Raw genomic sequence first — 144179 nt, forward strand, 5'->3', positions numbered from 1 at the left:
TTTCAAACCTTAAAGTAAACAAATCAGCAGGTCCAGATAAAATTGTGAATGAAATACTCAAACACTCACAACCTGTGATAATTAACTCTATTGTAAAAGTATTAATTTGATTTTAAAGACAGGTAATTATCCAGATTCTTGGAAATTATCTTTCATGATCCCTTTACATAAAAAAGGTGACAAGTTAGTCTAAGACCCTAATAATTATAGAGGAATTTCTCTTATAAGTAATCTATAAAAACTTTTTAATGCCATATTGAAAAATAGGCTAATTAAGATTGTTGACAAACAATTAAGCGATTGTCAGTTTGGTTTTAGAGAAAATCACAGAACAGCTGATAGCATCTTTTTTTTTATTAAAGTCCTTGATAAATAAATATTTACATAAAGAGAAAAAAAAGATTTATGCCTGCTTTATAGATCTGAAAAAGGCGTTTGATTCAGTATGGAGAACTGGTTTACTTTATAAATTATGTAAAATGGGAGTTGGCAGGTCTTTTTATAGAGTTTTAAAACAACAATACTTAAATACTAAATCATCTTTAAAATATAAAGATTATGTATCAGAATATTTTAATATTGCTAGAGGGGTTAATCAAGGAGACACACTAAGCCCCTCTTTATTTAATGTCTTTATAAATGATATTGTAAAATTTTTTGAGGGAAATGACTCAAGTCCCCTTAAGCTTATAAATAGTAAGGTGGGATGCCTCCTTTTTGCGGATGATCTTTTAATCCTGTCAGAATCAAAAGAGGGACTTCAAAACAGTTTAAATAATGTTAAATCATATTGTAACAAATGGCAACTCTCTTTGAATACAAACAAAACTAAATCCATGATTTTTAGTCAGTCAAAGCATAATAGTGAAACATCACATATTCACTATGAGAATAAAGCCATAGAGAGTGTAACAGAATATTCATTTTTGGGAATGTTGATAAAATATAATGGAAATTTATCACAAAGTACTTTAGAGTTGACAAAAAAGGCAAAAAAAGTATTTTTTGCAATAAAATCCTATACTAAATCATTGAATAATCTACCTATAAAAGTAGCAAATAATCTTTTTGATTCTTTAGTAAAACCAATTGAAGACCTATGATTCAGAAGTAACATCTTTGGATACATATATTTCTTTTCATCGAGCCAAAAACAGAGCCTTATCTTCAGGAAAAGAAATTAATCAATTTGATTTTATAGACAAAACCCCCATTGAAAATATGCATCTTAAATTTTGTAAATCTACTCTAGGAATAAGAAAAAATGCATCCAATTTAGGAGCAAGAGTTGAATTAGGGAGATTGCCTATAAAATGTTTTATTAAAACACAAACCCTTTTATATTTAGCTAGCCTATATAATAATAATTTCTCTCTAGCACAGTCTCTAGATTTGACAGAAACTTACTCATGGTATACATATTATGCAAAAAATATTGTTAAAGAGACTAATGTTGACCTTAATATTCTTTCTACTTGTAAGGACATAAAAGATGTAAATAAAATAAAAAACGATATAAAGTTAAAAATGAAAAATAAATATGAAGATTTAATTCAAACTAAATTTCAAAACATTGATGATAAAAGTAAATTTTTTCTTTATAAAAAACTTAAAAAAGATTACAAACTAGAATCTTATCTAAATACATCTAATTTTCAGATAAGGAGATTAATCACTAAATTCAGAATAAGTGATCACTCCCTCTTGATTGAAAAGGGGAGATATTTTAAAATCCCAAGAGAGGAACGACTTTGCCATAAATGTAAAATACTAGAGGATGAGAAACATTTTTTAATATATTGTGAGTATAAATAAAACTCTAAGAAATGAATTTTTTCATCACAAATGTACTGAAAATAATAACTTTAATAATTTAAATGAAGAAGAAAAAATTCAATATTTACTAAATCCATCATCGCCTTTACAACAAATAAGTTAGGATCCTTCTTGAAAAAAGTCATTAGAACTGAGGGCAGGGGACTCTTAACAACTTATTTATTGTTAAAACATGTTGATGCTGTTGTTATTGTGTATGTTTAATATGTATGTTTATTGTGTTAATATATGTTGGTCACAAACTGTAAAGTTTATATGACAATAAAATATTTGATTTGATTGATTGATTATACGATGCTAGAAATAGCTATTGTCAAATTTCAATTTCTAATGAATATACCCTTGTTTGACAAAAATAAGATCTGTGTGTGAAACCCCTGAAATATAGAATGATAAATTTAGTTATTGTTGGTCTTTTCGGGGACTTTCTATACTAAGAATAGAAAGTCCCTGGTCTTTTACGCCACTTTGATAAATTTCAGTTTTGCTATTTCTTGGCGGCCAGATTTTTATGGTGAAGAAAGCTGGAGTGCCTGGACAAAACTACTGACCTCCGGCTGGGAAACTGTCAAACATATTTTTTAGTCGAACAAACTACCACGTTCAGTGTTTGAACCCTGAACTGAATAAGCAATGAAAATGTACAGATAGTTATATAACCAATATCATGATTTCCAATACTCTACAAGATGCGCTGCGATTAAATTTGGTAATAGAATCCTAGCCCCATGTCCATTCTCTCTGAAATATTAAAAAAAAAAAACACTTCGAGAACTCATTCATTGTAAACTACAAAGCAAAGTCAGGCGATCAGTGAAAGTATAACATATTGAAAGAAAGACAACTCTAACTTATTCATGTTATTTCATATAAATACAGGTAAATAGTGTGTACTAATTTATAAATAGCATATATTTGTTTATTTACTAATGTTGACGTGTACTTTCGAGGAGAGATTGTGAAAATGGGTAAGTGCTATTCACCTTTTCTATGTAAAAAAAATCATTGAACAATATGGGCTTTAAGCCCCGGTTACAACAGTTTTGTCGAGGGTTTGTCGCACGTCAGTCTTGCGACAATCGTGAGTTGTTTGGGGCTATGTTTTTAGGTTTTCATGTCATGGGGTGCGCGTGTTACTATTGTGTCACTCTCGTGTCATTGTCGTGCAACTGTCGTTCGACTGTCGCACAGCAGTCGTGGGTCACTCGCGCGTTTGGATCCTAACTACTAGTGATATAAAGTTGGCCTGATCTATTGGGTTAGTGATGTGAGTGTGAGGGTGTGAACATATATGGGTCATTTTCAAAAAATGTCGAATTTTCAGTACACCCATGCTAAAATTTTTATTTCTAATGGAAATTTCAGTTGTAATGGTTTAAATGAAAGCTTGTCGGATTTGGGATTCAGAACATTAATAATAAACACACCTTACATCTATTTTGATAAGATTAAACTGCATTTAAGACCGATTTTAGGGGTATTTGTCTGCGTACATTGTCAGAAAAACACATTTCAAATGATTTTTTTGCAATTTTCTGATCGCCTTGATATCTGCAAAAGGGACTTTTTAAGAACGTTAAATATTACACTAACGAAAAATCGTAGCTTCTTTATCATTGTATGTAACATATTATCTACAAACTAAATTGAATCAGCGTACAGGAGGTTCATGTCTTTCCTGTTACCGCTACTTAAATCAGCCATTAAATAATTCTCCCTATGAATATTGAATCAGTCAGTGTTGATCTCAAACGTGCAAAGTAATCTTTACATTTAAAACGCCTCTTTTCTTGAACGGCATTGTAGAGAAAAGAAATTTCAAGACATTAAGTCAAAAAAATAGAGCGTACTTTTTTTCATGTCTATGCTGTTACCACCAATTTTGATTAATTACACCAACATTATACTTGTAAAAAGTGCAATTACGTGCTGGAAACCAAATTCACAATAGAAAAACATAATCACTTCACCAAAGGGAGTAGTTATTTCACAACAGGAATCAAAAACGAAGAAATTTGTCTATCCTGTTATGTCTATCCTGTTACTATGGTTGCTATGGTTACAGTAACAGGATAGACAATTGTAGACAAAAACGTCGTTAATTTCTTTATCTTAACATATAGCTGCAAAACGAATGAAATATTTCGTTGTTTGAACTCATCTTAAGGTTATAACGTCTTAATCTTCCCAATTAAGCATTCGCAGGTGCAATACTGATATCGGTAACAGGATAGACAAAAAGGTAACAGGATAGACTTTTGTATAGTGATATATCAGAAACGTACGTCCCTGTTACCAATGAAATAAAGAGAAAAGTGAACTAACTTATAAAAGATTTACCTGATGTTGGGTTTATTTGAAAGGGTGAAAAAATGCCGAACAATATAAATTGCTATCTTAGACTTGCATTACTTGTGGTAATTTTTACAACCTTTGAAAACCAATTTTTAGAGGCATTTTTCAGTACAACCTGGAAAATTGGCAAATAATCTATTATATTACAGAATGAATATATATATAAGTTTATTCTCTTGAAAACCATCTAATAGACTACGTAAAACAAGCTTAACATTTGATCTAAACCTTTTCTTAATAACCCAAAATATCTTTTGAAAATGGTAACAGGATAGACAAAATAATGTACCACCGATCAAAAAATGTTTCAAGATATTCTTGTATGACATCATTAAGATTGCATCTTTTAATATGTTGTTCTTAATGTACTGTTTGTTTTGATTTGCTTATGTAGAGGGTTGTTTGAATAAGTAACTTTTAATAATTTTTTCAATTTCAAAATTCGACATTTTTTGAAAATGACCCATATTTGTTCCGCATAATACTAGTTCCCCCTGCTGGAACAAACTATGGATAACGAAAGTTCTTTTGAACAAAAATTACATAATATTAATTCAACCTTAATAAGATATTTTCCTGGAACTAAAACATCATATGGTTTCATAATATTTGTTCCTTTAAAGAAAGAGTGTCATTTGATTTTTTACACCAGATTACATCCTAATTAATGTTCACCTCACATGACATTGTGCAAGTGTTATTTTATGTCCACTGTAATTAATTTTGTCATATTAACGTTTTGGTTATCGTCTGTTAAAGTCATTAAGTGAAATGGCTATCCTGCTATAAGAGATTAAGATAGCATTTTTCTCCAAGGTCACATAGTAAATACTTTTATATGATTTATATGTTTTATTTTTGTAAACAAAGAGTTGGAGAATATTTGGAGATTATTTAGGTCAGTTGGAGAATATTTGGAGAATATTTAGGTCAGTTGGAGAATATTTGGAGAATATTTGGAGATCATAGGTATATATAAGAGCCCTCTGTGTTTAGTATTTAGAGAGGATTGAAGGCAAGACATTTAAGAACAATACAATGTGAAAAGTTATTTAAAAAGGATTTTGGTTATTCTAGGTGCACTTCATAACATTTTTAGATATATCTTAGCAAATTACTGATAGCTTTGGAATTATTATTATTTCTTATATTCTTTTTGTCCGCACAGTATTGGACACTGTTGCGTGGTTCCGCTCAGTATTGGACGCTGATGCGTGGTTTTGTCCGCACAGTATTGGACACTGTTGCGTGGTTCCGCTCAGTATTGGACGCTGATGCGTGGTTTTGTCCGCACAGTATTGGAGACTGTTGCGTGGTTCCGCTCAGGATTGGACGCTGATGCGTGGTTTTGTCGGCACAGTATTGGAGACTGTTGCGTGGTTCCGCTCAGTATTGGACACTGAAGCGTGGTTTTGTCCGCACAGTATTGGACACTGTTGCGTGGTTTTGTCCGCATAGAATTGGACGCTATGCGTGGGTTTTTGTGTGTGTACAGTATTAGACACAGTTGCCGATTTTATACCGTGTGAAAGTAATTTGCTAATGAATATTTCAATTATACATTTTTGTAAACTGTATGTTATGTAAATAGTGTCCGGAATGGAATTTTAATAAATAGATTAGTGAATTTACTTGTGTATTTCTTGACAACAATACTACAGATTACTGGATTATTTTGTTCTTGAATTTTCTGTGATTTCATAATACCCGGCCTGACCAGAAAGTTTGATGTAACTCGACCGCCATGGCAACATGATGTAGTACATAGGCCCTACAAAGAACAGAGTCTGAGGAATACATTAGTTTTTTTACATATTTAAACGATGGCTCTTTTTCTAGACAAGGTATGAAAATACCTGTACTTTATTATTGGAAATTTACTTCCATACATTTGTAGCTAGAAATAATTTTGGATATTGTAGTATATATTCCTAGAACTTTGATCATATATTAAATATTTCTAGAACTTGAATTTTCTAATAACCATGATAACATGGATAACTATTCCTGGAACATTTATAATAACCCCAATATTCCAATATGCCTGGAACTTTTTTAATAGCCTATAACAAATATTCCTAGAACTTTTATATTATATAACAAATATTCCTGGAACTTTTATAATACACACATATATATATATATAGCAAAGATTCCTGGAACTTTTATTATATAAAACATTATCCACTCGGGGGGGCCACTTGCTATATAATTAGTGGTAGGGATGAGCCGCTGGAATAGGTCACTTTTTCATGCTCTATAATATATGAAAAGGGTGAGAAATTCAGATTAAATATATCAATAGGTTGCTATTATCACTTGCTTGATTATATCATAAGTATCTGAAACTAACCAGATGTCCGTATTTATTCTTGATGCGGTTAAACCACAGTCGTAAATGCATCAGTTATTTGTCAAACCAATTATACTGTATTTATTCTGATGTGGTATTTCCACTGATGCCAGTGATAGATGCAATAAATCCAACTATTTGTTAATTAATATATGACAAGGTATATATTTTTGATTAACAAAATATATGAAAAGGGTGGGGTATTTGATGTCTCAGCGCTCACCCCTACCAAAAAAAGTTTGAAGTGGCCCCCCGAGATTATCCATACTAATCATACTAATATTCTGAAAAAAATATTATGGGGGAACTTATATTCTGTCACAAAGCGTTATCGTTCTTGTAGAATAACCATCCTCTTTAAACTGCTACTGTATATTTTTTCCAATCATTCATTCCCGCCGAATTTTATTCTCCCTAATAAAACGAACATATGACGAACGTACCACTGTCGTAGGACAGATAATTAATGTTGTGCGAGCCGGTCGTACGAAATTTGGTATTCGTGAGACAATCGTGCGACTGTATCACGAGTGTCTTGCGCAGTCATGAGATTGTCGTGCGACGGTCGTACGATTATTTTGATTATTAGAATGGTTTATATTGGTACCCATGACAATGTGTTTATCGCACGCCGGTCCCACGACTGTGGTAAGACACTCTCACGACAGCCACAAGACAGTAACACGACAAAAAATCGTAGAGCAGAAAAGGTGCATGTCCAATTTTCGTCCCACGACACACGGTGCATTAAATATGGTGCGACTGTCGTACGACGATCACAGATGACCGCGATTTGAAAAAAAATCATGTCGTGGAGCTGCATAGTAGATATGTCGTGGGTTCGTTGTGACCAGGGCCTAAAGTGACATAATTTTGTCACAGGTACTTGTTTCTACAATGTTCTATCCATGGGTAAATCCATCCACTATTATCTATAGTCTATGATATCAACGTATATGTACGAGCATGGAAGTATTATATTGTCAATATAATACTTCCATGGTACGAGCCACCGACTTTCAATGATTGTAGAAAAGACTCCACAGGGAAACCTCATAATGACTTGTATGATTCGTATTTAACTGGCCACCCGCTGATTGATACTTCGACTTGTGTAGATAAGATTGAAACAACAGCAGGGGTCCAGTTAAGATTCGTATTTGTATTTATGTGAATGTGGATATGTGTATAACAATAATATTTAAGTATGGTTGTATTTACTGATTATAAAATCAATATTTATACCAATATAAACAATAGTCAAAGATCTAATTCCACAGTTGAATCAGTAACCTTTTGGAATAATTTTATTTAAAAGATTGACAAGATTACCCGGATCGATGTAAAAGAAACATCACTAACGTGAGAAAAATAATAAAAAAAAAAAAAAAAAAACAGGAAAGCAAATCGTCCTTTCCGTCGCGTCCTATAAACCCTGATATATTGATATTTCACACTGAAAAAAATCTGCACTGAGATTTTTATAAAGCAGAAATAAATGTTATACTCAAGACATGCTAGTTAACATATTTGTATCATACAAAATTGTTTTATAGTCTCTGATAACATGCATAGATCTTAAAAGTAGAGAGTAATTCTTGTTGTTAACCTTGTGTTTTGCTATCCGGTATTTATATATAACAAGTGGTGGGACTCCTGTTTAATTTATTTGTGTTTGTCGCATATCTATTCTATGTACTATCAGGATTAATCTTCAATGTGCATGTTTGTCTGTACTGAGAATGTTGGTAATGTGAATCGGCATAAACAAAACCTTTTCTGCCAATTATGTTATGATACATCTATGTCAACTTCCATATATATAAAATGTATTTCTACTTTAATAAAATCTCAATGTCGTATGTGTCATATACCATATTTATAATGTTTTATAGTCTCTCATAACTCTTAACCAGAAGATAATTACACAAGTTTGTATTTTATTCCTTGACATTTTAGAGACGACCTTTCATCACAACTGAAAGTTAAGACAAAAATATTGTCCAGAATTTCCCAGAATGAACGAGGAGGAAGAAGAAGAAGGTAAATAATAAGTTATTCCATCGTCTCTCTATAACTGGTTCGTTTCATCGTCTCTATATAACCGGTTCCATCATCTCTCTATAACTAGTTCCATCGTCTCTCTATAACTGGTTCTATCGTCTCTCTATAACTGGTTCCATCGTCTCTCTATAACTGGTTCCATCATCTCTCTATATCTGGTTCCATCGTCTCTCTATAACTGGTTCCATCATCTCTCTATAACTGGTTCCATCATCTCTCTATAACTGGTTCCATCATCTCTCTATAACTGGTTCCGTCGTCTCTCTCAAACTGTATCCGTCGTCTCTCTTTAACTGGTTCCATCGTCTTTCTCAAACTGCTTTCATCAGATTTCTATTACAGGTTCGTGTTTTAGTGAAAAGGACAACTGATATAAATTCTGTTTTGAGTTACATATAGCACTCAAAGTTAATGTTATAAACCGGAAAATCGGTTATTGATTTGGGGACGTGCGGCGGGCTTTCGGTTGCCAAACATTGTCTGTTCATTCAACATAAAAACACTTTGACGAAATCAGTTCTTTATATATATGTTGTATCCTGTGACTAAATGAAGATCAAATTCCATCTTCACGATTTTAGCTGGTTGTTGAGTTGTAGACCTTTTAATAGCAAAAACAAATGTGGTAATTATCAACTAACAAAATTATTAATGGAGTGACAAATTTATTTGAAAAATTTGTATTTTCTATGTTTTGTTGATGATATTTAGCTCTGTAGGACAGTACACATGTATCAGAAATTGAACAAATTAAACTACGTATAGTCAAACAACCAAGGGAAAAAGTTGACCAATGATTGTGTAAATTATAATAACATTATTCGTATTGTAGTGGAACGAAAATGGAGAGAAATGACTTCTGGAGGGAGTTTTGACTGCAGCGGAGCTCAAGTGAGGTATCTCTTAGTAATTATTGCAGCAATGTCACGTGTCATAATTCTTATTAAAAACTTAAGAGGAAGTGATACTGAAGGACACTATAGGCGAATGCATGCCAAGAAATTGCCTCCGTTGAAATTCTGCAAATTAATATGATCAAATATCCCATAGAGCAAATTACATGGATGATTAATATTGACCATTTGGTATATATGGTCGTGTTCTTTAGCGAGACGTACATAAAGGTCATAAATTAATTTCATTTGTTGAATAAATCTGTATCTACTAATGGGTGCCGTAGGAGGTCCACCGGGATTTTTAGCTAGGATTCCTTGGCATGCTTTTGATGACAGCGTTACTTTCTATGTAATATTGTATCTGTCTTTCCCCAAAAAATTAATAAAGATTATGTGTACATTTATTGAATTCAATTGTATGTTTTTCCGATTTTCATTTTCTCTTGAACCGAGTAAAAAATGAACATTATACAAAATAATATTAACTTTACTTGTTGTTATTTTAGGAAAATTAAAAGACATCCATCAAAAGTGTTTGATCGATTGGAAAATTTGGACAATGCTCTGAGAAGTTGGGTTTCAGTTGCAGAGGAATCCGTTGAAAAGATGACAAAAATATCAATGGAACTCGATCATTATCACAAAATAGCTCGAGGTGCTGGTTATGGAGGATCGAAGGCCTTTATTTTGGGAGCAGGGTTGGCAGGTGTTGGTTTACTTTTAGCACCGTTTTCATTCGGAGCATCTCTGATACCTACAGGTTAATAAATCTAGGAATGTTTTAAAAATGCACAGCTACTACATATAGTTATTTCATTCGAAGAAATTTCAGATATATATAAAAGATACTTAGATATATTTTGAAAATAAAGTTTTATCAATAAATCATGGAGAGTAAATAGTATCCAGACAATAAATAACTTAGAAATTCCACATTGCTGAAAATACATTTGATTTATGCTTATACTATTTTGAGGAAATCATACGGTAAGTTTATCTAGTATAAAGAGGTATGAACTTTGCAGTATCAAAAGTTGGGTCAACACAAAACAATATACTGTGTGTTTTTTTTTCCCGCATACATATACATATTCTCCTGTTAAGAGTAAGACGATCATCATCCATACCCAATTCAATCTCTCATTCTAGCCAATTAAACCTTTATAGCCACTTTACTCAGCAACCGATCAGAACCCACATCAAACTAAAGTCGCCTTTACTTTAGTAATTCCTGAATGATAAGAATCTGCATTGACTTATTGTTGACCAGTGGCGGATCCAGCCATTTTAAAAAGGGGGGTTCCAACTATATGCTCCCATTCAAATGCATTGATCGGCCAAAAAAAAAGGTGGTTCCAACCCCCCGGAACCCCCACCTGGATCCGCCACTGGTGACCTTAAAGAAAAACACGTCAACTATAATTGTAAAGTCAACGTTTAAGGTGTCATGAATATCAAACGAAATTAAAAGATTCGTTGGGTCGAATCAATAATGACGACTAAATTTTGAAGCAGTTTTTCTCTTGTTTTTTATGACAGTTTGTTTATATGGGATATTACCACAGGCACTTGTCTCAGATTTTTTCCCCTATATACCCTAATAATTACATTAGATGTATGTTTCATTATAATATTTTATTCTGATTGGCTAACTGCACATCACGTGTTATTTCGTAAGCAGTTGCAATGCTCAATACAACTTTTCATTCATGATAACTACAATAAAGTGCACAGGTGAATTAAATAATAAAATATATAAAATTCGTGTTTTCATGATCATAGCTAAAAAATGTAATAATAAGTATTGAATGCTTCTTTTTGTAACTTTATAGGGTTGTAAAAGCGTTGACCGTGCGTACATTTTTAGAATGAAGCGCTTCCGCGCTTCATACAAAATGTACTTCGGTCAACGCTTTTACACCCCAATAAATTTACAAAAAGAAGCATTCAATTCTTAAATATAACACAGGCACTTGTCTCAGAAATAGTTTTCCTATATACCTTAATATAACCTTGTTATATTCAGGTATGTAAGGGAAAAAAATCTGAGACAAGTGCCTGTGGATATTACTGGAAATTCACGTTCACTTATATATTATCTCAGCTGCATAAGAATTTTTAACTCTTATCGAAACTTTGCATTCGGGAATCCCGGATAACATGTTTCTGATAGGCGTATGTCACATGTGTATAATACAAGTCAGCATGCAATACGGTATATATAAACGAACCGTTAAACAATGTTTCACTTTTGACATTGTGCTGTAGAGATATTATTGTTTTACAGGTGGCCTGCTTGCTGCAGGTGGTAAAATTACAGCCAAGGGGTCAAAGAAAATGTATGATGTTATGACACGACGTGCATGCGATGAAACGAACAAACTGTTAAAGAAATGTCAATCAAATATGGATACTTTAATGAAAGAGTGCATATCTATTGGAAACTTGCTTGATGGTTTCTGGGAAATAGAAACGTCATTTTTACAATGGGTAGCGTTTTGGGGTAGGATTTGTCTAAAACACAGACCATTTCACACTACGTCAAAGTGGAGCTCCATCGTTCAATTTGCAGAAAGAGAGAAGTATCAAACATTACTTTCCATACACCACGTAAATGAGGAACAATTACGTGACCACAGTATAATGGCAGTAGATATTCGTTCATGTGCTGAGGATTTAAAACAGTTACTTCCAACAAACACGGAGATAGAGACCATGGTTAAAATGACAAGAAATTCTTTGAAGGAAAGGTTATCTTGAAATAATATGTAATAAGTAGTATGTATGCTGTATTATGTAATAAGTAGTATGTATGCTGTATTATGTAATAAGTAGTATGTATGCTGTATTATGTTTCTGTATCATATGTCCTTTCTTTTCAAATCAACCATAATGCATTCTCGTGTATATATTACCATCACTCATATTTCATTATTGTCTTCATTAAAATTATGATTGGTCAAGACGTTTTCACGTGATTTTAAAGTTACTAGTATTACATGTTTATAAAATACCTAGATTTCAGACCACATCAGTATGATCGTGGTAGGAACGCTTCGAGTGCGAGTGGTTGTATGTAGTCGGGTCGGCGAGGTCAAACCAAAGATTTAAACATTGATATTTACTGATTATCCGCTAAGCACGCGACACTTAGAGTAAGAACAAAGACTTTTCGGCTCGGAGTTAGTATAATGTGTCCCGGGTAAGGTTTTATGGGCGGTAACATTGTACCTTGTGAACTAGCATGTAACAAATCTGGCTCAGCGTGTCAGTCTAGTAAAATGGATAATAAGCTAGGTTCACACTGTCGATCAGATCAACTCGATCAAGCCCGATCAAGACAAATAACGTGATCGGGAGACTGGTCTGACTCAATCGACAAGAATGTTCGGGATAGTCTATCTTGCTCTTCATCGATCTGACTTTCTACCCGAGAGTTTTTGACATGTCAAAAACAATCGAGTAAGGACCGAAAAGCAAGCCACTCGAGAGGAGATCGAGAATTCGTCGAGTAGCGGTCGAATTGATCGGGAAAGGATTGTGTAGAGATCGAGTTCGGTCGGAATACAAAAGAATTACCGATCAGTACTCGATCATTTCGACCTTTGCTCGACTAAAGTCCGATTATTTTCAGATTATCTCGACCAATGTCCGATCTCTTCAAGATCACTACGACTTCTATATTTATTATCCCAGACCAACTCGACCAATACCCGATCCCTTCGCGACCACATTCGACCACTCTTCGATCTCTACTTGCCCATACTCGAGAACACATGATTGCTACACGATTCTCTAAAAGTGTGTGCAGATCTGATAAACTCTCATAACTCTGTCTCCGCAAAAATGTATTGGCAACATCGTATTTAACTGTACAAAAATTCCTCTATGTACAGTACATGTCTTTACTTTTTCAAGTAGAGGTAACATTTTAAAAGAGAGGCAAAAGACACCATAGGACCAATCCAACTCAAAGGTCGAAAACAAAGCGACTCGGACATAGCAAAAAAAAAAACGACGAGAAGACAAACAGCAAGCCACATAACATACATAACATAGAAAACTTAAACTTAGCAACACATAACCCAACAAAAACCTGGGACGAAGTCAGGTGTTCCGTAAGAGAAGAATATCCTGCAATTTTGGCACCGGCGAATTTTTAAAATACGAAAGTAATTGAGCAATAACATTCATTATTAGACTGCTGACGACTAAGTTATCTTTCGAAGTTGGTTTATAAGAGCATCGATCAAGATTATATTTACCTGTTTTATGGGATATTTTCTGTTTTGTCTGTCTGTATTTTTTCGTTTGTCTAGAAATGTTTGTACTAGTATATAATTACATTAGATGTATGTTTCATTACAATACTTTATTCTGATTGGCTAACTGCACATCACGTGTTATTCCGTAAGCAATTGCATCACCCAATAAAACCTTTCATTCATGATAACACGTGGTCCCACAATAAAATGCACAGGTGAATTAAATAAAACAATATAAAATTCGTGTTTTCTTGATCATAGCTAAAAAATGTAATTATAAGTATTGAATGCTTCTTTTTGTAACTTCATAGGGTTGTAAAAGCGTTGAACGTGCGCACATTTTTAGAATAAAGCGCTTCCGCGCTTCATACAAAATATACTTCGGTCAACGCTTTTACACCCCAATGAATTTACAAAAAGAAGCATTCAATTCTTAAATAAAAAAAAAGATGTAGTACAATTGCCAACGAGACAGCTCTTCACAGAACACCAAATGACATAGAAATGATTAGTAACAACTATAGGTCACATTACTGTTTTAATTCGAACTTTTTTACTTAGTTTCACACAAAAAGGAGACAAAAGACAAATATTTTTTTTTATTTAGAACGAAATCGTTCTTACATTAGCGATACAAACAGTTCAGCGTGCACATGTTTTGATAATTTGTTTCTAACATACTTTTGCAAAGTTTGCATACACCTTTTCCCCCGCGTAATACTAGTAAGTTCAAATAACAACAAACTGTGCATGCGTTTTTATACGACCGCAAAATTTGAAAAAATTTTCGTCGTATATTGCTATCACGTTGGCGTCGTCGTCTGCGTCGTCGTCTGCGTCGTCGTCGTCGTCCGAATACTTTTAGTTTTCGCACTCTAACTTTAGTAAAAGTGAATGGAAATCTATGAAATTTTAACACAAGGTTTATGACCACAAAAGGAGCGTTGGTATTGATTTTGGGAGTTTTGGTCCCAACAGTTTAGGAATTAGGGGCCAAAAAGGGCCCAAATAAGCATTTTCTTGGTTTTCGCACTATAACTTTAGTTTAAGTTAATAAAAATCTATGAAATTTTGACACAAGGTTTATGACCACAAAAGAACGGTTGGGATTGATTTTGGGAGTTTTGGTTTCAACAGTTTAGGAATAAGGGGCCAAAAAAGGGCCCAAATAAGCATTATTCTTGGTTTTCGCACAATAACTTTAGTTTAAGTAAATAGAAATCTATGAAATTTAAACACAAGGTTTATGACCATAAAAGGAAGGTTGGTATTGATTTTGGGAGTTTTGGTCCCAACAGAATAAGGGGCCCAAAGGGTCCAAAATTAAACTTTGTTTGATTTCATCAAAATTGAATAATTGGGGTTCTTTGATATGCCGAATCTAACTGTCATGACTGTGTATGTAGATTCTTAACTTTTGGTCCCGTTTTCAAATTGGTCTACATTAAGGTCCAAAGGGTCCAAAATTAAACTTAGTTTGATTTTGACAAAAAATGAATCAGTTAGGTTCTTTGATATGCTGAATCTAAAAATGTACTTAGATTCTTGATTATTGGCCCAGTTTTCAAGTTGGTCCAAATCGGGGTCCAAAATTAAACTTTGTTTGATTTCATCAAAAATTGATAAATGGGGTTCTTTGATATACCAAATCTAACTGTGTATGTAGATTCTTCATTTTTGGTCCTGTTTTCAAATTGGTCTACACTAAAGTCCAAAGGGTCCAAAATTAAACTTAGTCTGATTTTAACAAAAATTGAAATCTTGGGGTTCTTTGATATGCTGAATCCAAAAATGTACTTAGATTTTTTATTATGGGCCCAGTTTTCAAGTTGGTCCAAATCAGGATCTAAAATTATTATATTAAGTATTGTGCAATAGCAAGTCTTTTCAATTGCACAGTATTGCGCAATGGCAAGAAATATCTAATCGCACAATATTGTGAAATAGCAAATTTTTTTTTAATTAGAGTTATCTTTCTTTGTCCAGAATAGTAAGCAAGAAATATCTTATTGCAAAATATTGTGCAATAGCAAGATTTTTTTTAAATTGGAGTTATCTTTCTTTGTCCAGAATCAACTTAAATCTTTGTTATATACAATATACAATGTATATTCACTTTTTACTACCAACTGATAAATTAAAATAATCTTTACCATTCAGTGATAACAAGCAGTTTTTTTACATCTTAATATTTTATGATGTATTTAAATGAGTAGTTATTGTTGCAAACTCCATTAGAAATTTTAATTGAGATTAGTTTTGGAATAAGGGAAAGGGGATTGTGATTAAAAAAATTGGGTTCAATTTTTCTCATTTGAAATTTCATAAATAAAAAAGAAAATTTCTTCAAACATTTTTTTGAGAGGATTAATATTCAACAGCATAGTGAATTGCTCTAAGAGAAAACAAAAATTTTAAGTTCATTAGAACACATTCATTCTGTGTCAGAAACCTATGCTGTGTCAACTATTTAATCACAATCCAAATTTAGAGCTGAATCCAGCTTGAATGTTGTGTCCATACTTGCCCCAACCGTTCAGGGTTCAACCTCTGCGGTCGTATAAAGCTACGCCCTGCGGAGCATCTGGTTGACAGTTCAAACAGGGTCAGCAAACTCCGATTAAACGGTGCATTTGTTTCTACTCGACGTTTACTTAACTTTGGTTAGAAAGAAATGCACTCTTGATCTCTTGATAGATATATGTAAAGTTGTAAACAGTTTCAGAAAAGGTATCACTCCAGGGGATTAAAATTCTACTTTGGGTAAAATTTTGGGGTAGTATGTGACATCTTTGCCCTCTTTTTGCAATGTTTAAGCAAATACATGCAGGTTGTTGCCATACAGAAAAAAGAAAGAAGTATCTTTAACCATTCAACTACTGGATATCAAATCTATGAAAAATACTGATTACATACTAATGCACATATATTACACAAGCAGTATGCTTTATCTGTAAAAAGCAAGGAAAAGGGGATGGTAAAGCTAGTTTATGTATATTGTTATCTAACATAAGTACTAATCCAGTGACAAATCTCATTTTGTGGTGTCATTTCCAAAAAAGAGCAATACAACTATCATTACATACCAGTGTCAACTACGAGGAAGTTTTATAAGCATGGGTTCCTCTTTTTTAAGTTTGTACAAGTCTCTCATACTGCCCACATGTGGTCGGCGTGTCAGCCACTGCCTCACCTAGATTTCTCGTCGCCCTTTGCTGTCTACACCTTCTTGTTGTCTTCTTTTCACTCCCCAAGCTCCGTTACAGCTATTAATCTGTCTCTCTGAGCTCTAACCACCTTGCCCACAAATCCAATTGCTTTATTTCTATATAGATATTTTAAAAGTATGATTTTACTCGGACCTTCTATTGAATATAACCAAACATACGGAAAATGTGTCCATGGGACACTGATAATACCCAAGCTATCATATATAACAAATATAAAGGGTAATTACGCAAGAACGGCCACCCAAATTCGCTTTTGAACTGTGTTTTATGGTAATACAACATTCTGTATACGGCGTTACATAAAATGTGGTTGAGGCAAAATAAAATTAGAGAACGGAAATTAATATTGTAGGAACGTACGCACATACGTACGGACGGAGAAGGGTATAACACGTGATGCTCTCTCCGAAACGGCGAGGAATAAAAGTTTCGAACGTTTCTATACTAATATTGTGCATTCCCGATTATCCCTACGACCCATATACAATCAGGTCGATCTGGTCTGGTCAAGATCAGACTGAGATCGTGAAAAAGTTGATTTGGTCTAGCTAGTCGAGGAAATATCGTGCATGGATCGGAATTATTGAATAAGTATTCATTGTGTTGTCGTGATGGAGTCCTGATGGGGTCGTGAATTGTCGAGTAAATGTCGTGTACAGTCGGATAGCGGTCGGGTAGAAGTCGTAAACAGGCCTGATTAAGACTTTGGTTGAGCTTGGTTGTGGAAATTTGGACAATCTGGTTCATCGAGTTGATCTGATCGGCAGTGTGAACCTAGCTTAACATGTATTCGTACTAATTATGTATTTCTGCATTTCGCGATTTTTGAGATACGATTGCTGTTAAGCAATCTGTAGACTTTTACCATTGACTCCTTTCAAATTTTGCCCAGGCCCTCACGTCCACCGTTTTGTTTTAAATTTTAAGGAACATCTCAGATTCTTAATATTGTCTTGCTTTAAAAGGTAAAAACAAACAAAAGTATTGAATTTAAACAACTTTCCTATAATGTTTTTCTCATAATCTTCATGTTTCGATATTTCCCTCGTCTTATACAATGATTAGTCCGTTGCTGTGTGTGTTACATTTTAATGTTGTGTCGTTGTTCTCGTCTAATATTTAATGCGTTTCCCTCAGTTTTAGTTTGTTACCCCGATTTTGTTTTTTGTCCATAGATTTATGAGTTTTGAACAGCGGTATACTACTGTTGCCTTTATTTATATATATGCGTGTTTTTTCAACACGGAAAATCAGAATTAAGCAGTATTTATATTTAGTGTTTTTATATATTTAGAAACAAGTCACAGAGGGAATTCCGCAGTTTTGTTAAAATGCGAGAGTTCTCCGAATTCCGATAAAGCTATTTCCTTTAGCTAAGAACTGAAGTGGAGTTTTTCTTATATGTCACCGTTATGAAACTGATATTTGATATTGAACTTCCATAAAGAAATGAAGAACCATCTAGGTCGTTTGATTAACATTTAATATTCGTCCTTGCTACAAATCACAAGTCTAGGGTTTGTTTAGGTAATGATGCGCATGCGTATAGTTTTCTTGACCTCCAGGGGTACACATGTATCAGACTGAAAGGTTGCTCTGGATTCCCCACTCCGTCAATTAATTTAAAACTCATGAGATCCCTTCTATGTCTGTCTGCTATTGCATGAGGGCTATTGTTGTTGCATAATTTTAAATCATGTGCAACATTCAAATTAAAATAAATGTAAAGGTGTAACTAGAACACCCCTTCAGCCGACATGGAGGTCTTCCATATTATCGCTTCGAGCTGCCGCCCTTATACTTCCGTCAATACCACGATACATCGAGAAAAAAAACATCTCGTTCTGTTGATAGACGTCGAATTATATTTAAAGCGATGACAATTTAAACAGGAATGTTTACGGAAAGGAGTCATGCCCACTGACCTTAAGGAAATTAAATATTTAATGAATCAGAAATTGGGTTCCTCCTAGAATTCACGTAGGAAAATAGACGATAAGGTACGAAGTGAGATACCTTCTCTGACCCTCAGTGACTACTGTGGAAAGTAAACTAGGAATTTATAGTACAAAAATAAAACACAATAATAACATTGTTCATACACTTGTATCGAGGATTGGCTATTTTTTAAAGCTGAAAAACTATTCAGATAACGTAAATCAAACAGAGAACACAGGTACATTTTACATGTGCAGTTGAATTATTCTTTGAGAATAATACTAATATCAATGAACACAATGGCAATCGTATCCCTCAGAGCAATCATGCTCTTTGATTTCCAACAAGGTTCGAACTAAGCTGTTGAACACTAAATACCGTTTGCAATGTACAATGTACAAACACCATAGACCATTCGTGACACTAAGCCATTAAAAATATGCTAAATGTGATTGATCAGTTTATTATCAAGTAAAAATATTTTTTTTAAGCATTCATTAAATCTGCTATATATTTTCTTCTTCTATTGAACACAAATGCAAATTTTTACGTTACGTTATATGCACAAAACAGTTCAACATGTAACGAGTATGGGTGGAAAATAAGCTTAATGCATTTATCGGCTCCTCAAATCAATATTCTGGGTCTAAAATCTCCATTTTCTTCGAATGTAGTACAATGTATGACAGCAAATGATCGACTTATAGCATTATGGATCAGAAATTGCTGGAGATCTGGTTTATAGCGGTCTCGATCTGTTATTCCTGGAGATCTGTTTCATACCAGTAAAAACTGCACAACTTCTTAATAGCTGATATTGTTGTAGACTATGTCGACCTCTGAAGGCATGTTTTCTTGTTACATGTACCTGCATATATATAAAGTTATAAATGAATACTTCTAATGCAAAAAAAATCGTCTATCTCATAATTTACATGATTGAAATAATTTACTATTTTGTATTAATCCGGCCTTTGCTGAAAGCTGTACAAGGTGAAACATATATATTGCTTTTACGTAGATAGCTTAAATAATTAATTATTTTTTGCAAATCCCCCGCAACTAAGCAAACTCGATCTAGACATGCAAACAAAAACACGGTAGAGGGATTTTGGTACAGACACTAAAGAGGACGGGGTTAAACCTGATTCATGGTCCAACAAACCCATCCAATTTCATCTTTCTATTAAAATCGTACCTGTATGGCGTAAACCTGAACTCTTTAGTCATTTTATTTGTCTTTGTATCTTTTGAACCTTTTTATGTTTAGTCCATTTTTGGTAGTATCCTTTTTGGAGTTTCTCATTATTTATTCATCCCGCCTTTGATTTAATATGGTAATTATTTGTATACTTGTCTTATAATTTTGCTTATGTGATTTGTCTATTAATAGTGTGCCTACATGTAATTATTATGTTTACTTGTTTACGGTTCAATGATACTTTAAGGTATTAACCAATACACTTTTTTTTTAATTAAACAAACAAACAATTTAAATTTTGATAAACTTTAAGTTCCCTTGTAAAAGAACGAATTTTCTAGAAAAATACCGGATGATCTATCCTTTTGTTGAAGAGGATGGGTCGGACTCCTCAAATAAATAAGCTGCATCAATTTTCTAATGAAAGAAAAATTCAGAAAAGCGCTCCGGACGCCTACAATCTATATGATGATGGAAGTGTTTAACGACATTGAATGGCTTTACAGCCCAAGAACGGTCGATACACATAAAGTATGATTTTTTTATGCCCCCACCGTAGAGGAGTGGGAAGTAAGTTTTACTCTTGTCCGTCTGTACGTACGTCCCAAAACTGATTTCCTTTCTCCAACTTCTTTACACATAAAAAAAAATGCTGATTTTTTTGGGGGTTTCCATTTTTTAACTTTAGCTTGCCTCAACCAAATGTTATGAAACGTATACACAATGCTAATTACCTAAAAGCATAGACCACGTTTGAATTTTGCATGGTAGCGTCACTTTTGCAGTTCTAGAGTTACATTGTATGTCCCTTTATAAATAATTTAATTTTGGATGTAACGCGTCTTCTGATTGGCTGACGTTATTTTGTTATGAGCTCATAGACATAATTAAGTCATGTGACCGTGACGTCATCAACGTTTTTTCATGGTTTTCTACAGTTTAAAATGGAATTTAGAATTAAATTATAAGAAATGACTGTAATATTTTTTCTGTCTATTCGAAATAACATAAAAATGTGGTGCACACTGTTAAATAACCCGCTACGCGCGTTATTCAGTGTGCACCAAATTTTTTATGTTATTTCTTCATAGACAGAAAAAATATTACAGTCATTCCTTAAATGGAAAATTGATGATTTTTTTGTTTCCGTTCTCGAACTTTAGTTTGCCTCAACTAAATAATATGAAACTTTTACACAATGCTTATTATCACAAAACACAGATGAAGTTTGAACTTTGGTGGCATTACTGTTCTGCTGAGTTATGCTCCATTACAAATGGAAATAATGCTGGATTTGTCGTTTCGATTCTCTTAGTAAGTGTGCCTCAACTAAGTTTAATGAAAGGCATACTCAATATTAATAACCACAATAAAGTACACATGTATGTAGCGTTACTTTTATAGTTCTTGTGTTATTTCCTTTGATAGCATTATATGCAAGTGAGGGCATCATCTGTGCACAATGGACACATTCCCCATTTATCATATTTAAAGCATTTGGCTGATACTGCTGCTGATAGTTTAGTAGTCCCCGAGGGTATCGTCAACTCAATAGTCAGACTTCGCTACTGATAGTTTAGTAGTCCCCGAGGGTATCGTCAACTCAATAGTCAGACTTCGCTGCTGATAGTTTAGTAGTCCCCGACGGTATCGTCAACTCAATAGTCAGACTTCGCTACTGATAGTTTAGTAGTCCCCGAGGGTATCGTCAACTCAATAGTCAGACTTCGCTACTGATAGTTTAGTAGTCCCCGAGGGTATCGTCAACTCAATAGTCAGACTTCGCTGCTGATAGTTTAGTAGTCCCCGAGGGTATCGTCAACTCAATAGTCAGACTTCGCTACTGATAGTTTAGTAGTCCCCGAGGGTATCGTCAACTCAATAGTCAGACTTCGCTACTGATAGTTAAGTAGTCCCCGAGGGTATCGTCAACTCAATAGTCAGACTTCGCTACTGATAGTTAAGTAGTCCCCGAAGATATCGTCAACTCAATAGTCAGACTTCGCTACTGATAGTTAAGTAGTCCCCGAGGGTATCGTCAACTCAATAGTCAGACTTCGCTGCTGATAGTTTAGTAGTCCCCGAGGGTATCGTCAACTCAATAGTCAGAGTAGTCCCCGACGGTATCGTCAACTCAATAGTCAGACTTCGCTACTGATAGTTTAGTAGTCCCCGAGGGTATCGTCAACTCAATAGTCAGACTTCGCTGCTGATAGTTTAGTAGTCCCCGAGGGTATCGTCAACTCAATAGTCAGACTTCTCTACTGATAGTTTAGTAGTCCCCGAGGATATCGTCAACTCAATAGTCAGACTTCGCTGCTGATAGTTTAGTAGTCCCCGAGGGTATCGTCAACTCAATAGTCAGAGTAGTCCCCGAGGGTATCGTTAACTCAATAGTCAGACTTCGCTACTGATAGTTTAGTAGTCCCCGAGGGTATCGTCAACTCAATAGTCAGACTTCGCTACTGATAGTTAAGTAGTCCCCGAGGGTATCGTCAACTCAATAGTCAGACTTCGCTACTGATAGTTAAGTAGTCCCCGAGGATATCGTCAACTCAATAGTCAGACTTCGCTACTGATAGTTAAGTAGTCCCCGAGGGTATCGTCAACTCAATAGTCAGACTTCGCTGCTGATAGTTTAGTAGTCCCCGAGGGTATCGTCAACTCAATAGTCAGAGTAGTCCCCGAGGGTATCGTCAACTCAATAGTCAGACTTCGCTACTGATAGTTTAGTAGTCCCCGAGGGTATCGTCAACTCAATAGTCAGACTTCGCTGCTGATAGTTTAGTAGTCCCCGAGGGTATCGTCAACTCAATAGTCAGACTTCTCTACTGATAGTTTAGTAGTCCCCGAGGATATCGTCAACTCAATAGTCAGACTTCGCTGCTGATAGTTTAGTAGTCCCCGAGGGTATTGTCAACTCAATAGTCAGAGTAGTCCCCGAGGGTATCGTTAACTCAATAGTCAGACTTCGCTACTGATAGTTTAGTAGTCCCCGAGGGTATCGTCAACTCAATAGTCAGACTTCGCTGCTGATAGTTTAGTAGTCCCCGAGGGTATCGTCAACTCAATAGTCAGAGTAGTCCCCGAGGGTATCGTTAACTCAATAGTCAGACTTCGCTACTGATAGTTTAGTAGTCCCCGAGGGTATCGTCAACTCAATAGTCAGACTTCGCTACTGATAGTTTAGTAGTCTCCGAGGATATCGTCAACTCAATAGTCAGACTTCGCTGCTGATAGTTTAGTAGTCCCCGAGGGTATCGTCAACTCAATAGTCAGACTTCGCTACTGATAGTTAAGTAGTCCCCGAGGGTATCGTCAACTCAATAGTCAGACTTCGCTACTGATAGTTAAGTAGTCCCCGAGGATATCGTCAACTCAATAGTCAGACTTCGCTACTGATAGTTAAGTAGTCCCCGAGGGTATCGTCAACTCAATAGTCAGACTTCGCTACTGATAGTTTAGTAGTCCCCGAGGGTATCGTCAACTCAATAGTCAGACTTCGCTACTGATAGTTTAGTAGTCCCCGAGGGTATCGTCAACTCAAAAGCCAGACTTCGCTACTGATAGTTTAGTAGTCCCCGAGGGTATCGTCAACTCAATAGTCAGACTTCGCTACTGATAGTTTAGTAGTCCCCGAGGGTATCGTCAACTCAATAGTCAGACTTCGCTACTGATAGTTTAGTAGTCCCCGAGGGTATAGTCAACTCAATAGTCAGACTTCGCTACTGATAGTTTAGTAGTCCCCGAGGGTATCGTCAACTCAATAGTCAGACTTCGCTACTGATAGTTTAGTAGTCCCCGAGGATATCGTCAACTCAATAGTCAGACTTCGCTGCTGATAGTTAAGTAGTCCCCGAGGATATCGTCAACTCAATAGTCAGACTTCGCTACTGATAGTTTAGTAGTCCCCGAGGGTATCGTCAACTCAATAGCCAGACTTCGCTACTGATAGTTTAGTAGTCCCCGAGGGTATCGTCAACTCAATAGTCAGACTTCGCTACTGATAGTTTAGTAGACCCCGAGGGTATCGTCAACTCAATAGCCAGACTTCGCTACTGATAGTTTAGTAGTCCCCGAGGGTATCGTCAACTAAATAGTTAGACTTCGCTACTGATAGTTTAGTAGTCCCCGAGGGTATCGTCAACTCAATAGTCAGACTTCGCTACTGATAGTTTAGTAGTCCCCGAGGGTATCGTCAACTCAATAGTCAGACTTCGCTGCTGATAGTTTAGTAGTCCCCGAGGGTATCGTCAACTCAATAGTCAGACTTCGCTACTGATAGTTTAGTAGTCCCCGAGGGTATCGTCAACTCAATAGCCAGACTTCGCTGCTGATAGTTTAGTAGTCTCCGAGGGTATCGTCAACTCAATAGTCAGACTTCGCTACTGATAGTTTAGTAGTCCCCGAGGGTATCGTCAACTCAATAGTCAGACTTCGCTACTGATAGTTTAGTAGTCCCCGAGGGTATCGTCAACTCAATAGTCAGTAGTCCCCGAGGGTATCGTCAACTCAATAGTCAGACTTCGCTGCTGATAGTTTAGTAGTCCCCGATGGAATCGTCAACTCAATAGTCAGACTTCGCTACTGATAGTTTAGTAGTCTCCGAGGGTATCGTCAACTCAATAGTCAGACTTCGCTACTGATAGTTTAGTAGTCCCCGAGGGTATCGTCAACTCAATAGTCAGACTTCGCTACTGATAGTTTAGTAGTCCCCGAGGGTATCGTCAACTCAATAGTCAGTAGTCCCCGAGGGTATCGTCAACTCAATAGTCAGACTTCGCTGCTGATAGTTTAGTAGTCCCCGATGGAATCGTCAACTCAATAGTCAGACTTCGCTACTGATAGTTTAGTAGTCCCCGAGGGAATCGTCAACTCAATAGCCAGACTTCGCTGCTGATAGTTTAGTAGTCCCCGAGGGAATCGTCAACTCAATAGTCAGACTTCGCTGCTGATAGTTTAGTAGTCCCCGATGGAATCGTCAACTCAATAGTCAGACTTCGCTACTGATAGTTTAGTAGTCCCCGAGGGAATCGTCAACTCAATAGCCAGACTTCGCTACTGATAGTTTAGTAGTCCCCGAGGGTATCGTCAACTCAATAGCCAGACTTCGCTGCTGATAGTTTAGTAGTCCCCGAGGGAATCGTCAACTCAATAGCCAGACTTCGCTGCTGATAGTTTAGTAGTCCCCGAGGGAATCGTCAACTCAATAGCCAGACTTCGCTACTGATAGTTTAGTAGTCCCCGAGGGTATTGCAACTCAATAGTCAGACTTCGCTGCTGATAGTTTAGTAGTCCCCGAGGGAATCGTCAACTCAATAGCCAGACTTCGCTACTGACATGACTTGTAATAACATACCTTTATCTAATTGTTCGTTTATAATCTGACGTATGATGAACAATTTTCCTTTATGTCCTCCCTACCTTTTGTTATTCACCCCGTATTGAAGATCATCCTGATGAACACAGAACACGTTAGCACTGCTAAAAACCCAACCATAAATTTTTCGTCACCAGAAAAATAAATGTATATCAATCCAAAGAACAGCAGGGAATAATAAACGAAGTCATTTAGTAAAACATTCATTGTTCTTATTGTGAGAGGTCTATCAATTTTCTGAAAGAAAAACAAAATATTTCGAATAGTTCCTGACACGCGGGTTATAAGAGTATCGTATATATGAATCTTGTGATATTAAACCTTACAAAAAATATTAGTACATGAATAAGTTGAAGCTATACTTACTACTAACAAAACATGATTAGCATTGCGTGAATATCTACTATTTTCGAAATTTTCCGCGTTACATTGCTGATATTAAGTTTTGTATTTGAACTTGATAAAAATATGGCAAAAATTGTACATGTGAGAGTGCTTTCAATGCTAGTGCTTACAATGATAATTTCCATATATGATTAATACTTCTAAGGGTGCAAAATTCTATTAAATATAATATATCAGACCCGATTCGCAAGCTTGTCCGAGACATTGCTGTTACATGTATAAATCTATGATATATATCATCTAGCAAGAATTGTACTCATGAGTGCACTAACATTGCAAAATTTCAAATAAAATATATAAAGGGGCCGAACTCTTTAAAAATTTGGGATCGGAACTGATTTTCAAACTCGTACGAGATATTGCTCAGATATAATTGAAACCTACAATACAATTTCCATAGAATTATTGTTTCCAAGGTGCATATCATTGCTGATATAAACATATGAAATAATTTAAGTTTTATAAAATCTGGCAAGAATTGTTCATATAAGAGCGCTAACGATGCAATTTTTCATATAATTAATATTTATAAAGGCATAACTCTCTTAAACAAGAGGCCTCAAGGAGCCTGTGTTGCTCACCTGAAATTTTATTTACAATTAATGTATGAAATAATGCAACTGTTATACTTTTGCTTGAGTTTCAAATATAGAAGTCAAAAACTGCATTTTCCCCTAAGTACTATTTTAAGCCGTTTCTGCCATGCTGGTTAGTAGGCAGGGTCTATAGACACATTTTTAAACTATACACCCTAATGCTGATTGTAACCAAGTTTGGTTAAATTTGCCTCAGATGTTTCAGCGGTTCAGAATTTTTGAAAAAGTTAACGGAAGACGACAGACGACACACGACGGACGCCAAGTGATGAGAACAGCTCACATGGCCCAGGAGAGCTAAACATGATTGTTAAGCACTGCTTTTCAAACTCGTTCGAATAATAAATTATTTCAGAGTTATGAAGTATATAATAAAAACAAAAATAGTAACCGTATAGTTCAAAATACTGACAGAAAATGTCCCAAATCTTTGCATATGGAGGATTTGCATAGTAAGCATGGTAAGACTTACTAAACAAATCCTTGGCAGATGTAAACAGGAACTCACATTTAATTATATTTTGTATCCAATGTTTTTTAAAAGTAAATGAATTTGTTCAAAGTTACTAGAGTATATATGTATAAGTTTACCTGTAAAAATGCATGAGGTCAATTCTTTAGCAGCTAAATATTTGTATACATTTATATGTGTGCGAGTCTTTCCTTTCATTGATACTGGTGAGATCAAAGGTTAAAATTCAGCACAACTGTTCGGAAGTTAACAATGACTATATTAAAAGTATTCAAAGCGGGAAATTTGACTTCTTATCAAACAAATATATATTTGAAAGACAAGGTGAAAGTCAAAAGACTTTAAGTGAATACACTGATTCGATTTAAAAACTACACTATATTTAGTGTACTAAATATTGACTTTTGATAACATTTTGAATTGACATACACATGTATTGAAGAGGAATTCCACCGAAGGCTGAGTAAAGCCGGAGTGAGCTGTTTTGTCGGAGATACAATGAAGGTGGTACGGAAGATTCGTACACATTCCTTAACTTATTTATGAAGAATTTCAGAAAAGAAAGATATATTAATTATTCTATTGCCGAATAAATTAAATCCGAGCTGTTGATAACCCCAGGCAAGCGGGATGACCTCCTACTGGGAAAGATTATTTGAAAATAAATGCGTCGTTTTGCGTAGTTTTAACCCCCACTTTCTTTTCATTTATTCCTATAAAAATTCTAGTAAAACGTACAGCCCGATGCTCGACAGTAGACTGTAAACTGACACGAAAAGGATGTTTGACCAGGATCCAATGCTGCCAGAAAATTCTCAATCAGTTTCATTAAACTTTATATAATAGCCACACACGTTTACAGAATTTGTTCATGTCTGAGTAATCCACCAATATGTCACGATAGGAAGGGTGGAGATATTATGATTTATGATATATTAACGTAAGCAGCACTACAGGATGTCAATGATAAAGTATGGACTACAGGCTTATCTGGAACCAATACGGTTATAAAGTATGGACTATAGACTTATCTGGAACCAATACGGTTATAAAGTATGGACTACAGGCTTATCTGGAACCAATACGGTTATAGAGTATAGACTACAGGCTTATCTGGAACCAATACGGTTATAAAGTATGGACTACAGGCTTATCTGGAACCAATACGGTTATAAAGTATGGACTACAGGCTTATCTGGAACCAATACGGTTATAAAGTATAGACTACAGGCTTATCTTGAACCAATACGGTTATAAAGTATGGACTTCAGGCTTATCTGGAACCAATACGGTTATAAAGTATGGACTACAGGCTTATCTGGAACCAATACGGTTATAAAGTATGGACTACAGGCTTATCTGGAACCAATACGGTTATAGAGTATAGACTACAGGCTTATCTGGAACCAATACGGTTATAAAGTATGGACTACAGGCTTATCTGGAACCAATACGGTTATAAAGTATAGACTACAGGCTTATCTGGAACCAATACGGTTATAAAGTATAGACTACAGGCTTATCTGGAACCAATACGGTTATAAAGTATGGACTACAGGCTTATCTGGAACCAATATTTTATCCGGTTAAGTATGATTCAGGTTTCTCAACCTTTTATTTTCTGTTTACTGTCTTGCAATCTAAATAAATCATAGATCTCTAATGTTGTTATCCTCATATTGAAAAGTTACAATAGATCTGAATTTTGATCAGATTGACTGTTTTGTTGAAACAGGCTTCTTTCTAAAAAAAAAAACGTTGCAGAACGTGGTGAAACCGATAGGCTGTTTAGATAAACAAAAACAAAAAAGAAGAAAAAAACGTGATAGATTGCCATAGACGACATAGAGTTCAAGGGTAACTTAAATATATTCACTATTTCAGAAGAAAATAAATTCATTTAAAAATGCATAACTTTAAATTAATTCAATAAATCATTTTCAAAATAACAAGGCAACTCATTTTTAACCCCTAGAATGTTCGCTTTTGTGCACTATGTTGTATTTCTGTAGCTATTTTAGTTATATACTTAAACAGATCTTCTTATTTGTGTATCCGAAACTGACAAAATATCGAAACTTCAGCAGGATGATTGTTTGGCTCTTGGTATCTCATTTTGTTTGTAAGAAAGATGTCACCATAAAAGTGATATTACATAATACGCCTTATTTAATATTAGAGTTTGAATTATTCACCTTCATCATTCTTGTGCATTAAAAACAGATTGAGAAAACATGCGTAATTGGTGAAGCAGGACTGGTATAAGAAAAACAAGATTGGTGGAACAAGCTGAAGAGCATTCATTTGTACAATATGCATGCTTCTTATGACTGCAGTCCTTTTGGTGCCATTTGTCTTTTTCCAAGATACATGTATGCCATGTGCGCCGAATTACTTGACTGTATGCGATATATAACCGGTCGATATATTCGGTGATTTATGGTACCTAATATCAAATAAAATATGGAACCAATAGGACTAAATTTGAGTCATGGCGAACACAGATAATGACGTTTTAGAAAATAATTTTGAAAGTTGCATTGTAATTCAAAGTTTTGACACTTACATGTACAGTGGAGATCACGTCTACCCTCTCCTCAAATCTGTCAGAATCTGTCAGTAGAACTGTTCTAGGACAGTTACTGTTAATTGAACTGTCATCCTGACACCTTTAAGACAGTTCTAGCTAGAACAGTTCTAACCTAGAACTGATTTGGTCAGTTCTACCTAAAACTGATTCTGACAGTTCTACCCTAGAACTGTTTTAGATAGTTTTACCTGGAACTGACCAAACAGTTCTACGGCTAGAACAGTTCTTCGACTAGAACACTTCTACGGCTAGAACAGTTCTTCGACTAGAACACTTCTACGATTAGAACTGACCTGGCCAGTTCTATACGTCCAGAATTGATTTAGTCAGTTCTATCCATAGAACAGTTTTAAGAACTCTTTGTCTAAAATATAAATAAATCAGAAGAATATAATATATATTAAAAAATTGACGTCATTTAGAACTATTCTATATAATCCTGACAGGTTTGGTCAGTTCTACTGCTAGAACAGTTTTAGACAGTTCTGCTGGCAGTTCTACGGTTATAACTTATTTACTCAGTTCTGCTGACAGTACTAAGATAAAAACTGATTTTGTCACCACTTATCAAGATGAAAGAGATGGTAAGGCATTTTCTAACTAGTAAAATTGAGAATGGAAATGCATTGGGAATATGTTAAAAAGACACTTATCCAAACAAAGAGCAGAAAACAGCCGCAGCCAACCAATTGGTTTTCAACGCAGCGAGAAAATCCTGCACCCGGAAGGTGGGTCTCAGCTAGTCCCTCAATAAAAATGTGTACTACTTCGGTTAAAATTGACGTCATACTAAACTCCAAAACATATCAATGAACTAAAATTAAAAAAAAAAAACCCACACAAGACTACTAACAAAGGCCAGAGGACAGGCGCAAAAGACGAGCGGGGTTAAACATGTTGTGTGAGATCTCAAACCTACCCCTATACCTCTAGCCAAATTGAATGTAAAATACACATGTGTTGTGAGATCTCAAACCCCCCACTACATCTAGCCAATGTAGAATAAAGAAATACATGTACATATTATTAAAGCAATACGCTAGAATATTTAGATTAAATATGTTTTCGCACCTTTTGTATACGTGTAATATATACTACTTTCATTTAATGGGAAAATATCAATTCAATGTTTGTCTAATACCCGCTAGCGGACATATATAGTTGCCATATGTTTTCATGGACAATGACTCAACTTAATTTAGCAACTGCAAAGCATTATTCCTTTGGAATAAAAACAAACAAACAAACAAAGTAAAGGCCTTTGGAGATCCAATAAACTCTTTTAAAACAGCATATAATACTGACTGAATATAAACATAAGATGTTGTCTGATTGTCAAAGAGACAGCTATATATACACCAGAGGCCAAATGACGTTCTCATAAGCAGCCATGGTGGCATTTTGTTCAAGGAAATGGTTGACTTTCTGAAATTGTTTATTATCTCACCCCTTATTCTATTGATTTTGTATTTTATTACATTGTGTTATAATTTAATTTTGGATAATAATGGATGTTACGTTTTCTGATTGTGACTGACGTTGTTTTGTTTATCAGCTCATAGACATAATTTTGTAATGTGACTGCGACGTCATCAACTTTTTTTCATGGTTTACACCGGTTTAAAATGGAATTTAGAATTAGATTATAAGAAATGACTGTAATATTTTTTTCTGTATACTTGAAATAACATTAAAAATGTGGTGCACGCTTTAAAATAACCCGCTACACCCGTTATTCTGTGTGCACCACATGTTTGATGTTATTTCTTCATAGACAGAAAAAATATTACAGTCAAAGACTCATTCCTTAAATAAATCAAATTGATTCGTTAAGTGTATATTCTACAGAAGCATTTTAGGGCCATGCTAGTCTACTTTTTAAAATTTGATATAACAAATTATAAATTTGATATAACAAATTATAAATTTGATATAACAAATTATAAATTTGATATAACAAATTATAAATTTGATATAACAAATTACAAATTTAATATAACAAATTATGAATTTGATATAATAAATTGTCAATTTGATATAATAAATTGTCAATTTGATATAACAAATTATCAATTAGATAAACAAATTGTAAATTTGATATAACAAATTGTAAATTTCTCTACAAATAGTGTGATTTTATCATAATAATGATTAATTAAAGTTGAATAACTCGAACTGGCGCATTTCGTGTATTAATTGATTGTTCATCTGACGTCCAGTAACAAATATATAATCCATTTTCAAAACTCAAAATTTACAGGTTAATGTTTCTATAACCAACGCTCCCCCCTTTTCCCTTTTATTTGAGACAATTTTCGGGACTTGTTTCTCAATTTCGCATATGGGACCTGGTGCCTTAGAATGAACAAATATAAGAGAGGCAAGGGGGGTCTATTTGATTAATTTATATTGCATATTTTAAAGTCAAAGCGAAACGAAGAGTTCTATTGAGATGTTGGTGCTTTTAGGAACATATGAACATGCAAGGATAAAAGAAAATGCTTTCCCTTTTTTAAAACCCTGGCATGTTGCTTTATTTATTTCAATAGGAACATGTTTAATCCCGCTGCAAATGTTTGCACCTGTCCTAAGTCAGGGTTCTGATGTACAGTAGTTGTCGTTTTTTATGTAATTAATACGTGTTTCTCGTTTCTCTTTTTTTTATGTAGATTAGACCGTTGGTTTTCCCGGTTTTACACTAGTAATTTTTGGGGCCCTTTATAGCTTGTTGTTCGGTGTGAGCTAAGGCTCCGTGTTGAAGGCCGTACCTTGATCTGTAATGGTTTACTTTTATAAATTGTTTCTTGGATGGAGAGTTGCCTCATTGGCACTCATGCCACATCTTCCTATATCTATGAAAGGAACTATTAAACAGCCTTAAGTTCATCACTGCATTTGTCTTAAATAAAGTTGTTTCAACATTAATTTTTGATTTTTGAAATTTTTGATTAAAAACTAGCATGGCCCTAAAAGGCTTCCGTAATATTCATATATTTGTATTCATATGTCTTTTAATTAAGTTAAACTATTTCGATTGATATTTTATAGTGTGTCTTTCTATGTTGTGATGTTACACTATAATTGTTTCAGGTAAGGATGAAGGTTGGTATATTGTACTTATTAAAACATTTAAATTTGTTTGCACCTGTCCTAAATCAGAAACCTGATGTTCAGTGGTTGTCGTTTGTTGATGTGGTTCATAAATGTTTTTCGTTTTTCGCTTTTAATATAGATTAGACTGTTGATTTTCCAGTTTGAATTGTTTTATACTAGTCATTTTGAGGCCCAGTTTTAAATTAGCTTGCTGTTCGGTGTGAGCCAATGCTCCTTGTAAAAGACTATACTTTGACCTATAATGATTTACTTTAACAAATAATGACTTGGATGGAGAGTTGTCTCAATGAACTAACACTACATCAACTTATATCTACGATAGACTTTTCAATAATAAGGAAAACCCATACAATATATTCAATATATTCAGCTATAGAATATAGAACAATGAAATCGACAGGCTGAATTACAGCCTCATGTTTTGGATAAGCACATACATAAGGTTGCAGAGTTAACATGCGAGATCAAACTCATCCCCCTCTAACATGGGATAGTAATTGTTTAACATCACAACATAAGAATAAACTAAAACTCTTTGAAAAATGTCTTGACCTATGAAATCGGCACAAAGCACTCAAAAACGAAGATAAAAACTAAATGTAAAACTAAAAGTACCGATCTAACATATTTACTGCTAAATTAATCATTATTCCTAAATTGACCAACATACAATATGGAGATGTGGTATGAATGTCAATGAGACAACTCTCAACCAGAGACCAAATGACTCAGAGGTGAGCTACCGTACCACCTTAAACAATGCGTAAAACCCATACCGCATAGGTAACTATTTCGGGTCTCATACTGACAATTGTAAAACAATTTAAACAAGAACTCATACGGCCTGATGTATGTACAGTACATTAAACGAAAAACACAAGCACAAACAAACAAAAAACAACCATAAAAAAACAGATACATGGACATTGTATGAGTAGTATTTTGTGAAATGTTTGTATGATTATTATGATACAGTTTATATTTCAGACAGAATTATCTCTCTTTTGACATAGATTTCAATATGATGACTTAAATAATGCGTCTTTGGTGTCTCGTGTTTTTGTACGTTTTTGTGTGTCTTATTTTATGGCGAATTACATACCAATAGAATTCCGACGAATACTATACTGATTGCTTTCGCTTATAGTGGAAGATATTAACAAGCAAAATCGAGGGAATTGTGCAAATGATGATACAAGCATGAAAATAACCACAAAGCATCATTATCATATACTTTGTAAGAAATAACTGCTGGCCATTAAAAAAAAAAAAATTTTCAAGATGGCCACGGCCATTTTCTAAAATGGCTGTTTTCTTTAATTTGAAAATACTGATTTTTCTGGAAAACTTTTCTTTGAACTTCTTTTAGTAAAAACCAATTACCAGGTTTGGTGGCTACCTTCCTTACATCACATATTTATTAAAAATGAATATTTGACATATCCAGTATTTGCGCATGCGCGAAAATGTAACAAAATTCTTTCAAAAACATTTGAACTATTTACTATATGTTTAGTGTTTTTTGATTTCTAATGATATAATGAATTGGTTTAATAACATTTTTCAAGGTTATGATACACATGTGTTTCACACTTTTGCGCATGTGCAAACTATTTATAGACATCAAGAGCGATTTGTATGCACTACCAGGCAATTCTCAGGTATTCGATGGTTGAGGCGAAAATGTAGTTAATCTGGAGAAACATCAAATGTAACTGCAAATCAGCCACTTTTTGAAATGCCTAAGCAAATTCAGTGGGAATGGCCTGATTTGTAAGGAAAATATAAGTGTATCGTCATGTTTGGTGGATTGCACATTGAAATGACTTGTTATAAAACTCTGGGTAATATATTGCGTGATAGGGGATAGACATGTTGTCTTACTGAAGCCAATATTGCAACACCAAGAACGGCAGATTATTTTTATGTATGTTCAAATGTACCTAGGACTAGACAGGCGCATCAGACAACTGCAGGTATTTTGCTCAAAAATTGTTAATTTCAGAATATATAATTATATCATGACTCTGTGACGTTCAATGATTTAAAAGACTGGTGTAAGGAAATAGAGTCATCTCGACTACAGTTTAATTCCTGGCGTTCAATTATAAATTAAGAACTTCTTCTGATTTTGGTATTATGCTCATTTCATGAGTTAGACAGTCCATATAAAGCATGATAGTGTATTGTTTAAGGTCTTGGTCGTGTAAATTATGCTCGATCGTTACCGACTAATCTCCGAGATATGACCTCCCTTCCCGAACATCACCCACAGGTGGCAATAGAATTTGAAAATGGTAATTTCACTGTACGTAAGGCCAGTAAATTTCTTTCTTGTAACACAATTGATCAGGCACAAAAGCAGAATAATGTAATTGTGAAGGGCGATATTGGTGACATAGGATTAACCGAAGATCCCATTTAGACAAATGGATGGTTACTTTTGGTAGCTGGACCAAGAGTCAGTATACTAGAAGATTAATTTGAAAGATCTAGTGGTTTGGGTCATTCTAAAACAGACGAACGACATAACAAAGACTCTACGAAAACACAAAAAGATTTCTTTAAACAGCTTTAAAGGCTTTGCAAGTATGAACGAGTTTGGAAATTCATTTCTAGAAGAGTCGTCAGATGTGTAAAAAAAATACTTCATTTAGGAAATTGTTGATCGGAAACAGGTAAGATATGTAAATAAACTCCAAGATATTTGTCCAAACAATACGAAGATCTTTTGAAGCAAATGCAAAAAAAAGGAAACCCTGCTTTTTATAACCAAATAAAAAAGAACAACTTCCTATTTTGGCCTCAAAATGAAACTGGAAACGTCTTTGTCAAAAACAAAGCTAGAGAACCTTAAAAGGGATTGCGATATCTTTTCTAGACTTTTCATTTCTTGTCACAGTAGACAGTTTTACTTGTAAGATTTCTTTATCCATTGAAACCAAACTGCTCCTCCGTCTTTATCTCAGGATGCCACTTGAAATAGTGGTATTAAATCGCTGCAAATGGGTTTACCTGAAACATTCTGCGATTTGCTGATCCGAATTCGGACGCATTTATCGTTGGTGGGGCAACAATGGTTAATTCCAGGTCACAAAGTTGGGCAAAAATATTTGATGATTATGCTAATGATGTCATACTGCCTTATGTAAAATCTTGCATCGATAAGTATTTAAAAGTAGACATTCTATTTGATGTTTACAAAATGAATGATTTAAAAGCTGTGACAAGACGGCAGGGTTCTTGTGCCAGATGGAAAGGTGTTGGTTCTGGTAGAACACCAAGGGTATGGAGTAGTTTTCTCTGTGAAGATGACAACAAAACGAAATTGTTCAAGTTTCTTGCTGACAAAATTGCTTCTTAAGAGACTAATACAAATGTGTATGTTACTCATGGTGAAAATATTCTTTGCAATTTCAATAAAGATACTTGCTATCTATCCCCTTGTAATCATGAAGAAACAGATACACGAATGTTTGTCCATGTTCGGCATGATTATGAAAAGTGTTGTAAAATGTAATTTTAGGTAGTACTGACACAGATGTAGTAGTATCAAGAATTGCAGCAATCGCAAAATTAGGTAGAAAAAATTGCGGATAGGTTATGGAAGGAATAACGACTTTTGATTGCTTCCTGCACGTAACATATCAAATGCGTTTGGTCCTTGTGTTGCTGCTTTTCCTTTCGTCCATGCATTTAGTGGATGTGGCACTTTGTCGAATTGTCACGAAAGAGGCAAAAGGTCAGCTTGGCTAACAATGCCGGGAAGGTTTTCCTGATGTAAAAGATGTTTATTTAGGCTAAAGTATGGAGCGAGCCACGATGTGAATTGTTTGCCAGGAAGCAGAGGCATTGTGATGCAATTCCGCCTACAAGAGGTTCTTTTGCAGAGCACATCAAAAGAGAAGTATATCAAGGAGGAGTTGCTTGGGCTCAGCATTATTCATGTATTCGACAGGTACGTGTTCCAAGTCATGAACACTGTGGTTGGATGAAAGAAAGAATCAGTGACAGTTGAAAACCAAAATGGACTTCTTTGACTGCCGTTGCATCCTCGTGTCAGAAAACTTTGAAATGCGGAGCCGAAAATCGAGCTGTGTCGGTAACTGTAGATGCTACCGTTCTGGCCTTCCTTGTAAGGGTTGTTGTAAAGGCAACTATCAGATAATTATAAAATAAGCAACCTGTCTTTCTAACCAAACTAGGCATTTAAACTTAACAAAGTGTTAACACTTATTAAGTTGATGGAAATCATAAAAATATTTTCTACGTATTTGCCGCCATTTTGGAACCGGAAGTCACTGTTTTTCTTCATTTATGTGTTGTTTCGTCGTACTTAGGAACTTTTTTAAACGTTTTATCATAACTTACATTGAATTATACATCCCTTGTGAAGTTGCTTGAAAGTATAAAAATTGAAATTGTTGACTTTTTTGCCGGTATTTTGAAACCGGAAGTCACCTTTAGTTTCATTAATGTATTGTCTAGTCGTAATTTAGGAACTGTCATTTACTTTTTATCAAATCTAACATTGGATTTTACATATAACACACCTTTTAAAGGATTAACGAATTATTGTCAATTTGTAATGACGACATTTCCGAAATGTGTGGTGGCCATCTTGAAAAAATGAATTTTTTTTCTGGCCAGCAGCGGATTTTTTTTTAGTATCATTTAGTCAACCTTTATACCATATTTCATGCTTGTATCACGATTTGCACAATTATGTCCATAACCATAATATCTCCCACTATTATGTTAATACAAAATGTATATCATTGTTATTATTGACATGTATATATGTGTCCTTTCAATAGGCAGCCAATTTTACGATAATAAAGAAAACAATTGTCCTTTCTCTCCCTATGTTTTGGCCTTGGGGTGTTTTCTGTTTGCATTTTCAATTTTATTTTAGTTGTGTCTTATAGCAATATTTTTTTTTTGGAGAAAAGCATGCGCACCTATATTCTTTTAGGAATCCTCATTCTTGTTTATAACTAACGATTTGCGATGAAAATACCAAAAGGAGAAACAAAACTCACATAAGTCGAAGTGAGACCAACAAAATGAAGGAAAAACATGATCCAAAACGACTAAAAGACAAACAACGCTTTATATATAGCTGACAAATTTACAAGGGCCTCTGCGGAACCATGGGACTCGACTACGATTGCTACTGTCAGTGTTAAAAGTGAAATGTTGCTTTAAAGGGGATTTCAGTTATCAGTAAAATACAGAATTAAAAAAATATCAAGATTTTTCTTTATATATATATATATATATATATGGAAGTTTTTAACGACCTTGACTGGCTATACATGCTATTTCATCGCCTTTAAGATTAGCTTCCATCAGAGTGTCATAAAAATCCATGCATGTTAATAGTAATTACTGTTATCAAAGGTACCAGGATTATAATTTAATACGCCAGACGCGCGTTTCGTCTTCATAAGACTCATCAGTGGCGCTCATATATATCTTTTAGTTTATTCTCATAAACCAAAGTACAATGGTACAGAGACATATACAAATAAATTAACATAGTATAAATTTTAAATACAAATGTAAAATAGAGACATAAAGTGATTACCCAGGAGATTCTAGGCATTTAATAATAATTCTTATAAACTTGCACATATTGTTTAGCTCAGATCAAAACAGTAATAATACCAAATAAGTTCAAAGTTGAAAGGCATAGTATGATAGCAACTTTACCTGACCATATAGGAAAATAGGTATTTAGTCGGATCTTAACACGTACTTGTGATTTGGTTAAAACCGGTTTTGTTCAAAATATACGAAGAAATGTCGAAATGTTCAGGACTTAATTAAATCCGTATTTCGGTAGGATGGTGCAAGCATACGATTTTTATTGCGTCTTACACTTTGAGAAGCGAATAATCATCAACTACTTTACTCAAATATTGTGTAAAAACGTTAATTTTGAGCTATGAAAGTCAAGTGGCTCGAGTATTTTTCTGAGGAAGTTTTAAAAAATTGCAAAGAAATATTTTTACATTGGGTTAGCTTTCATTAGTCTTAACTATCTATAGATTAACAACTTTTGGTTATATTTATAATTTAGAATCATCATTGAAGGTGGGGGACGATTTCGCAGATAATTAATTGTATTGATGTGCCATTTGTATGCAAGAGTGGCATTTCGTTGTATTATGTGCCAATTCGAAAAAGTTATGCGAGTATTCTCTCCCCTTAACAGGTTCATTATTTTATAATTAAGTTTAGGTTTCTGATATAATTTTGAATAATTACAAAATGTATCAATTCAATATATTTCAGTTTTTGTTATTGATGTATCAAAAACATTGATGTACGAATATAATTTCATAAATTTGAAACGTTTAAAATGATTACATACCAATATAAAGAACCGTTCATCATTTTTGAAAAAGACTATGTACAAAAATCTGTTTATTTATCTTCCCTTGGTGACAGATTGATTGGGAAATGAACCAGCGTAATATAATGGTAATCACAGAGAGGGACCAGCAAGCAATTTTTAATTGTAGCTTATTCAATGTTAAAACAATTTTCCACTGTAAACGAATGTTACTTTATACAAATAGAAGGACTTTGTTAGCTAAATCTACAAATTTTATTAGATATTATGATTTTTTATTGCAATAGATTAATATGCTAGGCATAGATGTCGCAGGCTCGACAAAAATGAACAAAATTAAGATACACTAATACCTCCAAAAAACGGGAGTAATGCCACGTGCCCTTGACCGTTAAGCAACTTTCAATATTAAGAATATGAAAAATACGTGACTCCAGTCATTTTTATAAAATGCAGCTAATCGTTTAGTTACTGCATGCTGGGACGAGGTGATTGATTGATTGTTGTTTAACTTCTAGCGGCAAATATATCATTGTTATACATTTTTGTACCGGAAAAGTATACAGTAGGTTGGTTTTAATAGGTGAATTGTCCTTGATGACTGGCTGGATATAAATCAATATGTGACACTATAATAAAATAAATATTTATTAATATTATAAAGACCGAAATTTGAATGCAGGTTTTGAGATAGACCTGGTGCCAATCTAATTAAAATAGTATAACGAAATCAGAGATCAATATTTTAATTAGATTGACCTGATGCACGATTATCCGCTCCAGTCATGCTTCAGTGATACCGGGAATCCCAATATTCACCCATTTTTTTTTCACAAAAAGGAGGGGGCTGGATCCGCCTATACAAACTTAACCGTATGGTCATTATTATGTTTGCGGTTAATATAATAATTGTTTACTAATTCTTTCCACCTTTCCGTTTGGCATATTTTCACTTATTTTCAACAACCGGGAAAGATATTGACAAATTATTTTACTAAATTGTAAGTTGCGACATGTTGTAACTTATAAATTTTGGTTGGAAGGGTGCGTAAACAATAAATGAGAGTTTTCGCCCATCTTATATTTAAAATCATGCCTAAAGTGATATAACTCATTTATTATACATATTACAGACCTAGGGTCTTTTTATTTGAGGTCCTTGGTTGGTGACCTTGAAATTGAGGTCAAGGTCAAAGGTTAATAGGATGTTCTAGATTTTGACCTTTGCTTTAAGTTCATATTTATACATTATAAAGTCATAGGAACTGACATTTTAGATTGATTTTTGATATTTTGATTATAAAATAGATCTTTACTTGTGGAAAGACCTTCAATTGTTCTTTGAACAATTGGTTTTTAATTCTAAATGCATTTTGTTTTAAAAAAAAACACCTTTAGTTAAGCAACCAGGGGAGTTGATATGAATATAAACAAGAAGATGAAGTTCTTTTTCTATTTACCGGTTTAACCATAAATTCCCAAGAGGGCTTAGATGCGAATAATTATGAGGTCGCCGCGCTAGCAGTCTCGACAATAACAACAAAAAGAAAAACAACCAAACAATACACTGTAAATGCAGAAAACATTATTGTCGTTTTTTCTTCTTCAACAGATTATCTATTTTAAATCCATTCAAAAAATTAGTGTCACGTAAGGTGTCAAATCTGATATGGCTGACTTTTTTGTCGTTTCTATCTAGTATAGCATGTATAGATCAGTACAGTGATTTCATTTATTTTTTACAAAAGAGAACAATTATTATGATGACTTGCATAACGCATCGTGAATAGTTATAATAACTAAATTGAGTGACAGATCGGGTGATTTTCTGATAAATCATGTTATTATGTTATTATCGTGGTTAACAAATTGCGTATCATATATGTTTTCTGTCTACGAGAGCTGGATTATGATGTTTGTATGTATCGCCATGTTATTTCGGTCAGTTCGGTACATTGTAAACGAAGGAAAAACACGAACGTTGCTTTTACTTTATAAAACCGCCTCGGTGGTCTCGAGGTAGCGTCTTTGCCTCAAGTTAGGAGGTCGTTAGTTTGAACCCCGGCCGGGTCAAACAAAACCCTATAATTGATATGGATTGCTTCTCCGCTAAGCACGCGGCATTAGGAGTAAGAGCAAAGACTGATCGGCTCGGAATCAGAATAATATGTCAGGGTAAGATGACATGTGTTCCTGTGGACTGTCACCTTGTGAACTAGCCCGTTGAAAATTCGGCTCAGTCTGTCGGTCTAGTACAAGGGTTAATATTCATATTGCATTAACATATTCTCGTCCTGAATATGCTTTACTTAAATTAAACATGCACCTCTGCAAATACCGTACTGTTACCACATACGTGTATCGCTTTGTGGTTATTTCTAAAAAAAAAAAAAAAAAAAGGATATAAATATGCATTAATTTTGCAAACTAAATTTGACATGAAAAAAACATTCCGAATGTCAATATTACATGTAACCCACTTGAACACCCGGAAACCCTTTGCATGGGTCTGCCTGTTGACTTATTTGATAAACAAATAAAACTTTTATATTAATTTCTATTCAAATAAATTTTATACTTTAAGCAGCAAGTATCAAAGTTTTGAATCCTTGTTTTATTTTTCAAACGTAGATACATGTCAAGTTCTTTTAAATAAAATTTCTCATTTCCATTAAACAACTCTTTGGGGTGTTCGTATTTAGCATGTACCGAGGGCAAATATCTGTCCTCATTTTCCAGTGACAGTCTAACATTTCTCGACCTTCATCTTTGGCGGCCTCTTTAAAAGACCTACATATAGTAGTCATTGTTAATGAATTCTCTTCTTGAACATCCACGAAATATTTGCCATTGGACATTAAACAACCAACAATAAATTAATCATTAAATCCCTGTTTGTATATAGTTACACAAATGAGAAATTAAGAATTATCAACTTTCTGACAAACAATAATGCTATTATAATAAACAAAAAAATAAAGAGGACAGCAATTGTTAGGACTTACAAAATGAGATTTAGTAACGAGGCTGACGCGCAGCTTTGTAGTTGTTGTTGTAACCATGGAAGTATTATATAATTGTCAATATAATACTTCGATGTTGTTAAGATTTATGAATAGTTCATCCCTAAACAAATGTACTTCTTGTATGAAAAATAGAGTAAATATTTACAATTAATAGTGAGATCTAAAAGCGTAGGCGAAGAGATTTGTCGAAACTTGAGAGAGACTTTTAAATCGCGTTCATGCAGTTTGATTTTTCTGAAAGGTTCAAACTATGTTAATCGTTTAGTTAATAGAAATCCGACAAACAAAAATAAATGTGTAGGACTCGGAGGTGCGATGGGGACGCTGAAGAGCGATAGTCACGCTGAAGTGCGATGGTCTACGCCGAAGTGCGATGGTCCTTTCACTGAAGTGCGATGGTTTTGCAATTACGTTTTGACAATGTGACGTTTTGAAATACATCTTTATTAAATTAAATGAGGCCTAAGGTTTCATACGTACAAAGGAAAGGAAACAGAATGAAATGAAGGATTCAAATCCCGAACAGTTTTAAGCATTAGAGTTAAAGCTATGTTAATTGTTTAGTTAATAGAAATCCGACCAGCAATAATAAATGTGTAGGACTCGGAGGTGCGATGGGGACGCTGAAGAGTGATAGTCACGCTGAAGTGGTTTTGCAATTACGTTTTGACAATGTGACGTTTTGAAATACATCTTTATTAAATTAAATGAGGCTTAAGGTTTCATACGTACAAAGGAAAGGAAACAGAATGAAATGAAGGATTCAAATCCTAAGGTGGAGGTTAGAAAAATATGTCAAACTAAGTCGGAAAACAAACCATTTCTGAAGGCGACTAAAAGATGATCTTGGTCTGCAGATGTGCTTACAGTGTTTGTGGAAGCTGGTATAATTCATGCCGAAAACGTTTTGCAAGAACAATAAAATGCATTGATCTTAATATTAATTTACTCTTCTCTTCGAGTATACATCACATAATTTTGTGTTAAAACTTAATAATAAACTAAGATTAATTGTTAGAAATGTTTTCCTGGTATGAGATGAACCCTACTTTGTAAGAAAAAATGCACGTATACAGTTATCTCCTCAATTGGTTAGGTCAAAATAAACCCGAATGGTCCAAACTTGGTGTACTTTGTGATTCTCAACAGAGAAACAACTAAGGGAGCTACCATTTGATTTTTATGGGGGGGCTAGGATGAAAAATTTTGTCCTGCCTTTTTTTTTAGCTGTAATCTCTGTCCTGCCTTTTTATTTTTCACTCTGTTCGGTCCTGCCTTTTTTTTTTAGTTTATCCTGACTTTTTTTTACCTAAATTGTCGTCCTGACATTTTTTTTTTGCAAATGTCTCATCCTGCCTTTTTTTTTACACAAAACTCCTGTCCTGCCTATTTTTTTCAAATTTCATCCTAGCCCCCCCATAAAAATCAAATGGTAGCTCCCTAATCGTTAAGCTTTTTTTTTTACAGAAAAGGCGTCACGTCTCACTATATATATGAGTCAAGCATGAGTGTACTGTTGGGATATCAGATAAATAGATTAATGTGTTGTAAGCAATTTCTTCGCGATGACATGACAAGAACAAGTTACTAGTTTATTTGACAAAATTAAAAGTGTCCTGCTTAGTTAGTACTATAGACGTCACAGTTAGACCATCGCACTTCAGCGTATCTAACAACAAGTAGGCGTCACAATGTCACCATCGCACTTCAGCGTGTTAACCAACGCACTTCAGCGTAGACCATCGTACTTCAGCGTGACCATCGCGGTTCGGAGTACCATCGCGGTTCCGAGTCCTACACTACAAATGTATAACTAAGTCTTTCAAATAAATGAAAAATTACACCTATTACTCTCATTTCAAACATTTGGACTTCATATGAAATTCACAAACAAGTAAAATCGCATACGCAGATTGTTAAAATGGAGTACTGACTGAGTCTATATGTAGCTTTTGTATAATCGCAAAGAAAATATCAACAAGTAAAGAATGTCTATAGTTAGAAATTGAACGTTCTTCCCAAGAACTTGTATTTCGCAATATCATACACAAACTTCACAAGAAGGAAAACTATTATGATCTTTGACTTTTCTATGCCCAATGATTGCTTGTGGGTTATTGTAAATCAATCATGCATATTTATTTGTATAAGGTCTATAAAGTACAAAAGTAATAATTCATTTAATTTTACATCCATTGGTGCAAATATTACCTCAATACACACAAGGACAGCTAATAAAGGAGAAACAGACTATCATTTGCAGAGAAATTTCTTATTCCTATGACAGAAACTTTTGTATGTTATCATACATGGTCAAAGATGTATATATCTATGTATATGGTTATTCGAACCCAATTTTATATTAACCTTTTTTTTTAAAACACTTTTTACTCTACTGTTCACAAAATCAGTTTAAGACCCAGTCACACTGTCACGTTTTAATAGCTACGTTTTACTACGTTTTGAAAGCGTAGCGAAACTGGCATCGAAACGTAGTGATCCTTAAAGTTTGTTCAACACGGGACCTGCCCCGTATGTTTTGAAAATTCAACAACAAACGTAGCGAACATTGAAACTAATGAGAATCCTAGTAAATACGTATCAAAAAGCGGAGCGTTACGTAAAAAAAAACGATCTAACTACGTATCGAAACGTATCAATGCGTTGTGGAAACGTGGGTCTACACGTACTAATACGTTGATAAGAACGTGACAAAACGTGATAAGAACGTAGCACAAACTTAGTAAAACTTAACTTTTAAAAAAATATTTTTATTCAAAACGTAGTTGAAACGTAGCATTCTAAAACGTTGTAACACGTGACAATGTGACTGGGGATTTTTAATGACTGCATGGTTGACTGAAAACAGATAAAAATGATTTTAAAACAAGAATGTGTCCAAAGTACACGAATACGCACTATCCTTTTCCATGTTCCATGGACCGTGAAATTGGGTAATTATCTAATTTGGCATTAAATTAGAAAGATCATCTCATAAGCAACAAGTGTACTAAGTTTCAAGTTGATTGGACTTCAGCTTCATCAAAAACTACCTTGACCAAAAACTTTAACCTGAAACTCCCACTTTCATTTTCTATGTTCAGTGGACCGTGAAATTGGGGTCAAAAGTCTAATTTGGCTTAAAAATTAGTAAGATCATCTCATAAGCAACAAGTGTACTAAGTTTCAAGTTGATTGGACTTCAGCTTCATCAAAAACTACCTTGACCAAAAACTTTAACCTGGACGGACGAAGGGAACCACAGACGGACGGACGGAGCCACAGACCAAAAAACATAATGCCCCTCTACTATCGTAGGTGGGGCATAAAAAACGTCCTGATATTATCTGTCCAATCTGTGGGATGTAGCAAAAACAAACAGAGGCGGATTTAGGGGGGGGGGGCCCAGGGGGCCCGGGCCCCCCCTTTTTGGGAAAAAATTTGGTTGCTTATATAGGGAATCACTGAAGCGTGACTGGAGCGGGCCCCCTCTTAGGTCAGTCAGTGGGCCCCCACTTATGAAAATTTCTGGATCCGCCACTGACAAAACTGTTTTAAAAACACTAAAATGTAAAAATAACCCTATCAATTTTATATTTATAAAGGGTAGTCGATCATCATTGTGAACATAGGAACGAGGCGAGGATAATAAAACACGAAAAACGTCAATACCTCACACTGGTCTTTTGTGTAAATTAAACTAAAAAAATGTCCTTTATTACTCTATATGTACACAGTAAATGTATAAAAAAAATATGTATTTGTTTTTGTCGTTGTTGTTTTCGGCTATATCAAACTGTTTATAACACTTCAGATCGTGTATCAAATGTTACATTTTAGATCATTTTAGCGAGTGCTTTCCTACCAAAGACAGAAGTGTAACCGCACAGCATAATGAAAAACCTATAAAAATCAGTATCAAAAAGGCTAGAATGATTATTTCAACATAAAGCCACATCCTTCTTTTTTTTTTTTATATAAAAAGAAAACTATCGAAAAGACCGAAAAGACAAAAGACGCAATGTTCCGATTTAAGTTTACTTGTAGTTACTGAAAGCTAGTTCAGAGTTAAATAAACAAACATTATATACCATGTTTCATAAACTTGATTCAATCATTACACATTCAAGCGATGTCCCGTACAACATGAGCAGAAACCTGACCTTGTTGGGTATCTGGTCGCAGTGGAACACCTGTAATTGTCCATCTCTATATATTAATATAATCAAATACAATGTGTGGATATAAAAAAGTATATTAGTGTCAATGAAGATGATATTTCAGTGGTGTACTTATTTTTCAAATAAAATTTTATATTGGAAAACTTAAATCATGAAATCACTCTGTTTACAAGGTTGAACTGCTCTCAGACAAAGATAACCTTTAACCGTTTTTTACTGTTCTGTTTAAATTTTTAAATTAGGATCTTTAGGGTTGTATGTTTTTCAACTATCATAATGTCTTTTAAATACCTTCCAAACGTTTTGCCTCGATCATAACTGATGAATATTTTCCGATAAAAACGTATCGCGGAAATCAGTATTTGGGGTTTCTTTAAAATAGTAGTGTAATGGTTGTGGAATTCATCCCCTAAGAGAACCTTTCGCTTAGTACACGATTAAGACATACAATATAGAAAATCGGGAAAACGATTAATGGATATAAGGGCTGAATAGGGTTTACATAATAGACAAATGTGAAAAAAAGAGGAGAAAATGGGAAAAACAATAAATAATAGAGAAATAATCGGATGTTAACTAATCTATAACAAATAGATTATAATTCACAAACAATAAAATAAGTAGAGTAAACTTACCTCTATTTGAGGGTGGGGAAATGAAGACGCCAAACCCATCCAGACACTCATAAAAGTGAATCAATATTACGTTATCGGTGCACAAATTACATCTGGGTTGACCTTCTCATTTAAATGTTATGTTCAGATAAGTTTTCGGCAGTTTAAGTTTTAGACGAACAGCTTTCAAAGGTATGTTATGATCTTTAATATCTAATAGGCTTGTGATTTTTTTTTTAAAGCAAACTAAATTCAGGAACTAATCGTATATGCACTCTCATTAACTATGTCCTATGACTTGTATGAGTTTGGAGGAGATATTCCTCATTGAAGGTTTCATATGTTGGCTGGTATTATTACATTCTTTTACAAAGATATGGTGGTTCAAACTTTTGTTTAGTTTCATTTTACTAATCACATCTTTTAATACATGTAACCAGATACTGTAAACAAAATTATTTTCGCGACTTTCGCGAGAAGAAAAATAACGCCAATACAAATCGTCGCAAATATGTAAAACTTTGATAAATTTTAAGTTCCTTGGTATATTGATTCCTATATTTTTCGTTTTTATACGCCGTTTTTCGGTTTACTATTGACGTGAGGTCCCTTTCGATATTTGTAAATGTTAGATCTGACATTTCCGAGTTATGGTGTTTTATTCATTAAGAAGTTTAATTTCCCATTTTTAGAATAATAAATCCAAAGTTCATTGAGCAGTTTTCCTGAAACTTTTGTGACTGGTTTATATCTGTTAGAATAACCTCCCATTAGATTTTTTTTATAAATTTTTAATATGACGGTGAGGAGTTTTAGAACTTTATTCGTCGAAAAAGCGACTGGCGTGTCATGCACTCATGACACAGGTCTTTATTTCTGATTTTCTTACGGAGGATGTTGTTCTTATATACTGTATATATATTGTATTGTCATGTATTAGTGAAGTTGAAATTGTGGTCACGTAATATGTATTTTAAAAACAATTGAAGTACTTCAGACTGAAACTTCTACGTCGTTCGGGTTAATCAGGGTCACCCAAGCTGTGCATATTAAATCCAATATACCGACTTGCCTGGTCAATAACTATAACTTAAAAAAAATTAACAAGGATTACTGACATGATTTATTTATAAATGGCTTTTTAAAATATATGTAATATGAATAAAGACAAAAACATTTTTTTAATGGCATAACATTAATAGAGAATTCCGAATATCAGATAAAAATCCAAAAACAAAACCAGCGAACCCTTTTCTGTAAATACGACCACTTTTTAAACAGACATATGTTAACGCTACCAAACGCCACATTTGAAGAATAATTATGAGTAAAGTTTGATTGTAACAGTTTTAGTCACTTCATTAAATACACTGAGAATCCAATGCATTAAATATGTAAATTTTACCTACATTTAGCGATTGGTGCGTATCAACAACTCTGTCAGGATTTATTTTTTTTACGCCTGACGGACAAGTAAAGAAAGAGATTTTTTTGAGACAAAATATACACACTGGTGTATCAAGTCAAGGACGTATATTAGTTATACGTCCTTGATCAAGTGGACATCTTATTAAGATCAGCTTCCTTAATTATGCATCGAAGCTATCTATCAAAGCTTAAAGTAAGTACAAAATATTTTTCTATGAATGAACTATAACTTATACTTACTAGAAAAATAAATAAAAAATCAGGTCACTCACTGCTCATTTACACTCACAATCTTCCTCCGAAAGAAGCATGCATTTTTGTAAACTAAGGTACTTTTTTTCTGTTGAACTAATAGGTGAAAAAAAGATAATCAATATGAATGCCAAAATAATGGCATTTTTATTTCACTCAATTCAAAGAGATATTTAAACCACATTTAAGTTATTATTGGAAAATTGTACGTGCCAAATCGCCTGAATGACATACACATATTTGAAAACTGGTGAGACAGATAATTTCTGTATCAGTAGCGATTAATCGTGAGTGACAGATAATTTCTGTATCAGTAGCGATTAATCGTGAGTGACAGATAATTTCTGTATCAGTAGCGATTAATCGTGAGTTGTGTTGTACTTTGATATTGTGTTGCTTGCTATTATTGGTGTGATCTACCATTTGATTAGTAGTGGCTGCAGTGCAAGCTTACGTTTACGTTTGAAATGCTTACAGCGACATGATTCATTTTTCTCTTTCCATTTAAATAGACTCTGGATGTTTAGTTCCTTCTTTAGAGTGACAGGATTTCTTGGGTTGTGTCCTTTTCTTTGCAGCTGGTTCCTCAACTTGATTCCATAACATAAAAATAAGACGAGTTAATAACTTTATGTGGCCTAACGGTCTTCAACAGTATGCAAAACCGAAACCGCATAGAATACTTTAAATGTCCCCGAAATGACAAAATTTTATATGAAATATTTCACATAGAGAAAATTAACGACATGAATTATATACAAAATAAGTGCTATAGTGCTGGTTGATGTCCCTAGTTAGGGGACGACCATTTGATATTCTTGTGGGGGGAGGGGGGCAGGAGGATTTTTTTTTGATCGGTTATTTATTTTTGTAAACTAAGAGGACAGATTATTCATTTTCTGCACTATTGAAGTAAGATTTTTCATTTTCATTAAAGCAAAGGACTGATTATTCATTTTCACAACTATATTTATGATATTCGAAAACATACAATTGTTAAACGATTTGTTTATTATAAATAATACATTTTCAATATATAGTCAAGTCATTATGTACCATGTGTACCATTTAATCAGAATTAATCATCATTCTCTGCAGAAATAAATATTTTATATTACCATCTGCATATACATGTATTGCATACATACATAGTATTAAAGTTTGGTTGTAACTAGCTCTTTTAAAAGTATTGGCAAACATGTTTTTGAAGGGTTTTGGAGCCACTGAAGGCCCAAGAAGCTATAGAACAAATGATGCATAATCATGCTTTCTGTGTGTTCCAAAGACCCTTTCATAATCTGAAAAGTTTTGTTTTAATAATTTTTTGACAATATTTTGGTCTCAAAGCAAAATTTATAAATTCAGTGTAAGACTTAAAAGTTTCTAGGGACAACATCAAAAGACCAATGTGCATGATAAAGCAAAAATGGACTATAAATTAGGCCGTTAGTTTTCTCGTTTAAATTTTTTTACATTGTTTTATCGGGGCCTTTTATAACTCACTATGCGGTATGGGCTTTGCTCATTGAAGGCCGTACGGTGACCTATAGTTGTTAATGTCTGTGTCATTTTGGTCTTTAGTGGATAGTTGTCTCATTGGCAATCATACCACATCTTCTCTTTTATATTTCCATAGTAAAGTCTGCGGTTGCTCTTTTTTTTAAACTCATGATCAAGTTCATAAGAAAATTACTAGATTACAAAAGGAATGCAACACTAACAGAATACAGAAAGGCAATCAATGAACAAAAGACAAATAAATAAGAAACATTGATCCCGAAAAACAAGGGCTATGTCTGAGGGAAAACGCAGAACTTGCTTCTTGCAAGGCATTCGCCGTGAACACAATTTAATATGGAGACAAGCGTTTGACTTGACATTTCCTACATGAGGCATCTGGGATTGGGAATTGTTTCCCGATTTTTTTTGAGAAAAAAAGTAGAATTTATGAAGAATCTGATGCCATCTCATACTTTCGATTAAACCTGCTGAGTTATTTATTTTCAATACATTGCAACTCAGGTAATTTATTTTCAAACTACCACAAACATTTATTTTTGTGATTATCAAGGCTGAGTTATTTATTTTCAAAATCCTCCTACTCCTTCTAACAGGGGTGATCTGAGCCGGATCACCCCTACCAGATCACCCCAGTTTGAGTTTCTTTTTTATGCATGCTTTCCTTTGTTCTGTAACATTTTGGCGGGAATGTCAAATCCACTATAAAACTTATAATTAATTATACGGAAAAGACTATCTATCAAAATTCATGTAGAAAAAATCCAGTGTATATGGTGGGATTCGAACTCAAGACCTTTAGCATATCAAGCCACGACACATACCACTACACCAAGACGACTGGATACGAAAAAATAGTAATTTGACATACTTAAAGGAAGCAAGATCTTTTTATAAGTGGGGCGAGTTGTCAGACCTTTATTCAGTGGGGTTTTAACCTTTTTCGTTAATTAATGAGTTTTCAGACTGATTGTTCAATTTGATTTTACACTTCTTCAAAGTGGGGCAAGTCGGTAAACAAGAGTGGGACGATATTTTTATAAAGTGGCGATATAGTGTGGGCCGATTGGCAAGTGGGGCGAGTTGATATTGTTCGATATCTACTCATCGTGTTTGGGGGTTAAAAAGGGTATACATCATATAGTAATATATAAAGTACATTGTTATGGTTGTGTGGCGTTCTTACCTAGATTTTATGAATTGTAAATGGTTTTTCGTCTAATCTAAAACAGCTGGGATGTAAAATAGTTATCCCAGTCGGACTTGGTGTATCAGTGTTAGATCACCCTCTGGCCTCCGGCCATCGGGGTGATCTTACACTGACACACCGCGTCCTTGTGGGATAACTATTAATGACCATACACATATTCGGTTTATTCAATTGAAAGTGCCATTGTCACTTAGTATCACAAGAGTTGTGGTCACGAAGCGATACTCATTATGGTCAATTTAATAACAAGAACATACGTTTCAATTTCTTAAACAATTCTGTAGAAGCAGCTGATTTACACCGAGCGTCCAATTGAACCTAAGTAGTTTCTATGGCAACATTTCAATTTCAGACGAAACCCAAACATTTACCTGTTGGTGGATGTTAATCCAATAGATTATTAATTCGAATATTTTAACTAATTTGATTCGTTTAGGGATAGTCACATGTTAAACTATATTTTTGGAGGTAGACAGAAAACGGCGGATAGCAAAGAGCATATTGCACGGTCATTTTTAGAATATCTAAAATACTCTGTGACGTCACGTAATGAATTTCATGATATTGTTAAAAAAGTTTTATTTAAGGAATGACTGTAATATTTTTTCTGTCTATGAAGAAATAACATAAAAAAATTGGTGCACACTGAATAACGAGCGTAGCGGGTTATTTAACAGTGTGCACCACATTTTTTATGTTATTTCGAATAGATAGAAAAAATATTACAGTCATTCCTTATAATTTAATTCTAAATTCCATTTTAAACCGTAGAAAACCATGAAAAAACGTTGATGACGTCACGGTCACATTACTAAATTATGTCTATGGGCTCATAACAAAATAACGTCAGCCAATCAGAAGACGCGTTACATCCAAAATTAAATTATTAAAAAATATCTATGATCGATTATTGGAAAGAAAAAAAATCTTCAATTACAGAAGATGTTTAAAAACAAACATTAAAAATTATGACATAACAAGTAATATGATATCTATAAATTTCCAACAAAATCAAAGGACGATTTTCAACAAATATGGCCGGAAATTAATAATATGTTCTCAGTCAATATACTTCTTTTAGGTCAATATATCCTTTTATCGACCTCAAACAAAGGCTATAATTGTATAACATACCAGTGAGCGGTTGTTACCCAAAGATTTATTAATAGACATTCAATTTTATATTGTGGTTTTATGTAATAGTTATCCCATGAGGACGCAGTGTGTCAGTGTAAGATCACCCCGATCAGGGGCGTAGCTGAGTTGAAATAAAGTGCAAGCATATATCGCCGAGCGGAGCGAGGCGAAAATTTTTTGAGCCGAGCGAAGCGAGGCGAAATTATTTTTTGGACTATTTTATGATGAAAATGATAAATACCCTATCTGTTTCTTACTATACCATATTTCAAGAAACGATAGTAACATCCTAGTGGGTTTCGTAATTTGGAAACCCGGGAACAGATAAGACACAAAATGACAAGCAAAAACTTTCAAAATTGAAAACTAACTACAGATGAAAAACACGGACCCCGAAAAAATTTGGCGAACTCCGGTGCTCCGAAGGTAAGCAGGTCCTGCTTCTTGCAAGACACCCGTGGTGTTTCTCACGAGGGTCATTTTAAAATCAAATGAGAGGTTTCTACGACAACGGTAGAAGGTCATTTGTAACACAGATACCCTAGGTGAATCAATAGTCTTTTGGACGAAATGACAATGGGAATACGAAATCGAACGGCTACTTTTAAGTCTTGACTTATAAGTAAGGGAAATAAATCTAAGATGTTTTCAAGGTGATTTTATTGAGCCTGTATAATTAAATGTTAATACTGCATGTAAGACTTAAACTAAAGTATAGACTAGTTAATATCCAAAGTCCATATATCTATTTTTTGCCAAGGCAAATGATCTCAGAACTCTCTCGGTGTCAATATCCATTTCTCTGTTATCCGCTGCCTTCTTGCTAAAATAAAAATCTAGCTTCTTCATTTTTATTTTGATTTCTACCGGGGTTAAACTTTGTGTCGTGATTGTAGTTGCAAGTACAGACACCGCCAGACACGATAATCCGGAAAGACTAAAGACTATCCGAAATTCAATTTCAGGATTTTTTTATTTTTTTTTTTTTTTTTTTGTGAAAAACATGTGCAAGCAAATGATTTTTGCGTAATGCCCGCGTCACACTGTCCCGATTTTTACGCCGATGGCAACACGATTATGGAAATTTTCAAAATCGGGACTGATCGTATCCAGATCGGGCTATTCGTTGTACCATCTTTAACCATCGTAGAACCATCGGCCACTTTTTCTAGCCTTCGGGGACAACTTCGGGAAGGGTTCTAAATTTTTTAACATGTTAAAAAATCCCCGAAGGTGCGTCCGATGTTGAGGGTTCGTATTGAGTTCGTATCACCATCCTCACCATCGTAATGTCACCGGGAATGCATCTTTGAACATCGTATTGCATTCGTATTTCCATCGTTTCCATCGGGCAGTTTTGACATTACGATGTCTACACGAATGAATCACGAAGCTACCCGAAGGTCTAACGATGGCAACACGACTTCGTAAAGACCTCGTAATCCCGTCGTGTTGCCATCGAATAAAAGTACGAAGGCGACAAGATGGAACTACGACGGCAATAAATCCAGCTAAATGTAAGTTAATTTTCGCGGTAAAATACATTTAAAGTGCCATGCGCGATATGCACTGGTCAGTCTAATACGACAGTTAAGAAAGGCGTTCACAAAACATGGAGCTCATATCATATAATTCTATGAGAACAAGAAAGGCGACAGCGTTGTTTCTATTAATCCAAATGGAACAAGAAGAGCATCTATTACAGGCTCAGGATTTACTTTTACAAGTAAAAAATTTTTTTTGTCAATTTTCCATATCAAGTAACATAATGAAAATCATAAACGCGCCTCGTACACCAACACTGCATGTACACGTATATAGGGAAACCAACTTTTTCTTCATTATTCTGATTTTTTATGTATCGTCTGAGTTGTTGTCACACGAATGTTTACTCCATAACCATTTTGTTTTCTATATGTCATATTTTGCCGCATTTATTGCTTTCCCCACATCCTTCCTTTTGTCTATATTATTATGATATTCTCCTGGAAAGAACTCTTTTTGAATAAAAGGGATCAACGAACCCATTACCTTACCTTTAAGATAGATCAGTCAACATGGGAATAATTATTGGTGATTATTCAGACTAGTGCACCTATTTTACAGTTCAAACAAGGCAATGCCGAGCGTGGCATTCCCTCGTTTGTAACATATTGGGGACAAATATGGACACTATATTTGTATATGACACATGCAGAAAATGGTAAATTGAATATGCATATTTGATACATAAACTATTTTTTTTAGAAATCAACCAAAACATTCAGTAACTGGAAATACCTTTAATATTGTCTTTAGAACCAGCAGGTAAAAAAATGAGCAACCAATTTCCTGTGTATTATGCTATTTCAAGGTGAAAAAAACAAGTCCATCTGCATGACCTTGACCTTTTGCCTTGAACGTAAAAAATGCCAGATCATTACAAGGAGGAACAATAAATATACCAAATGTGGTTAAAATCTTTTGAAGCATATTGGTTTTAGAGTGTCCACAAGGGTGATATTGCCTTGTATTACAACTGCCACTGTGACCTTGACCTTTGAACTTTAAATTCAATAGCGCTTAAGATATTCGTAACAAGTAACACCATACCAAATTAAATGTACAATATAATATATATTCAATATTGATCAAACAATTTAAAACGCGTAAGGCCTTCGGCATATAATTTAAATGCATCGTAAGCTTTTAGACATCGTATGGCCATCGCGCCATCATCGTAATCCATCGTGTAGCCTTCGTAATCTATCGTGTAGCCTTCGTGATCCATCGTGTAGGCTTCGGCTGAGATATGAAGCTTAAATACCCGTCTTCGGTTAAACTTCGTATGTCCATCTTTTGCTATCGTATATAATTTCGGCACCATCGTATAGACTTCGTTATTCATCGTACTTGCTTCGGTCACTTTTTGGTATTTTAACGAGATCGGGACCAACTTCGTACGAACTTACAATTTTCGCATTCGGGTGTCCATCGTATATAAAAATCGGGACAGTGTGACACGGGCATAAAGGCAGCTACGCGCCTGCCGATGACATACCAAGTCCGAATGGGATAACTATTTTACATCCCAGCTGTTTTAGATAAGACGAAAAAACATTTACAGTTCATAAAACCTAGTTTAGAACGCCAAAAAAGAAACCATCATAATATACTTTGTATATAACTTTATAATGTATATCCGTTATGCCCCCGAACATGATTATTCAGGGACTGAATTTTTGGCTCTACCTTGACACCATTTGCGATTATGGTCTTGAGGAAACGATGATAGTCCGTCGGAAGGGGACGATAAATGGCTGACCCGTGTTAAGAAAGAGCCATATCTCGTGCACGTTAAAGACACCCTTTTAGATATCGAAAAAGAGCAGGCTAATGCCGCTAAAAAGTAGCACTTGCACGCGCAAAGTGGAAAGGGATTAATATAAGTTGCAAAACTTGTTTCCCAATCCACTATAAATAAATATGTTTAAACTAACACGATGACTAAATATGAAACTATGTCAACTCGCCCACTGGCTAATCGACCCACACAAGAACGCCACTTTTATAAAAAAAATCGCCCGAGTCTTGTTCACCGTCTCGCCCCACTTTTGAAAAAAGTGTAAAATCAAATATAACTATCAGTCTGACAACTCACTTATTTATAAAAACGGTTAAAACCCCACTGAATAAAGGTCTGCCAACTCGCCCCACTTTTGAAAATATCTTGCTTCCTTTAAGTAATATGTTAAATTACTGCTAGTGGGTATCCAGTCGTCCTGGTGTAGTGGTATATGTCGTGGATTGATATACTAAAGGTCTTGCGTTCGAATCCCATCATAGGCAATAGATGTATTCTACATACATTTTGATAGATAGTCTTTTCCATATAATTATTTCCGTTTATAATGGATTTGAAATGTTACAGAACAAAGGAAAGCATGCAAAACAAAGAAACTCAAGCTGGGGTGATCTGGTAGTGGTGATCCGGCTCAGATCACCCCTGGTAGAACAAAGGAGCTGGGATGTAATAAGTTATCTTAATTTAAAAGAGGTCTCAAATCTGACTGATTAACTGGAAAAATATAGACAATTTGAAATATCATACTTTATTTATTCGTTGATGGTCGCTTTGCAAGTGACAACAAATGCCACCAAAAAGCTTTGTAAATGAAAATCGTTACATGTTAATAAATCTGAGACATTTTAATCTTTAATCCATTTTTTATTGAATTTATTTCTTTCATATATGAATTTTTATTGTAAATTTTATAATTAAGTTAATAAGACGTGATGTCACACAACAATAAACAATTGATTTGGGATTTTGCTATAAGGAGTTTTTTCTGCTTTCAAAATGTTTTAGTTTGAACCCGACCTCAGGTTTTCTTAAAACAACCGGAAACTTTCCCGTTAAAATTTCTAATGATTACATCTAAAAAAACAAGGATACGGACCTATCACTTTTTAAGTTCTGTTATTTGTAAACTATCAATTTATAAACGTCTATCTATATCAACTTTAAATCTTGATATTTTTAAACAGAGGAGCGAAAATCCCTAATGGGTTTTTTTATCTGGACAAATTTTTTTCGCGACAATTCGAAAACAATTTTTTTCTTTCAATTTTAGCATTACATATAGTGGCAGCTGAGTGCGATTGGCCAAAAAGGTAAATAAATGTTAAGCGACTTAAAACGTTAAAGTACCTGGATGTTAAAAAAGATAGTATACCATATATGCGATAGGCTTATTTAGTCGGATCTTAACACGTACTTGTGATTTGGTAAAACCGGTTTTGATCAAAATATACGACGAAATGTCGAAATGTTCAGGACTTAATTAAATCCGTATTTCTGTAGGATGGTGCAAGTATACGATTTTTATTGCGTCTTAAACTTTGAGAAGCGAATAATCTTCAACTACTTTATTCAAATATTGTGTATAAAAACGTTAATTTTGAGCTATGAAAGTCAAGTGGCTCGAGCATTTTTCTGAGGAAGTTTTAAAAAATTGCAAAGAAATATTTTTACAGTGGGTTAGCTTCATTATCTATAGATTAACAACTTTTGGTTATATTTGTAATTTAGAATCATCATTGAAGATGGAGGACGATTGTACAGATAATTAATTATATCGATGTGCCATTTGTATGGAAGAGTGACATTCCGTTGTATTATGTGCCAATTCGAAAAAGTTATGCGAGTATTCTCTCCCCTTAACAGGTTCATTATTTTATAATTAAGTTTAGGTTTCTGATATAATTTTGAATAATTACAAAATGTATCAATTCAATATATTTCAGTTTTTGTTATTGGTGTATCAAAAACATTGATGTACGAATATAATTTCATAAATTTGAAACGTTTAAAATGATTACATACCAAGATAAAGAACCGTTCATCATTTTTGAAAAAAACTATGAACGAAAGTTGAATTATTTATCTTCCCTTGATGCTAGATTGACTGGCAAAAGAACCAGCGTAATCTAATGGTAATCACAGAGAGGGATCAGCTAGCAATTTTTAATTATAGACAAGACAAGACAAGACAAGACAAATACCTTATTAGAGTCTCACCTAGCATGTCTAAATAAAATAGCTCGTAAATCTACATATACTGGGCAGTTAATTAACACATGTTTCTCATCTTCAATAATGTTATTTTTCTTACATTGCTCATTAAAACATAATCTATTGTCAACCATAATGCCTTCATATCGACCAGTTTTTATTCTCAGAGGTGCAACACCACATCTTAATTTAGCATATGCACTCTTATATTTTCCAGGCATATTAATACATAAATATTTTTCTCTATTAAAACATTGCTTAAACATTCTATACGTTCGCAATTTACTTCTTTCATTATACATTAAGTCAGAGTACCACTTCTCTTTATATCTACAAAAATTTTCATGTTCAATTTGTTTAATTGTATTTTTATCAATAGAAAAATCAGTATTACATAAAAACTCCATATCCATTTCTTTAAATTTCACATTGACTCTATAATTCCAATTTTTAAATTTACTATTACAGCATTTATTGCCCCATAAGAAAACCTTTTTATTAACTCTACAATGAGACATTTTAGTAAGTCTCGACCATAATCTAAAAATACATGTCCACTGAGATATAATACTGGGCATCCAATCCATATCTCCATATAAGGCTAAGTTAGGGGTGTATTTACCCACACCCATAAAAAATATCATTGCTCTATTTTTTACAGCATTAATACAAGAAAAATCCTGGTGACCCCAAATTGAGGCACCGTATTCAATTACAGACATAAGAAGTGTATCAACAAGTTTTGTAAATGTATCAAATTGAAAACCTCCATTAGCTTTACATTTAGCTATTAATAAACCTAATGACCTACTTGCAGATTTAGCTACTGTCTTAGCCATACAATTGTAATCTAAAAATTCTGACAACAGTAACCAAGATAAGTATAACTAGGAACAATTTCCATATCATTATTATTAAGTACAAAAGTAAAATTTGTCTTTGGTGTAGACTGAGTTCTGAACTGTACAATTTTTGATTTCTCTAGATTTACAACTAAATCATTTTTACAACACCATATATTTAAAGTATCCAACATTTTTTGTAGATCTTTCTCATTTTCTGTTAAAAATACAAGATCATCTGCCTTAAGTAGTACACAAATTTTTTCATCATCAATTTTTACTCCAATATCTAATTTTTTAACTTCATCTACAAGGTCATTAATAAAAACGTTAAACAAAATTGGAGACAGAATACACCCTTGTCTTAAACCACATTTAACCTCAAACCAATCAGTAAAATTACCATTTACTTTTACACATGAATATACATTTCTATAAAGTGAAAAAATAGCATTTAACATTTTACTACTTATACCTAAATTTTCCAATTTACCAAAAAGCAAATCTCTGTTTATCCAGTCGTAAGCTTTTTTAAAGTCTATAAATGCTACATATGTTGATAATTTATGTAATTTACGTGTTTCTATGACAGTAGTCAAAGTAGAAATATGGTCTATAGTATTTCGTCCCTTTCTGAAACCATTTTGTTCATCATGAAGAAAATTAAGTTCATCAAGTTTAACGGTAAGACGAGAGTTTAATACACCACAGTAAAGTTTATAAGATACAGGAGCCAAAGTTATTCCACGGTATGCCATAGGGTCTCTTGGATCTGCAGTAGAGCTCTTTGGAATCGGAGTAATGATACCTTTCGACCATAAAGCAGGTATCTTACCAGAGTTAAAGCAAATATTAAAAATTCGAGTTAAAGCTAACAATGCAGTTTGATTCTTATAAAGTTCAACTGTAATTTCATCACAGCCAGGCGATTTACCATTTTTTGAAGACAACAGCACATTTTACACTTCTTCATATGATATAAAGCTATCAAGATAATCATCATACACATTTTCATTACTATGAATATATTCAACACTATTATGATTATTTCTATTTAACATATTAGAAAATTCACATTTCCATTTATCTAACACTACATTTTTATCACATGATACTGACTCATCACTTAATTTCACTTCCATTGGGATAAAACTTCGGCGTTCACTACCAACTCCTATTTTACCAACTCCTTTTGATTATCACAATACTTTAATAAATCTTCTTGTAAGGAATACCAATATTTTCGTTTAGAACTCTGAACGGCCTTATCGAATATCCTACGTTTATTCACAAATATATGTCGAAACTCCCGTTTATTACGCTTAATTTTACATTTAAACCACACTTTTTCGGCTTTACACACTTCATTCCACAATAAAGTAAGCTCCTCATTCCACCATTCTTTTTTACACCTTCTTCTTTTATTAATATTGAATCCATTTGATAAAACAATATTTTTAGCCGGTAATTTATTACACATTTCGGTTTTAACGATTTTCACAAAATTTTCATACATATTATCAATACTACTTTGATCGGCAATGGAATTTTCTAAAAAACGAATAGCATTATCAATTTCAGCGATAGTAGATTCTTGACACAACCAATCTTCCGGTAAATTTCTTGTATCATATTTTTTCTTTGTCTCAGAAGTTCCTCTTGTCTGTGTATTTATACAGCAATTTGAGTCAAAATTCAAGGTAAAATCCCAAGTTAGTAATGAATGATCGGGCATAGCTTTCTTCAAGTCGTATTTTCCCAATACATTAATTTGTTCAACTATTGAACTTGTTCTGATTACATTAAAATTGTTAAAATTATCCAAATGTTCATATGGCAAAACACAATAATCCACCACACTCATTCCTCTAGTAGATACAAATGTAAAATCATTATGTAAAGTTTTTCGACCATTCAAAATACAGCAATTTACATCTGTTAAAAAGTCACAAAAAATATTTCCGTATCCATTATGCTGAAAGTCTACCACATTTCTTTGTGGCAATTTATCTATTCCTTCAATAGAGTCCGGTAAATCTGAACAACGACTTTTCCAATCACCACAAATATAAAATGGTTTTCCTTATGGGATAGTGTATATGTTTGTCATTAAAATATCAAAAACTTCATGAATATTCACAGCCCTTGTGGAATTTTCCGGCGGTAAATATATAACACATACATAAAAGCAGTTATGTGCAAAGTTTTTATCTTCAAATTTTACCCAGATTATACCATCTGTGTTATCTTCTACGATATTAATATTAAATTCATCTCGCACATCATTACGAATTAAAATCCCAACACCACCAGATCCGGTTTTAGCTCTAATGTGAATTTCCTTTCGATTCAAACCAAACCATGTATATCCATCTACATTTATACCAGTATTCCCTATAAGATGGGTTTCTACTAAACCCAGTATATGCAGATTATAGTACCTTACATATTCAGCTAAAAAGTTATATTTCTCACTATCTACATCCACCTTCCATCCGTTGATATTCCAAAATCCGCACGAAACCTAGTAGTGACCTCCACGTCTTTGATTATTTCCACCTGTAGTATTCCCACGACCACGTTTGTTGTGTCTTAACGTTAAATAATTTTCCACTATAAACGAATGTTACTTTATACAAATATAAGGACTTTGTTAGCTAAATCTACAAATTTTGTTGGATATTATGATTTTTTATTGCAATAGATTAATATGCTACGTAATTATTGATAAAAAAGTAATTTAGGTTTCACAAAATACTATATTTCCTGTAAATGAATTTTCTATAATTCGGGCGTCATGATTAGATATTGTGATAAATGGTTCAGCTTGCCGTTCAAACCTTGTAGTCTATCACTTATGGGAACACCTCCCCTTACAATCGTCCTTGTAAATTACAAATTATTGTCGGAATACGTAACACTTATTTGTCTACCCTTTTTTTTATAAATGAGAGAGAAAGGCGATGCTTAAATTTCTCCCTTTTTAGTAGCGACTACACATTTATGTTATATTTTCCTGCAATGTATAAACTAATGTTTAACATTTCAACGGTGACTACAAAGTTTATTTCCACGTATACACTTATTTAAATGCATCCGTTTGCTACCAATAGAAGCAGGATACACGATACCTATGCGCAATTCTATTTTGTATCTATATAGTAAAAAAAGTCAACTGCAGGACACAACTAAAGTCCTTTTCCAGCATCCGAAAAGAATCAACATAGTTGCTTCTGCCGACGAAGCACGGTTAGGCCTGACATTAAGTCATGGACATTTGGTTTAAAAGTTGTAAATCAAAAATTCTTAATTTGTCTTCCGGCATGTTCATTTTTAGCTCACCTGGCCCGAAGGGCCGAGTGAGCTTTTCCCATCACTTTGCGTCCGGCGTCCGGCGTCGGCGTCGTCGTCGTCCGTCGTCGTTAACTTTTACAAAAATCTTCTCCTCTGAAACTACTTGGCCAAATTAAACCAAACTTGGCCACAACCATCATTGGGGTATCTAGTTATAAAAAATGTGCCCGGTGACCCCGCCATCCAACCAAGATGGCTGCCATGGAAAAAAATAGAACATAGAGGTGAAATGCAGTTTTTGGCCTAAAAATCAAAAACCAGAACATTTAGAGCAAATCTGACGAGGTAAAATTGTTTATCAGGTCAAGATCTATCTGCCCTGAAATTTTCAGTTGAATAGGACAACCCGTTGTTGGGTTGCTGCCCCTGAATTGGTAATTTTAAGGAAATTTTGCTGTTTTTGGTTATTATCTTGAATATTATTATAGATAGAGATAAACTGTAAACAGCAATAATGTTCAGCAAAGTAAGATTCACAAATAAGTCAACATGACCGAAATGATTAGTTTACCCCTTTAGGAGTTATTGTCCTTTATAGTCAATTTTTAACCATTTTTCGTAAATCTTAGTAATCTATTACAAAAATCTTCTACTCTGAAACTACTGTGCCAAATTAATCCAAACTTTAATCATCTTTGGGGTATCTAGTTTAAAAAATGTGTGACGTGACACAGCCAACCAACCAAGATGGCCGCCATGGCTAAAAATAGAACATAGGGGTGAAATGTAGATTTTGGCGTATATCTCTGAAACTAAAGCATTTAGAGCAAATCTGACAGGGGTAAAATTGGTCATCAAGTGAAAATCTATCTGCCCTGAAACTTTCAAATGCATCGGACAACCGGTTGTTGGGTTGCTGCCCCAAAATAAGTAATTTGAAGGAATTTTTCAGATTTTGGTTATTATCTTGAATATTATTATAGAAAGAGATAATAAGGAAACAGCAATAATGTTCAGCAAAGTAAGATCTACAAATAAGTCAACATGATCAAATTTATCAGTTGACCCCTTAAGGAGTTATTGCCTTTTATAGTCAGTTTTGACCAATTTTTCGTAAATTTTTGTAATCTTTTACAAAAATCTTCGTCTCTGAAATTACTGGGCTAAATTAATCCAAACTTGACCACAATCATTATTGGGGTATCTAGATTAAAAAATGTGTGGCGTGACCCAGCCAACCAACCAAGATGGCCGCCATGGCTAAAAATAGAACATAGAGGTGAAATGTATATTTGGCTTATATCTCGGAAACCAAAGCATTAATTTAGAGGGAATCTGACATGGGGTAAAATTGTTTATCAGGTCAATTTCTATCTGCCCTGAAATTTTCAGACAAATCAGACAACCTGTTGTTGGGTTGCTAACCCCTGAATTAGTTAAATTGTCAATTGACCCCTTCAGGAGTTATTGCCCTTTATAGTCAATTGTTAACAATTTTCATATTTTTTTGTTAATTTTTGTAAATTTTTAGAAAATATTTTCAACTGTAATTACTGGGCAAAGTTCATTATAGATAGAGATAATTGTAGCAACAAGAATGTTCAGTAAAGAAAGATCTACAAACACATCACAATCACCAAAACACAATTATGTCATGAATTTATATGTGTCCATTTTTAATATGCACATAGACCAAGGTGAGCGACACAGGCTCTCGAGAGCCTCTAGTTAGTTTGTTTAAACGATTGTTAGCGTCATAATCCAACTATACGTTTCTTACGTCTATACTTTCGCAGACCATCGAACTAATGCGTATTGAGGAATCGCACTTTAGCGTATACCATGGCACTTAAATAGCGTGGCCATCGTACTTTAGTGTCCGCATCGCACTTAAGAGTCCTACATATATATATATATAACAAAATCCAATCTTTCAAACTTGCGATTGGTAACTCTTCAGGAACTATTAAACATTGTATAAAGTTCAAAGATATTAATTACGAGAGCCTTTTAGGGCCATATTAATTTAATTTTCTAATTTGATATAACAAATTATTAATTTGATACATAGAGATTAATACATGGCCTTTTCCATATCAGCCTGGGAATCATCCCGAGACCCCCATATTAGCCCGAGACGGAGTCGAGATGCTGATATGGGTCGAGGGATGATACCCAGGCTGATATGGAAAAGGCCATGTATTAATCGCTTTATCATATACTTCCGACAATAGTTTTATGTAAGGCAAATAAACAAATGCAATAACTAAAACAGTCAAAAATTTTATAAAGAAATTGAATTATGAATCAAATACATTGTATACGTATATAATTGTCCAACAACAGCAATATACTACCTCCATATATATTTATGGTAGCATTTTCTAAAGAAGCATTTTGAAACATTGACAATTCGGAAGAGTTTTAGGTTCATTATTACTCCATGTTTGTTGTACTATGAAATGATTCATAATTGTCAATGGCATTTGTTAGCAGCCAAGTACTTAACTATCCCCACAAAAGTTCCCGTAAATTTTGACGTCGTCATAAAAAATATCTGACGTCACAATGGAAAAGTAAACAACCGATACCGGAAACACCGGAAGTAACTTGCACGAGAGGCACTATTATGGGTTTTGTGCACGAGATGCACCTGATATGGGTTATCAGCCCGGGTGGGAAATTATGACTTGTGTACTTCCGCTCATTACACATATGCAAAAGCTATCATATCAATGCTAAGTATATGATAAAACATATCATCAATTTGATATAACAGATTATCATATATTTAGTACAAAATACAGCTATTTTGTATATCTAATAAAGGTTGTTTTTCCAGTCTGTATCACCTACCCTGTATCGCATACCCCGTATCGCATAGCTAAACCCGTATCGCATACCCCGTATCGCATGGTAAAACCCGTATCACATACCTTTTTTTTTTTTTTTTTTTTTTTTTACATAAAGGTTTTTTTTTTTTTTTGTTAAGAAAAAATTTCCTCAAAATAGGTCATTTTTTTTAATGACGTCATTGTTTGGTATGTAACGTCACGAACATCAAGTTTTCATATTGTATGTGACGTCACGAACATCAAGTTTGCATATTTTTTGGCACACTAAATGCAACTATAAAAAATACAAAACACTCAAATAAATACAATAATAAACAAAATATTTTTAAAACAGCAGCAGGCAAATGGTAAGGTAACCCAGGTGCTTTGTATAAGCAGTTATTTTAAGGCTTTGAACCAAGACAAAAGCAGAACTGAAGGTAACCCAGTGCTAATCTATCGGGATCAGAAAACAGTTCATATAATATAATACTCTTCTGTTGAAATATATGATAAAGCGTATAATACATGGCAAAATCCGTATCACATGCCGTATCACCCTCGACCAATATCATCCCTCGGGCCTAAAGGCCCTTGGGCTGATATTGATGTCTCGGGATGATACGACATATGATACGGATTTTGCCATGTATTATTCTATATTTATCAATCTGATATAACAGATTATCCAATCTAATCAAAAACTGATCTGTCATCGCTCCCGTTTTCTGATATGTCGCGTGGGAGATCTAACGAAACCCGCTTTGAGGTCACATGTGAGTGAACTAGAAGTTATGAATTTATAACGATATGCAAATGAGTTGACGACCTATTTATAAGCCAATCAAAAAAGTTTATGAATTATTTTGACTGACAATTTCGTCGTAAATAAAATGAGTAACATGCTTTTACCTTACGATAAACTTTCAAGATCGTGGAAGACTCAATTTCATTGGCCGAAAAAGACACACCTACGAGGTCACTCACATGTGACCTCAAAGCGGGTTTCGTTAGATCTCCCACTTGACATATCAGAAAACGGGAGCGATGAGAGATCGGTTTTTAATTAGATTGCAGATTATCAATCTGATATAACAGATTATCAATCTGATATAATCAGATTATTACATGTCATTTTTCATATCGCATATATTATCAGCCCTAGGTTCATTATCAGCCCAAGAGCCGCATGGCTCGAGGGCTGATATTGACCGAGGGCTGATAATACATGCGATATGAAAAATGACATGTTATGATCTTTTTATCATATGCTTCAACAGTAGAGAAAAATAACAGATTCATATATTGATCCTTTTACGTGGTTCCGAAAAGAAGTTGAAAGAGTAAAAAGTTCACGGACGTCGGACCCAAAATTAGATACATTCAATAATAATTTAATTTTGGATGTAACGCGTCTTCTGATTGGCTGACGTTATTTTGTTATGAGCCCATAGACATAATTTAGTCATGTGACCGTGACGTCATCAACGTTTTTTCATGGTTTTCTACGGTTTAAAATGGAATTTAGAATTAAATTATAAGAAATGACTGTAATATTTTTTCTGTCTATTCGAAATAACATAAAAAATGTGGTGCACACTGTTAAATAACCCGCTACGCGCGTTATTCAGTGTGCACCAAATTTTTTATGTTATTTCTTCATAGACAGAAAAAATATTACAGTCATTCCTTAATGAAATCTTTCGATCATATGCCTCAACAGAGAGAAAAAAAAAACACATTTTAATATGGACAAATCGACAAAAAAAAAATAATAATTCAACAATATACATAATGAACATTGTTTGGAAAAGTCAACTTTTTTAAAGTAACTTTCTAAATCATGTTTCAGAAAAACTTAAAAAATGCGTTTATTTAATATATTTTTTTTTAATTGAATTTTATTATTTTACACAATTTACTTTCCAGTATTCAAATAATTGTTTTGTACACTACTTTGTAAAGTTTAACACTAAAAACGTAGCATTGAGGTGTATTTTCCGGAATTTACCGAGTATCACCGGAATGCCATGTGATAACGTTACGGAAAGGCATGTGATAACAATCGAAGCATGTGATAAACTTTTCATATCAGCCCGCTAAGCACCAATTCGAAAAATATGGAGTTTACGTTAATTTAATGTTATTATCATACAGTAAAAATCATATGTTATTTAGTCTAAGTATATGATAAAACAGATTATCAATCTGATATAACAGATTATCAATCTGATATACAGATTATCAATCTGATATATAGAGATCAATACATGGCCTTTTCCATCGCCTCTTCCCGAGACCCCCATATCAGCCCGAAACGGAGTCGAGATGCTGATATGGGTCGAGGGATAATACCCAGGCTGATATGGAAAAGGCCATGTATTAATCACTTTATCATATTCTTCCGACAATAGTTTTATTTATCATATACTTAGACTAGATAACATATGATTTTTACCGTATGATAATAGCATTAAATTAAAGTATTTTCCATATTTTTCGATTTGGTGCTTAGCGGGCTGATATGAAAAGTTTATCACATGCTTCGATTGTTATCACATGCCTTTCCGTAACGTTATCACATGGCATTCCGGTGATACTCGGCAAATTCCGGAAAATACCCTTCAATGCTACGTTTTCAGTGAAAAATATTACAAAGTAGTGTACGAAATAATTAGAATGAAATTCAAAACAGTGTGGCTGTGGCCATTGATTGACACATTAAATTCATCCATTGACTGGGACAATTTAGGTGAACGTTTGTATGTAACGACCACTGCTCACTATGTACTTTTTAAAGACACTTAAACTATGGGGTCACCAGAGGTTCTCAACACCTTAATTAAGTAATTCGAAAAACTAATCAGAAATAACACGATGTTTTGATTTATATCAATTATATAAATCAAAACATAAAGGTTATTCCTGATTAATGTTTTGAATTACTTTATAATTAAAGGCGTTAAGAAACCTTTGGTGACCCCACAGTTTAAATGTCTATCGTAGGTACGTCGTGAACAGTGGTCGTTACAGACAAACGTTCATGTAAATTGTCCCAGTCAATGGATGAATTTAATGTGTCAATCAATGGCCACAGCCACACTGTTTTGAATTTCATTCTATTTGAATACTGGAAAGTACATTGTGTAAAATAATAAAATTGAAATAAAAAAAATAAATTAAAAAATTATTAAATAAATGCATTGTTAAGTTTTTCTGAAACATAACTTAGAAAGTACTTTAAAAAAGTTCACTTTTCCAAACAATGTTCATTATGTTTATTGTTGAATAATTTTATGTCGATTCGTCCATATTAAAATGTGTTTTTTTCCTCTGTTGAGGCATATGATAGAAAGATTTCATATTGAATGTAACAAATTTTGGGTCCGACGTCCGTGAACTTTATACTCTTTCAACTTCTTTACGGGAACCAAGTAAAAGGATCATTATATGAATCTGTTATTTTTCTCTACTGTTGAAGCATATGATAAAAAGATCATAACATGTCATTTTTCATATCGCATGTATTATCAGCCCTCGGTCAATATCAGCCCTCGAGCCATGCGGCTCTTGGGCCGATATTGAACCTAGGGCTGATAATACATGCGATATGAAATATGCCATGTAATAATCTGATAGTAAGGCAAATAAACAAATGAAATAACTAAAACAGTCAAAAACTTTATAAAGAAAATAAATTATGAATCAAATATACTATAATTGTCCAACAACAGCATCACTACCTCCTTATATATGTACGGTAACATTTCCTATAGAGGCATTTTGAAACATTGAAAATTTGGAAGAGTTTTATGATCATTACTAATCCATGTTTGTTGTACTATAAAATGATTCATAATTGTCAATGGCATTTGTTAGCAAGTACTTAACTATCCCCATAAAAGTTCCCGTAAATTTTGACGTCGTCATAAAAAACATCTGACGTCACAATGGAAAAGTAAACAACCGATACCGGAAACACCGGAAGTTACTTGCACGAGAGGCACTATCATGGGTTTTGTGCACGAGATGCACATGATATGGGTTATCAGCCCGGGTGGGAAATTATGGCTTGTGTACTTCCACTCATTACACATATGCAAAAGCTATCATATCAATGCTAAGTATATGATAAAATAGATTATTGTCAGTTTGATATAACAGATTATAATTATTTGATATAACAATTTATTAATTTACAAAAAGGAAATTTGATATGTCAAATTACTAATATAAAAAAAGAAGATGTGGTATGATTACCAAAGAGACAACTCTCCACAAGAACCAAAATGACACAGAAATTAATACTTATAGGTCACCGTACAGCCTTCAACAATGAGCACAGCCAATACTATGGCATAGATTGGGGTTATCCCCATCTCTATTTGACATAAAGGATACAAAGGATGTGAACGTGAAACGTCTCAACTGTTTGTAGATATATACCTAAATGTTTTTGCATTGCACATGATCTGAAATCCTTATTCTATATATACAGCGTTATTAAGGGCATATCCAACAGTTTCAGGGGAGGTAATAACAAACGTAAACGTCGTCTATTGTTTCCCGTAATTTAACGTTGTTTCAACGACGTCATAATGGCCGTCTGGAAAGGACGTTTTTTTTCCTCAAAGGAAGGGGCACCACGGCGGGAATCGGCAAAAAACTCAAACAGAATATTAACAGAACTAGAACTCAAAACTTAAAAGATATCTTTGTCCTCTTGGTCTTTTATAAAGAACTGCAATTATCTTGATTATTACTAGACCATACTCACTTAAGTGTCCGTTTTATTCAAATTATCTTCAATACAATAGAAAACAACGAGAGCAAATGCGTAATGGTTTATTATTGCTTTAGAATGCAACATAAATTGTAATTAATTCTTTTCTGAGATTTTGTCATTCAGGATAGAAAACTCAAAGTTTGGTTTTACTTGAGAAAGATGGAAAAAAATGGTTTTTTTTAGAAAAATAAAATACAGCGTAAACTATCATTTATCATGCATCTAGCTTTGCGTTGAAGTGCTAATATACAGTAGCTCTTTAAAATGAATACGACCTTCAACTGGTAAATAATGCAGAACAAAAGATGACACAGCAATAAAAAAAAATGAAATAGGAAAAACATTGTAATATATACACCGACATACAAGTTGAAAATATATGACGATGTTGGTGTTTACTTATGTATGAGGAAACAAATATAATTTAACAAAACAAACTGGTGTAGGTCTTGAAGTAGGTCTTGACTAATTAGACACGCCTCCTTATGTCAGCGGGTCCATAACAGGATAGGAAAAAAAAATCAGCCATCGAAATAACATAATTCAAAATTTGGGGGGGGGGGGGGCTAATACCTTAACTCAAGATTTTAATCATTATTCATCTAGTACGGCATACGTTTTACCGCTGCAAACCCTTTATCTTGATAATGAATCAATCATTTACTTCAGATCCACTTTCGCCTCGTCCTAAATATGCCTGATATATTTGCCACTGGAGCACGGGAGCAAGCATTTCATCAGTTTCATATAGTGATGCATAATCATTAGTTTTCAACTGCTGATTGTCTCAAACAGTTTTCCAGTTTTGACATTTTATTTTTATTTTATATTTGATTTCTAAACAAAAATTTTAGAATTTGTTCCGCATCTTTCTCTTTGAATTCATTTGTTTGAATAATCAATAATGATATAGTAGTCTACATCAATGGTTACATTGTATGCAGCCAAACTAGGTGGAGGGCAGTAGAACAGAAAACTCCATTGTGTATATGCAATAACTCATATATTGAAGCGTAAAAAACCACGGCAGTCAGGCTCGTTTAGGTGGGAAAATTACTATCAATTTCTATACTTATATATATATATAGTAAATATGTCATGAAAGAAAAAACACACGAAAAAAATGGCCACAATTTATAATAACATTCAACTTTTTTCAGCCGTTTCGTTTGTTCTCCAGTTAATGTCTTACTGATCTGTTTTGTTAATCAAAGTTTTTTTTCCATCTACAACTGCAAAAGGCGCAACAGATGTGTTAAAATCAGTCATGTGACTTATTTGAAGATTCATGTGACCTTTGTTGATGTTTACAGATTTTATTCGAAGTTCGTATATCCCTTCAGCCATTTATTTAGATGGTATTTTAACGTATAGATAGCACAAAACTCTCCTACTCAATGCATCGGATATACGACATTTTAATCCGACTAAACGAGGCTGCAAATTTATACATCCGAGAAACTAATCGGCCGCATCCAATTTTAGCAAAGATATACACGTAACTGTCAGACGGGAGCAGTCCAGAGATGTGAATATTTCTAAACCCAATCAATCTTTTTGTTTTGAAAAAGATTTTAAAGGTATACATAAATACGACAGCAACCCAACGACACATATAATTCAAAACACTAAGAATCAACATACAGATTTTTGTTATAGCTAGAAGCCTATAAAGAAAAAAACCACCCAAACTTTGAACTGAATTGTTATCTCGTCCATATACTGGTCCATTATAAATAAGAAGATGCGATATGAGTGCTATCGAGACAACTATCCAACAAAGTCACAGTGTATAAATACATTTGTCTGCCACACCGTCGCACTGCCCGGCTTTGAAAAATTAGCGGGGAAATATAACGTTACGTCCCAAAACGTCTTAATTTTTGGCGCAATTTGTGAGGCTTACGGGAGGGATCAAGTAAACAATATTATATTACTCGATTTTTCTCAAAAACGAGTATGGTGACAAATATTTTTCAAAACGTTATGACGTTCCATTTTTTTCAAAGAACAACATATCTTACTTTGGCCAAATCGACACCGTTGGAAATATTTAAAAAAATAAAAAATGTGCATTTCAAATGTTCATTTCTTGCCGTTGTTTGGGTCCACCATAACGTTTTTGGCTGTATTTGAGTAAGAATTAATGCTTTAAATGGTAAAGTTAGATTTTTCTTACCATCTTGAACTATTTGGCTTCAATTTGAGCCCCATTTTATAAGTATATTTTGATTATAAAATCATATTTATTTTTTTTAAATAAAAAACGTTTTTTTCCTCAAAATGGCAATAATGTTCAATTTTCAGCAGTATTTTTTGCAAAAACGATATCGACGACATATATTTTTTTTGGCAAAATTTGATTCTCTGTCAATTGAAGAATGAAATATCTTCAAGGGAAAAAAATCTCACCGTCAAAAATAAACTGTTGGATATGCCCTTAAGGTGCTCAGATTAGACTCGTGTGGTCGTATTTAACAGAAAATAAAAGTCCACACTCATTCATAATCTCACGCATGTTTCTTTATTTTTAATAAAACAAATCAAAATCAAAAATATATGTCGAAATAAATTTATTTAAGACAATATTTTCAATACGGATTGGCAATGAATCCTGAGTTACATGCACAATACATGTTTACAGGGCCAATGATTTTAGTACTGACTTGCTTTGAATTCAGACTTACATGAATGATATCATTGATATGTGATCAGCGGCCAATATTTCAAAAGACAAATTTGTATGAACTGTCAAATTGCAGTTAATATATAAATCAAAATAATTAAATAACATTGAGAAAAGTCAAAGTAAAATGTTTATGTAACACACTTCTCAGTTGTATTAATCTAAAGATCTGTATATTTTTTGGCGATGATTCAAAATTTGATTTTAGAGTTAAAAATGTATTGAGTTTTTTGTAAAAAAAGTTTTTTTCACATGTCGCGCCGTATTCCAGAAACTATTTATCAGTCTATGGAAGAAGCGATTCGATAAAAGCTTTTCTTATATCAACGAGCGATATTGTCTTATATCAACGAGTTGCATTGTGGGAAATTTCATACGAATGTTAGCATTTGTACGAAGAAAGGCAGATTTCTCGGTATAAAGTAATGACTCTTTTCTTAAAACAGGGTGACATTTAACATGACATACGTCTGGTGTATAATTTTCATGAGTTATTTTACGTAATAACAAGCAAGGTGTATTTAAACGAGAAAATTGAATTATTGAATAAATGAAACATAAATGCACGATTTATCATTTGTAGATGTACACATTCTATAAATATTATGTATCAAATTCAGTGGAATACGCCAAAATCACCTATAAGTCAACGATACTGCTATATTTTAAAATATCAATGCGATATTTGTCTTATATCATAGCGATGATTTTTTAATATCAAAATTTATGAATGCGATACTTTTCTAATATAACTGCTATAGTTTTCTAATATAGAATTAATACGATGACACGTCACAATGCATGTCAAGAAAACTGCAAACATAATTCACAAACTTAGATCATGACCAGTTCAATGTTTTAGGATCAACATCACTAAAATTTCGTAACTGTAACACAATTAACGCTTACATGAACTTATCATTCCGAAAATGTTGCTTGACCCTATTGATAGTTGAAAGTGTTAACAACCTGTTCAGTCTATTGTTTTCAATCACATGGTTTAACCAACTAACTAACATGCTTAACCCCGTCACATTATTTATGTATGTGCCTTTCCCAAGTCAGGAGCCTGTAATTCAGTGGTTGTCGTTTGGTTATGTGTTACATATTTGTTTTTCGTTCATTTTTCTTTTATATAATAAGGCCGTTATTTTCTCGTTTGAATTGTTTTACATTGTCTTATCGGGGCCTTTTATAGCTGACTATGCGGTATGGGCTTTGCTCATTGTTGAAGGCCGTACGGCGACCTATAATTGTTAATGTCTGCGTTATTTTGGTCTCTTGTGGACAGTTGTCTCATTGGCAATCTTACCACATCTTCTTTTTTATAATTCTATTTGAAGTGATGATGCAACGGCGGAATTTAAAAGCGCTTGCAAATACGTCTAAGAGTCTACCGACCTATTAGATTCTAATTTACTGGTCACACTGCTATAGTCTACCCACCTTGGTAATATCGAAATAGACAAAAAATATCATTACATAAAAGAAACATTCATTCAAACCATCCAATCCAATATAGCTCCAATTTACAATGAATATTCAAATGGTAAAATCAATAATCCAAACAAATTAAAATGTACAAATGCTGATGTCCCGCTCTTTGAAAATACCAACTGAGTAGCCTCAGACTATAAATTGGACAACTTCAGATACAACAAAAATCTTGTCAAACAGAAAATATATTTATTATTAACATAGCAAAAGATATTGAGAAGGAAGACAGTTCTTTTGATATCAAAGACTTTTCCCCGTTGGTAAATCGATATCTCTATGAACATAATCAGCTCGCCGCGTGGACGCTCTTTTACATCGCGATGACCGTGAGGGTATTCCGATGTATTGTTGCCACAGAGATTTGACTTTCGTTTTTGGCTAGTAACCGATTGTATAAATACGCGAACTTTTCTTAGTGCAAAATAACAATCCGTATCGCTTGTTATAAATTCATTTCTTCAATCAGTACTAAAAAAAATGTTTAGAACACAAATAAATAAGATGTAAATGTCTTTTGACGTTAGAAATGTGTATATTCGTTCATTCGTTCATTGTGTATTAATTTACGTTTTTTGATTGAGTTAAGTCTGCCAATTGATACTTTATCGTGTGTTTATCTATGTTGTGATGTTATGCTATTGTTTCAGAAAAAGGGAGAAGGTTTGGATCCATTAAAACGTTTAATCCCGCTGCAAATGTTTGCACCTGTCCAAAGTCAGGAATCTGATGTACAGTAGTTGTCGTTTGTTTATGTAATATATACGTGTTTCTCGTTTCTCGTTTTTTTATATAGATAAGACCGTTGGTTTTCCCGTTTGAATGGTTTTACACTAGTAATTTTGGGGCCCTTTATAGCTTGTTGTTCTGTGTGAGCCAAGGCTCCGTGTTGAAGGCCGTACATTGACCTATAATCATGGTTTACTTTTTTTAAAATTGTTATTTGGATGGAGATTTATAGATATAAGAAGATGGTGCATGAGTTCGAATGAGACAACTTTCCATCAAAGTAATAATTTGTTTAAAGTAAATCATTATAGATCAAAGTAGGTCCTTAAACACGGAGCCTTGGCTCACAGCGAACACCACGCTATATAGGAACAAGGACATTGCTAGTGTTAAATCATTCAAACAGGAAAACCAACGGTCTAATTTAAAAAAAAAAAAAAAAAAAAAGGAGATTCAAAAGTACAAGTCAATCATTTTGATACTTAGCTATCTGATTATTTGATTACGGCATTGTTTATTAAACTCTTATTTGATTAGATTTGCTTCCAAAACCAATTGAGAAATTTGTAAGATGTTACCAAAAACAATTTGAATTGAAGCAATGGTCTTAAAAAACAATACTACTAAGAAGTAAAATTAAAAAAATACTGAACTCCGAGGAAAATTCAAATCAGAAAGTCCCTTATCAAATGGTACAATCAAATGATAAAACACACCAAACGAATGGATAACAACTGTCATATTTCTGACTCGGTACTGGCATTTTCAAATTTTGAAAATGGTGGATTGAACCTGGTTTTATAGCACTTCACCTCTCACGTGTATGACAGTCTCGTCAAATTCTGTCATATTTACAACGATGCGTGAACAAAACAGACATAATAGGTAAAATTGTCAAAATATGGGTACAACAATCTAATATTAATACTAATCGGTACTAATATTGATATAATAAAAACACCGCTATGATATTTTAAAAGTATCGCATTGTTTATTTATGTATATAAGAAAAACACAGCACTTCAAATTTTACACTGACATAAACTTAAGCTTCTAACTAACTTCTGCATGTATATTTAGACTCAATTGTTGTTTATATTTGAACAATTAGTTTTAAAATTAGTATTTTCTTAATTTTTCGTTGCCGAAAACAACATTTTCCGCATGGAATGTCTGCATATTTACAATTGATATTAGACAATATCGCTATGTGATATAAGAAAAGTTTTTATCGGTAGGCTTCTTCCATAGACTGTTTATGATTTTTGCATAAAACTTCTCCCACAAGACGAAGGGTGTATCATGTGCTCATGGCGCAACTAGATATTATTTTAGTGATTTGACAAAGGGAAGTTTTATCTTTTAGATTTAGTGATTTTATGTAACATGTTTTTAAATACCTAATTTATACGAAGTAAATAAAGCGTTTGTATTTAAAAATGCCTATTAGATTCATTTTAAAGACATTTTTTGTTATGGCATGGCTATATATTTGAACAGAATTTCAATAGCTACAAGTGCTGATAATAAAATTGAGAATGGAAATGGGGAAAATGTGAAAGAGACAACAATACGAACAAATAGCAGACAACAACCGAAGCCAGTTAGAAAATCCCGCACCCGGAGGTGGTCCTCAGGTGGCCCCTAAATAAAAAGATGTACTAGTTCAGTGAAAATGGACGTCACACTAAACTCCAACATATAAATGAACTAAAGTTAACAAAAAAATATATACAAGACTAACAAAGACCAGATTCTCCTGACTTGAGATAGGTGCCGCATAGTCAGCTATCAACAGATCCAAACTGTCTTAAATGATCACCAGTGCAATTAGCTTGTGTCCGATTTATTCGGATTTATGACATTTTTTTTCAAGATTTTATTCATAACCTCAGCTTAATCAATTTCTGCACCTTATTTTTGGAAAAGCTTGTGTTCAATTTGAAGGTTATAACTACGACCCGGATACACTTACCCAAACGAACAAAAACATAGTGACAGGCAGATGATTATAAAAATGCAACCACGCACTTTTCACAAAGATTTTGTCTATCATACAATAGGAAGCCTTTATACATGTACTTGTCGTGTTCAAACCCATCCCACTTCGTGGTATGTACACATCCTACAGGTTCCTTTGTTGTGTGGTTTTTTTTTTTTTTTGTTATCTGCTCCTTGATAGGTTGATAAATTATCGTATTGTTGGAAAATTGGTTTAAATTTAAACTTTAAAGCTCAATTCAGACAGTTATATTTATAGAAGTTAGCCTTGAATTACAGTAAAAAAGTTTATAGGTAAGCTTTACAACATATGCAAACAATTTATGTCATTATAATTTATATTTTAAAATTTTCTCTAAATTATAAATAAGTATTATATAATAATTGGTAAATATTTTGACAATCGTTATAATGAGTATTATTGATAAAATCTTTATTGTTACAGAAAAATGCAGTTTATTTTATTTCATACAGTTTATATAGGCATAATCTACTGTCAAAAATATTTTAAATGTAATTATTGTTTAACTGTTCTATACTTTAAAACCTTTCTCCTTCAATTTTAAAAGCAGGATTATTTCAAATTTCCCTCCGGTAATATGCGAGGTAATATGCCTAGTAAAGTTCAACAAAATGTCATAAAGTTACGACAGCTGTCAACGTACATTGTACTTCAGAATCTTTATTTGTGTCAAGCTATAGGGGCTAGTACCATAGTTAGTTTAATTAAGATCTAAACTAATATTTATGTTATATTAAAATTTTGTACGGAAGCGTATTAGCGCCACACATTTTTTTTTTTATTTTTCTTCCTATGTTTGCGTTACAACGCAAACCTTTGCGTATAAACCTTTTATTCATTCAGTTTTGTATATATGTCCGTATGTCATTCATTTCGGATGTGATTAACTAGTAGATAAAAAAAGAAACATACATACAAGGCCAAATCATTATAATAAATATGCATAGGAATAATGGAATAATTGAAGTGCAATTATACATAAATTAAGACTGATTTGTGCATCAGAAAAGTTATATAATTTAACAAGAAAATAGATATAGTTTAGTATATAGTCATATTAAAATTGAAAGATCAAAAATAATGTCATACAATTGTGAAACCTCCAAGTCAAATAGACAAAATGATTTTTCTGCTTTAAAATGAATTATTAATAAGGAAACATTTTTTTTAAAATCTCAGAATATGATCAAGATTCTTTGATAGAAAGTCATTGAATTTTCATTTCAATATAATGAAGTATTTTTAAGATGCTTGGGTAGCAATTTGAATAGAGAGAACATAATTTTATTAATAAAACATCTTCATTCTATACATTTATTGCCAAAGGGTAGCTTGTTTGAATGTAACCTACTTTACACAATTCTCAAACGAGAGCTTACTTTGGAAGTATATTTATATTCGGTTATAGCTATATTAGCAGGGTTGATTTTTTTCTTAGGTATAGCCTCAATTTACTCAATTTTCTTTGTAATATATATACTAGTAGTAACTTGGATATCGTTTTTGGGGACCTTTATAGTTTGTTGTTTAGTGTGAGCCAATGCTCCGTGTTGAAGACCGTAATTCGGCCTATGATGGTTTACTTTTACGAATAGTGACTTAGATGGAGAGTTTTCTTATTGGCACTCATACCACATCTTCTTATATTATTCTGCTCATTATTAGTCATTGATATGATCTAATTATTCAAGTAGTTTACTTTGCAATTACTACAAAAGTGATCAATTTTATTATATACAGCCTCCTCCATTAATAACTACTGTTTCCTTTGAATCTTAAATAAGAAATAAGATAAAACAAATGTTTGCGTTATAACGTTTGCGTTATATCGCAAATGTTTGCGTTATAACGCAAAGGTTTGCGTTGTAACGCAAAGGTTTGCGTTATATCGCAAAGGTTTGCGTTGTAACGCAAAGGTTTGCGTTATATCGCAAAGGTTTGCGTTATAACGCAAAGGTTTGCGTTAAACGCAAACATAGGAAGAAAAATAAAAAAAAAAAAAATGTGTGGCGCTAATACGCTTCCGTAATTTTGTCTTGGTAATTCATAATTTTACTATAACAACTTTATGAATTGCCAAAGACAAAATGTTAACATAACAGACCACACTAAAAGATACCAGAGGGAGAGTCAAACTCATAGAAAAAAAATTAACTGACAACGCCATGGCTAAAAATAAAAAGAACAGACAAACAATAGCACAGAGGACACACTATAGAAAACTAAAGACTAAGCAACGCGAACCCCACTAAAAACTTGGGGTGATCACAGATGCTTCGGAAGGGTAAGCAGATCCTGCTCCACATGTGGCATCCATCGTGTTGCTTATGTTATTACAAATCCGGTAAATAGTCTAATTCGGTAGGTTACATTCGTGAAAAGGGAAGGGTATTGTAGTTACGACATAAGGAACATATCCGATATCATCTGTGAAACAGTTATACCATAACGTTTCGTGATGGCGTCCGTAAAATACGAAGGGATTCGTATCTTTAAGGTATTTTAAAGTGAAAATTATTAAAAAAAAATTTGGTTAAAGTATTTTGAAGTTTAAATTTTAATTTATTTTTAAAATTTCTCCTTATGGTAGTTACATTATTTTTGGAATGTTAATTATTGTTGAAGAAGAATGATATATGTGTACAACTTTTAGATTACATAATTAGGCCAATTAACAAATAGACATGTAAGTGCTTAATTATTCTCTTTGCATGTAAATTACGGCTATTGTTAAAGAACCCTATTATGTTTTCCTATTACTCATGGTCACTCATGTGTGAAATTATTAATAGCACCTGTCTCCCATGACTTGATTATTGACCAACGAGTGAAAATAGGTTGTGGTCAAGGGAACGATACAAGATACGTTTTGACTGATGAAAACAGGAGAAAGTTTAGAAATCAGTGATTATGTGACCGCGCCCGCATGAAAACAATTTAGGATTTCAACGGTCACTTTGATTACTCAGTGATTTCCAAGAATAAACATCTTTATTTACTAGAACTTACTCTTGTTTTACACCAGGTAAGTTGAATTATATTCGAATACAAAAAAAAGTTTTTATTTTTGGGTAAAGCTATCATTTTATGAAATTGTAACTTACTATATTTTGTAGATTTTCTTTCGTTTCCATTGTGATTATTTATATGTGTTGGTTACGCTTAGAACGCAACATTTTGATTGATGTAAACAATTGGAGAAGTTGAAATCATCCCTTTGTAAATTTTACGGACGCCGTCACGAGTTGGTTGACCGTTACGGAATAACCGTTTCACAAATTATATCGGATATGTTCCTTACGTCGTAACTACAATCCCCTTCCCTTTCATGAATGTGACCTACCGAATTAGACTATTTACCGGATTTTTTTTTATCACAACACGACGGGTGCCACATGTGGAGCAGGATCTGCTTACCCTTCCGGAGCACCTGCGATCACCCCTAGTTTTTGGTGGGGTTCGTGTTGCTAAGTCTTTAGTTTTGTATGTTGTGTCATGTTTACTATTGTTTTTCTGTTTGTCTTTTTCATTTTTAGCCATGGCGTTGTCAGTTTGTTTTCGATTTATGAGTTTGACAGTCCCTCTGGTATCTTTCGTCCCTCTTTGATAATCATTTCAAGAATTTATTTTATGCAAATCTATCTATTTTTGTTTAGAAACATATACTATATATATATATATATATATATATGGTTGATGTTTAGACGAGTTATATATATATATATACCAGGTGGTCGTGTGGTCTAGCGGGACGGCTGTAGTGCAGGCGATTTGGTGTCACGATATCACAGTAGCATGGGGTCGAATCCCGGCGAGGGAAGAACAAAAAATTTGCGAAAGCAAATTTACAGATCTAACATTGTTGGGTTGATGTTTAGACGAGTTGTATATACATAATGTACACAGCCATGTATCACCATCATTGATGGCGATCCGATGGATAAATCTGTTGTAGAGTTGTCACTGACTCAGACGTACTTATAAATATAATTAAAAACCAATTGTTCAGAGAACAATTGAAGGTCTTTCCACCAATAAGGATCTATTTTGATATGAAAATATTAAAATTCAGTTGAAAATGTCAGTTCCTATGGCTTAATGATGTATAAATATGAATTTTGAGCAAAGGTCAAAATCTAGAACGTCAAATTTACTGATGACCTTGACCTATATTTCAAGGTCATAAACCAGGGACCCCAAATAAAAAGACCCTATGTCTGTAATATGTATAGTTAATGAGTTATATCACTTTACATTTAATTCTTAATATAGGAGGGGCAAAAACTCCCTTTTTATGTCTACACACCCTTTTAACCAAAATATATAAGTTACGACATGTCGCAACTAACAATTTAGTAAAAATAATTTGTCGGTATCTTATAAGGTTAATGAAAATTAGTGAAAATAGGCCAAAATCAAAATTTAGAATATGACCTTGACCTTTGACCTTTACCTAATTTTCATTTTTTTGGACCAATGATCTCAAAACAAAAGACCCTAGGTCTCTATCACTTATGGTTTTCCAGTTTAAAATACATTTCAAAATTTCAAATACAAAAGGGGAACTAACTCTCATATTGAGTCTCTATACGGCTTCGGTCAAAATAAAACAGAACATCCTGAGGATGTAACGAGCAATTTGGTAAAATAAATTTGTCGTAATCTTTTATGGTTGCGAAGGAGTAGTGGCCACAAGAAAAACAGTGTTTGGGGAGATAACTCTTACAACGTAAAGTATTTGGTTACGCAGTGGTCAGTTTTAAAAGTGCATACGCTTTATGATATCATATTCCAAATATCTAAGCGACATCTTTTGAAACATCAATACTACGCAAGAAAAGAATTAGGCGGAAGAATAAAAAAAAAAATAATAATAATAATTAAAAACCAATTGTTCAGAGAACAATTGAAGGTCTTTCCACCAATAAGGATCTATTTTGATATGAAAATATTAAAATTCAGTTGAAAATGTCAGTTCCTATGGCTTAATGATGTATAAATATGAATTTTGAGCAAAGTTCAAAATCTAGAACGTCAAATTTACTGATGACCTTGACCTATATTTCAAGGTCTTAAACCAGGGACCCCAAATAAAAAGACCCTAGGTCTGTAATATGTATAGTTAATGAGTTATATCACTTTACGTTTAATTCTTAATATGGGAGGGGCAAAAACTCCCATTTTATGTCTACACACCCTTTTAACCAAAATATATAAGTTACGACATGTCGCAACTAACAATTTAGTAAAAATAATTTGTCGGTATCTTATAAGGTTAATGAAAATTAGTGAAAATAGGCCAAAATCAAAATTTAGAATATGACTTTGACCTTTGACCTTTACCTAATTTTCATTTTTTTGGACCAATGATCTCAAAACAAAAGACCCTAGGTCTCTATCACTTATGGTTTTCCAGTTTAAAATACATTTCAAAATTTCAAATACAAAAGGGGAACTAACTCTCATATGGAGTCTCTATACGGCTTCGGTCAAAATAAAACAGAACATCCTGAGGATGTAACGAGCAATTTGGTAAAATAAATTTGTCGTAATCTTTTATAGTTGCAAAGGAGTAGTGGCCACAAGAAAAACAGTGTTTGGGGAGATAACTCTTACAACGTAAAGTATTTGGTTACGCAGTGGTCAGTTTTAAAAGTGCATACGCTTTACGATATCATATTCCAAATATCTAAGCGACATCTTTTGAAACATCAATACTACGCAAGAAAAGAATTAGGCGGAAGAATAAAAAAAAAAATTAAAAACCAATTGTTCAAAGAACAATTGAAGGTCTTTCCACAAGTAAAGATCTATTTTATTAAAATATTAAAAATCAATCTAAAATGTCAGTTCCTATGACTTTATAATGTATAAATATGAATTTATAGCAAAGGTCAAAATCTAGAACGTCCTATTAACCTTTGACCTTGACCTCAATTTCAAGGTCACCAACCAAGGACCTCAAACAAAAAGACCATAGGTCTGTAATATGTATGGTTAATGAGTTATATCAATATAGGCATGATTTTAAATATAAGATGGGCGAAAACTCTCATTTATTGTTTACGCACCCTTCCAACCAAAATTTATAAGTTACAACATGTTGCAACTCACAATTTAGTAAAAAGAATTTGTCAATATCTTTCACGGTTGTTGAAAATAAGAGAAAATAAGCCAAAATTAAAAATTTAGAATATGACCTTGACCTTTGACCTTGATCTTATTTTCATTTTTTTGGACCAAGGACCTCAAATCTAAAGACCTTAGGCCTATATCACTGATGGTTTACCAGTAAGAAACGCATATCACTTATATCAAATGCATAAGGGGAAATAACTCTCATATGGAGTCTCCGGATAGTTTCGGTCCAAATGAATATTCTAATCCTGAAGACGTAACGAGCAATTTGGTAAAATAAATTTGTTGTAATCTTTTACGGTTGCGAAGGAGTTGTGGCCACAAGAATAACAGTGTTTGGGGAGATAACTCTTACAACATAAAGTATTTTGTTACGCAGTTGTAAATTTTGAAAGTGTATAAACTATACGACTTCATATTCCAAATATCTAAGCGACATCTTTTGAAACATCAATAATATGCAAGAAAAAAATTTAGGCGGAAGAAAAAAAAAAAAAATAATAATAATTAAAAACCAATTGTTCAGAGAACAATTGTAGGTCTTTCCACTAGTAAAGATCTATTTTGATATTGAAATATGAAAAATCAGTTTAAAATGATAGTTTCTATGGCTTTATTATGTATATATATGAATTTAAAGCAAAGGTCAAAATCTAGATTGTCGTATTAACCTATGACCTTGACCTCAATTTCAAGGTCACAAACCAAGGACCTTAAATCAAAAGACCCTAGGTCTTTAATATGTTTGGTTAATGAGTAATACCACTTTACGCATAATTCTAAATGTAAGATGGACAAAAACTCCCATTTATTGTATGCGCACCCTTTCAACCAAAATATACAAGTAAGGACATGTCGCAACTAACAATTAAGGAAAAAATATTTGTCGATATGTTATACGGTATTTGAAAATAAGTGAAAATAAGCCAAAATCAAATTTTAGAATATGACCTTGACTTTTGACCTTGACCTTATTTTCATTTTTTTGGACCAAGGATCTCAAATCAAAAGACCCTAGGTCTCTATCACTTATGGTTTACCAGTTAGAAACGCATATCACCTATATCAAATACATAAGGGGGAATAACTCTCATATGGAGTCTCCGGATAGCTTCGGTCAAAACTAAAACCTAATCCTGAAGATGTAACGAGCAATTTGGTAAAATAAATTTGTCGTAATCTTTTACGGTTGCGAAGGAGTAGTGGCCACAAGAAAAACAGTGTTTGGGGAGATAACTCTTACAACGTAAAGTATTTTGTTACGCGTTTGTAACTTATTAAAGCGTATAAACTATACGATATCATATTCCAAATATCTAAGCGACATCTTTTGAAACATCAATGCTACGCAAGAAAAGAATTAGGCGGAAGAAAAAAAAAAATAATTAAAAACCAATTGTTCAAAGAACAATTGAAGGTCTTTCCACAAGTAAAGATCTATTTTATTATCAAAATATTAAAAATCAATCTAAAATGTCAGTTCCTATAACTTTATAATGGATAAATATGAATTTAAAGCAAAGGTCAAAATCTAGAACGTCCTATAAACCTTTGACCTTGACCTCAATTTCAAGGTCATGAACCAAGGACCTCAAACAAAAAGACCCTAGGTCTGTAATATGTATGGTTAATGAGTTATATCACTATAGGCATGATTTTAAATATAAGATGGGCGAAAACTCTCATTTATTGTTTACGCACCCTTCCAACCAAAATTTATAAGTTACAACATGTCGCAACTCACAATTTAGTAAAAAAGAATTTGTCGATATCTTTCACGGTTGTTGAAAATAAGAGAAAATAAGCCAAAATCAAAATTTAGAATATGACCTTGACCTTTGACCTTGACCTCATTTTTATTATTTTGGACCAAGGACCTCAAATCTAAAGACCCTATGTCTTTATCACTTATGGTTTGCCATTTAGAAATGCATATCACTTAATTAAATGGAAAAGGGGGAATAACTCTCATATGGAGTCTCCATAAAGCTTCGGTCCAAATGAATATCCTAATCCTGAAGATGTAACTAGCAATTTGGTAAAATAAATTTGTCCTAATCTTTAACGGTTGCGAAGGAGTAGTGGCCACAAGAAAAACAGTGTTTGGGGAGATAACTCTTATAACGTAAAGTATTTTGTTACGAAGTTGTAAATTTTTAAAGCGTATAAACTATACGATACCATATTCCAAATATCTAAGCGACATCTTTTGAAACATCAATAATACGCAAGTAAAAAAATTAGGCGGAAGAAAAAAAAAAAAAAATAATAATAATAATAATAATAATCAGAACAAATTCAATAGGTCTTTCCACGGAAAGGTGGAAAGACCTAATAATAATTAAAAACCAATTGTTCAGAGAACAATTGAAGGTCTTTCCACTAGTAAAGATCTATTTTGAAATATGAAAAATCAGTTTAAAATGTTAGTTCCTATGACTTTATGATGTAGTTATGTCAATTTAAAGCAAAGGTCAAAATCTAGAACGTCCTATTAACCTATGACCTTGACCTCAATTTCAAGGTCACAAACCAAGGATCTTAAATCAAAAGACCCTAGGTCTTAAATATGTTTGGTTAAAGAGTAATATCACTTTACAGGTAAACCTAAATATTAGATGGGCAAAAACTCCAATTTATTGTATGTGCATCCTTTGAACCAAAATATACAAGTCAGGACATGTCGCAACTAACAATTTTGAAAAATTATTTGTCGATATGTCATACGGTATTTGAAAATCAGTGAAAATAAGCAAAAATCAAAATTTAGAACATGAGCTTGACCTTTGACCTTGACCTCATTTTCATTTTTTTGGACCAAGGACCTCAAATCTGAAGACCCTAGGTCTCTATCACTTATGGTTTACCAGTTAGAAATGCATATAACTTATATCATTTACATAAGGGGAAATAACTCTACTATGGAGTCTATGGAAAGCTTCGGTCCAAATGAATTGCCTAATCCTGAAGAAGTAACGAGCAATTTGGTAAAATAAATTTGTCGTAATCTTTTACGGTTGCGAAGGAGTAGTGGCCACAAGAAAAACAGTGTTTGGGGAGATAACTCTTATAACGTAAAGTATTTTGTTACGAAGTTGTAAATTTTTAAAGCGTATAAACTATACGATACCATATTCCAAATATCTAAGCGACATCTTTTGAAACATCAATACTACGCAAGAAAAAAATTAGGCGGAAGAAAAAAAAAAAAATTAAAAACCAATTGTTCAGAGAACAATTGTAGGTCTTTCCACTAGTAATGGTCTATTTTGATATTGAAATATGAAAAATCAGTTTAAAATATTAGTTCCTATGGCTTTATGAGGTATTTATATGAATTTAAAGCAAAGGTCAAAATCTAGAACGTCGTATTAACCTATGACCTTCACCTCAATTTTAAGGTCACAAACCAAGGACCTTAAATCAAAAGACCCTAGGTCTTTAATATGTTTGGTTAATGAGTAATACCAGTTTACGCATAATTCTAAATGTAAGATGGACAAAAACTCCCATTTTTTGTATGCGCACCCTTTCAACCAAAATATACAAGTAAGGACATGTCGCAACTAACAATTTATGAAAAATTATTTGTCAATATGTCATACGGTATTTGAAAAGAAGTGAAATTAAGCCAAAATCAAAATTTAGAATATGACCTTGACCTTTGACCTTGACCTCATTTTCGTTTTTTTGGACCAAGGACCTCAAATCTGAAGACCCTAGGTCTCTATCACTTATGGTTTATCAGTTGGAAATGGATATCACTTAATTAAATGGAAAAGGGGGAATAACTCTCATATGGAGTCTCCGTTAAGCTTCGGTCCAAATGAATAACCTAATCCTGAAGATGTAAGGAGCAATTTGGTAAAATAAATTTGTCGCAATCTTTAACGGTTGCAAAGGAGTAGTGGCCACAAGAAAAACAGTGTTTTGGGAGATAACTCTTACAACGTAAAGTATTTTGTTACACGGTTGTAAATTTTTAAAGCATATAAACTATACGATATCATATTCCAAATATCTAAGCGACATCTTTTGAAACATCAATACTACCCAAGAAACAAATTTAGGCGGAAGAAAAAAAAAAATAATTAAAAACCAATTGTTCAAAGAACAATTGAAGGTCTTTCAACCAATAAGGATCTATTTAGATATGAAAATATTAAAATTCAGTTGAAAATGTCAGTTCCTATGGCTTAATGATGTATAAATATGAATTTTAAGCAAAGGTCAAAAGCTAGAACGTCCATTTAACCTATGACCTTGACCTCAATTTCAAGGTCATAGACTAAACATCTCAAATAAAAAGACACTAGTTCCTTAATATGTATGGTTCATGAGTAAAATCACTTTACGCATAATTCTTAATATAAGAGGGGCGAAAACTCCCTTTTATTGTTTACGCACCCTCGCAACCAAAATTCATAAGTTACGACATGTCGCAACTAACAATTTACTAAAAAAAATTGTCGATATCTTATAAGGTTAATGAAAAAAGGTGAAAATAAGCCAAAATCAAAATTAAGAATTTGACCTTAACCTTTGACCTTGACCTAATTTTCATTTTTTTGGACCAAGGATCTTAAATCAAAAGACCCTGGGTCTCTATCACTTATAGTTTACCAGTTAGAAATGCATATCACTGATCTCATATATAAAAGGGGGGATAACTCTCATATGGAGTCTATGGATAGCTTCCGTTGAAATGAAACAGAACATCCTAAGGATAGAACGAGCAATTTGGAAAAATAAATTTGTCGGTTTCTTATACGGTTGCGAAGCCTTAGTGGCCACAAGAAAAACAGTGTTCGGGGAGATAACTCTTACAAGGTAAAGGTTTTTGTTACACGGTGTCAGTTTCAGAAGCGCATTAACTGTACGAAATCATATACCAAATATCTAAGCTACATCTTGTGAAACAAAAAAACAGCGAAGGAAAAAAATGTTGGCGGAAGAAAAAAAAAAAAAAAAATAATAATTAAAAACCAATTGTTCAAAGAACAATTGAAGGTCTTTCAACCAAAAAGGATCTATTTTGATATGAAAATATAAAGATTCAGTTGAAAATGTCAGTTCCTATGGCTTAATGATGTAAAAATATGAATTTCAAGCAAAGGTCAAAATCTAGAACGTAAAATTAACATATGACCTTGACCTCAATTTCAAGGTCATAAACCAAGGAACCTAAATCAAAAGACCCTAGGTCTGTATTATGTATGGTTCATGAGCAATATCACTTTACGCTAAACTCTAAATATAAGAGGGACATAAACTCCCATTTATTGTCTACGCACCCTTCCAATCTAAATTTATAAGTTACGACATGTTGCAACTAACAATTTAGTAAAGATAATTTGTCGAAAACTTAATGAAAATAAGTGAAAATAAGCCGAAATCAAAATTTAGAATTTGACCTTGACCTTTGACCTTGACCTAATTTTCATTTTTTTGGACCAAGGATCTTAAATCAAAAGACCCTAGGTATCTATCCTTTATAGTTTACCAGTTAGAAATGCATTTCACTTATATCATATATAAAAGGGGGGATAACTCTCATATGGAGTCTCCTGATAGCTTCGGTCAAAATGAAACAGAACATCCTTAGGATGTAACGAGCAATTTGGTAAAATAAATTTGTCGTAATCTTTTACGGTTACGAAGGAGTAGTGGCCACAAGAAAAACAGTGTTCGGGGAGATAACTCTTACAGGGTAAAGTTTTTTGTTACGCGGTGTCAGTTTCAGAAGCGTTTTAACTGTTCGATATCATATACCATATATCTAAGCGACATCTTGGGAAACAAAAAAACAGTGAAGGAAAAAAAATTTGGCGGAAGAAAAAAAAAAATAATTAAAAACCAATTGTTCAAAGAACAATTGAAGGTCTTTCAACCAATAAGGATGTATTTTGATAAGAAAATATTAAGATTCAGTTGAAAATGTCAGTTCCTATGGCTTTATGATGTATAAATATGAATTTCGACCAAAGGTCAAAATCTAGAACGTCCAATTAACCTATGACCTTGACCTCAATTTCAAGGTCATAAACATAGGATCCCAAATCAAAAGACCCTAGGTCTGTATTATGTATGGTTCATGAGTAATATCACTTTACGCATAATTCTAAATATAAGAGGGGCAAAAACTCCCATTTATTGTCTACGCACCCTTCCAATCAAAATTTTTAAGTTACGACATGTCGCAACTAACAATTTAGTTAAAATAATTAGTCGAAATCTTATAAAGTAATTGAAAATAGTGAAAATAAGCAAAAATCAAAATTTAGAATTTGACCTTGACCTTTGACCTTGACCTATATTTCATTTTTTTGGACCAAGGATCTTAAATCAAAAGACCCTAAGTCTCTATCACTTATAGTTTACCAGTTAGAAATGCATATCACTTATATCATATATAAAAAGGGGGATAACTCTCATATGGAGTCTCCGGATAGCTTCGGTCAAAATGAAACAGAACATCCTTAGGATATAACGAGCAATTTGGTAAAATAAATTTGTCGTAATCTTTTACGGTTGCGAAGGAGTAGTGACCACAAGAAAAACAGTGTTCGGGGAGATAACTCTTACAAGGTACAGTTTTTTGTTACGCGGTGTCAGTTTCAGAAGCGTATTATCTGGTCGATATCATTTACCTTATATCTAAGCGATATCTTGTGAAACAAAAAAACAGCGAAGGAAAAAAAAGTTGGCGGAAGAAAAAAAAAAAAAATAATAATAATAATAATAATAATTAAAAACCAATTGTTCAAAGAACAATTGAAGGTCTTTCAACCAATAAGGATCTATTTTGATATGAAAATATTAAGATTCAGTTGAAAATGTCAGTTGCTATGTCTTTATGATATCAAAATAAGAATTTCGAGCAAAGGTCAAAATCTAGAACGTCCAATTAACCTATGACCTTGACCCCAATTTCAAGGTCATAAACCAAGGATCCCAAATCAAAAGACCCTAGGTCAGTAGAATGTATGGTTCATGAGTAATATCACTTTACGCATAATTCTAAATATAAGAGGGGCAAAAACTCCCGTTTATTGTTTACGCACCCTTCCAATCAAAAATTTTAAGTTACGACATGTCGCAACTAACAATTTAGTAAAAAGAATTTGTCAATATCTTATCAAGTTAATGAGAATAAGTGAAAATAAGCCAAAATCAAAATTTAGAATTTGAATTTGACCTTTGACCTTGACCTAATTTTCATTTTTTTGGACCAAGGATCTTAAATCAAAAGACCCTAGGTCTCTATCACTTATAGTTTACCAGTTAGAAATGCATATCACTGATATCATATATAAAAGGGGGGATAACTCTCATATGGAGTCTCCGGATAGCTTCGGTTGAAATGAAACAGAACATCCTAAGGATGTAACGAGCAATTTGGAAATAAAAATTTGTCGGTTTCTTATACGGTTGCGAAGGAGTAGTGGCCACAAGAAAAACAGTGTTCGGGGAGATAACTCTTACAAGGTCAAGTTTTTTGTTACGCGGTGTCAGTTTCAGAAGCGTATTAACTGTTCGATATCATTTACCTTATATCTAAGCGATATCTTGTGAAACAAAAAAACAGAGAAGGAAAAAAAAGTTGGCGGAAGAAAAAAAAAAAAAAATAATAATTAAAAACCAATTGTTCAGAGAACAATTGAAGGTCTTTCAACAAAAAAGGATCTATTTTGATATGAAAATATTAAAATTCAGTTGAAAATGTCAGTTCCAATGGCTTTATGATGTATAAATATGAATTTCGAGCAAAGGTCAAAATCTAGAACGTCCAATTAACCTTTGACCTTGACCTCAATTTCAAGGTCATAGACTAAACATCTCGAATCAAAAGACACTAGTTCCTTAATATGTATGGTTCATGAGTAATATCACTTTACGCATAATTCTAAATATAAGAGGAGCGAAAACTCATGTTTATTGTCTACGCACACTTGCAACCAAAATTTATAAGTTACGACATGTCGCAACTTACAATTTAGTAAAAATAATTTGTCGATATCTTATAAGGTTAATGAAAATAAGTGAAAATAATCCAAAATCAAAATTTAGAATTTGACCTTGACCTTTGACCTTGACCTAATTTTCATTTTTTGGGACCAAGGATCTTAAATCAAAAGACCCTAGGTCTCTATCACTTATGGTTTACCAGTTAGAAATGCATGTCACTTATATCATATACAAAAGGGGGGATAGCGCTCATATTGAGTCTCCGGATAGCTTCGGTCAAAATAAAACAGAACATCCTGAGGATATAACGAGCAATTTGGAAAAATAAATTTGCCGGTTTCTTATACGGTTGCGAAGCCTTAGAGATAACAAGAAAAACAGTGTTCGGGGAGATAACTCTTACAAGGTAAAGTTTTTTGTTACGCGGTGTCAGTTTCAGAAGCGTATTAACTGTTCGATATCATATACCATATATCTAAGCGACATCTTGCGAAACAAAAAAACAGTGAAGGAAAAAAAATTTGGCGGAAGAAAAAAAAAAATAATTAAAAACCAATTGTTCAAAGAACAATTGAAGGTCTTTCAACCAATAAGGATCTATTTTGATATAAAAATATTAAGATTCAATTGAAAATGTCAGTTGCTATGGCTTTATGATATAAAAATATGAATTTCGAGCAAAGGTCAAAATCTAGAACGTCCAATTAACCTATGACCTTGACCTCAATTTCAAGGTCATAAACTAAGGATCCCAAATCAAAAGATCCTAGGTCAGTATTATGTATGGTTTATGAGTAATATCACTTTACGCATAATTCTAAATATAAGACGGGCAAAAACTTCCATTTATTGTCTACGCACCCTTCCAATCAAAATTTATAAGTTACGACATGCCGCAACTAACAATTTAGTAAAAATAATTTGTCGCAATCTTATAAAATTAATGAAGTAAGTGAAAATAAGCCAAAATCAAAATTTAAAATTTGACCTTGACCTTTGACCTTGACCTAATTTTCATTTTTTTGGACCAAGGATCTTAAATAAAAAGACCCTAGGTCTCTATCACTTATGGTTTACCAGTTAGAAATGCAAATCACTTATATCATCTATAAAAGGGGGGATAACTCTCATATGGAGTCTCCGGATAGCTTCGGTCAAAATGAAACAGAACATCCTGAGGATATAACGAGCAATTTGGAAAAATAAATTTGTCGGTTTCTTATACGGTTGCGAAGTAGTAGTGGCCACAAGAAAAACAGTGTTTGGGGAGATAACTCTTACAAGGTAAAGGATTTTGTTACGCGGTGTCAGTTTCAGAAGCGCATTAACTGTTCGATATCATATACTATATATCTAAGCGACATCTTGGGAAACAAAAAAACAGCGAAGGAAAAAAAATTTGGCGGAAGAAAAAAAAAAATAATAATCAGAACAAAAACAATAGGTCTTTCAACTGAAAGGTTGAAAGACCTAATAATCAGAACAAAAACAATAGGTCTTTCAACTGAAAGGTTGAAAGACCTAATAATAATAATAATCAGAACAAACCCTATAGGTCTTTCACCTGAAAGGTTGAAAGACCTAATAATAATCAGAACAAACCCTATAGGTCTTTCACCTGAAAGGTTGAAAGACCTAATAATCAGAACAAAAACAATAGGTCTTTCACCTGAAAGGTTGAAAGACCTAATAATAATTAAAAACCAATTGTTCAAAGAACAATTGAAGGTCTTTCAACCAATAAGGGTCTATTATGATATGAAAATATTAAGATTCAGTTGAAAATGTCACTTGCTATTGTTTTATGATATAAAAATATGAATTTCAAGCAAAGGTCAAAATCTAGAACGTCCAATTAACCTATGACCTTGACCTCAATTTCAAGGTCATAAACCAAGGATCCCAAATCAAAAGACCCTAGGTATGTATTATGTATGGTTCATGAGTAATATTACTTTACGCATTATTCTAAATATAAGAGGCGCAAAAACTCCCATTTATTGTCTATGTACCCTTCCAATCAAAATTTATAAGTTACAACATGTCGCAACTAACAATTTAATAAAAATAATTTTTCGAAATCTTATAAAGTTAATGAAAATAAGTGAAAATAAGCCAAATTCAAAATTTAGAATTTGACCTTGACCTTTGACCTTGACCTAATATTCATTTTTTTTGGACCAAGGATCTTAAATCAAAAGACCCTAGATCTCTATCACTTATGGTTTACCAGTTAGAAATGCAAATCACTTATATCATATACAAAAGGGGGGATAACTCTCATATGGAGTCTCCGTATAGCTTCGGTCAAAATCAAACAGAACATCCTGAGGATATACCAAGCAATTTGGTAAAATAAATTTGTCGTAATCTTTTACGGTTGCGAAGGAGTAGTGGCCACAAGAAAAACAGTGTTTGGGGAGATAACTCTTACAACGTAAAGTTTTTTGTTACGCGGTGTAGGTTTCAAAAGCGTATGAACTGTTCGATATCATATACCATATATTTAAGTGACATCTTGTGAAACAAAAAAACAGCGAAGGAAAAAAAAGTTGGCGGAAGAAAAAAAAAAAAAAAAAAAAAATAATAATAATTAAAAACCAATTGTTCAGAGAACAATTGAAGGTCTTTCAACCAAAAAGGATCTATTTTGATATGAAAATATTAAAATTCAGTTGAAAATGTCAGTCCCTATGGCTTTATGATGTAGAAATATGAATTTCGAGCAAAGGTCAAAATCTAGAACGTCCAATTAACCTTTGACCTTGACCTTAATTTGAAGGTCATTGACTAAACATCTCGAATTAAAAGACACTTTTTCCTTAATATGTATGGTTCATGAGTAATATCACTTTACGCATAATTCTAAATATAAGAGTGGCGAAAACTCCCATTTATTGTCTACGCACCCTTGCAACCAAAATTTATAAGTTACGACATGTCGCAACTAACAATTTAGTAAAAATAATTTGTCGATATCTTATAAGGTTAATGAAAATAAGTGAAAATAAGCCAAAATCAAAATTTAGAATTTGACCTTGACCTTTGACCTTGACCTAATTTTCATCTTTTTGGACCAAGGATCTTAAATCAAAAGACCCTAGGTCTCTATCACTTATAGTTTACCAGTTAGAAATGCATATCACTGATATCATATATAAAAGGGTGGATAACTCTCATATGGAGTCTCCAGATGGCTTCCGTTGAAATGAAACAGAACATCTTAAGGATATAACGAGCAATTTGGAAAAATAAATTTATCGGTTTCTTATACGGTTGCGAAGTAGTAGTGGCCACAAGAAAAACAGTGTTTGGGGAAATAACTCTTACAAGGTAAAGGTTTTTGTCACGCGGTGTCAGTTTCAGAAGCGCATAAACTGTTCGATATCATATACCAAATATCTAAGCGACATCTTGTGAAACAAAAAAACAGCGAAGGAAAAAAAAGTTGGCGGAAGAAAAAAAAAAAAAAAAATAATAATAATCAGAACAAACCCTATAGGTCTTTCACCTGAAAGGTTGAAAGACCTAATAATTAAAAACCAATTGTTCAGAGAACAATTGAAGGTCTTTCAACCAATAAGGATCTATTTAGATATGAAAATATTAAAATTCAGTTGAAAATGTCAGTTCCTATGGCTTAATGATGTATAACTATGAATTTTAAGCAAAGGTCAAAATCTAGAACGTCCAATTAACCTATGACCTTGACCTCAATTTCAAGGTCATAGACTAAACATCTCAAATAAAAAGACACTAGTTCCTTAATATGTATGGTTCATGAGTAAAATCACTTGACGCATAATTCTTAATATAAGAGGGGCGAAAACTCCCTTTTATTGTTTACGCACCCTTGCAACCAAAATTTATAAGTTACGACATGTCACAACTAACAATTTAGTAAAAAAAAATTGTCGATATCTTATAAGGTTAATGAAAAAAGGTGAAAATAAGCCAAAATCAAAATTTAGAATTTGACCTTGACCTTTGACCTTAACCTAATTTTAATTTTTTTGGACCAAGGATCTTAAATCAGAAGACCCTAGGTCTCTATCACTTATAGTTTACCAGTTAGAAATGCATATCACTGATATCATATATAAAAGGGGGGATAACTCTCATATGGAGTCTCCGGATAGCTTCGGTTGAAATGAAACAGAACATCCTAAGGATATAACGAGCAATTTGGAAAAATAAATTTGTCGGTTTCTTATACGGTTGCGAAGGAGTAGTGGCCACAAGAAAAACAGTGTTCGGGGAGATAACTCTTACAAGGTACAGTTTTTTGTTACGCGGTGTCAGTTTCAGAAGCGTATTAACTGTTTGATATCATTTACCTTATATCTAAGAGATATCTTGTGAAACAAAAAAACAGCGAAGGAAAAAAAAGTTGGCGGAAGAAAAAAAAAAAAATAATAATTAAAAACCAATTGTTCAAAGAACAATTGAAGGTCTTTCAACCAATAAGGATCTATTTAGATATGAAAATATCAAAATTCAGTTGAAAATGTCAGTTCCTATGGCTTAATGATGTATAACTATGAATTTTAAGCAAAGGTCAAAATCTAGAACGTCCAATTAACCTATGACCTTGACCTCAATTTCAAGGTCATAGACTAAACATCTCAAATAAAAAGACACTAGTTCCTTAATATGTATGGTTCATGAGTAAAATCACTTTACGCATAATTCTTAATATAAGAGGGGCGAAAACTCCCTTTTTTGGTTTACGCACCCTTGCAACCAAAATTTATAAGTTACGACATGTCGCAACTAACAATTAAGTTAAAAAAAATGTCGGTATCTTATAAGGTTAATGAAAAAAGGTGAAAATAAGCCAAAATCAAAAATTAGAATTTGACCTTGACCTTTGACCTTGACCTAATTTTCATTTTTTTGGACCAAGGATCTTAAATCAAAAGACCCTAGGTCTCTATCACTTATAGTTTACCAGTTAGAAATGCATATCACTGATATCATATATAAAAGGGGGGATTACTCTCATATGGAGTCTCCGGATAGCTTCCGTTGAAATGAAACAGAACATCCTAAGGATATAACGAGCAATTTGGAAAAATAAATTTGTCGGTTTCTTATAGGGTTGCGAAGGAGTAGTGGCCACAAGAAAAACAGTGTTCGGGGAGATAACTCTTACAAGGTACAGTTTTTTGTTACGCGGTGTCAGTTTCAGAAGCGTATTATCTGGTCGATATCATTTACCTTATATCTAAGCGATATCTTGTGAAACAAAAAAACAGCGAAGGAAAAAAAAGTTGGCGGAAGAAAAAAAAAAAAATAATAATAATAATAATCAGAACAAACCCTATAGGTCTTTCAACTGAAAGGTTGAAAGACCTAATAATCAGAACAAACCCTATAGGTCTTTCACCTGAAAGGTTGAAAGACCTAATAATAATAATAATAATCAGAACAAACCCTATAGGTCTTTCACCTGAAAGGTTGAAAGACCTAATAATAATAATAATTATCAGAACAAACCCTATAGGTCTTTCAACTGAAAGGTTGAAAGACCTAATAATAATCAGAACAAACCCTATAGGTCTTTCAACTGAAAGGTTGAAAGACCTAATAATAATAATAATAATAATCAGAACGAATACAATAGGTCTTTCAACAGAAAGGTTGAAAGACCTAATAATCAGAACAAAACCTATAGGTCTTTCCACGGAAAGGTGGAAAGACCTAATAATAATAATAATAATCAGAACAAATTCAATAGGTCTTTCCACGGAAAGGTGGAAAGACCTAATAATAATAATCAGAACGAATACAATAGGTCTTTCAACAGAAAGGTTGAAAGACCTAATAATCAGAACAAACCCTATAGGTCTTTCAACTGAAAGGTTGAAAGACCTAATAATAATCAGAACAAAACCTATAGGTCTTTCCACGGAAAGGTGGAAAGACCTAATAATCAGAACAAAACCTATAGGTCTTTCCACGGAAAGGTGGAAAGACCTAATAATAATCAGAACAAATTCAATAGGTCTTTCCACGGAAAGGTGGAAAGACCTAATAATAATAATAATCAGAAGAAATCCAATAGGTCTTTCCACGGAAAGGTGGAAAGACCTAATAATCAGAAGAAATCCAATAGGTCTTTCCACGGAAAGGTGGAAAGACCTAATTATTTTCTGTGACTGTATCTTACATTAATTTGTAGGATCCTTTACTATAGATAATTGAGCTGATCTGTAACAATAACATCTCCATGCCTAATATATCATGTACTGTAGTACGCCGCTAGATTAAAACTGACGAGGAAAGGTAACACACGGCCACTGAAAGCTTTATTTTTAGAGCCCAGGTGGTCGTGTGGTCTAGCGGGACGGCTGTAGTGCAGGCGATTTGGTGTCACGATATCACAGTAGCATGGGTTCGAATCCCGGCGAGGGAAGAACAAAAAATTTGTTTTATATATATATATATATATATATATATATATATATATATATATATATTGTCAGACAAGCTCACAATTGTGTTTTATACATCAATTTATAATTTGAACTCTTAAAATATGTTCTATTATATTGTATTGTATTTCATTGTATTGCATTGTGTTTAAAATGTATAAATATTTGTTTGTATTGCTTGACCCTTATGGGTGTAATTTTGCACTAAAGATATATATATATAAAAATCTATATTATAGTATAAGTTATCTACGTTCATATCCGTAGATATGGATATTTTAACACCCTGAAGTACCCCAGTACACCATGAGGCGTAGCCGAAGGGTGTACTGGGGTACTTCGGATATGGATATTTTAACACCCTGAAGTACCCCAGTACACCATGAGGCGTAGCCGAAGGGTGTACTGGGGTACTTCAGGGTGTTAAAATATCCATATCTACGGATATGAACGTAGATAACGAATTTATCCCCGGTCTTAGTCCGAATCGGGCGAGTTTTATGAAAATTCGGGTACAAAGTGCGTGAAAACAACGTTTTTTTCATTATCTAAAAACGTTTTTTTGAAATTTGGAAATTTTACATATTTTTTACGGGTTGTAGGGTACAACCTTTGGTAGAACCCTACAGGTAGTCAAATATAAGACGTTTTTAATACGGAGACAAAAAAACTGGATTGAGTCAAATTTGGTGCTCAATGTTGTGAGAGTTACGCCATAGATGATGTGACGTCAACGTGGGTCATTTGCATAGCTAGGTCAGTAGTCCCATTCCTTGAAAATGTGGCAGTCAAGTGATGCATTTAATGGAATGAGTGTAAATGATCGGTATAATAGGACAAAATCGTTAATGAATTAAATATTTAATTACAAACATCACGGATAATCAACAGAATTCAATATCACAAGGAGCAATCATGGAACTAAGGAAAACTTGCGTAAAGTTCCCCGGAATAATGGTTAGCAACGTCCGGGGATATGGGTTAGCAACACCCAGGGGCTATGGGTTTTGTAACGACGTGCGTTAACCAATCAAAATCCTAGATATATACTAAGCCGGGGATAATGATTGTTGAATATTTATGTTCAAAGTTTATTGAAAGTCCCGAAATATTTCATATTGTATTCGTAGTAACTTGAAGTATTATAATGTCCAAGGGAGACAATTTATCATTTTTATTTGCCGGGAAAATGTCTTTTGTCGATAAAGTGATGATTTTAGAGTTATATCGAAAGCTACATAACAGAGACACGAAACCCTTATTTTCTACTTTATTATTCTATAAGTTGTGTTTTTATATTTTGTATAGATTGCATATTTAGTTCATAAATAAGGTTGTGGAAAGCGACAGTTTTCCGCAGGATTTCAGTTTGTTTACAAAATTGTTTGAACATTTTTAATTGACTTTTGAACTTATGTTTTAATTGAATTTAGTTAATTTTATAGTATTTCACACACATACGGAACTCGTGACAGAAGTACACGTTTTTGCTAACAACATGGGTATATTCTTAATTTATTTTATATTTTTCAAAAGAGTTAATACTGTTTAAGGCCCCCAAAAAAAATTGAAATATGTGTGTAACAAGTGTTTCCTATTTCCCTACCTGGTTACCCTACAAGCTTAGAAATAGCCTACCTTAAAGTTTTTATTGTCATTTTTCAAGAATAACCATCTTTATTTACTAACACTATCTCTTGTTTAACACAAGGCGCTAAAAGTCATCAGACCTCGCAGAAACGTCAGTTCGACATTATAAATATAATACATTGTTTTGAAAAGTAATGTATAGTTAGGAAAAAATAAATAAATGTATTTGAAACATAATTTGGCAGTTTTAAAATGAGAAATTAAAGAAAAAACATTTTTTATGTACCTTGTAGTTTTAGGCCTGGTTTTGGACCATAACTTAATTCATGCATTCTATTTTTTTGCTGGCTTGATGGAGTCAAAAAATCGAGACATAGGTATGCTGTTTCCGGCGACGGTGGCAGCGGCGTCAACAATCAAATTATGTATTAGTTTGTAATTAGGTTTAGTTTATGGTGATCCGCTAGTGGCAAGTCAAAGAAATTTGGTATGCAGTTGTATTAGTATTGGCATATTTCCTTCTCATGGAAATTCTTAGGTCCCACCCCTCAGTTATGGTATAATGACTTTGAAATTTTGTTTAGTTTCCATGTGTTAGTTTGTGACTAGGTCAGTTTATGGGGAACCACAAGTGGTAAGTTAATGATAATTGGTATGCAGTTGCATAAGCATTGGCATATCTCATTTCCATGGAGATTATTTGGCCTCGCCCCTCAGTCATTGTCTATCGACTTTGACATTTTTTGTTTAGTTTTCATGTATTAGTTTGTGATTAGGTCAGTTTATGATAATTGCTATCGAATTGTTTTGATATAACACAATATTTCGCAGTATTTTTCAAAACTTATTTTGATATCATCACACAAGTTGACATAGAATATATCCATAAGTATGATATAACGCAAGAAGTCAACAGCAACAACAATTAAAACATATACCTATACCCTTCCGTAATTCTTTGCTATCCAATTGTTGGGTTTGAGACTTTTTTGGTGAAGGTAAACACAGAAAAATGACTTCAAAATTGTTCTTTTCATGTTTTAATTGAACAAATTTTAGTGACCATGCATCATTAATATTTTCAGATAAAGAAAATGGCACGTGAAGCATGCAATGAGGAGTTTCAAAACTTGGCCAAGGCCTATGAACAAGATGTGACCGAAAGTTTAAAGAAATACGAAGTACTGAAAGATTTAGATTTGTTTGTCCTAGACAACTCAATAAGAGAGAGCACAGTAGGTCAGCTTAGAGGTCACACCATTGAAAACAAGTGGAAAGTTTATGACGAAGTTAAAAAATGTGGATTTAAGCATACCATAGTTGCCTCCTTCAACCACAGCACTCGTGTAGATGATGTCTTTATCAAACAACTCGCTGACAGAGGAGAGGATCGTGCAGGCCTTTGGGCTTTCTCAGAAATAACTGAAGGTCAGTTACTTATAAAGTCATTGTTCTTTCTCAGAAATAAGGTTAAATAAAAATATATGTGTGGTTCTAGTAACCCTACCTTCCCTACGTTTTCGCCTCAAAAATAGCCTACACTAAAGATTTTATTGTTTTTTTTCATTAAGCACTGTTAAAGTCAGAATGTTGCTCCCATAGACTCAATTTAAAAAAAAAACCTACCTACCTACCCTAACCCTTTTTCAGATGTAACTGGAACCACACATACTTTTTTATTTGGCCTAACTGAATTTCAGTTACTTATAAAGTCATTGTTCTTTCTCAGAAATAACTGAAGGTCAGTTACTTATAAAGTCATTGTTCTTTCTCAGAAATAACTGAAGGTCAGTTACTAGTACTTATAAAGTCATTGTTCTTTCTCAGAAATAACTGAAGGTCAGTTACTTATAAAGTCATTGTTTTGAATATGTATTAAAAAAAATCAAAGTTGAACAACCGTTAAGCAATCAATGTGTAATAATGAAAGAAATATCACGTAGCCATTACAAAAAAAAACATAAGTCAATGGAGAAAAACAAGACGGACAGAGAGACCATGCTCAGAAATATTTATTACCAGAAAAACTAAAGATGGAGCAACAAACACCCCACAAAATACGAGATGAACTCAGTGCTACAGAAAGATCAACAGCTTTGTCTTTACGTCTTGTAAACTCCAACTTACTCTTGTTTTTGCAAACATTTTTTTTAAATAGTTCTTGAGCAGGATTGACAACGTAAACATCTGTTATATATTTTCCACCGTCACTTTATTCAAAAGTCAGATCAAGCAACAAGGTCAAAATCAGGAACTTGCTGATTCAATAATAACATATTCATGACATTTTTATATGACTTTTTCAGCAATAAAGAAGAAAGTTCCTGACACTGAAAGCATACCTGTAGGTTTAAGGAAAATGAAAGAAGCTGGTCTGTATAACGTTATCTTTGAAATCGATCTTGGAGATTCTACATATGATTTTGACAGCTTCACAACAAAAGAGATGTGCGCATTGCTTAAAAAATGGGTAGACTGGGTTTTTGAAAATTTGAGTACAGAGGCAAAAGTATTCGTAAGTTTCAGAGACCTCCCAGATGCTATGCCAACTGATTCCGAAAGAGTTTTTGAAGTAACTGATTTCCTATGTAAACTACCATTGTTTGGTCTGATGTTTGAGGAACCAAGAGGGCAATCTCTTCCAGAGGAATGTGGAACCTGGGCAAAACATATAAGAAAGGTCATGGATGCCAATAATTTCAATGGTCATCTTTTGGTTCATGTTCACGAGAAATTTGGTTACTGTGATGTTGTAGCTTTGCAGGTATGCCTTTACAACAAAAGTTACATGTCTTAAATTGTCGAAATTTATTGCATGTAACTATATCTCACTGATAATTTGCTTAAAAATTTTCCAAACCTGATCTCGGTAATAAAGTGGCTAAAATGCTTTTTGACCAAATCATGTTAAATTTGTTGGCTATTTACAAAAAGAAAGTAGAGAATTAAATGGCAGGGCAAAATGTCTTTTAAAACAACTATTAAATATATGAAAGTTATCTTTTTTTTTAAATTGTGATGTATTGTTATTCAAATGCCAAAAATGAAGAGAGGCGATAGAGGCAAAGAGACATCCAAACTCCTAAGTCGAAATAATATGACAACGCCATGGCTTCAACCGACACAGACAAACAAATGTACACAAAACACAACAAAGAAAACTATGACCTATGTAATAAACTTATTATATTATTTAACATGTAGGCTAAATTGATTTAAGGATTATATTATACCTATGTGTAGTTTCACTGCTTAACATATGTAAATTTTAGCTAAGTATAAAAATATAGAGATTAATATAAAAAACCATAAATATGGCATTTATCAAATCTCAAAAAACTTCTGGGAACAATAAACGCTACCCCAATATTTATAGACCAATTTAACAAGTGAATAGTCTATCACGAAACTACTTGTTATAAAGATAGTGGGTTTTCTGTTAACTTCTTGTTTGAGGTTTCTACAAAATCATGTTTTCCATGAAATGAAGTTCCTTAAGTTATAAAGGCAACAAGACGTGTCTATCCTTTTTTTAAAATTACTGTTTTTTAAAATCACGTATTAATCAGCCTTGGAAAAGGAGTCATCAATATTAGGTAATCATATTTGTAAACAAAGTTGAATATTTTATTCCATATTCAGGTACTGATGGATGGAGCAAATGGAATTTGGGCCAGTGTTATAAAAGAAGGTGCTGCCATGGGAAACGCCCCATCTATTGTAACAATACTTAATCTAATTAGAATGGGAAACAAAAGAGTGCTGAAAAAGTTTAATTGCACGTATCTCAGAAAAGCAGCAATTAACATGACCAGAATTACCACTGGAGTTGATCCCCACATCAAACAGCCTGTTTATGGTGCACGTGCTCTCGACTTCGTTTTTGATTTGAATCCTGAAGAATTTGATTTTGCAGAATTTTTCGAGGTACAAGCTCCTATTCGAATAACCACCCTTTCATCAGCGGAAATGGTCCAAACAAAGTTAGTCAATTATTTTGGCGAGAACGAAGACTTTACTATAGAGCGAGCCAATCTAATGAAGGAAGTCATGCTAGAAGATTTACGAGCGAACAGGTTTGTTTACATTTTCTATAAAGTATACAACACAGGTTGAAAAAGCAACTACTTCAAAAGTAAGTGCAAATGTGTTTGATACTTAACATAAATTTATCTCATCCGACAGACGATGTTATTTTTAGCTCACCTGGCCGAAAGGCCAAGTGAGCTTTTCTCATCACTTGGCGTCCGGCGTCTGTCGTCGTCGTCCGTCGTCGTCGTCCTGCGTTAACTTTTACAAAAATCTTCTCCTCTGAAACTACTGGGCCAAATTTAACCAAACTTGGCCACAATCATCATTCTGGTATTTAGTTTAAAAATGTGTCCGGTGATCCGGCCAACCAACCAAGATGGCCGCCATGGCTAAAAATAGAACATAGGGGTAAAATGCAGTTTTTGGCTTATAACTCAAAAACCAAAGCATTTAGAGCAAATCTGACATGGGTAATATTGTTCATCAGGTCAAGATCTATCTGCCCTGAAATTTTCAGATGAATAGGACATTTCGTTGTTGGGTTGCTGCCCCTGAAATGGTAATTTTAAGGAAATTTTGCTGTTTTTGGTTATCTTGAATATTATTATAGATAGAGATAAACTGTAAACAGCAATAATGTTCAGCAAAGTAAGATCTACAAATAAGTCAACATGACCAAAATGGTCAGTTGACCACTTTAGGAGTTATTGCCCTTTATAGTAAATTTTTAACCATTTTTCGTAAATCTTAGTAATCTTTTAGAAAAATCTTCTCCTCTGAAACTGTTGGGCCAAATTTAACCAAACTTGACCATAATTATCATTGGGGTATCTAGTTTAAGAAATGTGTCCGGTGACCCGGCCAACCAACCAAGATGGCCGCCATGGCTAAAAATAGAACATAGGGGTAAAATGCAGTTTTTGGCTTATAACTCAAAAACCAAAGCATTTAGAGCAAATCTGACGTGGGTAATATTGTTCATCAGGTCAAGATCTATCTGCCCTGAAATTTTCAGATGAATCGGACATTCCATTGTTGGGTTGCTGCCTCTGAAATGGTAATTTTAAGGAAATTTTGCTGTTTTTGGTTATTACCTTGAATATTATTATAGATAGAGATAAACTGTAAACAGCAATAATGTTCAGCAAACTAAGATCTACAAATAAGTCAACATGATCAAAATGGTCAGTTGACCACTTTAGGAGTTATTGCCCTTTATAGTAAATTTTTAACCATTTTTCGTAAATCTTAGTAATCTTTTAGAAAAATCTTCTCCTCTGAAACTACTGGGCCAAATTTAACCAAACTTGGCCATAATTATCATTGGGGTATCTAGTTTAAAAAATGTGTCCGGTGACCCGGCCAACCAACCAAGATGGCCGCCATGGCTAAAAATAGAACATAGGGGTAAAATGCAGTTTTTGGCTTATAACTCAAAAACCAAAGCATTTAGAGCAAATCTGACATGGGTAATATTGTTCATCAGGTCAAGATCTATCTGCCCTGAAATTTTCAGATGAATCGGACATTCCATTGTTGGGTTGCTGCCTCTGAAATGGTAATTTTAAGGAAATTTTGCTGTTTTTGGTTATTACCTTGAATATTATTATAGATAGAGATAAACTGTAAACAGCAATAATGTTCAGCAAACTAAGATCTACAAATAAGTCAACATGATCAAAATGGTCAGTTGACCACTTTAGGAGTTATTGCCCTTTATAGTCGATTTTTAACCATTTTTCGTAAATCTTAGTCATCTTTTAGAAAAATCTTCTCCTCTGAAACTGTTGGGCCAAATTTAACCAAACTTAGCCATAATCATCATTGGGGTATCTAGTTTAAAAAATGTGTCCGGTAACTCGGCCAACAAGCCAAGATGGCCGCCATGGCTAAAAATAGAACATGGGGGTAAAATGCAGTTTTTGGCTTATAACTCAAAAACCAAAGCATTAAGAGCAAATGTGACAGGAAGTAAAATTGTTCATCAGGTCACGATCTATCTGCCCTGGAATTTTCAGATGAATCTGACAACCTGTTGTTAGGTTGCTGCCCCTGAATTGGTAATTTTGAGGAAATTTTGCTGTTTTTTTGTTATTATCTTGAATATTATTATAGATAGAGATAAACTGTAAACAGCAATAATGTACAGCAAAGTAAGAACTAAAAATAAGTCAGTATGACCAAAATAGTCAATTGACCCCCTAAGGAGTTATTGCCCTTCATAGTTAATTTTTAACAATTTTCTTAAAATTTGAAGATTTTCAATAACATTTTCCACAGAAAGTACTGTTATAGATAGAGATAATTGTAAGCAGCAAGAATGTTTAGTAAGTAAGATCTACAAACACATCACCATCACCAAAACACAATTTTGTCATGAATCCATCTGTGTCCATTGTTTAATATTCACATAGACCAAAGTGAGCGACACAGGCTCTTTAGAGCCTCTAGTTTCTTACTAGACTTGAAAATCTAGTTCAGGAAACTGTAACATGTTGGATTACTATGTGGTATATTCAGTAAAGTTGTGACCTGAAAGATCTTAATATTTTGTATGTGCATAATTTTTTCCAATTTTAATTATCAATTTGCAGCAACGAGTTTGTTTTTTTTAATTTCAGTTTCACAAGCTAGATCCAAATGCATAAAATCATCTCGATAAACAATGAACGTACTAACATATCGTGTTTTTATAAACAGAAATAGTGGCGGATCCAGCCATTTTAAAAGGGGGGTTCCCAACCCAGAGTAAAGGGGTGGTTCCAACTATGTGCTCCCATTCAAATACATTGATCGTCCAAAAAAAGGGGGGTTCCAACCCCCGGACCCCCCCCCCTGGATCCGCAACTGAGAAATATGAAGATGCAGTATGATTGCCAATGAGACAACTACCAATTACATGTTAATTTCTAATAACACAATTTATATTAGGCAAATATTTTCTTTATAATGTACGATTATTGTTTATAAATAATTTTAATCAGTATCTTCACCGGCATTGATTTACTAATATTTCATGAAGAGGAGGGATTTTTCTATAATTCTCCTTTTCATTAGTTTATCCACTATAAAGTCTTTGTAAAAGCTTTGTTTTAAAGACCTGTTGGTTTAGCTTTAAAACCTTTTCCTTGTTTTCTTTTCATTGCGCAATTTTCATCGACCTCACCACAGTTATATCTAATAAGTTCATTGTATTGTAAAATTTGCAAATAAATCCCTAAAATAGAACCACTATAATAGAAAAGCTTAAATGAATTAAAATTACTTTCGAAATGAAAAGTTACAAGGTATAAATAAACCGCGAACACTTCTTCACCACTGAACAAAAACAAATTAAAGTTTGTGTTAGTACTTTTTTATAATTTTTTTTTCTATTTTCACAACTACACAGTTCATGTTTTAATCATATTTAGGAAAGAAGAGTATATGAGTAAATGTGGATTGGCTGTTTTGTTCGATCGATCTGGGGGGAAACTCACAGATGAAATAAGAGACGAAATCGCCAACGATCCAATGAAGACACCACATGGACAAAACCTACTTAAAGAAATCCGTGAAAGATGGGACGAATGGGATCTGAAAGATAAAGTTCAAGGTGATAACCTCTTGGATTATGATTCCTTCTACAATGGTTTCATGGCCCCTTATTTTGCCTGTTACAGATGTAACGATACTAAAAAAGCGTTGCAGGCCCTCGATATGGATATCGACAACTCTGTTGATTGGTCGGAATTCTGCGTCTTTTTGAAATGGGCAATGAAGCAATATCCTAAAACCATTCATACTGCCGATGATTTACTCGAAGTAGCCTTTCGAAAAGGATTAATTCCTTGTATGAGAGATGAAATGCTTGTCAAAAAGTAAAAACGAAAACAGTAGTGTATTTCTAAACCTACAGCAACTTATATTTGTAATAAACCGCGTATATATCCATACTATGAATCTGCTTGCAACTGCTATTAGTATATTGATGTCTATTATGAGTAACACCAATGTGATTATTTCAACACTCTTGAGATATAAACATACATCTGTTTATGGTTAGAAAATTGTTGGTTATTTAAATATATGAAAAAATGTATGCAAAAAGTAAATTCAACATCCTAAATAAACAAAATAATGTAACCAATTGTTCACCTGGAGACATTTCTGCAATAGATTTATTGTATTTAGATTTGCATATTTAGTATATTAGCTTTATTTTAAATAAAGATGATGTGTATTTCGTTTGTTCTGTCAATAAGGTATTGTATGGCAAAAAATTAAATAAAGTAAAAGGTTTTTTGTTGCACGTTCGTTGTTATAGTTGATGTGTTTACCTTGAGGTTTTAGTTTATAACCCGGATGTGTTTTCTCTCAATCGATATATGACTTTCCAACAGCGGTATATTACTGTTGCCTTTATTTAACGAGCTTGTTACTAGTACAGATTTCACTTGTTTAGATGTACTTATATATATTTTTCTGTGACTGAATCTCACGATCTTTTAGAATAGACAATTTAGCTAATCTGCAATCTACCCCATCTTCCTGCCAAATACACCATGTACAACTCTAGATTCTACTGACGACGAAAGGTAACATAGAAAGCATTTTTTCAGCCAAGATTTGAGGTTAATTACTAGATTAAACAATACTTACCGTGGTTAAAGTTGGAAGTTTTTATTTGAATTTTATGTAGTCATAGAATCAATGAAGTGATCAGATGAGAAGCACTAAAGATACATTTTTATGGACTAAATGGGGACACACAACCTATACACGAATGTATGATATGAGCTTTCTAAATGGGGACTACTAATGGCATTTATTTCATGAACTAAATGGGGACACTCAGTATGATATGAGATTTCTAAATGCAGACTTTTCGACTTATCATATCCCAGGAATAGATTACCTTAGCTGTATTTGGCACAATTTTTTGGAATTTTGGATCCTCAATGCTCTTCAACTTCGTATTTGTTTGGCTTGATACATATATTTGATATGAGCGTCACTGATGAGTCTTATGTAGACGAAACGCGCGTCTGGCGTACTAAATTATAATCCTGGTGCTTTGATAACTATTATCAAAGACATTTACGTGGGGGACATTAGTGTGTCAATGGAATGTATCAATATGGGATCATCTTCTGTAATACAAATCAATGGTAGCGGTCTCTATTCAGATGAACTAACTGATGAAAATGAAATTCTGTATACGGACCTTTATTCTGGGAGTCTTTTTTCTAGAATATGGCAGTATCAGCGTTATATTAAAGTTATCTAAGGGTAATAAACTTCAAACATCTCAGTAAAAGAGTTTGGTAACGTTCTTCGCCGTTCCCTACCGAACAACTCATTATTAGTGCTGTATATGAACGTTTGTTATACACTTATGCAGGAATTACTTTTAGCCCGATAATATACTCTTACGAAATACTCTTATCCTGGAAATTTCATTTTTTTCAAATAAATATACTTACAGTGATAACAAGCGGTTCTATTATTTGAGATCGTAAGTTATATTGATGAATTGTATTTTTCAAGCATTTACTATTAATATTGATACAAATTCATTTAAATAATACCGAAATAGGAATCATAGCTGCCGAGATCAAAATAATGTCTCCCGTGTATCTGTTACCCCCTTAGAAAACTTGAAATAGGAACCAGCTCAAGTTCGCGCTACTTCCGAAATCCGTAATATCAAGATGAAGTTTTCAACAATATTGATGCTGTTTAACTTTTTATTATTTCTTCTGATGACAAATGTCAACTCTCACAAAGATGAAAAAGAAAAGGTATGTATTAATTATTTGTGGCTATTTTTTTAATTGATAAAAATCTTGCACACACAATTCAGATCTATTGATCGTCATACTAGTGCAAGTAATATGCCGAAATCGTTTTGACAAATAAAATTCACTCGTGTCAAAATAATTAAATCCAAATGATTAGAGATAAACAAGATACATTTTTGTAACTTATAACGCTCCAACCATTACCCAACTTATACTATTTGATTATATTGGCATGTTCTCAAATACCGAAAATATATTGTGAGGGTCCAAGAAAAAAACTTTATGGTTTGTCGAGGAAGAAAAAGTGGTAAAATATCTTAGCTTTAAGGTTTAGATAGGTAAGTGTTCTAAACCTAATAACTAATTCAATCTATTATTTTTAACATCAAACTCTTACATTATATGACAATGGCGATCATTTTATTTTGCGAGGGTGTAAATGGGTTGGGGGGGGAAATATGTGTAACTTAAAACTTTATTCTTTGTGGATAAGAGAATAGGAGTGGAAACAATACCTTCAACTCGATATTTCAATTTTGCCGGTGATTAAACAGTTGTAGCAATTAATCAATCAGAGAGTACAGCCTCAAATCCTGTACAGCAACACAAACATTATCACAATTTTTAGTTTTATTCTGTGATTTTATAATATTATTTTAGAGGGTACACCGTGAATACATATAATTATACATAAAAAGAAAATAGCAGATCGATTTGTTTGAGCGTTCCCGTATTTAAACGAACTACTGGTAAACTCATATACTAGTATATTATTTATTTTTTCCTTTCTCAATAACTCTACAATTTACAAAAACGACGGATGTTTTTTACTTAGAAACGTGTTTTCTCATTTAAAAGTGTATTTTGATATTAATGGACTTTCGTATTTTCCTAGAATAAAAATCAAATAATTTGATAGCATATTGTATACACTAACAGTGTTTACAAAACAATTTTGAACTAAGCTATAAAGGTACCACCGCTCTAAACCCCCTTTGTTTGTTTTTATGTATCGAAATAAGCAGTAATGTATATGCAACTGAACCTACCATTACAAAATTAATAAATCTGTCAACAACCAGTCAATACTAATTAGCCTTCAAATAAATAATGTGAATGGAGAGCCATTAACGACCTTGTAATCTAGCATCGTGTTTCAAACATTTTAACTTTCTTCAATAGGTTATCATACAATTAAAACTAAATACACTATGCGTTCCGAAAAAAAACCAGGTGTCAAGTTTAATTTCTGTGTACTTATATAATCTTACTATATTGACATCGCAGTTAAATATGCATTCCTGTAATTTATGTTCAGCAAAATCGTCTGCAAGGTTACTTTGTAATACTTAATTTTCTGTAGTAGTTTGAAATTTTAATTTATAAACCCAGTTTTTAAATTACTATGTAAATGCTATAGAAAAATCATAACATATCCCAAAGTTGTCTACTTTTAAAAAAAGATATTTTATGTTTCAATTCCTGATAAACAATCGTTTTATTGCTGCTCCTGATGAAATTACAATTAGCAAAAGTTCGCATTTAAATGGTTTGTATATTTAAATATCAAATTGTTAAATTTTCGGCACACTTCGAACGAAATTTAGTCTTTTGTTTTCTCTGAAGTTACTTTTTTAATGTTGTACTTCATATTGGAAATCAATGTGACTGATATTATATATTTTTTTCAACGCCTATGTGTATGCAAAATTAAATTTAGAATGGAAATGGGGAATGTGTCGAGGGAGACAACAACCCGACCATAAAGCAGATAAAGGCCACCAAGGTCTTCATTGCAGCGAGAAACTCCCACACCCGGAGGAGTTCTTCAGCTGGCCTCAAGACAAATATGTATACTAGTTCAGTGAAAATGGACGTCATACTGAACTCCAAATTATACACAAGAAACAAAAATCATACAAGACCAAAAAAGCCGGAGGCTCCTGATTTTGGACGGGCGCAAAAATGCGGTGGTGTTAAACATGTTTTTTGAAATCTCAACCCTCCCCTTAAATACATCATGCCAATGTAGAAAAAAACAATACGTTTTTACAATGTTACTTTGGTCTATCTACTATTTAGAAGTAGTATGTACATAACAGTCCTATAAATGATAAAGATCGACTTAATCTATGAACTATATAAGCCTTTAAAAGATGTCCCAAATATATTCTTTGAATTCGAGATCACGACTTTGAAAATCACGATTACGGATTAAATTGTTATCAGTATTTGTAATTTTTTATCACACATTATTATTATAAAGATAATGAGATGTGAAAGATGTTATTGTATGATTGCCAATGAGACAACTGTCCACCAGATTTCAATTGAAGTGGATATAAGCAAACATAGACCACCTTACGACCTTCTACAATGAGAAAAACTCATACCATATGGTTCGCTATAAAAGGCTCCAAACATGAAAAACGAGGAACAATGAGCGCTCAACTTTTTCCTAACCTGGGACAACATACATTAACTCAATGTGTTGTAACCTTAAGCTACTGGTTACTGACTCAAACCATTGACACGAGGTTAAACAACACACACTGATGTATTCGTGATAACGAATCTGTAGAATAAGTTGTTACTGTTTTTTGTAATGAATATGCATGAATGTATACGTATATCCCTCGGAGCACTTCTCGAGAACTACGAGGTAAAGTGGAATCCGTGTACACTCCCCATCACAGACAATCACCACTCCAACACCGAGCAGAATCTGTAATAATGGTGGAGGAAGCCGAAGTATTCGGCGATAACCACCGGGCTGCTCGGCGGGCACAGACAAACAGAAGAGTTAACAACAGAATGAGATATCCAGGTCAAAGGCAGGAGTAACTTTTTACAAACCGAGTCCCCATAGCAGAATAATTATAGAGTACATTTCATCCCAGATTTTTATAATTCTTTTTAACGGATTTATAAAAAAACCTGTATGCATTAACGAAATTAAGAACTATAAAATTCTGTGATAACTAAAATTTCTAATATTCTTCACCCCAAACCGTGAAAAAAACAAAAATTAAATTCGTGATCTCGGACCAAAATTATAGTCTATAGAGGTCATAAACAGGCTTCTGTTGTTAACCGTATCTTATGATTCTCGAATTAGAAATTCGTATCATATGTATACTAGTTATGTATATTATCTATGACAGGCTAAGCTCGTTTATATAGATATTAATGCCTGTACATCTAAAGATGAGCCAATTAACTTTATGACAGCCAATATCTGTATTAAATGAATGATTTGTCATAGTATTAGCCCAATAATGTTAGATCTGTAAATTTGTGGTAGCATTCTTTCGTTTTTCCCTGCCCGCGATTCGAACTCATGCTACTGGAATATCGTGGCCCTAAATCGCCTTGCACTATGGCCGATGCGCTAGACCACTCGACCAACTAGGCTCTATAATAATACGGCCGGATGTTACCTTTCCTCGTCAGTTTTTTTTTATCTAGCGTCGTAACACAGTACTTTAGTAAATAACGTCCAGTGGCAAATATTTCATGCGTGTTCAGGACGAGAACAAGTTAATAACAAATGCAGTAGGTAGAACTTGGGAAAAAAAAACACCCGGGATGATGGACATGGAAATTTGGACTGCCACTAAAAAATGGAGGTATATTGGATAGGCACAGACATTTTGCCTTACAACATGCCACCTTCGGAATCCTCAACGAGTTGTTGCATTTGTCCTTAACGTGCAAAGAGACTTTGAGCGTGGCACTCTCTTTACACTTGACATTGAATATAACGTCCCCATTCTGACCGGACGTGACTGCAAACTTGTACATCCCACACAGCCAAACGGACGCACAACTTTGATAAGCGTCTTACTGTCGGTCGGAATATAAACGATATAAAGCAGTCTAAATTGAAAACAACGTTCATACCTATAATTGCGTTTGATAAAAACCCCAATCTTTATACGTGTGCATGCAAAACAAATTTCTTAGTAGAGTGTTCTAAATACAGCACAAACATTATCCAAAAGATCAAAAAATATTATATATTTTAACAAAACGAATTTGACTAGCAGGTTGAACAACGGTTGTTCTAAAACAGCACTGACTGCCATTGGGGATTGCAAAAAAAAAAAACCCCGAATCACAAAAAAGGTGTAACAAAATGGATCTTATTATTACTGTATTACCAAACAGAAAACAATTAACCTGCGGAAAAGATGGTACTCCGCAAACATGAGGTGCAAAAATGTGAATTAAAAACAACGGTCAAATAAAATAAAAATTTTGATTGCGTTTGATAAAAACAACGTATGCAAGCAAAACAAATATTTAGGTAGCGGGGTCTAAATACAGCACACACAACTTTTTCCGAAATACCAAAAAAGAGAAAAAGTGTATGTTTAACAAAACGCATTTGACTATTCGTATTTGTCCGAACATACTTAATTGACATACTAAGAGTGGTTTCCTTTTAAGTATTAGAGTTTTAGTGAAACCTCTTTTTTTTTCTGAACGCATTCTAAAATAACATATAAAAATTAACAAATGAAACAGAAGCGTTTATAGATCCCCTGAAAATTACGTTATCGTTTGGATGTCATTACCGTCGGCATATCTGTTGCTACCTTTATTAAAAGTTTGCTTTGTCCTCATTTTCCTTAAAATTAAAGATTATTACTCAACAGTGAAATCATAATTCTTTATTTTCAGGGACAGAGAAGAAGGACTCCTAAGTTAAGTTGTTCCAACTATCGAGTTTTGATGAATCTGTTGTCAAGGAGAGAGTTATTCCAGTGAAAGAAAGGAATAGTCTGGAAAAAAGACTATATAAAAAGATAAGTCATTTCAACTTTGGAACGCAATCGATAATTGATCCGTATTTAGGTAAACAAATGAACAGGATTACTATTGATGGGAAAATTGTTCTTCCGTGGGAGGAATTGGAAAAATGTATAGAAAAGTTTTATGCTTTAAGCAAAGCGGACGGGGCAAGAAAACTGTACCATCAAATTAAAGAACATTACTTTGGAATTGGGGAGCCTATGATTCAGAGATACATATCTAATAACATTATGCAGAGACAAAAACGACCATTATTTTCAAATAAAGCACTACTTATACCTGTTGATGCAAAAAAAAAAAACCAATGGAAAGACACCAAGTTGACCTTGTGGACATGCGTAAGCTCATAGTGGAGAAAGACGATGTTTCGTATAAATATATTCTGTCAACAATGGATGTGTTCACGAGATTTGTGTGGTTGCGACCATTATCTGATAAGAGCTCGGAAAAAGTCGCTGCTAAGCTACGGGAGATATACTCGGAATTTGGAAATCCTAAAATATTACAGAGTGACCAAGGTTCAGAGTTCAAAGGTGTTGTTACACGCCTCTGTAAATATATGAACATTAAATTGATATATTGTTCAAGTTACCATCCGCAGAGCCAGGGGAAAATAGAAAGATCTCATGGGACCTGGAAAGACAAAATTCGTTTTGATCTAATTAATTCAAAATTCGGAGGCATTTGCGATTGGGTGACGAATCTTCCTAGTTTACAAAGTATTTACAATAATGCGGTTCACTCGTCTTTGGGAATATCTCCTTATGAATGTTTATTGGGAATCAAACCAAATTCTGTAACACAAAAATGTAATTTCACAAATACAAATTTAGAAGACATAACAATTGAATTTGCAAACGAGGAGTCGAATATGACATTTATACCGAGTGAAGACTGTGCAGAAAGAATGAGGCACATTGAAAAAGTTAGAAGTCAGGCATTTAATATTTCGAAAAAAGCTAGCGCAAATATGCAGAAAAATGGTTTGGCAAAATATCCACCATTCGAATATAATATAGGCGATGAAGTATACGTAAAATTTATAGGCAAAGACAAAAGAGTGTATAGAGGAGGCTCATCAATCGCAGCGCCAAGGGTATTAGAAGGAATTGTAATTGCGACAAATAAAGATCTACATAAGTACAAAGTTAAGTATACAACGCAGGAAAAAACAACTTCCAGAGATTGGTTTAAGGTAGATATGATAACATCCAAAATAGCAAGTAAAGAAAGAGAAAAACAACGGAAAGCAAAAGAAAACAAAAAAAGAAAGAACATAAACTTGCAGGGCGAAATCAACGAGTTCTTAATATCCTTCAGGAACTAAATGATATAATTACCGAAAGCAGAGTAATGTCAACATCATACAAAAAAGCCATGCATGATAAAATGATTTGACTTCAACAAAATGCAGCGAAAGAAGATCTACATGTCGACAGAGATATACCATCAGATGGTAACTGTATGTTTCATGCGCTGTACTTGCAACTTTCACGAGTAGATGTCCAAATTTCGTACACAAGATTACGTCATATGATAGTTGACTTTTTACGTAATAACCCTGTCCTTGATTTTTCTGATGGAACTGTTGATTTTCGTGATTTTACGGTCGATGTAGACTTGAATGGTTATTTGGAAAGAATGGAACGGGATGGAGAATGGGGTGATAATACCGTGCTTGTTGCTGCCGCATGTCTGTTCCGGATTCCAATTCTAATATTATCAAGTTTACCAAACTCTCAACCAATAAGAATAATACCACGAGATGTTGCACTGGAGCAGACTTTATACTTAGGACATATAGCTGAATTTCATTATTTAAGTTTGATACCCGATCAGGCACAATCCATTGGCGAACACGATAATTGCACAGACCATAATATTTTATGCAAAGTATGCGGAACCCTTGATTGTAATACGTGTAATTCCTTTAATAACACAAATGAAATATTATGCCATCGTTGTGGAACAATTCACATTGAAAATCAATGTTTACTCGATTCTTCTGAAGATATTAAGCAAAACGACTGCAATAAAGACCATGACAAGTTTGATGTTGATCTGGACTCAAATACTACCCTTGACAGTATGCTAGAAGACAACTTGGACCCCGATGATGACAAGCAAAACGACTGCAATAAAGACCATGACAAGTTTGATGTTGATCTGGACTCAAATACTACCCTTGACAGTATGCTAGAAGACAACTTGGACCCCGATGATGACAACTAAATAAGCATTGGTAAGCCACATAAAGGACCAAATGATTCAACAGATACGCTTCACGAAAATGATATTCTTTTGTCAAATGACCAAAACTTCGAACTGATTAACAAGTGGCTCCAGCATAAGCTACTTGAGTTTGAAGATCAATCATTCGGCAAAGGAATTCTACTATCAAAAGATGAACGGTCAATGGTGTTTTATCACTTTTTAAAATTACATGGATTTGTTTTACCATTTAAACATGAGATTGACGGAGAATTCATACTAGTTAACCACCCGTTCATGGATTTATATGACGACTTTCGGTCATATATGGCATTAATCTTCAGTGGACTTTATGTTGTATACCTCACCAATGATGTTCGTCGATGGGCTTCGTTGTTCAATCACACATGTATGTCTAATATCTATAGCAATTGCATAATAACTTTGAATGATGACAGTAATTATGATCTTGTTCAATATCTACTTAGGATAAGAAATCCTGAACAAGAAGAAGACTACAATTCAGATGAACCAGAGGAATAGATTTTTATCAATAAACGAAGTAAAATAGGGGTAATTTGGAGATGTAAAATAGATATTTTCTACCTAATGTAACGCAATATTTACAATAATCTTAGCTTCGTCGGCGTCTTGATATTACAAATACAAACAAACAGTGTTATAGTTTCCTATCTTTGTTATTTTGAGTTGCATTGTATTGAACAAATATCTTTTATAATAATAAATATGTACGTTTTTGTAGGTTATTAGATTTTAGCATGTCATGATAGGTTGTTACAATTTTATCTAAACATTCATATTGTTTCATCTTAATTCGTACAACAGCAATAACATGAAACAAGGTATACTTGTATTAAAGAGATTGTTTCAGACATTGTTTGGTTTGGATGCAGTTTGATCATTGAAAAAAATATAATTGAAGAGGTTTCGAAGCTTCGATTTCTAAATTTTGTATATAGCTTTTTTAACTGAATCCATGATTATGAAATATATTTATTCAATGATACAAGTGGGGTAATTTTTTGGTTTGATCATTTTGTATGAAATACACGGGATAAAGAAGTAATAATTCAAATTCGATGACCAATTGGTTGTTGTTTGCTTAAATAACAAAAAAAAAAGAAGATGTGGCACGAAGCGCGAATGAGACAAATTGCCATCCAAGTCGCAATTGTATTTAAAGTGAACAATTATAGGTAAAAGTTCGGCCTTCAACACGGAGCATTGACTCACACCGAATTCCAATTGCAATCTATTATAAATATTCAGGAGAGAAACTACAAACAATATAGAGTAGGCTTATGCATGGCATGTCGACTGGAAGGAATGGTTTTGAATTTGGACTGGCATAATAAAAAAATAAAATAGCAGCATATTAATACATATTTTATCTTTTAAACATGTTTCCGGGATAAGGGTATCGACACATAATGTAAAATATTTGCATTTCTATATAAATATAATCTTTTGAAAAAAATATAAAATTATATGATTTTTATTTAGATATAAGTATACACATCGTCGCTTTATGAATATGACTTGAAAGTGAAATGATTTTTATATTGAAATTATACTGTTCGCGAAATTACGCCCGTAATTTTATATTTTATGTCGGTACTCTTATCCCGGAAACACGTTACAATAACATTAAAGCATTGCTGTTACTAGCCACTTTTCCCTGCATTTCATATTTTCCCTTCATGTTCATATTTTCGGGATAAGAGTACCAACATATGATATAAAATTACAGACTTAATTTTTGAGACTGATATGGAAAATAGTGAAATTAAAAAAAGAATAGCACTGTTTATTCGCTATTTCGTTTAATTGTGTATTGCAAACACAGTTTGAGGTAAATGATAATATATTATGTTTGCTCGAATGTCCGTTTAGAACGTACAAATATTCAAAAATGTATGATGTGGGCACCTGGAATAGAATATGATTATTAGAAAACAACTTAGACATCGGAGATACTACCCTGATAGAAAGTATAGGATGTGGGATATCTTTCAAAGACACAAAAAAGCATGTGCAAAGCCAAAACAAAAATGCAAAGGAGTAAGATTTTAGTTTGCATCATCTCAAAGTCACAGTGAGGCCTTGAACACAGAGCAAAATACTAAAAAAAAAAAAAAAGAGGCATATGCATATTTTATCTTTTTACATATTTCCGGAATAAGGGTACCGACATATTAAATGAAATTGTAATCGAAAGTTTTCAGATAAATATCTATTAAAGTACAACTATATGAATATATACATACATACAAGCATGTTATTTTGAAGAGATGTGATGACATCCGAAAGCATCGACGTTACGCACGGTATTGGTGCCACTCACCGTTACACGACGTTTCTAATAAAACGACGATTTTGACGTTGTTCCACGGAAAGTTTCAAACATTGACCTTATATTCTACTCATGTGAAAATGCCGCTTAAAGTAAAGAGATGTTCGAAGTTGCTTCTTTATATGGTTTTATTTTTTAAAGCCGGTGCAAATGCAAAATTCCATTGAATTAAAACAAAATTTTAGATGTACATGAACAATTATTAACTTTTGCGAAGAATTGTCTGCAACAATAGCACAAAATGACAATTTGATGTCTTGTAAAATGATTTAAATATATAAAAAGAAGATGTGGTATGATTGCCAATGAGACAACTCTCCACAAGAGATCAAAATGACAAAGAAATTAACAATTATAGGCCTTCAACAATCAGTTTCTTCTATTTCTTAAAATTAAGCAATGCTCTCTCTGCCAGAAGACGTCTCCTATCTTTGCTAGTGAAATTTTAAATATTTCGTTTCTTGTTTGTCTCTATTCCCGAATTACACGTTTATATATGTTTGTTGCAATTTGGTAATTTCGCTCCCTCAATTAACATTCAAATGCTTCTTGATTTGTCTTTGATTATGTGAAAGATGTAGGTAGTATATATATCGCAAGCTATTTTTCTTTTTATAATCTTATTTCATCAACACTTTAATCCTGGGATTATTATACTGTATACTAACATTAATATAAAAGTCCAAGAATTTGGTTTTATTTAATTTTTCTTAAACAGTGACTTATAATTACATTATAATTCATATTATTTATTTTAACGTATAAGTAAGTCCACAATCTTTACATCAATCCCGATTTCATGGAAAATGTTAACTATATCATTATTTAAAAAATCTCTAACAAAAAACTTTATAAAATGTGCATCGAAAAAGAAATACGTGCTCTTATGCTGCCGTTGCCAACTTTCAATAATTTAAAGTTGGTCAGGGTCTAAATTATTTTTTTTTAAAAAGAAAACGTTTTCATTGATTATGTTTTTTTAAATCAGGATTGTTTTACCAGGTAAATAATTAAGAAAATTCATGTTATGTAGGAATTTACACATTTTGCACATAAATCAGGCCGTTAGTTTTCTCGTTTGAATTGTTTTACATTTGTCATTTCGGGGCTTTTCATAGCTGACTATAAGGTAAGGGTTTTGCTCATTGTTGTTTGCATATAGAAATTATTAATTGGTCTTATACGGCCGCATCTTTTACTTTATTGTGAAAATGAGAACCGTGATTCTGTATTGTTTTGTTTTTGCTTTCGGAAACATATTTTGCAAGCTACCCTTTCATCTGATATTTTTTCATAAACTCAAGCTTCAAAAAAGGGTCGGCAATCAAGACTTTTTTTTTTTTAAATATTTGAAATTATAGAATTTGGCAAAGTATGGAAAACTTTTACACAGACCAATACCTACATCACAGATAACCAGCAGGTCGAAATCCGATTTTGAATAATACAACTTTTTTTTTACTAGATGTGATTTTTTTAAGTAACTGATATATGTGCATGTTTACATAGTTTAGTGTTTCTCAAGCGAACAACTATGGACCGTCAGGAATGCATTTCATGCATTTTTTATACTATACAATATTTTTGGTTCCGCGCTTCCATTTTCAACATATAACTGAGTATCGGTTTACACCAAATCTTCTTTGACATTCATCTGATTATTTTTATGTTTTCGGTTTCAATATTTTTGGTTTCGTTTTTACATTGTTTTAAAAGTATAATCAAAGTACTGAAGTACTGAACCTCGGATGACCGCAAGTTTTTGTGGATGGTCACAAGCACTTGTCTCCGAAAAAAAAATCGCATATCTATACCGGAAAACTAAGGTTTATGTACAGAGATATATTTTTTCTGAGACAAGTTCGTGCGTGGATGATGAATAAATGACAAGGAATTCAATTTCACTGCTTTAATATCTATTATATTGTGGTGATACAAATACGTATACTCTGGTTTGTTGTTATATATTATATTAATAATTGTATATAGCAGTTACATGTATGTATAATTTTCATCCAATTTTATATCATTCTATTCTACGATTCTAATAAAAATGTAGTACAAGTGCATGGTGGACACTCTTCTATAACAATTCGATTTTTCCAATAGATTGGATTTGAGTAGACATTCATATTTTCCAAAAAAAAAACTTTCTTGTGATATTCTTCCGCATGCGTTAACACAATTTTTCTGTACGTGTGCATTTTTAATGCATATAAATATTTGTAACGACATAATATTTTCGTATTATAAATTTCTGTTCTTATGAGTATTCATTGAAGAAGTGAATTTATAACAAGCGATAAGAAATGTTATTTTGCATTCGATGATATTCGCGTATTCATACGATCGGTTACCAGTCAAAACGAAAGTAAAATCTCTATGGCAACAATACATCGGAATGCCCTCACGGTCATCGCGATGTAAAAATTAAAATTCAAGCTATGCTTTGTGGCGTTCTGCGAAGATGAAAAAAAGATATACTTTACACCGCATTGATTGGTTAATTTTTTTTCTAGAATGAGTTGGGAGTGTGTAAATTAATACCTTGGAGCTAGCTGCTACATGTTTGTGTGCCAACCATCATATATGTCGGACAACTACTCTCTCACTCTCTCCTTTTCGTTCTTTCTCAAGTTATGGTAAAAGAAAAGTTTCAATTTCAATATACTAGTTTCATCACATGCTCATGTACCAGGCAATTCTGTTGGAGATTCGAGAAAATAATCTTTATTCTGCCACACTACTTCTAAATGTAATAACCTTATTTTTCAAACACATATTGCTAGGTAGATGACTAGGAATTGTTCTACTCACAGAAGTTAAAAAATCATCGTTAGCTATACTGAAATGTTTATGACATACAAGTATTTCTCTGATAAAACGTTTTGTTAAATGAGTCGATGCGACAAAAAAAATGATTGCACGTTTTACTGAAATGTTCACGACTAAGGTGTACTTTTTCTCATAAATTTTTTGTGAGAATTTTCATTCATGTGTATAGCTTCGAATCTTTTAATAGCAACGCTAGGAATTACAGATACTATCTGGCTTAGGAGGATAACTAAGAATATCTCACTTTTGATCGCATTTTCTTTTTCAATGTATCTTGCTTTTATAAAGTGGGAGTGTGGTTATTAGTAAGTTATCTCTTTCTTATTCCTCCGGGGCCTTGTCTTTATGAAATATCCGAGTTAAATATTTCGACATCTTATATGCATGAATTAATGCAGATCTGTATTTTAATGCATATTAAAGGAGAACTTTATTAATATTTTATATAGATCAGACCATAACATGAAATTATGTTATGCCAAATATGCAAGAAAATTCGTATACAGTTTAACGTTATTATAACGCGAACGTCAAATTACGGTTACGGGGACATTTCATTGGACATCTTAGATCGTTTCGGATTTTCTAACTGTAACTCAAACAAAAGTACATATCATATCATTTTAAAGGAAATTAAATGTATTTTCCATTCATATCAGTTAACAGGTGTTAAAAAATTGAGATATAGTAGAATTTTGTTTGATAAAAAGCCTCTGAATTATTCTTTGTGTTATTTTGTCCATCGGGACATTTTATTGGACACGGGAAAAATTAAGATGTTTTTAAAAAAAGACCGCAGTTACTTAATGATGACTTCAGATAGCTTCTTTGGGACATGTATAATTTTTCTGATATTATTAAAATCCATTTTCGTCCGTTATATCTTATGAAAGTGAAGACAGAAAAAAAATTACGGGTTGAGCAGCTAATTGGGACATTTTTTCTCTTTTTTATTTAAACTCTTTTGACGATCTTCCTTCTCTTAAAGTTAAAAACGTCTGTTACTTCATTTTAAGTTAAATGTATACAAAACAATTGCAAAATTTTAACCATTCTACTTACTAATGAATCCGCACTGGGATTTTAAAGACTCACATAAAACAAAATTGTAACAGCGGGACACCCTTAAAATGACGTTATAGGCATCGAAATGAGCAAAGTTTTTCATTAAAAAATAGACAAAGCACAAATCATCTATGTTATTGATTTCTGTGGTTTATCTCCTTTCGAATGATATGCATAACATGGATATTTATTGTATAGGATAAGAGCTTGAATTTGAATAACCCACCTTCTAACCCATATTTCCAAAGTGACACCAATATCGTGCGCAACGTCATCGCAGTTACAACACGCTTGTCGCTGCATCACAAGTTCTCCATTCATAACATATTCCGGGATAAGAGTAACGAAATATGATTTTTCAGACTGATAAGTAAAAAAAACCAATTAGCAGTGTTAATGTGCAGTTCAAGACGCATTTACTTTATTTATAAGATGCTAGCAGTTTCATAAGTATACCAGGGACTTTGATTCATTCAAAAAGAAAGGAGAGAAAAACAACAGCAGCAAAGAAATTATCAACTTTTACTTAATCATACATGTACTTTTCTTTAAAAAAAAAAGTTGACGGGCTAAGAGAACTAACATTCAATAATAAAAAAAAAATTGTACACTTAAGCCAGACTAATTCAATTGAAAGTATATTCTGAATATTAATAAGGTAGTCTTATAAATGTATATATGCATCAAATTGTTTCCTATTTCGAACGTATTTTTAAACGGAGCTTATAGGATCAACAGATTGTATATTTTCCATATAATTGTGAGTTGAATACGTAAAATAATTTGTGAGGAGTGTTAACAGATTTTATTTTGTTTTATTTATAGATTCAGATTCAATATTTTATATTAGCCTTGATTTATTGTTGATTGTTTATAGTTCCAACCGATCATAATTTTCTACATAAAAGGCACACTTCGCGAACAAGTCAAAAATCATCATTTTAGGGGGACAATCTTGAAAGGAGTCATTCAAAGAACCATCTAATTATTAGGTGTAATTGGTAAATAAGTAGAAATTGTTATTCTGAGCATGGGTATGAATGCCAATTGAGACAGCCATCTTGTAAAGTTCAAATTAAGTGGTCGTATTTGCAGATTGGCTATACATTGTAATCTATCATAAAGTTATGCACGCTTACATTTGTTGGCCGAAAAAATTATTTCCACTTTTGACCACAACTGGTTCCTGCACTATGTTTGTTTAGGTCAGGCAAGGGTATATTTTTCTAAATCTTTTTGCACCCCCCCCCCCCCCCCCCCCCCCAAAAAAAAAAAGAAATCAAATGATTGTCTCATTATCATGAAAATGACAAAAATAATTACCTTCGACTTTTAAGCTACAAGTCTATTGAGAAAATAAAATTACTTTTGATTTGACTGTTCATTTATATCTATTTATTTTTAGTTGATTAAATATTGGAAATGCCCTCCTGTGTTAACAATAAGTCACTAATATAACATTACATTTTCTAGATAAGAGTAAACGCGTTTCCGTTTAAGAGTAATAAGTTGCAGTTGTCTCCCATTCCATGAAATTAAATTTTTAATATATTCTCCCTTTGCAAAGAAGAATTACTTAAATATTAGTGCATTATTCAAAATAATCGAAATACTCTATACCAGTAAATACTTATTAATTAACTGTAAATCTAATTAAAAAGAAATACTTAACAAATTTTGCTTTGTTGAAAAAATATCACAGAATACGTTTCTTCCCTGGTTAAGGGTAATTGGATAAAGGTAAATTTCCGAGCTAAGGGTAATTCCTGGATAAGTGTATGACAAACGTTCGCTAGTGGTAATTCGCCTAGAATATTTCAGCTTCAAAATAAACTTTAACCAAGGTAAGTATCGTTTAATTTAGTAAAGCTGCGTTTACACGGTACGATTTTCCATCCGATTTCCATCCGACTTTTTACCTGTGATGTCGTTTCATCAAAAATCGCACCGTGTAAACACTAAAATCGGATGTCGTTTTGTTAATCACAAAGTCGTTTCCAAATCGGTTGGTTCCCTATTTTCATCCGACAAATCGGTTCAAAATCGCATCGTGTGAACGGAAAAACGACAAATCTGTACGATTTTCTGCAATTCTGATACTATAAAAGCAACACACAAAAGAAAAAATACTCAAAGAAAATATAAATTTTGAAAACATTTGCCTACATCATGGAAATTCGACCCCCCCCCCTTTTTATAAGTTAAACATACTTTTGTTCAACACTATTGTTTAACGTTTGAATTTTTCAGCATGTTTGATAATTATTTGATAAATATCTGTTCTTTTCTTCACAAATCCTCTTTTAACTATCATATATATATATGATGATCTTGTATACATCTGACACAACATTTTCGACCTTTTTGAACTCTTCACGAACTTTAATGATGGCTGATACAGACGCAAGAGAAGAAAATGAAGATGATTTGGGAAAAAATGTCCTTCTTATAGAATTATGCGAAGCAGAACCTGCACTATGGGATGTCCATAGTGCAGCGTACAGGGACAAATATGAGAGGAAAAAATCTGTATGGTCGCCGTCAGCTGAAATTCGTAGCGGTTATCGGTAAATATAATCTAAACTATCAATCGCGTTTACTCGAGATATAGTTTTTTACATTCCATTCAAAAATCGCATTTAGAAAAACCACTACTGACCTACCTTTTAAGTGATCGCACTGTCATAATCCTGACCTTCACATTTTCATAGACGATTTTGAATGGTGGAATCAGCCATTGTTTTTACCGGAAGTGTTTCCGTGGAGTTCAAGTTCAGAAAATTTACATAAATTTCGGACATCTCGGATTTTTTCTACAATTGCAAGGTAAGACCCAAAGTAATCTATAATTGCAGACGATAATAATACAGACAGTACAATTTTTAACTTTGTTGTTTTATTGTTAATTAAGAATATACAAAACCAGAAATATGCCACCAAAGTTAAAGAATTTGGTAAAAACCAATCAGGTATATAACTGATGAACCAAAATTGGCAAAAAAAAAAACAACAAAAGAAGCACAATAATTATGAAAATGACAAAAACAAATGAACTGCCAACTGGAATTTGGAAAGGAAAGTGTTATTGTGTCACATATATATTATGACTATTTTCACAATACCTGGACTATCAAGGCATAAGTAAACAATGGCAAAACTCTATTCAACTCAATCAATCCCATTTATAAATAAAGATTCAGAAGCATAATATATATATGTAAAATGGATGGGTGGGTGGGGGATAAGAAAGGCAACATAAGAAGTGTATGTGTTACCCATACATGGATATTTCACACCTTAATCTGCTTCTAAACTAACTTGCTGCAACCAACCTTAAGAAGTTAAGACTACTTTAGCCTTACTCTATAACTTGAAATTAACCCCACTGGCCCAACATAATGCATTGCCTAGAGAATGGAAATACAAAGCTTCTGTCAGTCTATCCTTGTTTTCCAGCAGTCGGCCGGTTTTGTTAGCTCTCTCTGATTCAATTCTTACCAGATTTTTATGAAACTTACAAAAATATCATAGGTTGATATCAGCAATATCTCAGACAAGTGTTTTAAAGGAGTTATTCTCCTTGGAAATATAAACTCTGTGCAACACGGGATATAGGAACTCTGTTCTTTTGTTTAACTTTTAAATACATGTATAACTTTTTTCCTATTAAGAAATAAGGAGATGTGGTATGATTTCTGAATGAGATAAATATCCATTAAACAAATGAAATGGATGTAAGCATTTACAAATGTATAAGTAACCATACCGTTACAGCCTTCAACAATACAATAAACTGTTATCACAGAGATACGTCTCGCCTGAAAGTACATGGATAAACTAAGTCCATTGAAATGAGACATGCCAATGCTAATACAACTGTATACAAAATACCATTGCCTTATCATAAGTAGTTCCCTTTGAACAGACATAAACACAAACTATTACATGTAAACTAACCAAAATTTCAAAGTCAATAAAGCATAACTGAGGGGACATGGTCAAATAATCTCCACGATAATTAGATGTGCCAATGCTCATACAAATGTAAACCAAATATCTTTGACTTACCATTAGTGGTTCACCATAAACTAGACCTAATCACAAACTACCGGTAATACATTGTTGACACCATGGACGTCGATGCCAGAAACAGCATACCTATGTCTTGCTTTTTTACTCCATCAAGCAAGACAAAAACTCATACCGTATTCATTTGTAGTTAGCTATAAAATACCCCAACATAAAAAGTAAAAACAAGAAATTGTCCAAAGTACACGGATGCCCCACTCGCACTATCCTTTTCCATGTTCCATGGACTGTGAAATTGGGTAGGGCCATAAAAAAGAATAGGTATGTTTGCCCTAACGCTACCTATCCAGAAAAAAGCTGCCTAATCTGTAATCAAATTCTTTTATTGTCCTGATTTGAGGAAGTTTTTTTTCAATCAGATAGCGTGAAGACTAATAAACACCCGATACTTCAATGTCTCTTTTTGAAAAAAAAAGGAAATGCCTACCTACCTACCCACTATCTCAACCTTTAGGTAGGGTTTGGGCAAACCATTTTTTTTTTAATTGTGGCCGAATAATCTAATTTCGCATTAAAATTAGAAATATTATACTATAGGGAACATAGGTACTAAGTTTCAAGTTGATTGAACTTCAATTTCATCAAAAACTACCTTGACCAAAAACTTTATTAAACCTGAAACTCCCACTTTCATTTTCTATGTTTAGTGAACCGTGAAATTGGGGTCAAAAGTCTAATTTGGCTTTAAAATTAGAAAGATATCATAAGCAACAAGTGTACTACGTTTCAAGTTGATTTGACTTTAGCTTCATCAAAAACTACCTTGACCAAAAACTTTAACCTGAACGGACGCAGACAAACGGACAGACATACGAACGGAGCCACAGACCAGAAAACATAATGCCCCACCATAATGCCCCTCTACTATCGTAGGTGGGGCATAACAATTTATGAAAAACAAATATAAAAGTGTAGGCTCCTAACTGGGACAGGTACTTAGAAAATGTGGCTTATTAAACCTAAGACAGTCGTGTAACAGCTGATCATTATAACATTAACAAACTAGAGTATAAAATATAAGTGGAAAACTGCTTAACACATGAGACCCATTACAAAGCAGGAAAACATAAACTTATTTGTAGATCTTACTTTGCTGAACATTATTGCTGTTTACAGTTGATCTCTATACTATCTATAATAATATTCATAATAATAATTTCCGAGTTATAAGTCAAAATCTACATTTTACCCCTATCTATAATTAGCCATGGCGGTCATCTTGGTTGGTTGGCAGGGTCACGCCACACACTTTTTAAACAAGATACCCCAATGATGATTGTGGCCAAGTTTGGTTAATTTTGCCCAGTAGTTTCAGAGAAGAAGATTTTTTTAAAATTTACAAAAATTTTAGAAAATTGATTATAAAGGGCAATAACTCGTTAATGGGTCACTTGACAATTTTGGTCATGTTGACTTATTTGTAGATCTTACTTTGCTGAACATTATTGCTGTTAACAGTTTATCTCTATCAATATAATAATATTCAAGATAATAACCAAAAACTGCAAAATTTCCTTTAAATTACTTATTTGGGGGCAGCAACCCAACAACGGGTTTTCCGATTTGTCTGAAAATTTCAGGGGAGATAGATCTTGACCTAATAGACAATTTAACACCTATGTAAGATTTTCTCTAAATGCTTTGGTTTCAGAGTTATAAGACAAAATCTACATTTTACCCCTATGTTCTATTTTTAGCCATGGCGACCATCTTGTTTGATTCAGCATATCAATGAACACCAAAAATTTATTTTTTTGTTACAATCGAAATAAGTTTAATTATGGACCCTTTAGATCTTAATGTAGACCAATTTGAAAACAGGACCCAAAATTAAAAATCTAAATACATGGTTAGATTCGGCATATCAAAGAACCTCATAAATTCATTTTTTGATGAAATCAAACAAAGTTTAATTTTGGACCCTTTTTACCTAAATGTGGACCAAATTCCAAAAACATAATACACAGGTAGATTCAGCATTTCTAAGAAATCAAGAATAAAAACCCATTGAAATTGGTCAAGAAATAAGCAATTTATACAAAGTATAAAAAATATTATTGCTGGTCCCTTTATTAATGTTATAAATGGAAAGAAACCATATCTCCCCACCCCCCCCCCCCCCTCGACTAAAAAAAAATTCACTCCCAACCTTTCTGTTCAGTTCTAGAACCTTGCTGTTAGGGACCTTCAATTCCTTAAAAGTTAGGACGATAACCCTCAAATTCAATCCCAACCTGATTTTTAAATTTTATGGTGCAGACAATGCTAACAAAGGCAAAGCTATAACATTATCAAATGCTAAAACTTCATGGTTATTAAAAAAAAAAAAAAAACAAATGACCTAAATTATTATTAAGGGTATATATTTCAGAAGTTCATAATTAAAACTTCATTTAAGCAATAAAATTATAAATTCTTTTGATTTCAATTTAGACCCCCATCTAACTGGTTTCTAGAACATTTTTTATTTTACAATTAACTATCAATTTAAATGCACATCTTCATATTTTGAACAAAAAGTATGCACATTTTGATTATTGCCACACTTGTTAACATAATAACAAATAAGTAGAAGGAAAAAAATATAACTATAATATAGGAGATAACCTCAAAATACAGTCTTTTAGTCTTACAACAGATAAATGTCTAGTCCATTTAAATACATAGGGCCTAAAATAAAATATTTTTTGTTTCCCCAATCCCGACCGACCCTGCAAAAACAGTGCTACTCTTAAAATTTTATTGTCAAATTTAAGTCAAATATTATTTTATTCATTTCCGATTTTCAGGCTTGCAGGATCGTCAAATGCTGTTCAAGCTTTTTGGAAAAAATAAAATTTCCCTACCTTCTGACCCACACCTGGCTTTGGAGGGTCGGGATTGGAGAAACAAACAATATATTAATTAAGCCCTAGCATGATATCTATGATATAAATAAATGCCTGAATTTTTAGTATGTACTATTCATAACGTCAATATAAACTATATATATTCAACTAGTATCAGTCTTATTCCATATTTATGCTCAATAAAATTTTTCTTTTTAGTATGTACTATTCTTAACGTCAATATAAACTATATATATTTAACTAGTATCAATCTTATTCCATATTTATGCTCAATGAAATTTTTCTATATTCACACATAAATTTGAATCTAATTGGAGTTTGGATTATGTCCCCTTGATCATTGTTAAAGCTATCACTTTCACTTGGCATGCTTGGCAAGTACTTGTTTTATTAAAAAAAATAAAATTTAACATTCCTTGAAACATTATAAAATTTACCACACTTGTTTTATCAAAAAATTGAAGTGTAACATTCTATGAACATTATTACAATTTTCCTAATTTTTTATGTACTTTTCAGACAAAGGACTTGTTGAGAAAACTGTACCAGTTTTTTCTGATGGAAAAGGATATGAAGCGCCCATGGATGCTTCAAAATCCAAAGAGAAGACTGGTGAAAGCAACAGGTAAAATTAATCAATTTTTTTATTTGATTTGAAAAAAAAAAAAAACAATTGGACATTTCATTAGCACACTTGAACATTTTCAATGTCAATTAAAAAAATCAAATTGTGTATACTAGCATATACATTTGTATTCTATTCCATTCAAAAGAAGAAATAGAAGGATTTCAGTATTAATTACATAAAGTATAATTCTAACAATAAAGTCCTTCTAAAAATCCATTCCTTAAGTCTAAACAAAAAAAGATGTGTTTCCTATTACCATATAAGCACGGCTAAAGTCAAAATGAAACAAAGACTCAATCTAAAAAAATGTTAAAATAAAAATAAATCCCTATACTTAATTAAAAAAAGATTGAGAATGGAAATGGGGAATGTGTCAAAGAGACAACAACCCGACCAAATAAAAAACAACAGCAGAGGGTCACCAACAGGTCTTCAATGTATCGAGAAATTCCCGCACCCGGAGGCGTCCTTCAGCTGGCCCCTGAACAAATATATACTAGTCCAGTGATAATGAACGCCATACTAATTTCCAAATTGTACACAAGAAACTAAAATTTAAATAATACAAGACTAACAAAGGCCAGAGGCTCCTGACTTGGGACAGGCGCAAAAATGCTTTACCCTTTTCTTTTCAAAGAAGTAATACAAAACACACCTATTAAATTTTTTTGGCCTTAAGTCTAGACAAGATATTACTTTTTTATGTTCTACCATCAAAATTCAGCAAAAACAAAAGGTGATGAAAAATATGGTGAAAGTCTTCAATATTGATGTTTTGTTCAACATGATTTATAATTATATATAATAACATTGCATGTATTGCATTGATAAAAACAAAATGGTAAACATTTGTTTAAATAATTCTAAATGAAAATTACAGGCATTAAACAGTCCACCCTGAGAGGGTACATCAATGGAAATGATCCTGTGCAGGATGTGGTCAAGTTAATTCACAAGGATTATGTCCAGAAAACTGTCACCAAGACTCAGAAGGTGGATGATTTCGACAAAGGTGTGGTGAGGAGGACCATCTATGATCTGCACAAGAAATCCCAGTCGGTGACCATGCCAAAGCTGCAGGAAGCTCTGAAAAAGAAAGACATTGACATTTCCATATCTACAGTGTCGAGAACAGTGCATTTACTGGGGTTTCGGTAATTATTTCAAAATATTTTGACCTACCGGTCATCCAATCTCTAAGCCAAAAATTTCATTAAAGTGAAAATGTAAATACATGAAATAGGGAATGTGTCAAAAAGAAAACCCGACCAAAGAGCAAAAAACAGCCAAAAGCCACCAATGTATCTTCAATACAGTGAGGAAATCCTGCACCCGGAGGCGTGCTACAGCTAGCCACTTAACAAAATGTATACAAAACTCTGAACTATATCCTTTATTTTCATTTTTTTTTTTATAATTTGTAATGGAACAGATATAAAACATGCTGAAAGTGTATATATATTGGGTATTTCATCTTTTTTGTCAAAATCATGGGACAGGTTAACATGTATAATTTTTAATTTCAATGCATATAATAAAAATGTTACTTGTACTCATAGAGGTCCAGGAAAACAAAGAATACATCTGAAAATATTTCAACTTAACAATGTTGCATATAAGTTTAAAGATTTAGATTTAAGTTCCCCATTGCGAATCATACTTACAAGACTAATGAATTTCTTTTCTGCTATTAATGCATCAAGCTACCAGAATACATCAGAGTCATCTAGATTCAACTTTACACATACTCCAGGTATTGCTTAGCAGGCAGTAACTTAATGATTGACACTACATGTATATATAGCTAACAGCCTGAAAATAAAAACAATACATTCTTATCTAATATTAAAAAATATACAAACAAACGTATCATCTATTATCATGATTATTAAAATACATCATATACAAATATATACATGTATGATTTTTTTTTCAGGTTCTACAAGAATGCGACAAGCAGAAGATTTGTGTCGGAGAGGGAGGACATCGTTCTCATGAGAATGACATATCTTCGTAAGATACATAAGTTTAGGCAGCAAGGGCGTCATATTGTATATCTGGATGAGACTTGGTTGAACACCAATCATGTGGTAAAGGGTGACTGGCTGGATGTTCCCAGCACGTCCATGTCTGTCTTTGAGCCACACTGTAAAGGTACCCATCGGAAAGTACCTTCTGGCAAGGGTACTAGATTGATAATCTTAGATGTTGGCTCCTCTCAACAAGGCCTAATCCCCGGATGTGGTCTTATATTTGAGTCGAAAACCAACAGCTCTGATTATCATGACGAGATGAATAAGGAGCACTTTACAGAGTGGTTCAGAGATACACTTCTCCCTAAACTGCCTCCTCGGTCTGTAATTGTAATGGACAATGCTCCGTATCACAGTCACTTAGATCCTGACTCAAAGGTACCAAACACGAACAGCAACAAGTCAGAGATCTCGGCATGGCTGGAGAAGAGCAATGTTCAGTATGATAAGAAAATGAAAAAGACCGAGCTGCTTGATTTGGTGAAGCAAAAAAAGCCTCAACCTAGGTATATAATAGATGACCTTGCATCAGCTAATGGCCATGAGATTTTACGCACACCTCCTTATCATTGTGAGCTCAATCCCATCGAACTGGTTTGGTCTTACTTAAAAGGCTATGTAGCTAGAAATAATTCTAGTTGCAATAAAAAAGGTATTACTCAGCTTTTTTTGGAGGCCAAGTCCCATGTCGATGCGGAGCGCTGGGCTAAATTTGAGACTCGCGTGGTAAGGGAGTTTGAGGAAAAGCTCAGGAAACTTGATGGTATCAGGGATGAAGACGTCAATCCAGTGGTGATTGACATGACAGACGATGACAGTGATGACGTGCTACAGCTAGCCACTTAACAAAATGTATACAAAACTCTGAACTATATCCTTTATTTTCATTTTTTTTTTATAATTTGTAATGGAACAGATATAAAACATGCTGAAAGTGTATATATATTGGGTATTTCATCTTTTTTGTCAAAATCATGGGACAGGTTAACATGTATAATTTTTAATTTCAATGCATATAATAAAAATGTTACTTGTACTCATAGAGGTCCAGGAAAACAAAGAATACATCTGAAAATATTTCAACTTAACAATGTTGCATATAAGTTTAAAGATTTAGATTTAAGTTCCCCATTGCGAATCATACTTACAAGACTAATGAATTTCTTTTCTGCTATTAATGCATCAAGCTACCAGAATACATCAGAGTCATCTAGATTCAACTTTACACATACTCCAGGTATTGCTTAGCAGGCAGTAACTTAATGATTGACACTACATGTATATATAGCTAACAGCCTGAAAATAAAAACAATACATTCTTATCTAATATTAAAAAATATACAAACAAACGTATCATCTATTATCATGATTATTAAAATACATCATATACAAATATATACATGTATGATTTTTTTTTCAGGTTCTACAAGAATGCGACAAGCAGAAGATTTGTGTCGGAGAGGGAGGACATCGTTCTCATGAGAATGACATATCTTCGTAAGATACATAAGTTTAGGCAGCAAGGGCGTCATATTGTATATCTGGATGAGACTTGGTTGAACACCAATCATGTGGTAAAGGGTGACTGGCTGGATGTTCCCAGCACGTCCATGTCTGTCTTTGAGCCACACTGTAAAGGTACCCATCGGAAAGTACCTTCTGGCAAGGGTACTAGATTGATAATCTTAGATGTTGGCTCCTCTCAACAAGGCCTAATCCCCGGATGTGGTCTTATATTTGAGTCGAAAACCAACAGCTCTGATTATCATGACGAGATGAATAAGGAGCACTTTACAGAGTGGTTCAGAGATACACTTCTCCCTAAACTGCCTCCTCGGTCTGTAATTGTAATGGACAATGCTCCGTATCACAGTCACTTAGATCCTGACTCAAAGGTACCAAACACGAACAGCAACAAGTCAGAGATCTCGGCATGGCTGGAGAAGAGCAATGTTCAGTATGATAAGAAAATGAAAAAGACCGAGCTGCTTGATTTGGTGAAGCAAAAAAAGCCTCAACCTAGGTATATAATAGATGACCTTGCATCAGCTAATGGCCATGAGATTTTACGCACACCTCCTTATCATTGTGAGCTCAATCCCATCGAACTGGTTTGGTCTTACTTAAAAGGCTATGTAGCTAGAAATAATTCTAGTTGCAATAAAAAAGGTATTACTCAGCTTTTTTTGGAGGCCAAGTCCCATGTCGATGCGGAGCGCTGGGCTAAATTTGAGACTCGCGTGGTAAGGGAGTTTGAGGAAAAGCTCAGGAAACTTGATGGTATCAGGGATGAAGACGTCAATCCAGTGGTGATTGACATGACAGACGATGACAGTGATGACAGTCAATAGACTATTCCTTACATGTTTTCTGAGGGGGAGGAGGAGGGGACTAATGAAAAGGACGTTGACTTTGATGACAGTGTCCCTGATACCATCAATGATGCTGATGAGATTTTGTGCAATACCTGTGGTAGCACTGAACCACCCAAATCCATTCAAAAGGACAAGTATATATCCTGGTTTCAGTGTGATACTTGTGATCAGTGGGTACACAACAGGTGTTGCACAAAACCTGCTCTTGCGAGGAATGTCTGTCTTCGATGCTTTTCCATTCTTAACCACCGGAACCTCAGTGAACCACTGATTTCGCCAATTGAAGATATGGAACAGTGATGTCTTTCTTTAATGCCATTAACATAGTTACATGTACATACCCTAAAGTCAGTTAATTAAAGAATATTTTTAATCTTATAAGCAATTAAACATTTTAAAGTCAGTAAGGCATGTAAGGGGCAATACTATTCAAGTTATGCTTATTTACTTGAAGATGTAATATGTCAGATTTAAATATTTTTAAGTTTCTTCACTTATTCTTTTGAAAATTTTGATACTAAAGATTTTTTAATACAAACCCTTATCCTAAGTTTTGGGTGTTCAAAACATAAAATTGTTATTTCGATTGCCAATATTTTTAGGACAGTTCAACCTATTATTTCAGAAACTAACACATATATAGCATAGCTGTGCACGGCCTATAAAACTGCCTCCTAGAGACTTGTAAATGAGCAGCTTTTGATTATTTCACTGTTGATAGTTTACGCAAATAAAGCATTACATTTATGGAAAGAAAATAAGACTTGTATCTTTATACAAATGAAATTATAATCTGACTATCTATTAACGGAAATAATTTTACCTCCAAAAAATAAGTAAATTATATATTTTTTTAACATGAATATAATTCCCATCTGACTGGTATTATGAAATACATATTTCATTCTAAGATAAGCAAAAAGATCAAATGTAAAATTTGGATCTTTAATTTTATATCAATTTCCTTCTTCTGATATCATATTTTTGGTTTGAGGATATTCTTTATGTCGCATTTGGCTGAGTTTCTGGAGTATTTATTAACCCAAAATATTGTTTTGTGTCTTCCTGGTAGTTTAATTAAGATTCAATTCTTTTTGGTGTGGAACATTATTTTCAATAACACAGATGTGGTCACTACTCATGCCAAATATTTCTCACGATTTGTTTTTAAGTACATGTACATGTATCTGCTTTAATGGCAGTTTCAGATCTGAAACAGCTTACATGGATACCGTCTCAGTTTCTTTACAGCTCTGGAGGACTTTCTCAACATACCTTTGTTTAATCTTCAGTTACTGATTCATTGATGACAATTTCTGGACAATAATTTGAGTGATTTGCTTTCCCATCCTGCATACATCAATATTAAATCATTAAAATATATAATTAATCAACACCTGATAAACTGTGAAAAATTTCCACCATCTGTGATACGTATATATATATATATATACTTCAAATATCTGTGATATAAGCATTGAAAGATTACTACTGCTATTTGTGATATAAACGACATAACTGCTATCTGTGATATGAACATGAAGTACAAGTCAAATATCTGTGATATATTTATACTAGTTGTACATAATTGACTACAGCTGAAGATATTTATTTCTTATTAAGATTATTGATATATTTAAATTTAATGATATGAAAAGTAATAAATTGAATGTTAATGGTTATTTTTATTATGTTGGTTAACTTTTGAATCATAAATTGCTGTTATTATAATCATGCACGTATATTTAGATATAAATCATAATTGTTGTTAAAATACTTCATCTCAATTATCATTTCATCAAACCTGCTTTGAAAAACAGCCATTGAAACATGTATATAGAATAAGAACATATAAATATGTGGAAGGTGAAAAATTTGAAATTAAGATAAAGAACAGCAACAAAAATGTTGTTCCTTCAATTATGATCTGTGCATTATTTATAATTTTCATTTAATATGGATACATTTGTCATCAACATTGAAAGACAAATAAAATACAGGGGGCGGATTGATACAACCCCCATATTCAAGCTTGATACAGCTCTGAATTTAGATTGTGATTAAATATTGAGACAGCATAGGTTTCAGGCATGTGACGTGGTATTAATGAAGAAGCTCCAAAATTTGGAATTAGACTTTAATGCAAAAATATAAGATGTACAAAGATAGCAAATGAAACAATTCATCAAAAAGACAAATGACTCAGAATCAACAACTGCAGGTAACCATACAGCCTTCAACAATGAGTTAAACCCATACAGCTCAGTCAATGGAATCACAATTGTAAAACAATTCACACGATAAAAATAACAGCCTGATTTATCATGTTTATGGTCCAAAATACATAGATTAAGAATATCAAATAACCTCAAGATTTCAATTAAATAAGAAATCAAAGTAAGTTTATCTAAATTTAATTTTGGTCCTCAATATGGACCAAATTAAAATGGAACCCAAAATCCAAATAAATATTTGAAAACAGTATACTGTCATAGTTACAATGTATAGGAAGATGTGGTGTGAGAGCTGATGAGACAACTCTCCATCCAAATAACAATTTATAAAAGTAAACCATTATAGGTCAATGAACAGCCTTCAACACAGAGTCTTGTCTCACACCAACTGCAAATTCAGGGAAGTGCATTTATTGTTCCGATTTTGTCATTTTATACCAGAATGTGATTAATATTTTTGTGATACCTAAATAAATGCCTGGGTAGTGTTGCTATCAAGACCACAAGTTGTTTTTTAAGAGTAAGCATGGTAAGAAATCAGTGCATAAAATAAAGAAAGTATATTATATATATTGCAAGTAAGCATGGTAAGTAAGTTTGCATTTATTTTACTGTGTGTATTGCTATATAAAAAAGAAGATGTGGTATGATTGCCAATGAGCCAACTGTCCACAAGAGACAAAAATGACACAGACATTAACAACTGTAGGTCACAGTACGGCCTTCAACAATGAGCAAAGCTCATACCGCATAGTCAGCTATAAAAGGCCCCGATAAGACAATGTAAAACAATTCAATTAAAACGAACGGCCTTTTTTATCTAAAAAAAATGAACGAAAAACAAACATGTAACACTTAAACAAACGACAACCACTGAATTACAGGCTCCTGACTTGGGACAGGCATATACATAAAAAAAAGGTGGCGGGGTTAAACATGTTAGCGTGATCCCAACCCTCCCCTAACCTGGGAACTATGTATTCCTTTGTTTTTCATTGGCTACAGATATAGAGGGAAAGTTGAGATATCACAAAACATATTTAACCCCGCCTCATTTTAATGCCTGTCCCAAGTCTATGGCCTTTGTTAGTCTTGTATGTTTTTGAATTTTAGTTCATTTATATGATTTGGAATTTTGTGTGACCTCCATTTTCAATGAACTAGTACACAATTTTATTTAGGGGCCAGCTGAGGACAACCTGCAGGTGCAGGATTTTCTCCATACGTTGAGACTCATTGGTAGCTGTCATCTATTTTCTGCTCTTTGGTCGGGTTTTTGTCTCTTTGACATATAGTCATATTCACCATTTCCATTCTCAATTTTTTGTACATAGAAGCAGAGAAAACATGAGCTCAATGAAACAATTATCCACCGGACCAAATGACATAGATATAAAGAAACTATTGGGTCACATAAGAGCCTTCAACAATTAGCAAACCCATACTGCATAGTGATCTACATGTATAATAGGCCCGAGACCACAATTAATTCCTCTATCATTTCTTTATAACGTTTTGTCGCATTAAAAAAATTTTGCCTATTCTTTTTGTCTAATTTTTTGTGTGTGTAATGTACAGTACAAGTCCAAAAATATATGCAATTTTCAGAATCATTCAAATTTGGCCAATACACATCCATACCCCTATAGGCAAGTCAAGAGATTTTCCGAAACGTGTAAATATTACTTTTTTGCACCTGGCCTAATCACTCTTTCCTGATCAAAATCAGTTAAAATAAAACATCAGCTCTCTTCATTCATTTCCACCCCAGAAAAGCTAAGAAATGTATGAGAAAGGGAAAGAAAAAAAAATAAGAAAAAATACACTATATAAGGGAACTATATTCGTGAACAACGAAATCGGGGTCATTAATTGTGGTCTTGGGCCAATAAGGGTACATAGATCCGCCATTGACATAGAATCTTCAATAATACAACAAAATTTATATAAATTGAACAATGACCTTGTGAATGAGGATCTCTATGTGGGCATTTGGTTGTGAACAAGAATTGTTTAGGCTTTTTAAGTATTCTAATTCCATTAAAAATAATAAAATTATCATTCAGTGTTGTCCATTGTATTAATAATTTTTTTTAAAATTTATTATATATATATTTAATAATATACAAAGCAAATAAAGTATGCACATTAACACAGGCTACAGTGAAGATTTTTTTAAAACAATATCTTATGAAGGTGATTTTTTTCTTTTTTTTAATACTTTTTGCCCAATATTCTCTCTATATATATTCTTTTAATTTAAGCACCTCATTATTCTCTATTCAATATTCTTTATTATTGGGGTCATTGTTCTTTATTTCTAATAAATTGTGCCCGTTTTGTAAACCCCCATTCACACCCTTGTAAATGATAGATATACAAGGTAAGATGAACCTACATGTAGTTAGACAGACATGTATGCCTATCAACCTATTTATAAAAGTTTTTAGTTTTTGGTGAAACATAAACCTACATTCAATTTTCCAATGGCCTCATCATTGTTGTACAAATTCCTCTTGTCTCTCTATTTTACATGTCAATCAATTCAACCAACAGATCTCTACGGTACTCTTATAATCAGCAGATGGAGCTTTTTTTTAGCATCTCTCCCCCAATTTAGTTTGGCATCTTCTGCATGAATGGAAAATAAAGCAATTATCACTAGTCTCTGGCATAGGGCTAGTGGCAAAATGTCTAGACCTGCCAAAATTTAATAAAAATCCTGAAAGATGTTAGGAGCAACCCTCTAAATTAGGGATATCCCTTTATAGAGGGACTGTCTCAGACAGGCGACCACTGTTGTAAATTTAAAAAAAAATGAATAACTTGATCCAGATTTTTTAACTTAAAAACAGGAAAATTCATTATATTTGGAACAATCTTTCTAATAGAGGGTCCATTTTTTTTAAATAGTACATGTATATAAAAAGATATACAAGTCCATGAATATATATTGCAAAATTCTTTGACATGTTTTTGATAAAAAAAAAATATACCAGGTAGATGTATATGGATTTAGTTCTTAGGGAAAAGTTTCTTCAAAGCCTCCTCATCATCAATGAAATCTTTATCTTCATCATCAATGAAATCCTTACTTTCATCACCTACTTCCTCATTTAGATCATAACTTTCAGTAGAGTCACTTTCACCATCTTCATTTTCCCTGTTATCTTCTTGCTGCTCCTCATTGTCATTGTAGTCTTTTTTGCCATTTTTATACGCCCGTCGTCTTTCAAACAACGGGCGTATCATGCGCTAAAGCGCAGCCCTTTATTAATAATGGAATGCATATTTTGAATATTGGAACGGACTGCTGCGACCCTTAAGCCCCTAATTACAGATATACATTCTTCCTCATTTGTGAGCCTGTTAAATAGAGAAACAAAAGGTATAAAGTCAATATGTCCCACAACGCATATTAGAGGAATAACGAAGGACTAAAAATTGAAATACGGGTGAACATTTTACATTTATTTCCCGTGCCTGAGGGAAATATGAAGATTTGTTCACCGAACATTTTCGAAATTTTACTAGCTTTCAAACATGTTCGTGCATGTTTCATTGTTATTCATCACAAAATAATTATACAAGATACCTCGGACTATCTTAGATCCTGTTTTATTTGCTAAAGGGGGTGTCAGTAACTGCGAGTACTCGCAGATCTGTACTTATTGTCTTTTTGTTGTTGGGATATACAAGTACCTGACCACGTTCACTCTGTGTAGTACAAAATGTATTTTTATACGTATCCATCTGATGAGTTAAGCCTTTTTCAACTGAATTTATAGTTCGTTCTTAGGTTGGACTGTTACACCACTGTCCCAGGTTAGGGGAGGGTTGGTATCCGCTAACATGTTTGACCCCGCCACATTCTGTATGTATGTGCCTGTCCTAAGTCAGGAGTCTGTAATTCAGTGGTTGTCACTTGTTTTTCGTTCATTTTTGTATATGAATAATGTCGTTAGTTTTCTCGTTTGTTTGAATTGTTTTGCATTTGTCATTTTGAAGCCTTCTATAGCTGACTATGCGGTATGGGCTATGTTCATTATTGAAGTGCGTGCGGTGAACTATAGTTATTAATTTTGGTGTCATTTGGTCTCTTGTGGAGAGTTGTCTCATTTGCAATCATACCACATTCTCTTTTTTATATTGTATATCATTTTGTTTTGTGAAAATTTTCAAACGCAGATAATCTAATATTTCTTTCGACACATGAAACTTTCTTCAATATGCAAATCCTTGAATTTCTTTAAATTCTTTCCCCAAAGATCTACCCTTACAAACTAATTTGTTTTCTAGTTACTTATTATTACATAAAAGTACAAGATTTTAAGTACACCAACAATGTTGAACAGGATTTAAATTCAAAAGACAAACTATTTTTGTTTTTTCTTTGTTTGCAGAGCGATATATTTTGTATTATATAATATACATGTAAACTGATATGTTCATCCTATTTTACACAAACGCAGCAGAAAAGCGATTTAAATGACTATTATCAAAAAGATTTTATTTGTATAAATCAAGTATCGTCATGTTATTAAATGAACGGTATTTTTGTTTTTGTAACGGGAATATCGGTCAGTGTCATCAAATCTAATAAAACTTCCACGTAAACCCTTACTAGTCTACCTAAACTTGTTTTCTCATATGAATGTCTTTTTGTCATTTTTATCTTAATAATGTCTGACTATTTAAATGTATTTTCAATTTAGCTGTCTTGTAGAATTTCAATAACATCGTCATCATTTACCCTTAAAATAGTTTAGAACCAATTTGAAGGCTGATATTCATAATTTTTCTTATGGAATAATGTTACACCTCTGTCAAAAGTTACGGAAGGGGGCATTCTGAACTCACCTGTCCATAACGAGGGCATGTTATTTGTGTCATTTGTTCCTGTCTTTGCATATTATGTCACATGGCTAATCCCGTTTTTCACTTCCACATATATATCTGTCCCAAGTCAGGAGCCTGATATGGGCGTTTTTTTGTTGTTTTTTTTTAATAAAAATGCGATTTCTTGTCCCAGCCACTTAAAAAAAAAATGTTTTTTTTTATCTTTACAAGTTATTTTTGTGCAATTATTACATTTAATTAAATTAAAAATTTTTCAGCAAAGACACATGCTATTTTCAGAGGGGTTTCTTGATATCTGAACGGTTCAAAATAACCAAAATGGAATGTCCTTAGATCTCCAATTCAACATTCATAGTCGAAAATATTGTAAAATAGGGTGAAATAAATGTTATTTTTACTCAATATAAGTTCTATGATTATTAAAAAATATGTTTAGCAGGTGTGTCCCTGACCAAATGTACACTTCGAAATGAAGTAATTAGATTTTGAGAATAAACAGTTTTATATAATTTTAGTGTTGTATTTTTTATTTTGAAGATTGTTTGATTTGTATATTATGTTGTGTTTGTCACAGATCATGTTTTTATAACGGCAGATTGATTGTTGGAGAAAAAAATGAGCACACTAAGAAACGGTTCAAAACTCCTTTAATATCTGGTTTTAAAATTATGAAAATATCAGTGTACAGCTTAGCAAGTGCTTTGATTAAAAGAGTCAGTTTTTGTTACCACATAGTGCAAGATAGTGATTGTGTGTGTGTGGGGGGGGGGGGCGTGAATATGTCCACTACTTAACGGTCATTTACGACACAAGTTTGGGAGAAAAACGTTTCTTAGTGGAGACTACCACATCCTTGCAATTGTATTTTACTCCTTTTTAAATTATATCCGGTTAAAACAAATAACAAGGAATTATAGTTTCATGTAATTTTCAATATATTTATATCAATATAGAATAGGATTGATGTCAACTACGAAACTGTTTGTCCACTAAAAAACGGTTTTTGCTACAAACTCATTAAAATGTCCACTACGTAACATGAGTTGTACCCTCTTATGAAGCCCAATTATAACATATCTCTGCACTTGCAGTCACTGACTGGGTGCTTTTTAAGATGCTCAATATTAAATTATCAGTAGCATCTTCAGTTCTGGAATATAACTTTTGAGAGCATGCAAAAAAAAACTTCGTCAACAAAAAGAATTTTAATAGAAAACACTTAAGAGGTAATAATAACACAGTGTGTTTTGTATAACGATGTCGGTGCTACATGTAATATATATGACACATATTTGCCTATAGATTCCGAGCTTTCTTTAAATCAATGGCAAATTCAACAGAAAACAATTCATCTATTTTTTAATATGAAAATTACACTCCTGGTAAAATACTTCCACTTCAGTCAATAAAGAGAAATACATTGAGCTGATATTAAGATACAGTGGAGATCAGTTCTAACCTCTCATAAATTCTGTCAGAATCTGTCAGGAGAACTGTTCTAGAACAGTATGTAGAACTGTCAGCCTGACACCTTTTAGTCAGTTCTAGGTTAGAACTGTTCTAGCTAGAACTGATTTGGTCAGTTCTGCCTAGAACTGATTTGGACAGTTCTAGCTAGAACTGATCCTGACAGTTCTACCCTAGAACTGATCCTGACAGTTCTAGCTAGAACTGACCAGATATTTGGTCAGTTCTACTTCTAGAACAGTTCTACGGTTAGAATTGATTTCAAATTCTACGGCTAGAATTGATTTATAAATTCTACGGCCAGAATTAATTTATAAATTCTACGGCTTAAATTGATTTATAAATTCTACGGCTAGAATTGATTTATAAGTTTGAAGAAATATTTGTCTTAATATAAAGGCTTCGGCAAAATAGCGATTAATATTATATAGAGTTTTGCTATTTTGCCGGTTTTATTTCAGATTCATAATCGGCAAGAGAACATGTTTAACCTCGCCATATTCTGCATGTATGTGCCTGTTCCAAATCAGGAACCTGTTATTCAGTGATTTTCTTTGTTGATGTGTTACATAAATTATTTGTTTTTCTTTCATTTTTTGAACATAAATTAAGCCGTTAATATTGGGGGGGGGGGGGGCATTATTATTTCATTTATTTTACATTTGTCATTCGGGGAGTCAGGATGACTCGTTTTACATAACAAAATTATCTGACCTTAATGTAATACGTTATTCCGGCCCAAACCACCAGGGACGGATCCAGCAGTTTAAAAAAAAAGGGGGGGGGTCCAACTAAAATTTATTGTCCTCATTCAAATGCATTGATCTTCCATAAAAAGGGTGCTGTACAGTAATTCAGTTATAATTTTAGGTCAAGAGGGACTGTAATATATACAAGTTATAGCAATATTGGATAACAATGACCTCAAAATTTTATTCGCATGAATTTTTTAGTCAGCCAGCATGTCCTCTTTTTATTCAAAGTATTGAATCGTAAACAAATATCAGTAGTTTTCATACTTCAGACTGAGTCGTGTACTAAAATCTTTTGACCGCATCAATCTAAACTGACCTTATTTGCTCTTTCTTTCTGCAAATCTATATAGCTGTACAGTAATTCAGTTATAATTTTAGGTCATTTAGAGGGACTGTAATATATACAAGTTATAGCAATATTGGATAACAAAGACCTCAAAATTTTGTTCGCATGAATTTATAGTGCCAGCATGTCCTCTTTTTATTCAAAGTATTGAATCGTAAACAAATATCAGTAGTTTTCATACTTCAGACTGAGTCGTGTAATAAAATCTTTTGACCGCATCAATCTAAACTGACCTTATTTGCTCTTTCTTTCTGCAAATCTATATAGCTGTACAGTAATTCAGTTATAATTTTAGGTCAAGAGGGACTGTAATATATACAAGTTATAGCAATATTGGATAACAAAGACCTCAAAATTTTGTTCGCATGAATTTATAGTGCCAGCATGTCCTCTTTTTATTCAAAGTATTGAATCGTAAACAAATATCAGTAGTTTTCATACTTCAGACTGAGTCGTGTAATAAAATCTTTTGACCGCATCAATCTAAACTGACCTTATTTTCTCTTTTTTTCTGCAAATCTATAAAGCTGCACAGTAATTCAGTTCTAATTTTAGGTCAAGAGGGACTGTAATATACAAGTTACAGCAATATTGGAAAACAATGACCTCAAAATTTTGTTCGCATGAA

General features: G+C 33.3%; 4 protein-coding genes and 2 long non-coding RNA genes across 12 annotated transcripts; 4 read left to right on the top strand and 2 right to left on the bottom strand.

The window, feature by feature from the left end:
• Window positions 1-1594: 1594 nt before the first annotated feature.
• Window positions 1595-12467, top strand: LOC143042551 (uncharacterized). 3 transcript variants are annotated; one of them, XM_076214928.1, is made up of 5 exons: window positions 1595-1801; window positions 8504-8587; window positions 9441-9504; window positions 10011-10264; window positions 11792-12467. In XM_076214928.1, the coding sequence occupies exons 2-5, from the start codon at window positions 8563-8565 to the stop codon at window positions 12262-12264; spliced, it is 816 nt and encodes a 271-aa protein (XP_076071043.1). In that variant the 5' UTR covers window positions 1595-1801; window positions 8504-8562; the 3' UTR covers window positions 12265-12467. The 3 variants fall into 3 exon arrangements, with proteins under 3 accessions (XP_076071043.1, XP_076071042.1, XP_076071044.1); XM_076214927.1 differs by lacking the exon at window positions 1595-1801 and adding an exon at window positions 2697-2804; XM_076214929.1 differs by lacking the exon at window positions 1595-1801 and adding an exon at window positions 2697-2804 and having other exon boundaries at window positions 8504-8582; window positions 9439-9504.
• A 6913-nt stretch (window positions 12468-19380) lies between these two features.
• On the bottom strand, window positions 19381-27227 carry LOC143042552 (uncharacterized). The gene is made up of 3 exons (XR_012968044.1): window positions 27111-27227; window positions 25563-25755; window positions 19381-19805 (listed from the first exon to the last, which is right to left on the bottom strand). It is a non-coding gene; the product is annotated as an uncharacterized LOC143042552 (long non-coding RNA).
• Window positions 27228-34617: 7390 nt separating this feature from the next.
• Window positions 34618-107051, top strand: LOC143042553 (uncharacterized). Of its 5 annotated transcripts, none has more exons than XM_076214930.1 (5): window positions 34618-34671; window positions 99883-100225; window positions 101104-101561; window positions 102440-102873; window positions 106243-107051. In XM_076214930.1, the coding sequence occupies exons 1-5, from the start codon at window positions 34621-34623 to the stop codon at window positions 106691-106693; spliced, it is 1737 nt and encodes a 578-aa protein (XP_076071045.1). In that variant the 5' UTR covers window positions 34618-34620; the 3' UTR covers window positions 106694-107051. The 5 variants fall into 5 exon arrangements, with proteins under 5 accessions (XP_076071045.1, XP_076071048.1, XP_076071046.1 ...); XM_076214933.1 differs by lacking the exon at window positions 34618-34671 and adding an exon at window positions 46938-47069; XM_076214931.1 differs by lacking the exon at window positions 34618-34671 and adding an exon at window positions 48454-48498.
• A 23190-nt stretch (window positions 107052-130241) lies between these two features.
• Window positions 130242-132360, top strand: LOC143043773 (uncharacterized). Its single transcript, XM_076215951.1, has 2 exons — window positions 130242-130635; window positions 131418-132360. The coding sequence occupies exons 1-2, from the start codon at window positions 130349-130351 to the stop codon at window positions 132358-132360; spliced, it is 1230 nt and encodes a 409-aa protein (XP_076072066.1). The 5' UTR covers window positions 130242-130348.
• A 352-nt stretch (window positions 132361-132712) lies between these two features.
• LOC143043510 (uncharacterized) lies at window positions 132713-138749 on the bottom strand. The gene is made up of 3 exons (XR_012968432.1): window positions 138597-138749; window positions 135165-135239; window positions 132713-132810 (listed from the first exon to the last, which is right to left on the bottom strand). It is a non-coding gene; the product is annotated as an uncharacterized LOC143043510 (long non-coding RNA).
• Window positions 132915-134839, top strand: LOC143042926 (uncharacterized). The gene has a single exon (XM_076215433.1). It carries the CDS (start codon window positions 132915-132917, stop codon window positions 133863-133865), a length of 951 nt encoding a protein of 316 aa, XP_076071548.1. The 3' UTR covers window positions 133866-134839.
• Window positions 138750-144179: the final 5430 nt, after the last annotated feature.

Source organism: Mytilus galloprovincialis, chromosome 8 (genome assembly GCF_965363235.1).
Source record: "Mytilus galloprovincialis chromosome 8, xbMytGall1.hap1.1, whole genome shotgun sequence".
In the NCBI taxonomy this organism is placed as follows: domain Eukaryota; kingdom Metazoa; phylum Mollusca; class Bivalvia; order Mytilida; family Mytilidae; genus Mytilus; species Mytilus galloprovincialis.

Bases quoted from the DNA above. Each gene is read 5' to 3' on its own strand.
- LOC143042551 (XM_076214928.1), top strand. From the start codon at position 8,563: ATGAACGAGGAGGAAGAAGAAGAAG. The intron at 9,505-10,010 runs GTATCTCTTAGT...TTGTTATTTTAG, and splicing joins TGCAGCGGAGCTCAAGTGAG to GAAAATTAAAAGACATCCAT. The intron at 10,265-11,791 runs GTTAATAAATCT...ATTGTTTTACAG, and splicing joins AGCATCTCTGATACCTACAG to GTGGCCTGCTTGCTGCAGGT.
- LOC143042553 (XM_076214930.1), top strand. From the start codon at position 34,621: ATGTATGTTCAAATGTACCTAGGACTAGACAGGCGCATCAGACAACTG. The intron at 34,672-99,882 runs GTATTTTGCTCA...TAATATTTTCAG, and splicing joins GGCGCATCAGACAACTGCAG to ATAAAGAAAATGGCACGTGA. The intron at 101,562-102,439 runs GTATGCCTTTAC...TTCCATATTCAG, and splicing joins GTGATGTTGTAGCTTTGCAG to GTACTGATGGATGGAGCAAA.
- LOC143043773 (XM_076215951.1), top strand. From the start codon at position 130,349: ATGAAAATTACAGGCATTAAACAGTCCACCCTGAGAGGGTACATCAAT. The intron at 130,636-131,417 runs GTAATTATTTCA...TTTTTTTTTCAG, and splicing joins GTGCATTTACTGGGGTTTCG to GTTCTACAAGAATGCGACAA.
- LOC143042926 (XM_076215433.1), top strand. From the start codon at position 132,915: ATGTATGATTTTTTTTTCAGGTTCTACAAGAATGCGACAAGCAGAAGA.